At 42.8% G+C, this 144,179-nt stretch overlaps 3 protein-coding genes across 3 annotated transcripts; 1 reads left to right on the forward strand and 2 right to left on the reverse strand.

The window, feature by feature from the left end:
• Positions 1-3,110: 3,110 nt before the first annotated feature.
• PTGER4 (prostaglandin E receptor 4) lies at positions 3,111-12,793 on the forward strand. The gene is made up of 2 exons (XM_068423756.1): positions 3,111-3,981; positions 11,839-12,793. Exons 1-2 carry the CDS (start codon positions 3,151-3,153, stop codon positions 12,439-12,441), a joined length of 1,434 nt encoding a protein of 477 aa, XP_068279857.1. The 5' UTR covers positions 3,111-3,150; the 3' UTR covers positions 12,442-12,793.
• Positions 12,794-17,671: 4,878 nt separating this feature from the next.
• Positions 17,672-79,535, reverse strand: TTC33 (tetratricopeptide repeat domain 33). Its single transcript, XM_068423141.1, has 5 exons — positions 79,481-79,535; positions 78,508-78,736; positions 49,320-49,401; positions 31,430-31,561; positions 17,672-20,449 (listed from the first exon to the last, which is right to left on the reverse strand). Exons 2-5 carry the CDS (start codon positions 78,726-78,728, stop codon positions 20,099-20,101), a joined length of 786 nt encoding a protein of 261 aa, XP_068279242.1. The 5' UTR covers positions 78,729-78,736; positions 79,481-79,535; the 3' UTR covers positions 17,672-20,098.
• Positions 79,536-80,479: 944 nt separating this feature from the next.
• On the reverse strand, positions 80,480-106,067 carry PRKAA1 (protein kinase AMP-activated catalytic subunit alpha 1). Its single transcript, XM_068423422.1, has 9 exons — positions 105,918-106,067; positions 99,118-99,259; positions 96,375-96,468; positions 94,496-94,640; positions 92,570-92,657; positions 91,462-91,686; positions 86,582-87,068; positions 86,049-86,175; positions 80,480-83,693 (listed from the first exon to the last, which is right to left on the reverse strand). Exons 1-9 carry the CDS (start codon positions 106,045-106,047, stop codon positions 83,449-83,451), a joined length of 1,683 nt encoding a protein of 560 aa, XP_068279523.1. The 5' UTR covers positions 106,048-106,067; the 3' UTR covers positions 80,480-83,448.
• Positions 106,068-144,179: the final 38,112 nt, after the last annotated feature.

The following is a 144,179-nucleotide window of genomic DNA, read 5'->3' on the forward strand; positions in this document are numbered from 1 at the left end:
TTTTCAGTTCCACTTTAAGTCTCTTCTTTGCTCTGAAGACTAAGGCTTTCGTGTGATTATGCTTTTCATCTTGACTAGGAGTTCTAGATACCAAAACCATTAGTTCCCATTCAAAGGGAAATTCCCAGAAGTCACTGAATTTTTCTAATAACTCTAAAAGTTTTACACAATGGGTAGATACAGTAAGTTCACATGCAACCTGTCCCACAATTCTGTGACTGATTTCTATCATACTCTCTAATTAAAGAACTAACACTATTTCACAAAACTGATCTTGCTGTCCTTGGACTCAAAACTATACTTTTGTTGTTTCTTCACTGGCTTCTTCCTGGCTTCTCTGCATTTTTAATTCATTCTTTAGGTGTATCCATTATATGACAGACCTCACAGAACAAAAAATAGCATTCACTCCTTCACACACGCACACAAGTATATGTACCCACAGAAGGACCTGAGCACCCTCTACTATAGATCGAGGCTTCTGAAGACACAGAGTCTGTTGTGAGATGGCCAAAATACCTCATAAGACTGGATCTATGGATAAGAAAAAAAGTGAAAAAAGGCAGCAACAAGGAAACACAAATAATTTCCTCTGCCCTTAATCACTAAAAACCTTTGTACCGCTTCAGGGAAGCCAGGTCATTCTTTTCCCATACTAGTAATGACTGCTGCACCTGTGTTAACTTAATCCCACATTATGGCCTCCAATTCCAGAGCACCAAAGTCACAGTGCAGGAAAGAAGGACTATTGAGAAAGCATGTGCAATTACACTGCCTGAATTCAGAGCTTGCTCTGTACCTGTATCAGTTTTCCTGGAACAGCCGGAAAACTGTTTAAAATAGAAGAAAATACAACCTTTCAGCCATGCTTTCTTTTGGAAGTGTTTTGAAGTGCTTATAATTTGCTTCCCACAATTAGGAAACCTAATTGAGCAACTTCTACACCCACGTAGAGCCTTGTGCTTGTGACAGAATGATTTTCCAATTTTATAAAAGATAAAGAGCTGTCGATACTAGCAAAACATAAAAAAAAGTTGTGTTTATATTCTCTGAGCAGACCAGACCACCACCACTATCATTTATCTCTGTATGCATTATTTCAAAACCAACTATTTTTTCTAAAACTGAATTTTAGTTTTCAAAGTAGGTAGGTAACAACACTAAAAAGCTGATCAAATAAAAAATTGCTTTTTTTCTTCATGTCTGTTCATATGGCACTGAAAACTGAAACCCTTTGTTCTTTCCCACAGTACACACTTGTTGTCTCTCGTACATTTTGTTCTGTCAGTACTTTTGGTGTCAGTATGTCATGATATTATTGTGACTTTAAGTCCACAGGCTTAAAAAAAGAGAGGGGGGGGAGGATAGTAAGACTGAAAAAAGATCAGACTTTTATAACACATTTTGCCTTTATGTCAGAGAAGAGGTTCAATAAATGCCATGCTCTGGGGTACACGCTTTGTGTCCTTTGTAGCAACTGATGTCGCCTAATGTACAAGAAAGGGCGTTAGACCAGCTGGATCTGGGTGTCTGATTCCGTACGACGGGTGCAAAGCTTCCACCTTGACTCAACATCATTGGCACGGGTCACTAGTCCCCTCCAGCAGAAACACCCATGCGTGTACCTGTTGCGGGGGTAGGTTTTTATGGACATTTCTAGACTAAGGACTCCACCACCACCACTGCTTGGGTGAGAGCAGCCACACAGGCATCGCATAACAGCGGCTGCTGTCCCTCCGTCAGCCCAGCTGAAGACTGAGCTATAATCGTGAGGCTTTGCCAGCAAGCATAAGCCTGTTTCCAATTCATACAGGATTGTCTCATGGTCAAGACAAAATAAGTTCTTGACACAAACATATAAACACTTCCCTTGAACGTACGCACACCCTTGCTGTGTTTGGTAACCTCACTAACAGAGGCCAGATACAGGCAGCACATCAGGAGATCTTCTCTTTGGCAGCGGGAGGCACCGGTCGTGCTCGCCTGATGCAAGAGCGCGCGCTGCCAGCTGTCGTGCTCTGTGGTATCACCTCGCTGCACCTGTGCTTATCGTGGTGATAAACCGCCCGCAGCCTGTCCCTGCTGCCACTCGTGAATCAGCAGCTGGCGAAAGGCTCCGGGGCACCAGCCCCTGCCATCCCGGCGACGTGGAGCTGACATGAGCTCAGGGCTCCGCGCTGGAACTCGGTGGAGCTGACCTGCACCAGGCAGAGCTCCTCGGTGCGCTCGGCTCCCGCGGGGCGCCCGTCCGGCAGCGCTGCCCCTGCGGGGACGGTGCGAGGAGCCCTCGCTCCACCCGTTACAACGGAGGGACGGGCCCTGCGGGGGGAGACGGCCAAGCCGGGGCTGCGCGGGCAGGTGCCCCCGGCCCGGCCGGTGCCCTCCGTCCCCTCACACACACACACGCACGCACACCCCCGCCTCGCCCCGCAGGCAGCCCCGGGCGGAGTTGCCCACGCCCGGCCCCGCACAACCTGCCCTCCGCGGCGCGGCCAATGGGGCGAGAGGGCGGGGAGGAGCGGCGGGCGCTGCCCTCGCCGCCCCCGCCCTCCGCGGCGAAACTCGGCGGGAGCGCCGCGGGGAGTTAGACGGCGCCCGCACCCCGCACCGCGCAGCTCTGCACCGCACCGCCGCGCCGGCCGGCGGCAGGGGATGAGCGGCGGCCACCGCGCTCCGGCACCTTCCCGCGCCGCCCCCGGGGGTACCTGGAGCCGCCGCCACAACGCCGCGCTGAGCCCTCCCCGGCGTCGGTGCGAGAGGCGGTGAGGCGGTGAGGCGGTTCGGCTCGGCTCGGCTCGGCTCGGTTCGGCTCGGTTCGGCTCGGCTCGTCTCCGCGCTCGGACCGCCCCGATCGCCCTCCGGCCTGGGCGGCGGAGCGCTGCGGTCTGCGCGGGGAGAGCGGCGGCAGCGGCAGCCTCGGCTGCCCCGGCTGCGGTCGGTCGCTGCCGGACGGCACCGCTCTTCGGCTCCTTTTTAGGACTTTTTTTTTTTCTTTTTTTTAACTAAAACTCACTTTTTTATTTTTTTAACTTCTCCCTTATTAGAATTTTTATTTTGACGCTAGACTACGCCCTCCCCGCCCTTACTCTGCCTTTCGTTCTCGGAACCGCTCTCGCCTTCACTCGACTCCTCAGCAGCAGCGTGGGCATCATGTCCTTCGACCCCACTGTCATGCCACCTGCGAACGGCTCTGCCAACGGGACCGCAAGCGGGGCCGAGGGCGGGAAGCCCCCCACCATCCCCACTGTCATGTTCATCTTCGGCGTGGTGGGCAACCTCATAGCCATTGTGGTGCTCTGCAAGTCCAGGAAGGAGCAGAAGGAGACCACTTTCTACACGCTGGTCTGTGGGTTGGCAGTCACCGATCTCTTGGGGACCTGCCTGGTGAGTCCGGTCACTATCGCCACTTACCTGCAGAACCGCTGGCCAGGAGGACCTGCACTGTGTGAGTACAGCTCCTTCATCCTCCTCTTCTTCGGACTTTCTGGCCTCAGCATTATCTGTGCCATGTCTATAGAGAGGTACCTGGCCATCAACCATGCCTATTTCTACAACCATTACGTAGACAAGAAGCTGGCAGGGCTCACGCTCTTTGCCATCTACGCTTCCAATGTGCTGTTCTGTGCCCTCCCCAGCATGGGGCTCGGCAAATCTACCTTGCAGTACCCTTACACGTGGTGTTTCATAGACTGGCGAGCAAAGGAGGCCACCCATGCAGCATATTCCTACATGTACGCTGGCTTCAGCTCCTTCCTGATCATGGTCACTGTCATCTGCAACATCCTGGTGTGCGTGGCCCTCATTCGCATGCACCGCCAGTTCATGCGACGCACGTCCTTGGGCACAGACACCACCTCCAGCCGTTTATCTGACTTTCGCAGACGCCGGAGCTTCCGTCGGATGGCCGGAGCAGAGATCCAGATGGTTATTCTGCTCATTGCCACTTCCCTGGTGGTGGTCATCTGCTCCATTCCTCTGGTGGTGAGTAACGTTGTGCAACCCTTCTTCTTTTCCATCACCCACACTGCTGAGTCTTTTCTCCTCCTAGCCTGTGCTTGTAGGACAGACTCCTATTTAGCTGGTGCTGCAAACTGTTATAATAACTTAAAGGCTGTTAGCATGCATGCATGGTGAGAGAAAGTTGTGTTGATTTATGTCTACAAGAAAAGAAACACGCTTATCCCATGTCCTGGGCTCCTTTGGTTAAAATACAGCGCCAAAAGTTCTCAATAATTTTTCCACTGTTCAACTGGAATCCACACAGCAAAAATTGTACTGAGAGCAAAGGCACTTTGAAGTTCACTTCCAAAATTAGTTTGTGATGAGTGAGGTTTGGGTCTGGCCTGCATTTCTGTTTATGGTGTTTTAAAAATGTGCACGCTGTTGCTGAAGGGTACAGCGGTCCTTGATGTGCGGAAAGGGGAGAGACCTCTGTTCACTTGGCACCAGCAACACGCAGAGTGGTTCACACCCAAAACTTGAGCTGAGCTTCCTCTCCTGAGGGTTTCACCCACCGTCTCTGGGGTAGATCCCACACAGACATCCCTCCAGCAGCTCCCTGGTGTGGGAGGAGTAAACTTGGTGGAACCACCTGTCGGTGTAATTCTCAGTTAAATGAGGGTTGGAGGAATCTGGCCCACATAAACCTAGAGATCATACCAAAATGTCAAACAACATTACCACTAACCATTTGCTAATTTTCTGAAACAGCTGATACAATTAGTGTCTTATTTCTGTGCCTATTATTTCTATGCCTCCACCTCATCTCCAAGGAAGACAAAAAAAAAAAACAAAACAAAACTATCAGCTGGAGGCTCAGTTCTTGCTTGCCACCCACTGTAATAAAGCTTGGCAAACTTCTCTCCTCCTTTGGCTCAGAGACATTAAACAAATAGCTGGCTTGCCATATTCGCCACCTTCCAAAACACAGCGTAGGGAGCCAAGCAGTGGCTGTCAGACAGAAAGTGTTTTCAGAAGGATTGTTTTAAGGGGGTTTATTGTCGGTAGGGTGATCCATCTGTTGTAGAGGAGCTACAGTGCGTGTGAAATACAGCTGGCCCGCTGGGGATGCGAAATAGCGTACACCACAGTAAGGAAGTTTAGAGAAGTATGTGTGAACAGGACTCGCGAGGTCAGCGAGTCCGTCCCCCTGCTTCAGAGGAGCTGTAATCGCAAGGGTCGGGCCAGTTTTGCCACATTACTGACATAAACAGGAGCCAGTGAAGTGTGGCTGTGCTGGAGCACCAGTACCCGGCTGTCACTGAAGGCTGTCTCCCGTCCTTCGGCATTGTCACTTCGCGTTGTGCTGTGGCCACGACTGAGCACGGTGCCGTGTGTTCATTGCTTGACATCTGAAGGAAGTCGAGAGGTGCTGTGTGAGCTGCACCCAGGGTCTCTCTGGGAGGTGCACGTGCGTTAGGTGGAGGAACCACACACAACCTGCCCTGCGGTCCGGCTCCATAAACTGCAAGGGTGAACGACTTGTTGCCCTGGGAGGCTTCAGGTCACGGAGCAGCCAAAACTCCAACAGTACCGTGGGTTGATAGTACTTAATTTGATTAATCTAGTATTACAACAGCTACTTCACAAAAGAACAATATTGCATTTTCAAAAGAGATGCTGATAAATACAGAGAATGGGTTCTGGGAATTAAATACAGTGTTGTAACATAATAACAGGGTATCAGCTGATGGGCTTCAGCAGTTTCAGGGGAAAGCCAAACCTTATCCCATGGAGGAGCAGCTAGAGAAAAGCTGAGAAGTCTGAACATAAAATGCAAAATAAAATTGTTCGTATACATTTAGAGATAGGCAGTATTTTACAGAATATTAAAAAAACAAAAAAAAAAGAGGGAAAATTCGAGAGGGAGGGGTTACCAGAAAGGGAACTGGACTGTTGACAGTTAAAATTAATGAACCTGGGTGGGGCAAAACGTTTATTATTTAAACAGTAGCTAGTGAAAAACTTGTATATAGCAGAAGGTATGTGAAGGTGCAGGTGATGAAGTTGTGTAGCTCTCTCTGACCTTGATTTCACTGCTTACAAAGGCACAGTGTTCCCTTGGGAGTGTTCACATAAGTTAGCTTTTCCCCACTAAAGCAGCATATCTTTTCTGTATCTAAAATGAGGTGAGAGGCTGTCATTTCACTTAGATGGATGACTAAGAAAAAAAGGAAGCTTTCTTTAAAAAAAAAAAACAAAAACAAAACCACAACCATATATATACACATCATCACAATGTCCAGTGTGGTTAAATTTTTTCATTGTTAAGTAGCTTTATTATAAGTCACTTGCCTCCCCCCTGCAGGAATAAGCTATAGCCGTATACGCGTCTCTGTGCCACGATATGCTGCTGTGTATGCCGCTGTACTAAGCCCTCTGGTTGCATCTAGACTGAGGTTAAGAATTGAGATATAAACTCAGAGAAGTGACACCTTTATGCTATAAATCCCTAGAAAGAGTCACTAGCAGAGACAGGTAAATAACTAATATAGATGTACATTTTCACAGCTCGGAGGAGTTTTAGGGAGCTCTCACCGAGCGAGAGGCTCATCTACAGCAGGACAGCCTGGCAGTGATCAAGAACATGCAAGTGGTAAGGTGGTGGCGGCGACATGATTCAGATGCACAAAGCACGCTGAGAGGGTGCTTTGTGACTGAAGTTTTCTGATGACCTTACTTCCTACTGATGATTTCAGCTGAATAAACCATCACTTAAGTCAAAGTAAAGCAACTTCTGAAAGAGAGAGATAAACCTCTGACATTTTAGAATGAACGCCTTTACAACATAATAGAATAGCGGACAGAGGCAATCCGGCGGGCTACATTTATTAGGGTTTGACAAAAAAATTTCAAGTCTTAAAATATTAAATAGCCCTGAAATAATAAGCAAAGGCTTGTCTTGATTTAAAAAGTGGTTAAAGAACAGCAAGCTGAGTCACAGAGAACAGCAGTCTTTAATAATGAGATGCTCCAGCACTCAGTTTACAAGTAGGGTTGTTTAGTGTCTTAATGATTTATTCATAAAATCAGCAAAATTTTACAGCGACAAGAAGTGCTGTAACAAAATTATGGGCAATTGTGCCAAACGCTGAATGAACTTGACAGAATTGAAGGCTGATCAAATTTATCAAGGAAAGAAAAGCTGAACAAAAAACGTTGGTAAAAGGAAACTTTTGATACAACCTGATGTGTTCTCAGTGTGCAGAAAGTGATGTGAAAGACATGAAGAAGAATCTGACAATAGTTTAAAAATTAAATAAGGAAAATATATAAATTGTGTGTTGACTCTTGTCTGCACACTGGTTATATCATCTTTAAAATATTGTGAGTTTTTAGAAAATAGAATTGGATAGAGTTAAAAGTAGAGAATAAGTTATATTAGGAGGGATTTTGTCAAGAATAGAGTAGAAATTATTATCCAGCCTTTAAAAAAAACCCAAACTCTTTCAAGAGTAAATAGGCACACATTACTCAGAGTCTGTAATTCACTCCAACAGTCTGTCAGGTACTCTTAAGATTTTCAAGTGCATGATCTTTCTCTAATCCTGACCACTGAACATTGTTTTTAAATCATGGTGAAGTGCAAAATAAAATATAATGTTTCAGGGTGTACATCTGGCTGGTTGCATGAAATAATCAGGAGTTTCTAACTTTAGTTTAATTGATCTAAAAGTTTGGCTTTTCTTTTGGCTTGGTTGGTTTCGACTTTTCTCTTTAAATCTCAGGGACTGTTCGCAGCCAGGTGGCAGACGTGATTTTTGAGCAATGGAGCAGACACCAAGCAGACACAAGCCCTTGAAGGGCAAAGGTTATTGGCTTGTAGAGCTGAAAAACTTGTTCCTACTTACTACTGTAGGGCTTTTAAATTTATCCTATCAGTACGTGCGGAGATTTTGAGGGCGGGTAGAAGCTATGAAGACAATTACCAGCGTGACTGTAACTATACAAGTCACTTCAAAGTACTTCATAGGGTTAGAAATCATGATTTGCATCTGTAGCTACTAAAAAAGGAAAAGCAGCAAACAGCACACAGGGCTCCGATCCTGCGAGTACCTATCACTTGAGCATAAACTCAACATACCTTGGAGCTATGTGCTTCTTAACTCAATTGCAAACAAACTGCTAGTACTTTTAAGATGTGTTGCCTGAATGCTACAGCTGCAAAGCTAATATACAAAACTTTTGAGATTTGAATTGTTCTGGTTTGCTTCTTTCTTTAATTAGGATTTCAAATTGCACAAATTCAAGCATCAGATTAGCTAATTTAGTAGTGGATTCCACTTACTTAGCACTTACTTAGAAGATGCAAGGCAATACCCTTTCTCATGCGACCTCCTGCAGCAGAAGACTTGTAGCCAAAACAGGATACATCTCTTGCTGGTCTTGCAGATGATACATTAGTAAATGCTGTTTCACCAGTATGTAAAGAAATGATAAAACTGACATTCCAACACAGATTAATTTTCACCGTATTGTGATAAGGATGTAATCCCAGCAATAGGTCTGAATTGATAAATGCATTTGACATTCTGGGGGACTTGTAATAAAAGACCTGGGACCTTTCTGGGAGGTAAAAGCAGTTTTGTACAGTCCAAAGTTTTCACTAAATAGATCGATTTTATGAATCTTTAACCTATACGTGCTGCATATCTGTCAAAAGGAAATAAAGCATACAAAGGTAACATAAAGCCAGCTGCGCTGTGCAATTAGGGATTGTCCTTTTCAGCCACAGATTCAGCTTTTAAAAGATATTTTTGTCTTTCCGTAAAGTCTGCCAGCTAGACAGAGAAAGGTGAAATAGGTACCTCAATTTCACATGCTGCTTATCAAAAGAACAATCCCACTATTAAATCACTGACGTGTAACTATAGCTCCAAGTTTAAAAGAAAAAAAAAAGTCAGGTCTCCAAAGTTGGACTGTGTACTTCGTCAGCTATCTTCAAAGTGCGCCTTCTGGTTCTGTGATCTGTACGAATTTATCAGCAAATACCCCTCCCTGTCACACCTCTCTTCTTCCCAGTAATAACCGCATTTAGTTGTACGAGCTGCTAGAAGGCCTCCACTCCCACAACGCTGTCCTTTGGACTCCTGGCTCTCGGGGCACGTACCCATCCAATGATCAACTGGTCAAGTACATAGACCAGCATTTACAGACCTTTGGAGTATACTCCCCTGCATAAGGAAATCTCAGTACAGAAAAAGAAAATGAATGTTTGGGAAGAAATGTCGCTATGACACAGGTTAAATCCCCTGGGGAAATTTGACCTTTGTGTATTTATACATTTGACCTTTGTATATTTATACATTTGGCCTCTCATCATTTTGGAGGGGAAAAAAAATCTAACACAAATGGTCAAGTAGGTATTTCAAGAACAGATCTTAGCTGATGCCAGACGTCGCGTCCAACTTATTTTTCAGCCTTCCGTGTTCAGGAATCCCGACCACCATGTCTCCCTGTCCACTCCGGCGTTGCCAGCAGCAGCTTTACTTGCACAAGCTGATAAATCGAGCCACAAAACCTCTCCCCATCGGCAGAGTTAAGCTCCGGGTTGCCCATTTCCATTCACGCAGGGAAGGTGGCAGTGCTGGTGTCCAGGGCAGGTGGCAGGGCTGGTGGCCAGGGCTGGTGGTAGGGCTGGTGGCAGGGCTGGTGTCCAGTGCTGGTGGCAGGGCTGGTGGCCAGGGCTGGTGGCCAGGGCAGGTGGCATGGCTGGTGGCAGGGCAGGTGGCAGGGCTGTTGTCCAGGGCAGGTGGCAGGGCTAGTGTCCAGTGCTGGTGGCAGGGCTGGTGTCCCGGGCTGGTGGCAGGTCTGGTGACAGGGCTGGTGTCCAGGGCTGGTGGTAGGGCTGGTGGCAGGGCTAGTGTCCAGGGCTAGTGTCCAGACCTGATGGCCAGGGCTGGTGGCAGGGCTGGTGGCCAGGGCTGGTGGCTCCCGGCTGAGGCTGTGACCGTGGGACACCCATGCCACCTAGCGGTGTCCCCCGGGAAGGTGTCCTCCAGCCAGACGAGAGGCTGGCTTCCCTCCACACCAGAGATTGTGATTCAGGGCGTTTTTAAGGAATCATCAATGAATATCAGCCAAACTGTAAGGTATTTAAAAATTTTGGCCTCTGGAGGGGCTGGTCTTCTCTCAGCCGGTGACACATGGAATTGTGTAGTGAAGGGCATCAGGTAGGAGGCTAATGTAAGATAAATAATGAAAAAAAATTAAAACAAGTAAAGCTTAATAAAAGAAAAACCCGTAAAAATAAGTTTAGTTTGCATAGGAATTCTCTTTGCAGTACGTAAATTGCATGTTTGGCTTAACAGAAAAATAAGGTCAATAAATTAGTTATCAAAAAGACATCTCCAGTGTTAGAAGTCATTAGGAAAGTAACTGAGAATAAAACTCAGATCATTATATTCTTGTATAAATTCAAGATTTTCCCATATTTTGAATTCTGTGGGCAGGTTTTGTTACCCATAAACCTAGAGAAAAGTACTGAGAAAGAAAACACAGGCAATCGTCAATTTGACAGTCAGTTTGAGAGAGACTATACGCACAGGACTTCTGAAGAGGGACTCTGCATTATTTTAAACATACTTCATTGATAGCTTTGGAGCACGCACGATCTCTGAATTCTAACAAGCCTAATGCCATCACATTGCCCTGCTGCAGGAAAATTTTTCCAAACAAACAGAACTGTGAAATTTTTCACCAGCCTTTGATGACTTCACACGCAAAACTTCTAATAAAAATGACTTAGGAGGACTGTTCTAGTTTGGCTCATTTATCTAAATGCTTGCCTGCCTTCTGGTCTGTAACCTCCTAGCTAGGCAAGACTTGATTCATTTCAGGAGTCAAGGATGAGATTTTAAAAACCTCATAATTTGCTAGTAGTTTGTTACTGTATCAGATAAGAAGGTAATTAAGGGATTTATTTTGACTTACCTTAAGGAATCTGAAGAAAACAGCATCTTCCATTATCAATTATTTTCAGTGGCTTTCCTAGGCCTTCTGATAATTGGATGCTGCATAGGTCGTGCTAAAATGGAGAACAGCTATTTGAGACTGATCAACATAACAAACTCCTATGATGCCATCCTCCTTAGTGACACTAGAAGGATAACAATATCAAAGAATTAGACTGCAATCATCTGTCACCTTGACCTATTAAAAATCTCATAGCTGGGGGACCATTCCTTTTTTTTTTTTAAAAAATATTTATTTTTTCCAAACCATGCCGCAGTAAGGAAACAGTTAAGGTTATACAAATAATTCCAGTAAGGACGGGTGCCAGCAGAATGCATTTCTAAACTTGGGAATCAACAGCTCTGGACTTGTTTCCAGAGTCTAGTGTACTTGGATTATAATGTGTGTTTCAGTTTGTTTCTAAACAAGAAAATTAAATTAGACGTTTGCTAGAGGAACTGATTGTCCAGGTCTCCTCCATCAGATATCTCTTTGCAGGTAGTGTAAGGCTTGAGGTATATCAACGAAGCAGGATACAGGTCTACATCTTTGCTCCTGAGTACTATCAGGAAAAAGGAATTTTTAAAAACATCAGCCAAATGGTGGTGGTTCAAGGATTAATTATGAGGGGAAGGAATTAGAAAGAGCCACTCCTTTCCTACCTGTAACAAAGGTAGACGATTTACAGAAGATTCATCTCTCTGATTTTTTTGCCATTTCCAAAAACAAACTCATGGCTGCCAATCCAAGATGCCTGGCTTTGCCAGCCTCTTCTCTTGTCGTAGCTTGCAGTAGCAATCTAGATCTCTGCTTTGAAATGTGAACTTTTATTTCCTGAAGTAATTGTATAATTGTGTCTTTCTCTTCCCCCGTCTCCTTGGGTAGGTCCGTGTCTTCGTGAACCAGCTGTACCAGCCGGAATCAGTGAGGGATGTGAGGCAAAACCCTGACCTGCAAGCCATCCGCATCGCCTCGGTGAACCCCATTTTGGACCCATGGGTCTACATCCTCCTCCGCAAGACTGTGCTCAGCAAAGCCATCGAGAAGATCAAATGCCTCTTCTGCCGCATTGGAGGGGCTCGGAGGCAGCACTCGGGGGGCAATTTCAACTGCGTGGATGGCCGCAGAACCTCCTCTGCCATGTCAAGTCAATCACCCTCCTTCATCTCCCGTGAGCTGAGGGAGGTCAGCAGCACCTCACAAACGCTGCTCTATCCTCCAGAGTTAAGCGAAAGCAGCTTAACTGCTTCCGGGGGTCGCGTGCTGCTTCCAGGCCCCAGTGCCAGCTTGGCTCAGTCTGACACTATGTCAGTAAGGACACTGCGTAGCTCAGAGACCTCAGACTCTTCCCAGGGGCAGGACTCCGAGAGCTTCTTCCTGGTGAATGAGATCAGGTCTGGCGGCAGGGCCAGCTCTACATCCAAGGGCAGCCCTCTCCAGGTCACCTTTCCCACAGAGACATTGAATTTATCAGAAAAGTGCATATAGATAGCCATGAAAGGCATCAACCCTGGGGATACTTCCTGGTACATTGGAAAAACTGGTGCAATAGATAGGTGTTCTGCCTATTTGAGGGAAGTGGGGATCAGCTGTGCTCCAAAGGGCTATTTCTCTTGCCATGTGATGGGGACATTGCTTTTAGACTACTGAGGACTGTGTGGCACAGACACTGCACTTGGGCCCTGCCATCAGAAATGGTACAATACAGGTCTAATGGGACTGGAAACATGAACTGCCTTGTCTCGTTCTGGGACACCGGAGAGCTACTGGGCCTCTGGAAATAGAAAGACCCATCACTTTATTTTTTCTTTCTTTCCAAATCTGGTAGATCTGTGTTTTCTCTCCCCATGGTTGCTCAGCAGTCAAGAGTTTAAGCTTCTGGTACTAGCGCTGAATGTGAGGCAGCTGCTAGGAACTGGACACAGCTACTCTGAGAGCTGCCTGGGGCAGGATTTTAAAGTGTCTCACTAAAGCATGAGAATGTGAATTTTTACCATTGTATATGTATCAGGATTGAAAATATTTAAAAGTCTATTCTTCTCTATGAGAAGTTTTTTTATTAATACAAGGTATATAGAAATGATTGCCAGCCTTCTCTTCCCCCGGTATTTCCTGCTGATAAGACATACTTGGTTTAGATTTGTTGTCCATGCTAGAGTTACAGCTGATGAGGTAATTCTCTAGCTGAGAATACATAAGCACTTTCTGAGTGAAATGGGAATATGCGCGCTATTAAGACAGAAAAAGAAAACACATCCTTTCAGTTAAGAATATTCTTTTTCAGTATATGTACATACTACAAAGCCAGATTTTATTTATGTGCTGAGAACGTTTCTCTGTGTAACACACCCGCGCCTCTCCTAGTACTTTGGCCCACGTTCTGCACACACTTAGGCACACACTTAACATCGCCCATCAGAGCAGTCTCTCTGCTGCCAGGGAGATTCCTTACGTGTAAAGTTAAGGACATATAGAAGTGCTTTCAATATCAGGGCCTAAAACTTTCAACCCCTGGTTAATAGTCTTAATACTCACTTTAGTTAAAGCATCACTGATGTAATAAAGGTATTTTTTCATAACATTTATCATTTTACTTTGAATAGTAAATAGAATTTTATGACTGTGTAATCTGATACTCCATCAAATAATGTACAAAACCATGGAAGCAGAATCTTCATTTAAAAGTATAGGTTATATAGAAACATATCCTATTCTTGCAGCCCTTGAAAATAATTTGTTCCTAGAGTTTTAACGGCAAACACATCACCAAAACCAGCTGTTAACCACTGACAAAAAGGAGTTTTGTGTTTTATGTTGTAAGGGTTAGATCTTGTTCCAGAAACACTGTTTATCAAAATAATTCTGTACAGATATTTGGAGGATGTTTTGTCAAATACTAAGCATGTTACGCTGCTTAAAGTGTTTTCATGTGAAATGCTTTATTGTAATCTTGAGCCTTATGTTGATATGTTTAAGCAGTTGTACTGACCGAAGTAATTTTGGAGATCACAATTAAATGGAAATGTTCTGCTTGATCTCAGAAGTTTACATGAGTCTGCCATTCAGTGCCAAATCCTCACCTTAATAAGCCTCCCATCTTGGAACACTTTGCGCTCAGCTGCCTTCAAAACATACTTTGTTCTGTAAGTTTCCAAAACACCACAGAATGATCACCGTCAGCAAGAGGCAGCCATCTTCAGAAATGTTCCCAAGAGCACTGACATAAAGCCATGAAAATTCTTCATGCAAACAAACAAAAACCACACTCAATTAAACCTCAGGCCTGCTCCATTATTTTCCTTTAACAGGGGAGCAGTTGAGTTTATTTGCCTTGATACATGTAGAAATGAAGTTAAATCTCTACACAAGTATTTGCAGCAGAAGCCACTGTTCCACCAGTTAAGTTGGAGAACAGTACTACTCAAGTTCTCACTGCAGCTACAGATAAAGATCTGCCTGAATTCTTGGCAAATAAACCACTTAACTATGGTCTGTTGCTTACTAGTGACCAACAAACAGGATACACTCATCATGCTTCCCAAGACAGGAAATAATACCTGGCAGAGCGGGAAGGTGGGACTGCCACCTGCAGATACACCATCTGGACCAATACTGGACCACACCTTTGCAGCTGGCCTGAAGCAGCACACCAATGTTATCGGTACTGTATGCAATGACAGAATTAAATATCAACAGTGTATAATAAGTATTTAAATAAGCAAGGGCTTATTACTATTATTTTTAATTTTTTATTTATTATTTTATTAATATTATTTTTTTATTATTTCTCAACATTACTGATGAGAAATACACGTGGTCTGGAAGACCTTTAAGCCAGAATAGACCATCTTAAGTAGCTGACCTTCTAGCTTCCCTTAGCAAACACATACGGTAAGTCTGAGGTGTTCCTCCTGCCCACAGCATTGCTGGTGTGTCAGCAGTGGACTGGACTTAAAAGCACACATCATCAACACTAACTAACTCCCTCAGTAATGAACTTAAGGATTCCCAACCCGCCCACAGACTACAAAGTCTCCTGAGCAATACTGGAATTGTCTGCCACAACTCAATGGCAGTGCACAATGGGAGCACCGCTACTGCATAGTTGCAAACACAGATGGGTGTTCAGAAGTAGCCTGGCTAAAAGGACTGGGTAAGTGTGACTTTGTTTACGATGACAGACTATTAGGTCTCCCTCACCTGCCTGTCAGTCCTCCTCAGCTTTGGCACCCTCCTCCATGCTGACCACAAACGTATTACTGAATTCTCTTCCTCAGCCTCCCTGAGCGTAACAAGTCTCGTAAAATAAAGCTACAAGTTTGTACAGATTAATTTGCCACATGGAATTTAAAAGAAAAGGTTATTTTCTTGCTAGGTATTAGGAGTGGTTTCCATACACTCAAAAGGGCTTCCCTTCTCACACACAATAGCTCCCTTCCACTCCCAGCCCCCAGATATCCATATACCCCTGAAACGGCCTGTCTCCCACATATGTATCCACCTTCCCCATTCCTCTGTATGCACAGAAAATGCACTAACTTGCCATTCAAAAAATTCTCATACCAAAATTGTAACTCCCTGACCCTCTCCTGCTAGTCCTGTGACCGGCGGCACTCCTGCAGTCTGCCCTGCCCACGTGTCCCAGACCACTGCTTCACAGAACCCTTTCCATCCAGGGGTACCGCCAGACCTCCCACCCCCGTACCATGCCCCAAACCCCAGCCCTAACTCAATTTAAGCCCCTGTCTTGGGGCATGGCTTGGAGAATCTACCCACCACAGGCAGGATGACAGTCAGTATCTGCAGGAGACAGTGGTTTCTATGAAAATTAGTAGATTAATTTGAATCTCTGATCAATAATGTAAGCTAGCGTTATGATTGGGCTCAGGTTTAGGGTGTCGGATATACTGACAGAGGGTTTGGACTATAAGGGTGGGCTGTAGGATCCTTTTTTAAATCAAGCTTATACATTTCTGCTGCCTGAAACACCAGTGCTGCCTCACCCAAATTGGTGCTATAGGCACCATGCCAAAGCACTAACAAAATCAATGTAATCCACTGTCTTCAAATGGCACTAGCCATCATCCTAACCAAGAAGCTTTCTACAAAGTTTTTAGTTCTGCTCCTAGGCACAACTGCAAATGTATTCTACTTAAGGCAGATTTACTATTAGAGCTACTAAATACTACTAGACCTTTCCACTCCCAGGCCTTGTTCTAGACCTGCCAGCTTTACTAGACCTGGAAGCCAACTGAAGTCTAATCACCGGCTTTTTATGAACCCAAATAGTCAACTCACTCCTCAACTCTAATCTTTTCCCTTGATCCTTTACCGTCTACAGCCCTTAGAGCTGCTAGAGTTGCAGCTCTGAGAAAATCAGCCCTCAAAACCAGACCAGCACATCCCACAGGATCCAGCAATCCATGCTCCTAAGCACCTCCCGCTTCTGAACCAGCCCTCTCTGGATACCACAGGACAAGGACTCCAGTCCATTGCAGAACATGATGTTAACATGATACTGACCTACAATAAACACAGGGCATTTGCAACCTGCCAATAAACCAAGCCCACATGCTTCTGCTACTAACTACGCTTTGTTTTTTATGGCTATTATATGACCTCAAAATAAATTAAGATACTACCTGCCCTCAACATTAGTTTTTACCTCCTTCCCCTTGGTTTTAAGATCTGGGGGGCACTTACTCTGCATGGCCAGGTAAGTTTCCAATGCTGCCTCTTTCATCTTAATCCCCAGCACCAACTGATATTCAAGGACAACTTTGAGGAACTAGAAGAGTATAGGAAACTTTTATATTTGCTTTTTTCCCCCTCCATAACTACTTTTAAAATCCAATCTCTCACATTATTATCAAATTAGAGTCACTGTTGTGTTATCTGATCCATACTTTTTTTACCCTCTAGTATTGTCAGAAAGGATTTATGTGCTCTCAGTATAATCTGTGTTTAGTTTTTTAAAGATACTTATCTCTGTGTGTAAAGGTGGAATTCATCTGCCCTGTTTCAGCATTTGAAGTTAACTGCCAGTCAGTCACCTTCAGCTTCCTTTGTAGTCAATGGAAATAACTAGGCACCTTGGGAAGCTGATTCAACTCGTTCTAAGATACTTATCTAACACAAGGCATATGAATGGCCGTCTGGGGATGTGTATTTCTTTCCACTGGATATAAAGGGATTTAAAGAGAAAAAAAAATATTTAAATGTTTAATTGTAGATCTTAAATTAAGCAAAATTAATCCACCTAACCTACTGTTTTTGTTGAGATTTCCTCTTTAATGACATTGCAACACTTCAGCATTTTAATATATGATTCATATGGAAGGTAACCACACGGAAGCTACTGCAGCCATTGCCACTAGTGATGATGAAGAACAATAAAAATAAATTTCTGCTGGGAAAGTGGGAGTGTGCTTCACAGATATCCTATTTTTGGTAACAAAGGCTTTCTCCTTTGGGTCCCTCTCATTTGGATACACCCGCAAGGTTTAAAAGCACTGAGCGCTACCTTTTATTAAACTTTTTTCCTGAGATGTCTTTTTTTTTTTTTTTTTTTTTTACTATAACACATTAACATGTTCAGCAGAGACAGAAGCAGCTAACTGATTAAATAAGTAACATTCTAAAATGGCCAATGGTAACCCTTATTCTTGTTATAACCAAAAGAATAAAGAGGCATCACTAAGCAGCAGAGAAGTCAGTATTTTATTCAAACAGATCAAAAAAAATCCCATACAAGCAAAACACAGCATGCTGTACAAAAAACAATGTTTAAATCATCAATTTTTGAACTTCTTCCCAGTTTGAGAATACGTGTGTCAGGAGAACTCATCTGCTCTACAGTGCTCTACAAGACAATAAGGTCCTGACAATACCTAGAATTCATAACCTAATCTAATCAGAAGGAAAACAGATTTAGTACATGGGATGGAAAGAACCACCCCTCGGACCCAGCACGGCTGTTCTGCCTGAAGCTGTAGTTGCACACCCCTCCATTAGTTTGGCCCAGCCATGCTGAAGTCAATAGGAATTTTGTGAATCATTTCAGTGGAAATAGATTCTGTGATAATATGGACATCTGGAAGGAGGAAGGCCATCCTTCCTGTGTGAGTAAACACATAACACTGACGCACGTACAAAGTGCAAAGCAAGAAAAGGTTTGTTGGATTATAGCCAAGCTCCTTCAAAATGAAAACATACCTTACAGCTTCTCGCACACTTCCTTTTCTAGTCAGAGAATGTCTCTTCTTTGAAGAAATCTGTCCAAATCCTTCTCATACTAACTCTTCCTATGGCTGAATAGATCATATTATTTAAGTTGCTAGGAAAAATAAGATTAAGAAATTCTTCAACTGGGACAATTTAAACCATCTACCAAACCATATCTTAATCAAATGCCTATTCAGTAAGCATTTAAGATCTATTTCTGAACTGAATGAACAAATGAAAATGTAGCAAGGTGATGGTTTACCTTTCTTAATATATTTTAGTTGTTGTAATTATAATTATTTTGAATACTCAGGAGATGTTAAAAAGTGTAAATTTTTTCTGTGTGCGCATGCAAGCACCGATGTAAAAATTCACATATATACAAAAATATACTCAGGAAGAATCTTGCAGATATTAATGAAAACTTACTAAGTACAACATGGCAATTAAGTTTTTGAAAGGGATAATTAATTTCTGCAAAGATTGTAAGTGTCCTCTTAAATAAAGGTATTCAACTGAAAGCATGATCTGAGAAAAATAGTTTTTCTACAATACACTTTCTATTGCAAAAATCACTATGCTTATTGAGCAACATTATTTCCTTTTAAAATATGTTAATTTGAAAATAGAAATCAGATACAAAAAATGCAATGATGACTGATTTCAAAAGGTTTCACTTGTGTACAAAACTATTACTCAAATATGTTTATCATGCAAAATGTTATCAAAATCAAGTAGAAACAATGTGTTCCCAATCCTGAATTCTCCAGGAATTTGTCTATTGACCATTTTTTCCAGTCCAGTTCAGATGCAGCCACCTTTACCATGTCTCCAAGACAATGAAAAGAGAGCAGTCTCAGCACAGAGCACATCAAAGAAACAGCCTGACTTCATTTCTCTGAACTGCCTATGCAAGGAACCAATGGCCGCCTTCCCCTAAAGAAAGATGGACATCAAACAAATCTTCTACATTATGCCTCTAAGTTAACACAATGTGAATACCAACCGCAGTATCCAAAATCCAAAATGAATAAAAAGGGAGACTCAGGCAATGCTGTCCTGAGATACTTTACATGGCAGATCGTAAGAATTAGGAAAACCAAATTGACTTCCTTTATCAGATTAGCCTCACTACGAAAGAAAAGGCTAAATGTTAATATACTTCAGACATACCTATTGCCAACTCCCACCATTTTGCTTTTGGTGATGCCTGTAGCACCGCACTCAAGATAAGGAAAGGCCAGTTTCAGACTCAGATGAATGTTCTTTCTTCTGGTGAAACCTTTAGTAATAACTAAGCATTCAGGGGTTTGTTTGGTATAGCATTTCCCTTCATCTAATCAGAAAGTGTTTAACCCATTCATCTACGAAAGCAACATAAAGGTTTCTACTGATTTCATTCACACACACACAAGAAAAATAATAATCCATCTCTGCTTCATGGGAAACTTCCTCATAGAAAAAGTAATCTTAATGAAAATAAAGACTTCTGATAACAGAGAACAGTTCACACTTCAACTGGAAGATAAATAATGTTAATGAATAAGGATTGAAATAGATTTTTAAAAAATCCCTTTTTCTTTTACAGTTTAAATAAAAGCATATTAAATATTGGGAAAATGTAGACATTAACTTGTAAAATTATGAAATACATAAAGATGAAAGCAGTTGTTAGAATATAGTTAAGCATTTTAACCTTGCATTTGTTCATAAGATTTTTTAGAATCAACTCTTGGCTTTCTTCTCTGAAAGTATCGATGGAACAACTCAGGTAATTGCTTTTTCAATTTACAAAAGAAAAATAACTTCATTTCTTTAACTTTTGTAGGCTCTCCCACTGCTTCAAAAACAAAAACAAAGCAAGCCCAATACAATAAATAACACTAGTTCTTAAAACAGTATAGCAGCCCATAAGGCTGCCCTATCGGGCTCTGATGAAAAGGGTTTCATCGGGAGTTGTAGGACAATTCTCCTTCTCAGTAACAGTCTCTACCGTGCCTGAAGCAGACACAATCACTACCGTTTTAGCTGCTGAAAGAGCTTTCTCCTTCTCTGCGATCGCAGCACAGACTGCCACAATTTCATCACTTTCAAAGTCATAGTCTGGGATTGATCCTTGTGCAAGCTCTTTGTCTTTTGCCAGTGATTGCACTGCCTCAGTCTTTGTTGCCTTCTGCTGCTCATGCAGTTTTCTGGCCCATGAAAGGTCCTCTTTCCATACTTCAGGGTTCATTGGAAAGATGTGTAAGGATACCTGGAAACTTCGGATTGCCTATATGCAGAATAGGGAAGAAACAAGGATTGGAAACTTTAAAGCCTACATATTTCATCACAGAAATTAACAACACAAAAAAAATTATGTACACCACTCAAGCACAGACAAAAGTGATTTTACTCCAGTCTGTCTTTAGTGGAACAACCCTCCCTCAGCTGGAAGTTCAATAGCAGCATTACTCCCAAACAACTGTGCATACGAGTGCCTGAAAGTAACAAGAATGCATGAACAAACCAGCTACCTGGCAACAAGGGCACAAATAAAGAGTTCACGTGTCAAAAATAATATTGTAATTAAAAGGGTAAAAGCAAAAATTATTTTTGTTTTGATGGTTTTCTATGCCGCTTTTCTCCTATCATGAGATGTACGGGAAGGCAAAAGCAGACAGATATGGTTTAAAGAAATACAGAAAAGGGATAACTGGGATTTAAGTAGCACTAATATTGCTGCTTTTAAATTAGCATGTAGTCATTTCATATACAGACCTAATACTACGGTAATCCTAGCCCTGTGATAAGCCGTTTCTGTAACAGGTTTGTGGTTGCAAACATACTTACCTAAACAGGCAAAAGTAGACAAATAAATTCCCAACTTGGAGAGTTGTTCTAAGAAAGAACTCCTATAATCTTATAAACCATGTAATATTAATACAAGTAAGTATAGTAGATATTGTTTCTCCTGTCTTCCAGCTCAATTGGGTGAAGTCCCGCAAATACAAATACTCAACACAGAAGTTGCTAAATATAAAAAAAATGACCATCTAATGCAGTAGGTGTGATATTCGGCAATAAGCAGAGATAGCTACAATACCGGAAAAATGCTAGACCAAGAATTACAACTGTGTGGGATTGATAGTTACATGAACAGTGAAAAGGTCAAGGCTGACCTTACGGACTCAGACTTATGTGTATGTACACACAAGCATGTGTGTATTTGACATTTATGACTGTATGGTCAGTTATGGAAATGGCCATTTGAGTGACCAAACTCTCGTGTGATGATGTACAGAAGCCTTCCTGTAGGGTGGGAAAACAGTCATGATATGGATTTAGATTACATTTGGGAAGAGTTCTAGAAACTTGCATACAAAGACTTTAAAGACGTATGAACAACCATTGAATTCCATATTCTGTTGTAATTTCTAAATACTTAAAGCATGCATATTAATTTGAAAAATCACAACTTTTCATCTGCATTGACAGAAACTGCCAATTCATCCTTCTGCTGGCACAGATTAATAACCCAACTCCGTATGACGTGAACTCAGCAGACAAGAGATACAAATCAGATTTAAGAAATGCTGATTATGCTATCAGTGTTACTGCTGTTGTAATAGGCAGCCTTTCAGTTCCAGGAAAAAAAAAATTAATACTTTATTATTGGTCCACAGCCAGCTCTAAAGTGTAGGAGCACGCTGAACTTTAAACAGAAGCAGGAGTGCAGCTTAATTCTTGCAAAACAGTATCATTTTATTCAATTTTGCTAGCTTTTAATTCCAGGGGTAGATGAGCTACAAGTAAACCCCATATGCTCTTTTTTATATTTCTGTTGAAAACAAAACATAAACGAACACCATCTGCTTTTAAGCTTTCCATGAAAGAGGCCCCCTAATTAAAATCTGTCTATACAGTTATGTTCATGCACAATAAACAACATTAAACACAGTAATCAAATATAAGGCAACAATAAGCTTAGAAACTGCCTTGACGATTCATACAATACAGCATAAAACGTTCATCTTTGTAAATCTATTAAAGATTGTGTGTGACATTTTTATAAATAAATAAATCAGGAAATAATAAAGTAAATTTTAACTGCTGTAAAAGATCAGATGCTGCTGTTTTAAAGCAGCAATGTAATACTGAAAAATACAGAGTTGTCATCCACATGAAATTTCATGTTGCCACTGTTAACTGCTTCCACAGCCATTAACTTCTATTACAGAATCACAGAATCAGTCAGGTTGGAAGAGACCTCTGGTTGGAAGAGACCTCTGGCATCATCGAGTCCAACCATTGCCCTGACACCACCATGTCAACTAGACAATGGCACTAAGTGCCATGTCCAGTCTTTTCTTAAACACATCCAGGGACGGTGACTCCACCACCTCCCTGGGCAGCCTGTTCCAATGTCTAATAACCCTTTCTGAGAATAAATTCTTCCTAATGTCTAACCTGAACCTCCTCTGGTGAAGCTTGAGGCTATGTCCTCTCGTCCTGTCGCTAGTTGCCCAGGAGAAGAGGCCAACTCCCACTTCACTATAACCTCCCTTCAGGTAGTTGTAGACTGCAATAAGGTCACCTCTGAGCCTCCTCTTCTCCAGGCTAAAAACCCCAGCTCCCTCACCCGTTCCTCATAGGTCAGACCCTCCAGACCCTTCACCAGCTTGGTTGCCCTCCTCTGGACTTGCTCCAACACCTCAACATCTTTCTTGAAGTGCAGGGCCCAGAACTGGACACAGGATTCAAGGTGCGGCCTCACCAGTGCCGAGTACAGAGGGACGATCACTTCCCTAGACCGGCTGGTTACACTATTCCTAATAGAGGCCAGGATGTCATTGGCATTAAGACAGAATATTAAGACAGAATAAAAGAAAACAACAGTTCTACTTTTAATTCTTCCTCTGATGGAGATGTAAGTCTCTTTCTCCCACTGCCTGTCTGGCATTAACACCAAGATAAACTTGGTTCTTCTACCCTCATTTTAAAGGGCAGCTGTGGTCTTAGAGACCGTGCATGTAAGGACCATGGGATCTTAAATGAGTACCTATTCACATATCTGCTTTTCCTTCTGTAGGGAAGAGTACTATAAAATATACTATATTATATAAAATATAAAAAAACTAGAGAGGTTCTCCTCCCCCTCTACTCTGCCCTGGTGAGGCCACATCTGGAATACTGTGTCCAGTTCTGGGCCCCTCAGTTCAAGAAGGACAAGGAACTGCTAGAGAGAGTCCAACGCAGAGCCACGAAGATGATTAAGGGAGTGGAACATCTCCCTTATGAGGAGAGGCTGAGGGAGCTGGGTCTCTTTAGCTTAGAGAAGAGGAGACTGAGGGGTGGCCTCATTAATGTTTATAAATATGTAAAGGGCAAGCGTCATGAGGATGGAGCCAGGCTCTTCTCAGTGACATCCATCGACAGGACAAGGGGCAAGGGGTGCAAGCTGGAACACAGGAGGTTCCACATAATATGAGGAAAAACTTCTTTACGGTGAGGGTGACCGAACACTGGAACAGGCTGCCCAGAGAGGTTGTGGAGTCTCCTTCTCTGAAGACATTCAAAACCTGCCTGGACGTGTTCCTGTGTGACATGATCTAGGTAATCCTGCTCCAGCAGGGGGATTGGACTAGATGATCTTTCGAGGTCCCTTCCAATCCCTAACATTCTGTGATTCTGTGATTCTGTGAAAATCTACTACAAGATGTTGCCACTTACTGAATTACAATATTTGAAGATTTGTACTTTAAAATATTTTACATTTTGTCTCAGTATAGCGTATTCTGTAGCAAAAAATCTTTCATTTGTCCCAGGAGCAGAGTCTCTTCTGCTGGTTTACAGGGTCTTTACATGTGAAGGGCAATTTTGATCAGACTACACTTTTTATAACATGTTTTTATAACACATGGACGTAGTAATTGTCACTATACAGTGACCCCTAAGAAAGGTAAGGGACCATTTTAAGAGGTAATGTAGTTCACACCTTCCCCCAAGGTTTGTATTAGGCCTTTATGTTACATCTGACAGACACTATCTGACCTACTTCAAAGGATGTCCATCAGTGAAAAAAAAAAAATCTGTAAATTATCTTTTTCTGTGTTTAATGATTTTTTTTACAGCATTGAACATAATACTTGGGGGTACTGGTGGATGAAAAGCTCAACACGAGACGGCAATGTGTGCCTGCAGCCCAGAAGGCCAACCGTATCCTGGGCTGCATCAAAAGCAGCATGTCCAGCAGGTCGAGGGAGGTGATTCTGCCACTCTACTCCACTCTCGTGAGATTCCACCTGCAGTACTGCATTCAGCTCTGGGGGCCCCAACATAAGAAGGACATGGAGCTGTTGGAGCGAGTCCAGAGGAGGGCCATGAAGATGATCAGAGGCCTGGAGCACCTCTCCTATGAAGACAGGCTGAGAGAGTTGGGGTCGTTCAGCCTGGAAAAGAGAAGGCTCCGCGGAGACCTTCTTGCAGCCTTCCAGTACCTGAAGGGGCTACAGGAAAGTGGGAGAGGGACTTTTTACGAGGGCATGTAGTGACAGGACGAGGCGTAATGACTTTAAACGAAAAGAGGGTAGATTTAGACTAGATGTAAGGAAGAAATTTTTTACGATGAGGATGGTGAAACACTGGAACAGGTTGCCCAGAGAGGTGGCAGATGCCCCATCCCTGGAAACATTCAAGGTCAGGTTGGACGGGGCTCTGAGCAACCTGATCTAGTGGAAGGTGTCCCTGCTTACTGCAGGGGGGGTGGACTAGACGACCTTTAAAGGTCCCTTCCAACCCAAACCATTCTATGACTCTACAATAATATTTCATTGGAATTTAAGTCTTGTATTATTCATCATGAATATAAATAATTTTTACAGAAACCTTTAGTATACTTAGAGATGCTCATGAAATTTTAGTATAAATTTTAAGACTCCTCATTACATTTCTCTTCTTTAACAAAAAAATCCAATTCTTTCAGATATTTTCACTCTAGTTTAATACTTCATAGGATTTAATCTGAACGGTAAATGTCTTATCTATTTTAACTTTAAACTGTCAGGCTGAACTTTTCTATACAACAATTTTGTTCAGATTATTTCTTCTTTTCAATAAAAATTTATTCTCTGGAAATTTCAGCAAAAATAATTTTTCAGTCTTCAGAAATGAGTTAAACACTTAATATTTTTTGGTTCTTAAGTTTATAAAACCATTTTATTCAAAGGCTCTGGTGCTCTCATGTTTTGGAGAAAAGACTTGAAATATACTAGGCAATTTTCCAGAAGTGAAAGACTATTTTTGCCTTATACCTATTGGAATTCGGTCAGGTTATAAACCCATAGAGTCTTTGTTCCCATTTGGTAGATGCCTGTGAGATGATGATAGCTTAATTCTCCTATGCTGGAGGTTCTCCACTGCAGAGAACTTATGCAGCGGGGATGAAGATGCATCACCCCAGGGATGACTCAGCAGATGTTCTCTCCTTGGGAGCAGGGCAATGGCTGGCCAGAGGACGTGAGCCTGATGTGCCTGAGCCTGGAGGCATGAGAAGAGAACAGCAACATAACGGCCTGTGGCAACTACTAGAAAAAGATCTCCTCAGTTTCTTTGGCCCCAGGCGTGCATCTCCATTCACACTAGAGTTTCAGAAAATTTCCAGTCAGCCACTGTGTCCACTTCAAGTTTCTCTTCAAGGTGCCTCTTCCTCACTTTCACTGCTTCCTTCTTCCTCTTCTTTTGAAGAAGTTTCTATCCTTCTCTTGTACTTTCTTTTGCTCGGGTGATGTACTCCCATTTCCCAGATCTCCTTTTGCACTAACTCACTTCCTCCCAGCCCTCTTTCCTCGCAACGCTTACTGTCTGTCTGCCTTTGCACCTCAGTAAGCATCCCTGCAAGACATTGCAGCGTGCACTGCAGAAGTCACTGCTTCAGGCTGCCTCCACCATAGAGATCTGTACACTGTGCTCGACTACATGCATGGACATAATCCAGGATTGAGGGAACAAAAAAAAAAAATCTATCCCATCCTAGAAATTGACATATTTAGCCCAACAAGATAAAGCCTGAAGTGATATGTGTGCTCTTAAGTTGTAAATCAGGAAAATCCAGGAGGATGGAAGACATTTACCTCTCTATTACCAAATTATACTGCTAAAATTATTACAAGTAATTTTAAAATAATGGTAAAACAACTTTCTCTGCAATCCCAGTTTGTCATATACTCTGCATCTGGTTTAGCTAATGCTTTTAATTACAAGGTCTAAATGTTGAGAAGATAGACTTCATCACCATGGTTAAAGCCTCAAAAGTTCTGAGCAGCTGACAAGAGTAACTAACAGAAGGTGCCAGCTTACCCAGTGGGGAACGCTTGCAAGAACTGAGCATCCCTGCTAGAAATGTAGCAGAAAGGGCATTTAAACTTTTGGGGACTTGCTTGCCCTTCTGCTTTCTTGACTGAAAATAAAAATCACCTCTGAGTAGGAGATACTTTCATGCATTAAAAGAAATCACTAGGTTGGTCATCAAAATATATTTACGACTTCCAACAGTGGTTCTAAAACAGGACTAACACAGGACCTCTGGGGAAGCTAGTATTTACTGGATATTACCTGGTATTATCTGTAACAGGGTAGGACTGTTTAAGGCTGTTGAAAAATTAACAGAATGCCACTTTAACTGACAAAGCATTTTATTTTCTAACTTAATACTTCCGAAATACTATGCACTAGAATGTCTATGTGGCTGGAGTGTAGTTCAAGATGGAGCTGGCAGGACAGAAATATGCCATGTTACATGTTTTATTTTCAAGAGAAATGTCTTTTATGAAATCCTGATAGGGCAAGCAGTACCATTTAAATTGTGACATAAAAACTGTAAATGGAATAACAAGAAATTCTAGGCCAAAATTATAAAGCAAATAGCAATTTTAAAAATTGCACTACCTCTTTTCATTTATGCACATAAGAAGAATAAGTATGAACTATATTAATATAATGATAAAGTTAAATATTCCATCACTATAAAATAATACACACACTTTGTTGTGCTTAGAAGGAAGATTACCACAGCAGTGTAATTAAATATTTTAATCTCATATCAATCTATAAAAATAAAATCTGAGTTATTTATCCTCTCAAGTTGACAGGAACACAATCTGAAGCACAGACTTGATTGCTTTTCAGTGGAAAGCCAACCATTAGTTTCCTTTTGATTACCAAAATCTTTATGTTTCTACACACTTACATTAGTACCATTTTGAAAAATTCTCTCAAATTCAGAATTAGTTATGTTAATTAGCTGGATTCCAATAAAATGCAGTAATTCTTCTCTTTGCTAGTACGTAACTCCCATCATTATGTAAAAGACCTAAAACTATTTCTTTTAAGATAAATAAAATAAAAGGGATGATCTGAGGATCTATATCGTCAAGTCTTGATTCCTTTTACAAAGTGCAGTATCACACTTAAAAAACCACTAACTACTTCGTAACAATACAGCAAACCACATCCTTCAAAACACCAAACAAAAAAAGCGTGCACAATTGGTTCACATTTACGCATCTGCCCAGTTAACTCTGTAATCTTTGACACTCCAGATTTGACACGGAGGCCCCAGCCCACAACAGGGTGAGCTTAAGTCACAGAATCACAGAGTGCTTGAGGTTGGCCAGGACCTTCCGAGGTCATCTGGGCCAACCCCCTGCTCAAGCAAGGCTACCTGCAGCTGGTTGCTTGTGACCATGTCCAGATGGCTTATGAATTTCTCCAAGGTGGGCAACTCAGTCACTTTCAGTTAGTCTTTTTTTTTTTTTTAAATGCTTTTTTTTTCTGTTTGCTTGTTTGATAAAAGGGTGGGGCTCACTCTGTCTCACAAGAAGAACTGTTCTAATGAAGATATCAGTGTGAAATTGTTACTGCTTAAGTGTTATCATCAATACAGTAAATATCATTTGTAAAAACAAACATTTACAATTAAATGAGAGAAATATTGCAAGCCTGACTACATTTCTACAATTTCTACCTTCACATTGCAAAATTTACTCGGGTGTGCTCTTGCAAATTGATTTGTAGAATTTAAGGAATTTCTGCCTTTACAGAAATAAAGTTCTGCCTGCTCACATTTAAGTATTACTGTTGAATTACTTTATTTGGTAAATTCAGAAAAAAAAGAGCAAACAGCTTTTGTAAAAGCTAAATAAAAAGGGGCTAATTTATCTCACTCTTTCTGTCACAAGTTTGACAAAACCAAACCAAAACAAATCTTTCTTTGTTTGCAAGAAATGAATATATTATGCAGCTCATAATATAAATGAGATTTGTTTGGAAGCTGTATTTTAGACCTGGAAAACTTGGAATTAAAATACAGTAAATTGTTTTTTCCTAAGAAAAAGTGCATCATTCATTGTGAAGTAATAAAAATATTTACAACAGACCATTTGGCAGGATGTGGGTAGTGAAGACAGACATCGCTGGGGGAGAAATGAAACAAAGAAACAGAAGAAGCTGCTCTTGAGAAGGACAGTAATCCCCAAATCTCAAACATTACTAAAAAGCCCTGACATTTATGCTTTATTAACTTTTCTTTGTAAAAAATACAATGCAGTGAAAAATTAGAAAATCGTGGTAATGAAAGGCTAATGGGAAAAGGATAATTATGACTTAGATCACCCGGTCAAGAAGCCACCACAGGTTCAATAATTATGAAACCATTTAACCTTTTAAGACTCCTCCAGCCTTAACCTTTTAGATTCCTTAAAAATTGCTTGGTTCAAAAATAAATAGCGAACATTATCTGCATTTTAGAATAACTCCCCAAGATCTTCTTTGTATGTGAGAACATATTCATCGGAAGGCAGTTCAATATGCCTTAAAGACAGAAAGGCAAAAAAGTAGAAACACCCAGTACTAAAAGCACTGGAAACACCAAGAGGAGCTTACCCACCCCTGGGCTCCTTAATCAGACACAGACAAAAACATTCAGAGGGCAAACTATCTGGTGATAACTCCTCCTTCCTCTCTCTTCATAGACAGTAAGGTCAATATAACAATTACAGGAGCACCTACAGTAGTGTGTTGTTTCAGATGAATAATGTGCCTTAATGCAAATATCTGATTGTTCCCACCTAAAATGCTTTCGTTTGCATCATGGAGTAGTCTCAGACTACATAAACTAGATTCCTTTCTGATTAAGCTTGACAATGCACTCCAAGAGAGCACCTGAAGAGTTACTCTGAAGTAAAACAAAATTAATACAATGTGAACACTGGGTCCCCAGCACTATTAACTCAAGATAACCACTCCTATTGGTGTGATCTCACTTGCCAATGTAGACAAAGCTTATAGGATCTGGTGAGCAGATCTGGTGGTATAACTAGTATGGGTATATCAGTATCTATAATTCACATTACAGTAACTAGCATTTTTTTATAGAATAAGCAGCATCAGTTACGTAGGGTTCTTGTAGGAAATAAAACTTTGAATTTCCTGAGATGAATGCATTTAAAAATCTCAGACATAATTTACAGCTACAATTTCAGACACTTAAAAGGAAACGAGTCCAGAGGAGGGCCACGAAGATGATGAGAGGGCTGGAGCACCTCTCCTATGAAGACAGGCTGAGAGAGTTGGGGCTGTTCAGCCTGGAGAAAACTCCAGGGAGACCTTCTAGCAGCTTTTCACTACCTGAAGGGGGCCTACAGGAAAGCTGGAGAGGGACTTTTTACAAGGGCATGTAGTGATAGGACAAGGGGGAATGGTATTAAACTGAAAGAGGGTAGATTTAAATTAGATATTAGGAAGAAATTCTATACTGTGAGGGTGGTGAGACACTGGAACAGGTTGCCCAGAGACACTGTGGATGCCCCTTCCCTGGCAGTGTTTAAGGCTAGGTTGGATGGGGCCTTGAGCAACCTGGTCTAGTGGAAGGTGTCCCTGCCCACAGCAGGGGGGTTGGAACTAGATGATCTTTAAGGTCCCTTCCAACCCAAACCATTCTATGATTTTATGATTGTAGATCCAGACAGGACAGACCATCCACTCTTACCTGCTACACCACAAAGGCCATGGAATGTCACTAGTTATGTGATATGATGTAGATATGCATGGGTTTATGTTAAATATTTCATATTATGATACTGCAACAACATAAGGTAGCACCCTACACATCTGCAACACACAGCTTTTGTCTTATGTTATTCTCACAGTTTAGTTTTTGTTTTGTTTTTTTTTTAGTACTGCTGCTTACCACATTTTCAAATGAAACTGGTTTTGCATGATCTGTTAGCCTCCCTCAAAAAAATCAATTATTTTTTTATTCTTGATAATTTTCATCACAAACATTGTAACTTTGAATAAATACTCTCAATTAATGACAAAATTATCTGTATCAAACCAGTACACAGCTACTTCTATAAGAAATAAAATAAAAGCAGTATCTTTTTTTATCTGAGAGCTCACGGTGAATTATTTTTCTAATGGACTTCTGTGAACGTGTCTGAATTAAAAAGTTCACTCACTATGTTTCCACACTAACTAGCAGGAAACCATTACACTATATATGTTACATTATTTACAGGTGTATACCCTATAGGTGGTCATCTGACATAGGGGTAGAATCTGCCTTTGCATCACATCATGTAGCCAAGACAGCACCATGACATACAGCTGAAGCTAGAGAAAAGATGCACTCAGGCTACTGCAGAGCATCCCAGCCTTTTTGCTGTCTTACTAAGAAAAGAACCATCTTCTGCCACCATTTGGGGTCAAGGAGCAAGAGGAAAGCATGAATGAGCACACGTGATTTGCTGCACCTGAAGCAGGAGAGTAGGAGACAGGGAAAACAAGATACTAGAAAATTATTAGCAGGTATGTATAAAACTGAGCCTGAATATAAAGTGGGACTTCACAGTACCTTCATCTTCAAACTATGGTGAGCTGTGCTGTAGCAGTGCAGTACCCAGAATGTAGTATGTGCAGTTATGTCAACATAATTATTCTATTGCATAAAGCCACCACGTAAATATAGTATATAACACAAAAGGCTTTGAGCTAGGCAGGTCTTCCACAAGCCCAGCAACAAAACCACACAGGAAGCATTTGTGAAAAGCAACAAAGTAGAGAGAATACTGGAGACAGATAACAACAACCTTTTTCCTTGCCTGCTTTCAAGGATTTTTAGCTACCTTGATACTTCTTTACTTTCATTCTCTCACACACAATTCAGACAATGTAGTTTACAAGTTTAGCACATTAATGTTGTTAATTTTCCTACCAGTGCTATCTCTCCTAATCCAAGCTGGGCACGTCCCAAAGTCTGCCAGGCATCCCAGGAACGTGGATTTCTCTGGACAGCCATTTCTGCTGCATGCACTGCTGGGAACATTTCATGTAAAGACATCAGGACCTATGACAGAAAAATAAAAATAAGAGGAATAAGAATAAGCAAAACTGAAAACAAAAATTTAAGTTTTCTGGGATTACCCAGGCAATGACCTTTGCTTCAATAACTAAGGACAGGTTAATCTTACCTAGCTTTTTCTAGTTTAAAAGTTATCTAATCTCAGATAGTCACACAGACTCATTCCATAGCCTACAGAGAGAAACAGGCATGCTAGAGGACAATTCATCTGAACTACTTAAGCAACTCTATTAGAAGCAGATTAATGGCTTCTGAAGGTTGTCCCTCCCTCCCTACAAACCCCACACGCTGTAAAAGCATAACAGAATACACTGAAGGACAAACACATTGAGAATTAAACACAATAAATAAGCAAGTATTGTTGAAAAACTCCTGGGTTGTATTTTTTCTTTTTAATAGAAGACTGGAATCTACCAAATACAGCTGCAGTGCACATGATATAATTATAGAAACAATCCCTGTAATTCAGCCTGGAAACAGCCCTTAACAATGGCTGTTGTATTTGGAGAGTAAGCATTCTTCAACAGCAAAGCCTAACTGAGACATGAAGTCACCTACATACTGAAAAAAAAAAAAAAAGTGATTTCTGAATGTGGAAATCTTTTTTACTCAGCAGTACAGGTTAGCGTCAGCCTGTTACCATAGTATTGTACTCCTTGCACTGAATCTTCATAACTAAGCCTATAATCACAGAATCACAGAATCAATCAGGTTGGAAGAGACCTCTGGGATCATCGAGTCCAACCATTGCCCTGACACCACCACGTCAACTAGACCATGGCACTAAGTGCCATGTCCAGTCTTTTCCTAAACACATCCAGAGATGGTGACTCCAACACCTCCCTGGGCAGCCTGTTCCAATGTCTGATGACTCCTTCTGAGAAGAAATGCTTCCTAATGTCCAACCTGAACCTCCCCTGGTGAAGCTTGAGGCTATGTCCTCTTGTCCTACTGCTAGTTGCCTGGGAGAAGAGGCCGACTCCCACTCCACTACAACCTCCCTTCAGGTAGTTGTAGACTGCAATAAGGTCACCTCTGAGCCTCCTCTTCTCCAGGCTAAAAACCCCAGCTCCCTCACCCGTTCCTCATAGGTCAGACCCTCCAGACCCTTCACTTGGTCGCCCTCCTCTGGACTCGCTCCAACACCTCAACATCTTTCTTGAAGTGCGGGGCCCAGAACTGGACACAGGATTCAAGGTGCGGCCTCACCAGTGCCGAGTACAGAGGGACGATCACTCTTCCCTAGACCGGCTGGCTACACTTTTCCTAATAGAGGCCAGGATGCCATTGGCCTTCTTGGCCACCTGGACACACTGCTGGCTCATGTTTAGCCGGCTGTCGATCAGTACCCCCAGGTCTGTTTCCACTGGACCGCTTTCTAACCACTCTTCCCCCAGCCTGTAGCGCTGCATGGGGTTGTTGTGGCCTAAGTGTAAGACCCGGCACTTGTTCTTGTTGAACCTCATGCCGTTGGTCTCGGCCCATCTATCTAACCTGTCCAGATCCCTCTGTAGGGCCTTCCTACCCTCCAGCAGATCAACACTCCCACCCAGCTTGGTGTCATCTGCAAATTTGCTGAGGGTGCACTCAATCCCTACGTCTAGATCATCTATAAAGATATTGAACAGCACCGGCCCCACAACTGAGCCCTGGGGAACACCGCTAGTGACCGGCTGCCAGTTGGACTTTGCCCCATTCACCACCACTCTTTGGGCTCGGCCATCCAGCCAGTTTTTAACCCATTTAAGAGTCCACCCATCCAAGCCCCGGGCAGCCAGTTTGTCTAGAAGGATGCTGTGGGAGACAGTGTCAAATGCCTTACTGAAGTCTAGATAGACTACATCCACAGCCCTGCCTTCATCTACTAAGCGGGTCACTTATAAATCATAGTTTATGATACACAACACGGCTCAAAGCTTGCCTTATTTTTCCAAGACCACCATGAGACTGGCACATTACCTGAAGACCTGAATCACTCTGAGATCATGATTTCAGACACCCACATGCTATGGTGATAGACACCAGTGTAAGAAACAAATGACAACTGCATTCCTACAGTATGATGAGAATGTCAACCACAAGAGTAGGACTCATGTGTGGGCAACCACTTTCATCCCAACTGACCCACAAGTATGATGAATAATATTAGAACATATTAGGGCGAGCATTTATTCAACCTTACTGTTCTATGATATATTAAATAGATAAATATGTGTGGAGTAGAGGAGTATTCAAATGCAATAACCTTGAGTATTTAATTAACATAAAATACTTGCACAGCACTGGGGTGAGTACAGTAAAAAAAAAAAAAAGCTTTAATACAGAAAGCAATCCTGTACCCAAGAAACACAGGAAGCATAGCTTCCAATAAACCCTTTGGATCCATACTCCTGTTTTAGCAAGATCAGATTTTTCTAAAGACTAGTTCTATGGGTTCTCTTTAATTCCATTTAATAGGCTGTACACTGGAATTTAGAAGTACCTAAAAATCTTTAACAAACAACCTACTGCTACATCTCATGTAATTTTTCCTTTTTTTCCTCAACAGTTCTCAATGACTGTGCTTTGTAAGCAAAGTTTGTAATGAATACTATGTATTTTTCCAAAACTTGCAGTTCAGCTGCATTTTTGTGTGCAGTTTCTTTTTATCTGCAGCAGATCTGTGAATTGAACCAAACTGTTACTGCTGGATATGTGTACACCCTACCAAGATTAAGTGATTCTGCATCTATCAGCTACTCTTTACTTTAACCTCTTAGTATGTTTACTCTCATAAGAGAAAACAAATGCAAGTATACACTTGAACATTTTTATGCATCCTGAGTATTCGGTATTTCCTACCAGTATTTTCTACTGCAACACAATTCCAAAACATCTACATAAGTATTTAGGAGTATTTATGAAATCTTTTGTAGTTTTTAATTAATTTTACTGCTTTGTTTACTGTATTGTGACCTCATTAATAAAAGACAATTATTTCACTTTCATCTATTTATGACTGTTGTGTGTACTAATTTAGATAGCTGCTTTAAAAATGCTCTTCCAGATCATGATGGTAATTACTGTGCTCCTAGTAACTATGGCATCAGTTTCTCAAGGTACATTCAAACGAATATAAACCTGGATGTATATGCATTTTGTCCAGCACAGGTTTTTTTTCAGTTACTAAAAAAATGACTCAGCTATACTTATCATAGAATCATAGAATGGTTTGGGTTGGAAGGGACCTTAAAGATCATCTAGTTCCAACCCCCCTGCCATGGGCAGGGACACCTTCCACTAGACGAGGTTGCTCAAGGTCTCATCCAACCTAGCCTTAAACACTGTCAGGGAGGGGCATCCACAACTTCTCTGGGCAACCTGTTCCAGTGTCTCACCACCCTCACAGTATAGAATTTCTTCCTAATATCTAATCTAAATCTACCCTCTTTCAGTTTAAAACCATTCCCCCTTGTCCTATCACTACATGCCCTTGTAAAAAGTCCCTCTCCAGCTTTCCTGTAGGCCCCCTTCAGGTACGGGAAGGCTGCTAGGTCTCCCTGGAGTTTTCTCTTCTCCAGGCTGAACAATCACAGCTCTCTCAGCCTGTCTTCATAGGAGAGGTGCTCCAGCCCTCTGATCATCTTATCTTCGTGGCCCTCCTCTGGACTCGCTCTAACACCTCCATGTCTCTCTTGTGCTGAGGATTCCAGAGCCGGACATAGTACTCCAGGTGGGACCTCATGAGAGCAGAGTAGAGGGGCAGAATGACCTCCCTTGACCTGCTGGCCATGCTACTTATGATGCACCCCAGGATACAGTTGGCCTTTTGGCTTGCATGCGCACATTGCCAGCTCATGTTGAGCTTCTCATCAACCATCACCCCCAAGTCCTCCTCAGGGTTGCTCTCAATCCATTCTCTGCCCAGCCTGTATTTGTGCTTGGGATTGCCCTGACCCACATGCAGGACCTTGCACTTGGCCTTGTTGAACTTCATGCAGTTCGCGCAGGCCCAGCTCTCAAGCCTGTCCAGATCCCTCTGGATGGCATCCCCTTCCCTCCAGTGTGTCCACCGCACCACACAGCTTGGTGTCATTGGCAAACTTGCTGAGGGCGTGCTCAATCCCACTGTCATGTTGCTGACAAAGATGTTAAACAGGACCAGTCCCAATACCGACCCCTGAGGAATGCCACTCATCACTGGTCTCCACTTGGACATCGAGCCATTGACCACAACTCTCTGAGTGTGACCATCCAGCCAATAAATACTTGTCAGTCATAAAAGAATAAACTTATTAATGCATGCTATTTTCCTACACTTTTGTTTTCAGGTGAAGAGATCATCAAAATGAACATACGACGGCAGACCTGAATGTGTGCAGCCTTGTCTTGGGTTATGCTACTTGTGATACTATTATCACTTTAACAAAATATCCCTACATGCTAGATACTGCTGCTACTTGAAAACTATACCAGTGAACACTCAGTTATTCTACATCTGGAAAGTCATGCTGAAAAGGGAATAAAAAACACCGCTAGCATAAAGTTTTCTTCTGCACAGATTTGACAAGAGGTGCTCAGTCCTTTTACTGGATGTCCTGGTTTTGCGGGGATAAAATTATAGAATCAATTTTCTGTTATGTTTTGGTTCAGTTTGTGGCCAGCCATGGTACAGTGACCAAGGCCGTCAGCAGTTTTGAGTTAGCAGGTGCTAAAGCTATGAGCAGCAAAAGCCAGGGCAGCTGACCCAGGCTGGCCCACAGGTGTATTCTATAACATAAATGTCACTTTCACTATAAATTGGAAAGTTTGCTGGGGATGGCTAGGGGATCTTTCTTTGCTCTGGTCTTCTCTTCTCTCTCTCCCCTCAATGGTTGCCAGCGCTGGAGAGTTTCACCACTACTATATAGGCTAAGTATAACTTTATGTCTTTTGTATTAACATCAGTATCGATATTGGTTTTCTTATTTTATTAAATGTGTTTAAATTTCAACCCACAAGTCTCCCTCCTTTTCCCAATTGCCTTTCTTGATTGGGGAGGGGACACTGGGTGACAGAACAACTGGTTATTGTTTAGCCCTGGGTACAGGCTAAACAGAGACACTGGGGAAGGCAACATGGCCAAGACAAAGCCAGACAGGAACCACATGTGCTGTAGCCCCCTTTGTTGTACAATGTGCCTGTCACATGCTCAACATGCAGCCACACCAAGCGCCAAATCTATGTGTATATACATCAGCCCCCGTTAACACATAGTCCAGTGCAGTCTCCATTTCACTAATATGGTAAGTATCTAAAGGGTTATTGTCACTCCTTACACATGTGCCCCTTAGACAGGGTGTGTCCAAAAAGGGGGAAGCCAGGTAGTAGATCCTGGGAATTATACTGGTGGCCTTCGTCAAAACATAAATTTCTCGACCTGAACTAGCTCAACGTATCAGCAGTGACTGTGTGTGTCCCAGGGCAGGAGAGGCCACAGCAGTTTGCAGCTCGTTGGGGAGGGCACTGACTCCCTCCCAGTGCACAAGGCGAGGAAGGTGCCAAGGAGCTGTGAACCAGGGGTGGCACCAACAGGTATTTCCCAGCTCAGTGAAAGAACAATGGTATCTACCCGGCAGAAGAAGACCAAAATGGATGTGGGAACCCAGACAGAGCTCCCACGGAAGGAGGCAATGGTGCAGGTCGCAGGTTGCAGGGAATGCTACAGCGTCTCTGTGGTGACAGGGGCCTGTGTGCGCTGTGAGCAGGTAGATGATCTGCTCGGCCGAGTGGCACAGCTGCAAAGCCAGGTTGAAAGGCTTCAAGCCGAAGTAGAAAGGCTTAGGAGCATTCGGGAGGCTGAAATGGAGATAGACTGGTGGAGCCAGGCTCTGCCTTCCCTGCAACAAAAATGGGAGCACCTGCCGGAGAGCTCCCAGGATCGAGGGACCCCTGTACTCTGCCCCTCTCAGGTGGAAAACAATAACCTAGAGGAGAGGAGTGAGTGGAGGCAAGTCTATGGCTGTGGCAAAAGGCGAGTGTCCTCCTTGCCTACCTTGCCTCCGCAGGTGCCTCTGAGCAATAGATATGAAGCCCTAGTGCAATACAGCCGGTCCAATGGGGATGTGGTGGAGAGGCAACCTATATCAGAGGTCCCACCACAGTCAGAAAAACCCGACAGGCGTATAGCTACTTCCTCCACAAGGAAGAAGAGAAGAGTTTTAGTGGTTGGAGACTCCTTTCTAAAGGGATCTGAGGGCCCAATATGCAGAGCTGACCCCCATCACAGGGAGGTCTGCAGCCTGCCTGGAGCCTGAATCAGGGATATCACCAGGCAACTCCCCAACCTGGTGAAGGCCACAGACTACTACCCCCTGCTGATCTTCCAGACAGGTGGGGAAGAAGCTGCATCCCGTAGTCTGAGGGGGATGAAGAAAGACTACAAGGCCCTAGGACGGTTGGTGAAAGAGTCTGGGGCAAAAGTTGTTTTCTCCTCCCTCCTTCTATTTTCAGGTGATGATGTGGGATGGAATAGTAGGATTCTCTCTAATAATGCCTGGCTACGGGACTGGTGCTACAGGCAGGGCTTTGGGTTCTTTGATAATGGCTGGTTTTATAAGACACCAGGTGTGACGGTAATACATGGGAAAGGTTTATGTCGTAGGGGCAAAAGGGTTCTGGGAGAGGAATTAGCAGGGCTCATTCGGAGAGCTTTAAACTAGATTTGAAGGGGGATGGGGTAGTAGCTGAGCTTGCACCAATGGGGCAACGCTCTAGTGTTGAGGTAGACCAGGAGGCCTCCCATCCCCCTGGGGTGAAATCGGTGTACTCAGCTCGCTCCCTGAAATGCCTGTACACCAATGCGCGCAGCATGGGGAATAAACAGGAGGAGTTAGAAATCCGTGTTCGGTCGGGGGGCTGTGATTTAGTGGCAATTACAGAGACTTGGTGGGACGCCTCGCATGACTGGAATGTGGTCATGGATGGCTATGTCCTATTCAGGAAAGACAGGCCGCTACGAAGAGGTGGTGGAGTTGCTCTTTATGTGAGTGAGCAGCTAGAATGTATTGAGTTCTGTCCAGGGGCGGATCAGGAGCGAGTTGAGAGTTTGTGGGTGCGAATTAAGGGGCAGGCTGGCAGGGGTGATACTGTTGTGGGTGTCTATTACAGGCCACCGGATCAGGATGAGGACGGTGATGAGGCCTTCTACAGGCAGCTGAGAGCAGTCTCGCAATTACAGGGCCTGGTTGTTGTGGGGGATTTCAACTACCCTGATATTTGCTGGGAGGCCTACTCAGCCAGCCATCCTCAGTCCAGGAGGTTCCTCCAGTGCATCGATGATAACTTTCTGATGCAAATGGTGGATGAGCCAACTAGGAGAGGAGCGCTGCTGGATCTTATCCTCACTAACAAGGAGGGTCTGGTTGAAGAGGTGAAGGTTGAGGGCAGCCTTGGTTGTAGTGACCATGAGATGGTGGAGTTCAGGATCTCATGTGGCAGGAACAGAATAGCTAGCAGAATCACAACCCTGGACTTCAGGAGGGCTAACTTTGGCCTTTTCAAGCAATTGCTAGGGGAAATCCCAATGGGACAGGGTACTAGAAGGTAAGGGGGCCCAAGATAGTTGGTTAGCATTCAAGGACTGCTTCTTCCGAGCTCAAGATCACAGCATCCCAACAGGTAGGAAGTCAAGGAAGGGTACCAGGACACCTGCACGGTTAAACAGGGAACTGCTGGGCAAACTCAAGTGGAAGAAGAGGGTGTACAGATCATGGAAGGAGGGGCTGGCCACTTGGGAGGAATATAAGTCTGTTGTCAGAGGATGTAGGGAGGCAACTAGGAAAGCTAAGGTCTCCTTGGAATTAAACCTTGCAAGAGAGGTCAAGGACAACAGAAAGGGCTTCTTCAAATACATTGCAGGTAAAGTCAACACTAGAGGCAATGTAGGCCCACTGATGAATGAGGTGGGGGCCCTGGAGACAGAGGATAAAAAGAAGGCGGAGTTACTGAATGCCTTCTTTGCCTCTGTCTATACTGCTGGAGGCTGTCCTGAGGAGCCCCGGACCCCTGACGCCCCAGAAGAAGTCAGGATAGAGGAGGAATCTGTCTTGGTAGATGAGGGCTGGGTCAGGGACCAATTAAGCAACCTGGACGTCCATAAATCCATGGGCCCTGATGGGATGCACCCGCGGGTGCTGAAGGAGCTGGCGGAAGTCATTGCTAGGCCACTCTCCATCATCTTTGCTAAGTCGTGGGCAACGGGAAAGGTGCCTGAGGAATGGAGGAAAGCGAATGTCACTCCAGGCTTCAAAAAGGGCAAGAAGGAGGACCTGGGTAACTATAGACCGGTCAGCTTCACCTCCATCCCCAGAAAGGTGATGGAACAACTTGTTCTTGGTGCTGTCTCTAGGCACATCAAGGATAGGGGGATCATTAGGGGCACTCAGCATGGCTTCACCAAGGGAAAGTCATGCTTAACCAACTTGATAGCCTTTTATGAGGACATAACCCGGTGGACAGATGATGGTAAAGCTGTGGATGTGGTCTATCTCGATTTCAGTAAAGCGTTTGACACGGTCTCCCACAGCATCCTCGCAGCTAAACTGAGGAAGTGTGGTCTGGATGATCGGGTAGTGAGGTGGATTGTCAACTGGCTGAAGGAAAGAAGCCAGAGAGTGGTGGTCAATGGGACAGAGCCAGTTGGAGGTCTGTGTCTAGCGGAGTCCCTCAAGGGTCGGTACTGGGACCAGTTCTATTCAATATATTCATTAATGACTTGGATGAGGGATTAGAGTGCACTGTCAGCAAGTTCGCTGATGACACAAAACTGGGAGGAGTGGCTGACACAACGGAAGGCTGCGCAGCCATTCAGAGAGACCTGGACAGGCTGGAGAGTTGGGCGGGGAGAAATTTAATGAAGTATAACAAGGGCAAGTGTAGAGTCCTGCATCTGGGCAAGAACAACCCCATGTACCAGTACAAGTTGGGGACAGACCTGTTGGAGACCAGCGTAGGGGAAAGGGACCTGGGGGTCCTAGTGGACAGCAGGATGACCATGAGCCAGCAGTGTGTCCTTGTGGCCAAGAAGGCCAATGGCATCCTGGGGTGGATTAGAAGGGGTGTGGTTAGCAGGTCGAGAGAGGTTCTTCTCCCCCTCTACTCTGCCCTGGTGAGGCCGCATCTGGAATACTGTGTCCACTTCTGGGCCCCTCAGTTCAAGAAGGACAGGGAACTGCTAGAGAGAGTCCAGTGCAGAGCCACGAAGATGATTAAGGGAGTGGAACATCTCCCTTATGAGGAGAGGCTGAGGGAGCTGGGTCTCTTTAGCTTAGAGAAAAGGAGACTGAGGGGTGACCTCATTAATGTTTATAAATATGTAAAGGGCAAGTGTCATGAGGATGGAGCCAGGCTCTTCTCAGTGACATCCCTTGACAGGACAAGGGCCAATGGGTGCAAGCTGGAACACAGGAGGTTCCACTTAAATATGAGGAAAAACTTCTTTACGGTGAGGGTGACCGAACACTGGAACAGGCTGCCCAGAGAGGTTGTGGAGTCTCCTTCTCTGGAGACATTCAAAACCCACCTGGGCGCATTCCTGTGTGATATGGTCTAGGCAATCCTGCTCCGGCAGGGGGATTGGACTAGATGATCTTTCGAGGTCCCTTCCAATCCCTAACATTCTGTGATTCTGTGATCAGTCTAACAAAACCCCACAACCATACTTCTAATTCCATAGGTAGCATTTCATGCACAATATATACTTCAGTATTTTTACATACTTGAATAATATAATTATCTTGAGTTCTACATGGCAATACAAGATGTGAAGCTCATTCTCAAGGATTCAGGTACTCCAAAATATTGCTTTCATTGCATTTCAGATCTTCTTGCATAACTCACCACTAGTTTAAGCATAGATAGAACTGAACTCCTTGCCTCCTTCCCAAATAATCTTACTATCTTTTATCTGTAGTGCTGTCATTACCATGACAGTATCGTTTCTTTCTCGTCCTTCACATAAATTTAGTCTACATTTACACCTTGTTTAAGGGCAAGGTTATTTTGCTGTCTGCAAAACTCTTTTCGTTGTCTTGATTATGTTCTCTTTATTGTTGGTTTCCTTGATCCCTATGTATCACACCATAACGGACCAAAGTCCATTTGACTTAATAAAAAATTAGACACTCAATGAATGTCTTGTTCAAAGTCTCGCTCCCACTTTCTACTACATACAACTTGATTTTGTCCTCTCGCTTTAAGAATCTATAATATTTATTTCCTTTTATTTACCTCTTTTTGAATAAGTTAGTCTTATTTTATTTGCTCCAAGATGGCATCAGCGTAATGGTCTATATTTCCTCTTCTTACAAAGATGCCCTCAGGTCTTCTTTCATTTCAGCCCATATGCTTGAAATACTTGAGCTTTTCAGAAAACTTATCTTTTAATTCAGATGTGTGGCTGACACACCAACCTGGAAACCAGTAGCAGTCTCTACACCTAATTTGAGCCGAACGCTTGCTGCTACTCTTACCTTTGGCTCAATTTTATCTCATTGTCACAATCATTTATTTTCTTTATAAGTTTGTTTACACTTAGACATTTAATTCAGTAGCTGCTTTGAAATACTTATTCTATAGAAAACAGAATAAATAGAACACAACTCCAAGGGCTCCCTCCAAAATAAGCATGTTTTGATTTGGCTGAATTCCTTTCAAAAGAGTAAAGTGAACTCCTCTGTGTGGGGAGTGTTTCTTGTTCAGAACTCTATTGTACTTAATACAACAAACTGTTGACACTCTTTTAATCCTGTATGGAATACCTCAGAACAATTGAATCTAAACTGCAAACCATCATCGGCATCAATCCAGACCTGCATACAATTACATTATTTCATCAGTAAGTTTGCACAATCTCTTTTGATTCAAGTTACATTCACAGCAATTTCAATGTGGTTTTGGTGTTTTTTTTCTGACAGCAGAGATAATTGTCACCCTCTGCTAGTTGCTTCCTGCAAAACATTCAGGTTACTAGTAAAAACAGGAACAAGCAAGCATTATTATAAAAAGGTCACAAACCATTATAATAGAGTACTCAGATGGAACATTTCTTTTCTAAGCAGATATTTACTTTTCAGATAAACTAACTCAGTTGCATTAAGGTATTTTTCAACAACCAGACAAACAGCACGATGCTTCACAGAGGAACTATGTGTCACTGAAAACTCCATTTAAATCCCTCTTCCTCAACATTTTAGCATCAACTTAAGAGTTTTAGATGGCCATGCATTCAGAAAAATGCACAAATATAACCTTGTCATTTGAAAGTATGAAGATATTAAGCATTTACTTATCAAAATTATGCTGGGGACAACCTTCATAAAAGAGATGATCCCAGCAGCAAAATAGGTGTTTAATCTATTGCAAAACAAGCTATGACACAAAAGGGCTATTCTGCCAGAATCACCTAAGGTAAAGACAAGGATGTACGTGCTTGCTTATGAATAGCCTTTTAAGAGCTGACACACTAAGATTCTATTCCTTTCCTGTTGCGCTCAAATTAATTTCTCAGATGAATTTTCTTTTGCAAACTTCATTAGCAGGACGGCACTCAAGTTTCACAGTTAAGTAATCTCATTGTATATTTGATTTATTTTCCAATTATAGTGATAACACTTCATTAGAAAACATTCTTAAAACTAATCAAACAATTAGAAAAAAACTCTTACAAAGCAGAAATATTTCAAGCCTCTCACACACATATATATTAAAAATTACTAGAGGGAAATATCCTATAAAGTTGTTCAATATGTGGATTTTCAGAACTTACTTTATTCCAACATAGACTTACCATTAGCACACGCATTAAAACAAAGAAGATCCATGTCACTACAATGACTTAGTTTAATAGGTCTAGCTTAAAAAAAAAAATCATGAGACAGATTAGAAGAATTAGAACAACCCAGTGGCAAAAAAACCCAACTAAACATAGCAACTGTCACTGGGAGATTGACCAAGTATTAAAAATCCAGGCAGCAGAATGACCCATCCTGTCCTACCCACAGTATTTTGGAAGTGTTATGAATCCGAGTAAGTCCTGGTTTTAGATGAGCTCACTGTCTTGAAGCTGAATCACTATATATAGATACATTCCAAGTCCAGCGAAACAGACCCAATTCCTTCTTCCATTCAGAAACCCATTTCAAAACACTGATGAATAAATTCTTCCTACCCATAAGCAGTTTACATTTATCCATGCTGCAAAGAAATTACTGTTCCACCACGCAGCAATGCTTTTTGCTACATAGCTTTCTGAAGTTTACATCAATGGTTTGATGGTAAACTCCTCTCACTACATCCCAGTTTAAAAAAAAATAAATAAATGTAAAAGTTAGCAGCAATTATTAGCTGATCTGTTATAACCTAAACTTGGGATTGTAAGTCTGGTGACATCTTAGGAATCTTATTATTACTTAAGCAGGAAGAGGGATGGATGGAAGCTGGTATTATTTCTTCACTGAGTTCAAGATTAAGAAGATCTTTAGAAGAGGAGAAATGGAATGATTTGACTATGAGCATGATGGGTTTGGCCTATTAAAAAAAGAAAGAGAGAGGGAGAGAGACATCTGAAATCCTGGTCCTGTTCAATGAATGCAAATTGAGGATGCGGGGTTGTACAGAAACTAGATCCTCAGACAGCTGATGACAAACATCCAAAAAGCTTATCAAATGGAGATAAACCTGACTGTTTGTTTACATTGGTATTTACTTGTTTCTATAAATAACTAGAAACAATTGTATTGTACTCTTTAGGAATCCTGTCTTAGTCACACAGTGTGTTTAACATTGTTATCTGAGCTGGAACTATCACTGGATGAGCAATGTGAACCAGGTAAATTCTCAGCAGTGGTGCAGAATAGCAGAGTGCCTGATGCCCAAGAGAGTTTGTTATATATATCATAATGTCCTTTGATATCTCTCTTCACCCAAGAGTGAGTCCCATGTGGTCCAACATCCAAACGTTCAGACCCAAATTCAAAGAATTTCTCAAACCCTGTTCTTCCACCTTTGTAATTCAAAACAGCAATAATAAAATCCAGTCAACATTTAAGAAACTTAGCCCACGATGAATTTCAAGTGATCTTAGTGACTGAATTAATACAGGTAGTCTTCATATGCTCCTTTGAATGTACTTAAAACGCTACTTATCTAATACTAGAATCAACACTAGGCTGTTGGTTTTTTTAAAGATTTTTTTTTTTGTAACAAAAATATAGAAATGAACTGCTTGCACAAACATTTACTTGCCATTAATTGTTATTGCAATGGGGGAGAAGTTTAGGCTGGTAATGGAATATCAAGTACGTACACTGAAAGATCTTGCATGCAAAGAACGTTTAAGTGCACCCCTAACCTCTCCAAACACCATAATAATCTGTTTTTAAATAGATCAAAGAGTAGCTGAGAGCAATGGAAAAAAATCTCATCAACTTTTATAGTTTTTTGAAGCAGTTGAGCAATTCCACAGTCCCCATATGTTTTTCTGGAAACACACTTACTACAAGTGTCATTGACAACTGGGAACTTTAAACACTATTTCCACTCTTCAGAAATACAGAAAGACATTTGTCCTACATCTGTTAAAAGACAGATCTTTAAAAACTTCCCACAAATATTTACAGATTCCTACTGTGTCATTAGCATATTTATCTGAGCTGCATATTAAACAACAGGTTATTTAAAATATTAAGTTTGCTCCTGAGAAAGGAAATACTAATGAACTGGCAAGCTGCTATATAACCCAACATAAGATTGTCTTAATAAATGTAACAGGATATACAGATATTCAAGCCTGTGCAAAATTGTTAATTCTCAAAAGAAATTACTTCATGATGAGACTTTTCCCCACTGAAGAAAATTAGTATAGACCATAAAGAACCTTTGCATATTGCACAAAGTCATTCTTAACATGAATCGCCTCTGCTAGTATGTGACTCACATACCAAGACAGGCAGATTTTCATAGGACCAATGCTGGTCAAGCCCTTGCCGAAGTTGGTGTACAGTTCTTCCAAATCTGCAGCTACCAAAACTTTCTCATTTAGCTACACAATAATAGCTGCAGTATTTGTGCTGGTACACTGGATGGGAATAACAGAGTCAGCTCTAAGACAGTATCATTTAAATATTAACCACAATATTTTTGGAATGAATGATGTATTCCTATTTTGGCAAAAATTGATTTTTACAGCTCGCATTAGTGCCTTTAAAAGCAGAAAGGTATCAAATTATGCATTATACTAAACAGCTTCCAATAAGCATAAATCATACCACAAAAAACATCTGTAATAATTATTTACATGTAATAAAGAAATGTTACCAATTTAAAGATTAGAAGTTTTGTTAAAAAGGTTCAAGAAATAATTTTATAAATGCATAATATTTTGTACATAACCTTTTCTTGCATTCTCATTCACAGTGTTATGCAATATCAGAAAGTAAAACCAAAGAGAAACAGCTCAACTGCGCAGCACTGCTCTTCAGGAAAGGAAGTAAAGGCATGATGCAAGCACAGGCCTGAGTTCCTTTATTCTTTCAGCTTATCATTACTCTCCCAACAGTTTAATTAGGCAGGCAGAGAGATTTTACAAGACGAATCAGAGTCACACTGCTGATTTCTCAGCTCCTCCTGGTCAGCAGGAAAGATGTGTGCCTTACCGTTCCAAATCACCTTCGCCATTTAGCTAAAATACAGGGACTGGGGTGCTGATTAGGCAACCACCGCTCAGTAGGCATATGTCTTTCCAGGAAAAAAGCTGTAATTTAACACAGGAGGTTCCACATAAATGTGAGGAAAAAACTTCTTTATGGTGAGGGTGACCGAACACTGGAACAGGCTGCCCAGAGAGGTTGTGGAGTCTCCTTCTCTGGAGACATTCAAAACCCGCCTGGACGCGTTCCTGTGTGATATGGTCTAGGTAATCCTGCTCCGGCAGGGGGATTGGACTAGATGATCTTTCGAGGTCCCTTCCAATCCCTAACATTCTGTGATTCTGTGATTATTCTGTCTCTTCCAATAGTGCATAATTAAGATTTGGAACTCCTTGGCACACAGGTCTGCAGATGCTAAAAGTTTACATGAGAGCAGAAAGTAATTTGTTGGAGAAAAATCTTTCAGCCACTTCTGAACACAGAGAAGTCTCAGAGCCAAAGCTTACTGGAGGCTGGGAAAAGTATCATGGGGGAATCATAGAATCATAGAATGTCCTGAGTTGGAAGGGACTTACAAGGATCATCGAGTCCAACTCCTGTCCCAGCATAGGACTACCCCAGAATTCACACCATGTGTCTGAGGCCATTGTCCAAATGCTTCTTGAATGCTGTCAGGCTTGATGCCATGACTGCTTCCCTGGGGAGCTTGTTCCAGTGCTCCACCACCCTCTGGGTGAAGAAGCTTTTCCTAATATCCAGCCTAAACCTCCCCTGGCATATCTTCCTGCCATTCCCTCTTGTTCTGTCACTGGTTGCCAGGGTGAAGAGGTCAGCACCTACTCCTCCACTTCCCCTTGTGAGGAAGTTATAGACCGCAATGAGGTCTCCCCTCAGTCTTCTCTTCTCCAGGCTGAACAGACCTAGTGACTTCAGCCGCTCCTCATACGGCTTCCCCTCTAAACCCTTCACCAACTTTGTGGCTCTCCTCTAGACACTCTTTAGTATCTTCATATCCTTTTTATACTGTGGCACCCAAAATCACACACAGTACTCAAGGTGAGGCCGCACTAGTGTGGAGTAGAGCGGGAAGTACTGCTACATGCTTGTACCATTTGTATGACTCTTTCCCAGCCATCCACTGTTGAAAGCTGTCAGGATACTAGGCCAGATAGATCTTTCATTTAAGCTAGCATTGATGTAAAGGCATCCAAACACAAGTAAATATTCAATGGAAGTTTACATGTTTAACAGGTTTTACCACAGAACTCTAGAAGTGTGTAGAATCAAGCTCCTAAATCATATAGGAGATGATTTGTAAATGCTAATATGCTATCTAAATAACATATAGATCTGATCCTAAGTGCGCCCAAGTTAAGAGAAAGTACCATTGCAGGATTTCCACAAGGTTTGAACAACATGCATGAAGAGATTTTTAAATTTTTTTCCTGGAAAGACATATACCTCCTGTTTTAGAAGTTAGGAAGAAATAATTGACTACAAATCTAGCCTGGTGAGAAACTGGGGAGAACAAATGCACACTTTTCAGCATCATGTAGGATATAGAATGAGAGAACTGCACTAGAAAAATTCAGCAATTTAAGGTAAAAACAATTGCTGCATCTTTTTACCAGCACTATTCAAATTAACAAACCAAGTCAGAAATCAACCCTGCATACACATCCTTCCCCAAGTTCTTCCTAGCACAGTCTATCTGCACCCCTTATATACACGATACGTTGACAAAGCAATCCAACAATACACTTCTCCCAAAATAATTCAGGAATAAAAACCTTTAAGCCATAAAATACTTCTCAAACCAAATGCAAAACCAAGTAAAATCTAAACCTTCTGCAGCTCTATAAAACGAAAGCCTCCTTCAGCATTACTGTATTGAAATGAGCTTATGATTACTTAATTCAAACTTTCTTCACTTCACATACAACATGACTTTGAGGAGGAGATGCGATAGCATCCAGGAAAAAAAAAACAAACAGTCACCACACCTTGGAAAATAGCCAGCTTTGCTTCTTGGGTTTTGTTGGGGGTTTTTTGCTGTTTGGTTTGTTTGGTTGGTTGAGGGTTTTTTTTGAGGGGGGTGTGATGTTTTGTTTTTTATACAAGAAAAGATTTACAGTATCAACAAAGATTTTAAAACTAAACAATGCAGCAAGCTCTCTAAAAGTTACATAATACATTCACTGAAGTACCAAGATTTTACTTTCTTTTTTCCTTTCTCCTAACATCAAACCATGTATTTTTCAGCCATATTTTAGGTAGCTCCCTCTCTAAAAATAATTTTTCCCATTCTAATCTGCCCAGCTGCTTGAAAGAAGCCATACGTTTCTTGTTCTCATTCTCAATCCAGATTAAAATTATTTTTGCAGAAGAGCATTTTTATTTAATACAGAAAAAAAAATTATTTTTTGTACCTTTGCATACAGACGGGAGACAAAAGCTTCTCAATGCAAACAAAATAATGGATCCTGGCACTTTTGCCATCTAAGCCATGCAAAGACACTGAAATTACAAGCTGATCTCGTAACTTTAGTGAGGCATTGATGGCCGCAAGCCTTTTTCTTCAAAACAGCTTTAAAATAAAGGCTCAGATGAATCGACATCGTTAAGTATACTCTGTTTAATGCTCCTTTCCAAGACTAATATATCTATGCAATAGTTAATACTGGAGCATACTTTTTTCATACAGTATCCCTGTTTAATGTTGATAGTATTAAGACAACTCTTCAGAAAGAGCAGGCAGATTTTTAATGGTCAAATTTGCTAATCTATCACAGTAAGGCTCTCCTTCCCCCTTTCAACAAAATTTTTAAATATTTCAGTTGTTTTTTCCACATTGTAACATCCTAATTCATGCCCTAACAAAGATTTCTTTATTGTGATTGGCTGGGATAACAGCATTATTTTAATTCCTGTCAAAAGATACCCTGTTGGGCTGGGAAAAATGTAAAACCTAAGTTGCTGTGTAGTTTATGCACACAACTACACAATGTTGCACAGTATCTGTTCACAAACACAATGTTTTCTTTTTTAATTTCTAAATAACAATTGTCATGCTTTACCTGCGATTTCATCTCATAAAGCGTAGCATCCTCTGGAGTTAATTGAAGCGCTTCATCCCACTTGTGAATAGCCTCTCGGTACCTGTAGTTAAAACAATATTACAGGCTCACTATATTTAAAGATATTAGATATTTCTGTTTATATCCTCACATTGTCCTAAATAAAGTGCCATGGCATCTCATTACTATTAATGATTTTTCTAACCACTTCTGTATAAGCCATGCTGAACTGTTTTCAGGAACTGGCTATTTGTTCTTCTGACCAAGTGGGTGCTAAGTGCTACTGTACAACTGGCCTCAAGTGAATTTACAAGCCAACATAGGAAACCTATGGCAAAGCAATAACTTACAACTAGAAATCTTGAAGACAGTCCAGTTCCCCTCATTGTCAAAATCATCCTTAGTCAGACATAAAGAAATATAATCTGAACCCAACATGCCTTGCTACAGTCATAATTTAAAATTTCTTTTCAGTCTAAAAAGGCTGAAACATGGGAGTTGCCCTCCTGTGTTTCTGTACTGTAAGACACTAAAGACATCTGAGTAACTTTGGTATATAAATATAAGAAGGAAGTTGAAAGTAAACAGCTGAACTGAAATCACTCAACTTTGGTAAGGTATACAGTATATGTTTCATAATACGTTGTCCTCCCCTAAAAAACAGAAGAAAACAGAAGAGTTGACCAAAATCAATAAAAAGTAGGTCTTTGTCTTGAACAAAGAGGTAAAACTTGGACAAACACATACTAGGATTTTGAAGCATATTGAAGAACTGTTAACAGCATAATACGATGCAGTTACAGGGGTGCAGTCCTTCAGCCCTAAAGGTGGCCTCAGATTAACATTAACAAGCCTGTGGGGTGCCACAAGTTCTCTGAATCTGTTTCAAAATCCACCTCTGTTATGGAACTGTGTAGGAATCCTATATTTATATTAATTTCTCTGCAAAGTTATGAAAACAGTTACTTGATAGATACACACACTGCAATTTTGATAAAGTATAGATAAAATGAAAGTAATTTTCACACGCACTTCATATGGAAACAGTTTTTATCCTCCCCTATGCCCCATTCTTCCTTCCCTTTCCCTTCCCCATTTTTCAGTCCTCTGGCTTGTATTACGCCTCCAGGTTTTTCAGAACAGTCACATGAAGACTTCAGAAGGTTCTGAACCAACTGGGAATAGAAGAATAGATTGGAAAAGAAACGCAACGGAAGTCAAACTCATTACGAATCAGGTATTATTAGTTTTTAAATGACACTGATAAGTATGTTTAGCACTCAAATTAAACATCAAAGGATGTTTCAATAAATTTTCACATTTCCTCAAAGTTTAGCCACAGCTGTGCATTTGTCATCTCAGTTCATTCCCCATGGGCAGGTAGGTATTCACGCTAAAGGAAACATCACCACATTTTCTACATATGTCAGTAGAAGCCTTAAGCTGTCATTTAGTTAGCAAGAACTACTTTTTGAGTAGATTAGAGTTTTGTTCAAGACCTAGCACAGACATAGCACAATAAAACCTACACGAGTAAGGGACGTCCTCGGCTCAGTTAGGTGGTGTCCTGGCCATGCAGCAAGGCGCAATATTTTGAGTGCAGCAAAAAAGTTTAGAAAAAGAAGATTTTGGAAAACAGAGTAAATACTGTAATGACATCAGTAACTGGAAAGGAAGGAACAACACTGGCATTCTGCAAATAGAAAGATATAACATAAAAGTTGCATTTCAGGAATCTTCATTTTTACTTCTACAGATGGGACATCATTGCTCAAAGTGTCAATCTGAATGGGATAAAAACTCATAGCCAGAACATGCTACCTCTGAAGGAAGCACTAAATATAAGCAAATATTCCCCCAAATCCTGTTGGGTTTTGCTGCCAATTTGTCAACAGTCTGCCAACAGAATAAAGATGGGCAAGGGAAAAGAGGTTGTCCATTCATAGAAATGCTATGGTATGTCTGTTCTGTGTATGAACAGTAAGTTAATCAACTCTGCCTGTGAGCCTCAGAAAGTGTGATCCAAGAGAAGCGACGACAGAATGCCCGAATTGCTTCCCAGGGCTGAGAACACAACAGAAGAGGGCTGGGGAAGGAAGATTTGTCTGCAGGTACGTGCTGAATCACCTGCTCAAAAAGACTGACTGCTGACTACCAGTTTACAGTGTGGAGATATCCATACAGCTGAGAGATATTGATCTTTTCAGTGCATCCGCTTCCTGAAGAAGAAAGCCTGATAAAACATGACTGTTCTATTCTTTTAAATACTAAGGAAAACAGATGTTTCCATTGTTCCAGGAAAAAATAAGGACACTGTTCTTATTAAGAGAAACTGAGACATGTTGCTTGCTCTAGTAATGCAAACTTAGGAAAAAATTCCTTTCTATAAAGACAGTCCACTAATCAAAGAATTTTCATTCTTTTGAAGGAAAAGATTATATACTGTATTAAATATCAAATACTTTACTGAAAAAGTTGCCTGGTGATGTAAGATACAGTTGTAAAGCCAATGTTCCAGTAAATGTTTTATGAAAACCATAAACCTTGGCTGAAATAAGAAGTAAGCTAACACAGGGCTAGTGTCATAAAATAATTAAAAAAAAAAAAAAAAAAATCATTCTACTGTCTCTCAGTGTCTTTTTTGAGCTGAACTGTATGGGACCTTTACCATGATAATGACGGAGAATTAGTTTTGAAAAGGAAAACTTCAATATAAATATGATATCTGCTTTGGGTTTAATTAACACAAATTTAATGAGCATTCCATTTGCTATTCCCATTTCTTTTCTTAGCAAGCAAATAAGTTCACATACAGTTGAGTGACTAGCCAGTAACAAGCCCATATGCATCAGCTGAGCTGCAAAAACTGCCATGTCACGGCTGGCAAAAGTGAAGCAAAGAATTTTAGCTTAATGCTGTTCCACTGAGGTCTACCTGAACCTCTTCCCATATGCCTGATATGGAGCAAGCACACACATGTTCACGACATAAGCTATGGCACAGATGATGCACACTAACGTGCATTCAAATCTTATGTCCCTTCGCAAAAAAGGGATATGAAACATAGCACTTCAAAAAACTGTAACAACTTGTATCAAAAATAACATCTCAGAAACAAGAATTAAAGTTAAAAATTGCAGATCCATCCGCTGGTGATGCTATAAACCTTCTTCAGAAACCTCTGATACTTATCAAAGTGGAGATTAATCCCAAGCACCAGTTGGCTAGGAGCCTACTGACTGGAAAGCAGCTTTGCAGATAAAAGACCTGGGGATCCTGGGGAACAAGAAGTTGAGTACAAGCCAGCAATGTGCCCTTGCAGCAAAAAAGCCCAACCAACCCCTGAGGCCCCAGAGGAAGTCAAGATAGAGGAGGAGTCTGTCTTGGTTGATGAGGGCTGGGTCAGGGACCAATTAAGCAATCTGGGCATCCATAAATCCATGGGCCCTGATGGGATGCACCCGCGGGTGCTGAGGGAGCTGGTGGAAGTCATTGCTAGGCCACTCTCCATCGTCTTTGCTAAATCGTGGAGAATGGGAGAGGTGCCTGAGGAATGGAGGAAAGTGAATGTCACTCCAGGCTTCAAAAAGGGCAAGAAGGAGGACCCGGGTAACTATAGACCGGTCAGCCTCACCTCCATCCCCGGAAAGGTGATGGAACAACCTGTCCTTGGTGCTGTCTCTAGGCACATCAAGGATAGGGGGATCATTAGGGGCACTCAACATGGCTTCACCAAGGGGAAGTCATGCTCAACCAACTTGATAGCCTTTTATGAGGACATAACCCGGTGGACAGATGATGGTAAAGCTGTGGATGTGGTTTATCTCGATTTCGGTAAAGCGTTTGACACAGTCTCCCACAGCATCCTCGCAGCTAAACTGAGGAAGTGTGGTCTGGATGATCGGGTAGTGAGATGGATTGTGAACTGGCTGAAGGAAAGAAGCCAGAGAGTGGTGGTCAATGGGACAGAGTCCAGTTGGAGGCCTGTGTCTAGTGGAGTCCCTCAAGGGTCGGTACTGGGACCAGTTCTATTCAATATATTCATTAATGACCTGGATGAGGGATTAGAGTGCACTGTCAGCAAGTTCGCTGATGACACAAAACTGGGAGGAGTGGCTGACACAACGGAAGGCTGCGCAGCCATTCAGAGAGACCTGGACAGGCTGGAGAGTTGGGCGGGGAGAAATTTAATGAAGTATAACAAGGGCAAGTGTAGAGTCCTGCATCTGGGCAAGAACAACCCCATGTACCAGTACAAGTTGGGGACAGACCTGTTGGAGACCAGCGTAGGGGAAAGGGACCTGGGGGTCCTAGTGGACAGCAGGATGACCATGAGCCAGCAATGTGCCCTTGTGGCCAAGAAGGCCAATGGCATCCTGGGGTGGATTAGAAGGGGTGTGGTTAGTAGCTCAAGAGAGGTTCTCCTCCTCCTCCTCTACTCTGCCCTGGTGAGTCCGCATCTGGAATATTGTGTCCAGTTCTGGGCCCCTCAGTTCAAGAAGGACAGGGATCTGCTAGAGAGAGTCCAGTGCAGAGCCACAAAGATGATTAAGGGAGTGGAACATCTCCCTTATGAGGAGAGGCTGAGGGAGCTGGGTCTCTTTAGCTTGGAGAAGAGGAGACTGAGGGGTGGCCTCATTAACGTTTACAAACATGTAAAGGGCAAGTGTTATGAGGATGGAGCCAGGCTCTTCTCAGTGACATCCCTTGACAGGACAAGGGGCAAGGGGTGCAAGCTGGAACACAGGAGGTTCCACATAAATATGAGGAAAAACTTCTTTACGGTGAGGGTGACCGAACACTGGAACAGGCTGCCCAGAGAGGTTGTGGAGTCTCCTTCTCTGGAGACATTCAAAACCCGCCTGGACGCGTTCCTGTGTGACATGATCTAGGTAATCCTGCTCCGGCAGGGGGATTGGACTAGGTGATCTTTCGAGGTCCCTTCCAATCCCTAACATTCTGTGATTCTGTGATCCTGGGCTACCTTAGCATCATCACTTGCAGACAGAGAGGTGATCTACCTCAGCTCTGGTGAGACCACATCTGGAGTGCTGTGTCCAGTTCTGGGCTGCCCAGTATGACAGAGACATGCACATACTGGATTGAGTCCAGCAATGGGTCACAAAGATGATTAAGGGCTTGGAGCATCTGTCATATAAGGAGAGGCGGAGAGAGATGACACTAAGCAGCCTGGAGAAGGGAAGGCTCAAGGGAGATCTTATCGAAGTATAAAAATACCCAAATTGGAATGGAGGCAGGGAGTAAAGAAGATGCAACCAAACTCTTCTCAGTTGTGCCCAGTGACAGGACAAGAAGCAATAGGCACAAATTAAAGCATAGGAAATTCTGTTTAAACATATCTCCATTGTTGGGGATATATTCAAAACCCAACTGGACAATGACCTGAGCAACTTGCTCTAGTTTACCTTGCTTTGAGTAGAAGTTAAGAGTAGGAAATCTCCTGCGGTTCCTTAGGATTATATGATACTAAGACACCAACAACCCCAGTGATACATGATTTAAGATGAAATACGATTATTTCTTGGCTAAATGAAAACAAACTTTAAGCAAAATATAATCTTACAACAAATAGGCCCATTAATTTTTAGATGTCTGAGATTACTATAAAAACTTACCTAATGTAGCAGTAAAAAAGTCACAGAGTATTAATAATGGGCATATCTTGATTTTATAGAATATAAAATATGTATTTCCAGCAAAAGTAAAACCCTAATCTGTATATATGTTGTAGCTAAGCAGCTAAACTCCAGTAATAGAAAGCATTTTTAAGAAATGACTATCGTATTTTGAAGTATTGAATTACTGTTTGTGATTATAGAGATACAGTATATTTCATTTTATCTACCCACAGTGATTTTAGTAAAATAGTACACCTCACTACAAAAAAATTATGTAATTATAACCAGAACCTAATCATCATTTTCTCTTCTTTATTGCAATGCCATAAAAAGGAATAAACTATTGAAAACTGGATACATCTGTGATGGCTTCAGTGCAGAAGATTTGATGGATCTTGCCAATTTTTATTTAACAGCATATGAAATCCCATAGCTCCACTAAAGCACTCAAACTGCTCTCTTCAGATGTGCTACTGACCCTCTGGGAGCTACACAGACTTGGCACATTTTACTACAGCTTGCTAAACTTTTGAAACAAACATCTCATGCTTACACTTCACTTTTTTCAACACCACTTCTGGGAAAACAGGATCTGTTGAACTCAAACAAAATCATCAAGACAAATTTGTATTTCCATGAAAAATATTTAACTGGAGACTTCTGGGTAAAAAAAAATACCAAACCCTGTTCAAGTTACACAGAGATCAGTTTTTGATGCATATATATACATATATATATATATATAAAATGCTAAAAACCATCACTGCAGATCATGCAGGATCTAGAATGCTGTAGCTTTACTCCGACAAGCTTGCCACAGTTGATGCTTCAGGAACAGATTGAGACAGGACATGCTCAGAGTGACACTGAAAACAGCTGAAGATATACTGAAGAGATGAGATGGTATCCAATTCAGACAAAATGAGACAGGCCTCTAGGGGACAGGAAGATCACAAGAGTACAGTGTGAAGAGAAGAGATGAGGCAAGGTACCTCCTGGGAATTCTTAGAGACTTTGAGGGACACTCCCACAATCAGATGTTACAGGAGGATGAGGAAAAACATGGTCAGACAGAGCTACAGAAGGGAAGAGGAAAACAACATTTTAAAAATAATATGGCTAGTTGTCAGATATTCGTATCATAGAGGATGAACATGAATGGTCTGTGGCCACCAGGAACTCCAGCTAGAACAATTTTAATCTAGTGTAGGGACAAATTCAGACTTTGGTGGAAGCTAGAGAAAAAGAACACTAGTCAGTAATTATACAGAGTACATAAAAAGGAAAGAGACATGAAAAGCAAAGCAGAAGTTGATTACAGGAATAGACTTCCCTTTTTAAGCTGGGAGATGATGCAGGGCTGGACTGTGGCAGAGAAGATTCAAAGAATAGGTGAAGGAGGAAGCTAAAAAGAATAAAGGAGAAGAACGTAACATGGCTTTTTTATCTTCAACAACTTTAGAGTCCTGGAATCCAGCTATGTTTTTATAGTAAAATATTTGCTCTGTTGGGGTTGGGGAGCGAGGTGTATGGCACTTTGCAGAAGCATCTAGAGAAGAACAGTGTGCAGGAACAGTCGAAAGGAACATTGTTTGTCTATGTAAGCATAGAAAATCCTTGTCCATAGTTAGTGCCATACAGCACATTTAACCTCATTGGTAACCTTCACAAGACTGGTAGGTCTTTAAATACATGAAGTACAATAGTAAATGTTCCTTCTGAAGCGACGGTGCAGCTTTTTTCTTAATCACAGACAATTCTGGTACTATTGATGAATCATCATTACTGCAGCTCAAAAGCATTGCTATTTGGTAAACGAAGTGTCATACAATACTTCTGATTATGGTGGGAGAAAGTTAAAACCGTCTACGTTACTATCTACTAAAACTTCCAATAAAACATTTTAATTTAACAGGCTGATTTAGTAATGGCCACACTAATTACCACAAGTAAACAGGTGCATGACAATTCTTCAATGGCACCTGACCATACACATGTTCTTGCCCCACAGTAAAGGAGACAAACACACTTGCTGTAACCGCCCTTCGAGTAGGTAAACTATACTGAATTTACCATGGGTACAACAGCCTGTACATGGCTAATGCACATAACTTCAAAGCATAAGTATTCATCAGTTACTATTACAAGAGTTACTATTCTTGCACGTATTAGACCCCTCAATACCAGGTCGTTGACACCTGGACACTAATAGTGCATATAGTGAAAATAAGTCGCATTTGTACAGCCAAATCTTTTCCTATGCAGCAAATACAAAGTTCTGTTACAAGTAAATCACTTTAATATACCAAAAAATTAAATAGCTACACCAATATTTCAAAGGGACTTATCTCACTTAAGAACTTCCACAGAGGAACAGATGGGAAATACCATTTCCTCACACACCAAAAGCAATTACCACCTATCATCATGCTAAACTACAGGATCAAGTTTTTAACATAAGTTCCACTCGCAATCTTCCTAATTTTTATTTTAGCCACACATGTAAACATGGACACTTTTTATCATTGCATCTATTAGGCAAATACAGTTTTAAAACTACCTTTGTCAAAGAAAAGGTATGAAATCCAACACTGGAGAAAGATGATCTCATAACCAATACCAAGAAGTGAAAGCCACAAAATCAGGATTCTGGTATTGTCTCTGACTGCAACACCCTTTCTCACATGGGAATAACATTTAATTTCCTCACATACAATAGAAAAAGTAATCTCATTAAAAAAAATCACTCACTACTACTTCACAGTTCTTTTATTGAGACACAGGAATGGAATATTCTGCTGTAAGTAATTTTAATGACAAATGACAGAGGAGTTGATGCAACAGATAATGATGGGGAGTGAACAGTGCCTACACTAGATGGTCTGCCATAAGATGTCTTTCACGAATACATTTTATATTGAATTGTCAGCTAAGGGCCCTGCTGCTTTTGACCTATTTTATACCCTTCTTTACAATCTGCCGAATCACTGATTCATGGTCCGCCCCGCTCAGATACTGCACTTCCCTGCAAAGAGACAAGAAAATTTGCAACATGAATTCAACACCTCCAGCTGCTAATGAACTCTCTTGCTGCTAACTGAACAGCTACTTCCGTTCCTGTTCCTCGTACACTGGCGCTATCAGTGTGCACGGTTTCAGGGCTTTGTCCTCAAGGATGGCTTTGGGAAGTGAGTATGTGCAGACACTTGTGTTTATTCTTCACACATGAAATAATTACTTCAGCTCTGACTAATACAGAATTATACAGTTGACTGACAAACACTGGTTGAAGCAAGACCAAAGCACATATTTTTACTTAAAAAAACCCTTTCTATTCAGGAAAAAGCCAAACAAGTTACATACTACTAAACAAAACCTTAGTTAAACATGCCAATCACATGCAAAATTCTAGAAACTGGGTGCTCTACAGTTTTGTTTCTGGCCTGGTGGCAGAATCTCCCTGGACCTGGCACTGCTAGTTTGTATCTTTTCCCTGAAAAAATATTGATTTGATATAAAACTTGTATGATATAACACAGAGGAATTTACGTATCTGCAACAATCATGAAGACTGTCCAAAGCTCAAAGAAATACACAGCTAATCACAAAGACTTCCTTATCTTTGCAAACGATCCTACAAAAATGCTCAAGAGAGTCAAAATAACTAACTTTATTTGACAAGTTCAGGCTAATTTTAATTATTTGTGGTAGTATTGAGAACTTTGTAGCGTAATTTTTAAGTGAGAATGGTTAATAGCACAACTTCTCTCTAAAAGCTGTTAACTTAGACACCAAGATATTATTCAGAGTAGAGGAACAGAATTGGGTGAATTTATTATGCTTCCTTCAATTAAGTGGTGGTTTTGCTGGTTTAGTTTTGTCATGAGAACCACAAGACCCTACTGTCTCTGACTGCAAACCTGATTAAATATTTCTCACTGCAGTCTGTTAGTATTTCTATAGTTAGATTTTTACCATGTAGAAGTTAAAAACAACAGTATGGATAAATGTTTGACCTTAAGGAAGAATCAAAAGAAATAAGCTATTTGTACCTGTATTCTGTTAACATGAAACTGTCACGTAATTGCAAAACAGAACATAAAGAGGTATGTAAAAATACACCATGAAAGACCTTAAGTCACCAGTGTGCAATATTTGAGAACTTCTTCACAGATAGGCAAACCTTTTCCCTGTATTTCCCAGTATCTATAGTTGCAAGTTATATAAAATACCTGTTTATCTTAAACACATAGCAGAACAATCACTTTTCTATTTAAAAAGGCAGTGCTAACAGCAGAGTTGTTGATACAGAGGAAATAACTGTTATAATCACATATACTGTAAATCATATTAAAGTGCTTAAGAACAGAAATTGTCAAGACAGAATCACAGAATCAACCAGGCTGGAAGAGACATCTGGGATCACCAAGTACAAGCATGGCCCTGACACCATCATGTCAACTAGACCATGGCACTAAGTGCCATGTTCAGTCTTTTCTTAAACACATCCAGAGATGGTGACTCCACCACCTCCCTCGGCAGCCCAACCTTCCATACCAAGAAATATTCTCACACAGAAGAACATTTAGTATGTCGTGTAACTATGGCATTCATTTAAGAGTATTAAAAAGAACCAAAACGAATTATATACACATAACTAAAAAAAAAATCCATTTTTAAATGCTTTCATGTTCAACATTAGTGTCAGATAAGACAACCGGTAAAGAGAAAACACCTAAGGAATCCTCTACAGGGTCTAGAAGCTGCTTTGCAACCATCTATAAACACGTGGAGTACTTTGTTAAATCCCAGCCTTGTAATTTAACATAACAGAATTAAAATCAGGTATTGACTGTCATTTTACAGGCAACAGATCTGTAATAAGCCAAAATAAACAGTGGCAAATAGGAGCAGAACTGAGGTTTACATATGGAAATTCAAATCAAGAACAGGAATACAAGTTGTATTACTCCTGGACCTGCCAATTCATTATTTAAGCAATAAGAGCAGACCATCATAACCTTACAAGCTTCAATAAGAGAAGTAATTGTACAGTTTCAGTAAAATCAATTCACTATTTTAGTATCCTAAACAAAAGCTGCAAACTAATATAAATCAAGTATCAGATATTGCAACAGTTATAACATTTTAAGTATCCACAGAGAAGTAATGTATTTTTATTGCTGAAATGAAGTTTTAAATACAAAGCTTTAGTTCCTCAAAATAGTTTCAACAGTAGTTCCTCTGAAAGCAGCAGGAGCAAAAAATGTAGAAGAAAAACCGTTAAGCTGCATTTGAAGCAATTTTGAGGTCGTATTCTGGTCTTGAGAATTATTTGTTCAGATAGCCTTTAGAAACATAATAGTAGAACTAGAATGATGGGTACCATCCGTTTTCTTCTTAGTTGAGTAGGCATTTAATCCTTTTAACCTTTTCATTATTTGTCCACAGATGGCTGACAGCTCTGTCTCTCTTCCCTCATGTTATGATCCTACTGGTTCTCAGGAATCAGTCATAGAAACGAGGGCAAGAAGTCAAAAGCTGTCAACAGCACCAAAAAAAAAAAAACACCAAAACCAAAGTTTCTGGGATTTAAAAACCAGAATTTCTCTATCTTTCTCAAAATGACTTATTGCTAAAACACGATGCTCAAGGCTAGAGTATTAACAGGGCAGAAAATTTTGGGAGAGGTGATACACAAAAAGCAACAGCGTGCTCACATTCTATTCTGAGCAGTTCCATTTCATCTAGTTGACATACTCTTGTTATCTGTACTAAATGTAATTCCCCTTCATTTTCTTTCCCTCTGTTACTTCTGGCCTCTTTGCAATGTTTGCTGATGTCGACATCACAGAGTAATAATGACAGAAGTCACATACAAAAACATAGAAAGAGATAAAAGACAGAGGAAACTTAATTCTCTGGTGTTTTGAGACTTAAAGGGCAATTTTAATTTATTTTTCATGAAAGTAGAAATAAGTTAAGTAGGCTGGTACCCCGCAAACCTCCCCACATAGCTGAAACAATCAGGAAGTATTGATGTAAAACGACTGTAAAGTACCAATGCAAATACTAGTCCGCAAAAACCATCAAGTCTCCTGAAATAAGTGAAATATAGATGTGCAATAAACAGTACGATCTACCTACAAGGACATAATACACACATATACAGATTGTATAGAGACTGGATGACACCATCCAGAAGTAAAGGAATGTTATCAGATACTTCTAAATCCCAAGATGACTAACCTGCAGATGATACACATAAAAGTGGCAAGAAGAACAGGAACTCTCACTACCAGCACTGCAGAGACAAGGAGCAGTGAGCCTCAGCGTCACTAGGCAAAAAAGTTCTGTAAAGGGACAGATGAGGCAAGTTTGTGCTCCAATTTCCACGACAGAGCTAGTTAGTCACTTACAATGCTGTTATGTTTCTACTGATGAGCAACCTTACAAGAACTAATAGATCAGACTGATGATTTTTGTTGGCAGTGTGTTTTTGCCTACACATAATAGTTTCTATTGAAAGAGAGTAACAGCAAGAACTGTTTGAACCATCTCCTTCAATTTTTCCCATAGCACAGCATGAGATGCAAAATAAAACATCAAAGATTCAACAGAAGATTAATATTTCAGATGTTTTCTTCTATGTTAATTACCGGATAGGAATACTTAAACGATTTAGTCCACAATATCCTATGCTTCTGAATCCTAGCTTCTAAAATCAATACTTCCACTTCCTCTTATTTTATGACTCAAATCCTATGCGCTAGCTAGCAGGAAACATCTACAAAGAATATTTTGAGTTCTGGAAGGACTCTCTTTCCATTAAACTACCCATAGATTTACAACACACTTTCAGAAAAGTAAACAGGACAACAGACACTAGTTTGTTGCAATAATGCACATAGCTGTAATGCATTTGTGAACTGTAAGATCCCTTCTTCAGGAAGAAAAAAAAAAAGGGAAGCAATCAAAGCTTGATAGCTTCAGTGTTGCATCTGGAGAAAGGATCCATCTCTCAATTACAAAAATATGCTCTTTGACATATATTCCTTACTACCTTCTCTCTTTAAACATTAGGTTGGTCCCACTCATTAGATAAACATAATTAAGTTTGACTTGCAAAAGCCTTATCGCTCTACAAATTCTTTTCCTGGATGTAATGGAAGCTACCATCCACAAAAATCTAAGAGCATCAATGAATTTTCTTTAGACTGAAAAATATACTCACCTTAGTGGGTTTTTTCCAGTTTTGCTCGATATCTAAAATTTATCTCTCTCAATCTCAATTTATTATCAGAATATGATGACCAAAACTAAATAACTTGCACACTCTCACAATCAGTTAAAATATATTCAAAAACTATAAATTACCCAGAAAAAAAAAGCCAGATTAAAGACTTCTCCCATATTTACGCAATGCTCCATGCAATAGTTGTTTATACTAGTAATTTACGTAAAACTTCCTTAGGTTTTACGACAGCAGCTTATTCTGTAAATTAATTAGGACATTTTAATATTTATGATTCTAAGTTTAGTATTCCTTTATTTCATTCTGCATGTGAACACCACTTCTAAAATTTTTTCCAGTATTGCTTGGAATTTCTTCCTCACTTTGAATCCCACAAAAGAAACCAGCTACTAAAATAAATAATTTCTGAAACCTCGTTCATTCAATTCCACTCACAATACAGAAATACTGGAATTCTGCCACATTTTTGAAAGGCAAATATAAATGTTTTAATATAAAGTTGTAGAGTCATTCTAAGTGAGTCCTCAAAAGTCGTTCTGCACTCTCCTCACCTCAGTCAACTTTCTTGCCCCTGCTTTGCAAGAGCATTAAAGCTTTCGCTTCTTAAACCAAGTCAACGGTCTAATCCAGGTTATGACCTGTCCAAACTTTAGTTTGCTTTAAAACATCAAGCATCTCCCCAGTGTAATTCTCCATTTGGCTACTAGAACACAAAGAAGCGAGCTTTATTTAGGCAGCAATGACACTACTATATTACAGAATCACAGAATCAATCAGGTTGGAAGAGACCTCTGGGATCATCGAGTCCAACTGTTGCCCTGACACCACCATGTCAACTAGACCATGGCACTAAGTGCCATGTCCAGTCTTTTCTTAAACACATCCAGAGATGGTAACTCCAACACCTCCCTGGGCAGCCCATTCCAATGTCTAATAACCCTTTCTGAAAAGAAATTCTTCCTAATGTCCAACCTGAACCTCCCCTGGCGAAGCTTGAGGCTGTGTCCTCTTGTCCTATCGCTAGTTGCCTGGGAGAAGAGGCCGACTCCCACTTCACTATAACCTCCCTTCAGGTAGTTGTAGACTGCAATAAGGTCACCTCTGAGCCTCCTCTTCTCCAGGCTAAAAACCCCAGCTCCCTCAGCCATTCCTCATAGGTCATACCCTCCAGACCCTTCACCAGCTTGGTCGCCCTCCTCTGGACTCGCTCCAACACCTCAACATCTTTCTTGAAGTGTGGGGCCCAGAAGTGGACACAGCATTCAAGGTGCAGCCTCACCAGTGCCGAGTACAGAGGGACGATCACTTCCCTAGACCGGCTGGCTACAGCCTCTATTCTTAATAGAGGCCAGGATGCCACTGGCCGCCTTGGCCACCTGGGCACACTGCTGGCTCATGTTTAGCCAGCAGTCATGAGACCATGTCAATCAGCACCCCCAGGTCTCTTTCCACCTGGCACTCAGGATGATCTGTTCCATCACCTTGCCTGGCACCGAGGTCAGGCTGACAGGCCTATAGTTCCCTGGATCATCCTTCCGGCCCTTCTTGTAGATGGGCGTTACGTTTGCTAATTTCCAGTCAGCTGGAACTTCTCCAGTTAACCAGGACTGCCGATAGATAATAGAGTGGTTTGGCAAGTTCCTTTGTCAGTTCCTTCATTAGTCTGGGGTGAATCCCATCCGGGCCCATAGCCTTGTGGGTGTCCAGTTGGCACAGCAGGTCACTAACCGTCTCCTCCTGGATTATGGGGGGTTCACACAGCCCCCTGCCCCTAACTTCAGGCTCTGGGGGCCGAGTCTCCCGAGGACAACCCATCTTGACACTAAAGACCGAGGCAAAGAAGGCATTGAGCACCTCTGACTTTTCCTCATCCCCTGACACTATGCTACCCTCCTCATTCAGCAAGTGGTGGAGGCTCTCCTTGACCCTCCTTTTGCTGTTAATGTATTTGTAGAAACTTTTTTTGTTATCTTTGACCGTAGCAGCCAAATCAAGCTCTAATTGAGCTTTGGCCCTTCTAATCTTCTCCCTACATGACCTGGTAACGTCCTTATAGACCTCCCAAGTTACCCGACCCTTCTTCCAGAGCAAGTAGGCTCTCTTTTTTTCCTTAAGTTCTAACCTAAGTTCTCTGTTTAACCAGGCCGGTCTTTTTCCCCGATGGCTTGTCTTCCTACACACCGGGACATCCTGTTCCTGAATATTTAGCAATTCCCTTTTGAAGCATGTCCAGCCTTCCTGGACTCCTTTGCCCTTCAGGACCAACTCCCAAGGTCCACCAGCCTCTTAAACAGGCTAAAGTCAGCCTGCCAGAAATCTAAGGCAGAAGTTCTGCTCTTGCCCCTCCTTACTTCCCCCACTATCGAAAACTCTTAACATTTCATGGTCGCTATTCCCAAGACGGCCACCGACCCTCACATCTCCCACTAGTCCTTCTCTGTTCACAAACAACAGGTCAAGCAGGGCCCCTCCTCTAGTGGGCTCATTTACCACTTGCATGAGGAAGTTGTCCACCACACATTCGAGGAACCTCCTAGATTGCTTCCTCTCTGCCATGTTGTATTTCCAGCAGACATCCGGCAAGTTGAAGTCGCCCACGAGTACAAGGGCCGGCAACCGGGCGGCTTCTGACAGCCGCTTGTAAAACGCCTCGTCCGCCTGCTCATCCTGGTTGGGTGGTCTATAACAGACTCCCACCGTAATGTCCGCCTTGCCGACCTTCCCCCCGATCTTTACCCATAGACATTCAACCTTGTCATCCTCACCATCTTCCTCAATTTCGACACAGTCCAAGCACTCCCTAACATACAGCGCTACCCCACCGCCTCTCCTGCTTTGCCTGTCCCTCTTAAAGAGCTTATAGCCATCCATAGTTGCACTCCAGTCATGAGAGTCATCCCACCACGCTTCTGTGATGGCAACCACATCATAACCTTCCTGCTGTACAGTGGCTTCTAGCTCTTCCTGTTTGTTGCCCATACTGTGTGCATTCGTGTAAATGCACTTCAGCTGGGCTAACGGTCTTGCCCCCAACGCAGGCCTGTCGCCCCTAGGTGCATTTGTGGCTGCCCTGGTCTTATCCCCCTCCCCCATCGAACCTAGTTTAAAGACCTCTTGATCAGCCCTGCCAACTTCTGGGCCATAACCCTTTTCCCCTTCTGACTCAGCTGTTCCCCATCCGGCATAAGCAGGCCTGGTGCCATGAAAGCCGCCCCGTGGTCAGAGAACCCAAAATCCCACCTATGGCACCAGTCTCTTAGCCACATATTAATCTGTTGTATTTTCATAGTCCTTTCCCTATTTTCACCCAACACCGAAGGAATTGAGGAGAATATCACCTGCGCACCTACCCCCTTCACCAAACGCCCCAGGGCCCTGAAGTCCCTTTTGATAGCCCTGGGACTTCTCCCTTCAATCTCATCCTTACCCACCTGGAATACTAATAGCGGGTAGTAGTCAGAGGGCCTCACTGGTTCAGGAAGCCTCCTGGCAACATCCCTTACCCAAGCCCCAGGGAGGCAGCAGACTTCCCTGTGAGTTGGGTCTGGCCTGCATATGGGGGCCTCCGTTCCCCTTAGCAGGGAGTCACCTGTAAAAATTACTTTTCTCCTTTTTGGAGCTGGTTGCAACCCTCCTACTTGGTTGCTTCTGTTTACATAGCCCCTTAGAAGGTCTTTCACCTAGATTCGTGTCTTCCCGACGCTCAGGAAGATGCTCAGGCTCCAGCACCTCATACCTATTTTTCAGGGAGACTTGGGGAGGGGAGGAAGGTCGGGATGGGATTCGCCTGCCACCCCGAGCAGGGACCTGCCTCCATTCCCCCCCATCCCCTAGCTCTCCTCCTGCTCCTTGTGGAGGAGGAAGAGGATCCTCCACTCCCCGGGGAGCATTAGGCCCGTCCGTTTTCCCCAGGGCAGGCAGGGAACAGCACTGCCCGCCAACCTCTTCCTAGGATGCTCTTGTACTCCTTAACCTTTCCACCTCCTCCTTGAGTCATGCCACCAAGGAGATCAGGTCATCCACCTGTTCACACCTCACACAGGCGAGGTCTCCGTTACCCTTGAGTGCCAGGGCCAGGCTCTGGCACTCCCTGCAGCCTGCCACCTGGGCCTCCGCATGCTTCCACAGCAGGTCCATTTGCGTTGCCATGTCCTTTCTGGCACCCGCAGAGGACTTAGGACCCTGCCGAGTGGAAGCCATACCTGGACTGTCCTCTTGCCCCGATGGGAGGGAGACCGCACCTTCCTGCCCGCCCGGCCTACACGAAGTGCCACGCCCCTGTTTGCGCGCTCCAGGCCGCTCGCGCTCCCCAGGGGCCCTTCAAATCTCCCGCAGTGCCTCCGGCTCCGCCCCCTCCTCACCTGATTCGGTGCCGGGAACTTCCGGGTCCAGACGGGACTCGGGGCTGCTGCTCGGGGGGCCCTGAGTACAGAACGCGCCCGGGACAGCCCGATCTCACCCTTGCCCCGGACTCACCTCAGTCGCTGTCGCCGCTGCCGACTGACAACTGTAATGGAACATTACAACTAAAACATTGTAATGGTTTCACATGACAGCTAAACTTTAACATCTCAAATATATGTTTGGATGTTGGAGAAGTTCACACTCCTTACTTTACTAAACAAGACAAATGTTGTGATAGTCATGAAACTGTATGCATTATAAAAAAAATAGCATCTTTAGCAAATAGCTTCCAACCACCTTCATACTGAGAGCTCTAGAAACTGATTTTTCAGTTTGGCAGTGAAAGATAGTCTACCAAGGGCTGACTACATCAAAATTTATTTTCTATTTCAGAAAATTTTTAGTTCAATCTCAACATGTAATCCTAGCCCCCAGAATGCTTTATAAAACCTTTTCTTTATTAAGCCCCTATTAAGTCCTTTTTGAAGTCTTAACAAATATTAATCAAATTCAGATCAGAAATGCTCTTTGAACGTTGAAATACTTCACTAAACTACAATTCAATTTTAGAACACGCAATACTTCAAATAATACGTCCAGGAAAATAAATTATGCCTGAGCAATACCAGGGAAAGTTAACCTTCTGACAAGCACAAGAGTTTCACTTACAGATTAGATTAAAGACAATTAAAAACATCTATGTCAACATCCAAATCCACTGAGGGTGAATTTATCATCATCACAAAAGGCAACTGCCAGGAAAAGGAAAGCTTGTATGAAAGCTTCCAGACAAACACAACTTCCTACAGAGAAGCCTAGGCTGCAGAACTCCTTTCAGTAAGTTCATGCTATTTAATGTATTTAACAGATATATTCCATTTTTAACAGGAAAACAGGATTGTGGAACCAGCTGAACACAAGCCATTATTCATCGCCAACATCCTTATCCAAAGAATCTAGTTAGAAAAAAACCCAAAACCTACAGCTATGAACTGCATTTTATCTTAACTGTCATTTCTTAATTTTTGCAGAAGGCAAAAAGCTTAAGTCACAGTCTATTACCAGTTGACAGGTCAAAGACAAAACAAAAATTTTTAAGATTTGCCATTTAGTTGCTAGAGCGAGTAGAACTCCGGAGACTGTCGTGAAAACATGTGCAATACACACTGAGAATGGCAGCCTGTAAAAATTACCAGTTTGAACTGGTTTCAAAATAGCAAGCTTCAGTTCCTCATGAAAACAAAATCTCTGTGATTGTTTTTCAGAAAGTAAGAAAGAGGGGAGGGATGCATTATCTCTGTCACTATATGGTATTAGTGTACCGGCCACCATCCAGAGGTAGTAAGGTACGGTTCGTTGTGTAAAACCTTTGACTTATGGTATTTAAACACCGTATTAGAAAATCGAGCATGATATTATAAACACCATGATTCTGCTTTTGATATTGGGATGGATGCACTGGTCACCCAAATGACTGTAGTAAGAACAACGTACAATGTCTATCACTTATTTCATATATGTCACACAGTTTACCGAAAGTTTTTGGCAATATATGTTAATAATTTTGTTGTTGTTATTACTTTCTCCACACCTACCCCCCATGTACTGCTAAAACTAGAGAAAATAACTGCTCTGCATGTAACACATTAGCACAGCCCGTTACAAGCTAAGTAAGAGTAATTTGTTCAAGGTCCAGTGATAAACTGAGAGAAGTATACTCATTCTGAGGGAGATGAACATTTAAAAACTGTAAAAACTGACATGTCTAGCCTGCAAGTGAAAATACATTTGCAAACATCCATTTCAAATTGTAAGTGCAGAACAGTAACAATAACACGCAGGCTACAACTAGACAACCACACCACATAAATGAAAGTACTTGTCTCCACTTCCCTTGCTGTTCGGACACTTATTCTAACGCCCATTCTCCTGCCTGTTTTGGCAAAAGCATTTGTGACCCAGATCAGAGCCAGCAACCAGAAACAGGGTATTTTCCAGCTAGCTTTCTTCTCCCATCCAGTGACAAACTGGTATTCCAGGCTGGCTCCCCCAGGCTAAAACAAAAAAAAAACAACACAACAAAAAAAAACACCAAACAAACAAAAAAAAATGGACCTTTGCAAACGGGTGGAAATGGAGGGCAAGAGAGTTGGGTCACACTGACCCTGACTGAAATCAGCTTAACCAGTGATGGAACTGCAACGTTTGACTAGATACTTGACTTGTAAACAACCAAAGCTAGGTAGCACGTATACCAGCCCTTGCTTTCAATTAACTCAGCCCTGATATAATTTAACAATTGTCTACAAAATTACTAAATGCTCAACTCCCATGTAAGTAAATGAACAGGAGAAAAAGCAGTAGAGAAAGTCAAGATCCACAATAAATTTAAGTTTTTATTAATCCAATGACCAAATGTTAGTGTACAAGACCCTTACAAGTAATTTTTCTTGTGGTAGTACGTATGTTGTGAAGTCAACTCTTAATTAGCAATCCTATAACATCAAATTCTTCCACAACGAAAAAAGAGAATGTACCACTCTTGATTTTCCCCACCCCCTATTTGAACTAACCCTTCCGAAGACCTGACTGAACAAGACATTGTTCCTAAAGAGCTTTTATTCTGAGCCTTTACTGCAAGCATCCTTTCCATTTTAAGGATACTTTCATGATATGCCATAAGATGTGGAGGACACCATTTAGGGAACTAGAAAACAAGCTGATATACATATAGAAACCAAGATCTTCGTAACAAAACACATTGCCATATCTTACTTCTTTAGAAAATTCCTGGAAAAAATGCTGATGGGCAATCAGGAAGATATGGACAACAGGCACCCATCACGTTCAATGAGGATCATGCAAGGGATACTGAATTACTGTTTCAAAATTAAATTCCATGAACCATAAAGACAGTTAAAACAAAGGAGGAGGAGGAGAATATTATCTTTGTCAGCAACAATAAATAGACTTTGTTTAAGATCAACTAGACAAAGGTAGTAAATTAGGAAACCGCTTTATTTTTTTCCCTGCAGCTTCCCCTATGAAGAGAATATTATGAAAAAATAATTTCTAAATACAAGACTTTTATTATTCAGGTAAAAGCAACTAGGTGTATTTAACAGTAGATCTGGGCAATAAACAAAACCACAAAACTAACTTTAAAAAAATTAAATATAATCATATTTTACAGTATCCGAGTCACAATACATGATGTCATTAATACAGGGAATCCTGGACACTGTGACAGCAGTACTTCAGTAGAGCAACTACTTGCCAGTGTCTGTCAAGCAAAGGCCATGGAAAAGGCCTCAGGTTGTATTTCTCTGTAAAAACTGCTTAGATAATTAAGTTAAACTACTAGATTTTTCTAAGTTATATTATACTATGCATATAAATAATAGAATTCTCTACATGTAAAAGCTTCATTATTAGAATGTCTAACTGAAGTTACAGCAAAATCTCTCAGCTCAAGTCAGAAACATGTTCTTTAACTTGCTAGGTAGACTTCTGCATTAAAGTATTTACATGAAGCTCTAGCCACCATCTACCAGTACAGACCTGCTAGCAGAAATGGGTTTCTGCAGGATGGCGATAGTGCTGGTTTTCCTGCCACCGTGTCTACTATCTTAAAAGATGGTCCCTGTCCCAGACAGTTTATAACAGCGACATGCAGCAAGAGAAAAGGAATTAAGACAGTTTCAGAGATCAACTCTGAAAACAAACAAGCCATCTGTGAGAGAAATTCACAGTGGAGAACTTCATTTTGACAAAACACTTGGAGGAAATGAAAATGCACCAGGTGCACTCCACTGTATATACTTATTATCCCTCATTTGCAGCAAAAGGTTGTAAGTGTTGCTGACAAAAAAATATCTCAAAGACTACATGGCATACACACATCAGATTCAAAGAAAATCAGACTGTCAAAAGAATAAAGCAGAAAAAAGTAAAAAGAATAATTAACTCCACTTGTGTGTAATTTGCAAGGCTAGAAATATGCCAGCACATGTGCTTTCACATATTTTTATAATTAATTTTTAAAGCACAGCTATGATAATGAGAGATAAAAATTAAGTGTAAAATTATTATCATAATAAGTAACAAAAATAAAAATAACAATATTTATTTTTATATTATTTCTTTACAGTCCATTATGTTACATAGTTCCTTATAGGTCCTTGAGCAGTACTACAGAGTTATTCTGGGATTAGATGCAAATACTCTGTTTGGACATAAATAAAAGCTGTCTGGAAAAAGCAACAACTCTATCAGTAAGTGAGGAAAATCAATAAAGCTAGCAATAAAAATTAACTTAAAGACAAAAATTAATGTGTTACTTCACAGAGCAGTTTACAGGAGAGTGTTAAACACTGTAAAACACTCTCTGCACTTTTTTTTTTAAATTCTGTAGAAAGGTTATGACGCCTGCAAAACAAACCATATGTTCTGACTAGTAAGAGAGAAGCTGCAACATGTGCTTTTCACAAAAAATGGAGGTAAGAAGTCCATACTTGTTCAGAGCTGCTTCTGTTTCATCTCAAGTGTTCTGCACTCAAGAGTTAGTTTACACACCCTTAAGTCTCATTTTAGTGAGCATGTAATGTGTAAGGCATTCTCAAGGAAGCTAACAGCAAGGAAGTTACATATATACACACACGCACATGACAATAACGCTAAACACTGAAAAACATTAGAAAGTGACCAGGTGTTTTGAGTAGAAGTCATGACTATTTTAATCAAGCCCCTATTTGTACCATCTAACGTTACTTAGAGTGATAAGCCTACCTATTTTCTCTGCATTTTTGCACGATTGACCTTAGAAAACACTAAATCTAATCAAAGCTAATAATTACTGAGAAAAAAAAAATTCATTTTATTTGGAGAACACTGGTTTTGGTCATCCACTCTGAAATGAGGTAAGCACTATATGGAATAGTTAATTATACCTGGCATGCAAATTACATCCAAGACTGATACCGAACAGTTATTTTCAGCCTACAAGGAAAAGCAGGAGTGAGTACTTACTACACTCTCCTAGTTTCATCACAAGCATTTTCCAGTGATTTCCCCTACACTTAATTACAAAATCCAACCGTGTAAGACTTTCAGATCACTCTTACACAAGAGTCAACATTCCTGATGCAATGTATCAGCAGCCTAACAGAACTTCAGACTTCATTCTGGGAGACAGAAATAAAAGCTAAATTTGTAGACTGCCAGATTATCTACCGAATTAATCCTTTTAATTTTCTAACTTTTAAAATACAACTTTGCTTTAGATGAGGTCAGTTAGCAGACAGAGATAAGAATAAAGCCGAGCAAAGACTGCCCATTTTTTTGCATCTCTGTCTGTACCCAAAGCATTCCACCAAAGACATATGGACTACTGAAACAAAATGAAAAACGAATTCAAGAAACAGAAAGAAGTTTCCCATCCACCAAGAAAGGTTCCATACCAACAATCTGTACAGCCAAATTAAAGCCTGAGGAACAACCTTCTGTATTCTAAATGCATCTGTAGTTTTAATGAGATGTAATTACAGAAGGGCCAAGATTGGAATAGAGCTCTGCAGATCATCTAGTCCAAACACCACGCCCAAAGCAGGGTTAGCTAAAGCAGGTTGCTCAGGTTACTGTCCGGTCAGGTTCCGAGTATCAACAAGGATGGAAATTGTACACCATCCTCTGGTCAATTTGTCATCTATCAGGTTGGCCAAGCATGATTTGCCCTTTGCTAATCAATGCCAGCTACTCCCAATAACCTCATACTTCCTGTGCTTCAAAATGGTTTCCAGAATTATTTGCTCCATCGCCTTTCCAGGAACAGCTTTGAGGTTGATGGGTCTATAAATGAATCCTCCTTCTCACCCTTCATGAAGATAAGAAGTGACTTTTGCTTTCTAGTAGCCGTCAGGAACCACCTGTTGTCATGACCTTTCAAATGCAGTTGGAGAGTCTTTGCGATGACATCAACCAGCTTCCTCAGCACTCATGGATGCACCTCATCAGGTCCCATGAGCTTGTGTATGTCAGGTTTGTCTAAACATTTCATAGTCGAACCCGCCTTCAACAAGAGTAAAGTCTTTCTTACTCCAGACTTTCCCTCTGGTCTCATGGGCTTGGGGTTCCTGAAGGCAAGCCTTATCAGTAAAAACCGAGACAAAGACAACACTGAGTACACCTCAGCCTGTTCTGCATCCTTTGTCACTAGATTGCCTTCCCCATTCAGCAGAGGACTCACATTTTTCCCAGTCTTCCTTTTGCTGCTCATACACCTATAGAAGCTCTTCTTGTTGCCCTTCACATCCCTCACCAGATTCAACTCCAGCTGTTTTCTGTTTTATTTCAGGATCCTCTTCTTCACTCCACAAGTAACACCAACTAAGATACCACCTTAGTTACTCTTTAGTGCTCAGTCTTTGCTTTTCTTTGGAGTTTCTTCAATGGAAGAGATACCATCCTTTTACCTGAATGCCCAGGTGGGCTCTGGCCATCCTAATCCCAACCCTGCCTACTCAGACACGGTCTTTGTGGTCTTTCTGGGTCACATGACCCTGCTCCCACCTCGTGTACGTTTCCACTTTATGTTTGGATTTTGTCAGGAGTTCCCTGTACATCCACACAGGACTCCTATCACCTTTTATTGATTTCCTCCTCATCAGGATGAGCCACTCTTGAGCTTGGAGGAGATAACTTGAAAAAAATGCAAGGTTCCTCCAGAACCCCTCTTCTCTCTAACATAAGCAACTTCTCCTAGGCTACTCCATAATATAACTCCACCTATTAAGCTGCTGAAGTGTTTCTGCCAAAGATAGGTTTTTGGATCTTCTGGCAAACCTCTTTATTAACACTATGCTATGTAAGTAACACCAGTTTTATTGACTGAAAATTGAAAGGCAATTTTGACAAAATCATCTTTGCCCTTTGCCACGTTAGTTGCATCAAAATGAATTACCAAGACAATCTGAAAGCAATGCTATTATTTTAGCGCTCTCCTAACTCATTAGTAGTCAAGGGCTTTTCATACTCTAAACCTGTAAGACATGGGTAAATTGAAGAAATACAAACATTATAAAAACATGACAGAAATGCTTTTCAACTTTATTTAAATAGGTATTACTTGTCTGCTCCATCTGCTAAATGTATTTTTTAATAACACTTAACTTACCACTACACTAAACACACTTTTTATTTAAAGGGATGTGCCTCTCATCATCTGACACTGACACCTTACAGTGCCTAGTGAGGAAGACAAACTCAATTACAGCTTATATAGCTAAGGAATCATAAACTACACATGCTGAAGTGATGCTGGCATATTAGCATCAGGGGAAAAAAAAAATGTCAACTGCTAAAGTGTGGAACAAGCAGCACTTCATAGAAGCTCATTTTTTTTTAAATAGATTAGAAAATTAAGTAATTATCAAAGATTAATTCTTTTAGAAAAGTTTCATTAAAATTAAGCTATTATCTGGTTTGCTCGTAGCACTTTGACATATCTTATTTAATTTGCTGCTGCAAAAGCTAAAGGAAAGAAAGAGTAAAACCTTACTAATCAGCCTAATTTATACATCAAGTGACAAAGTGACATCAACTATTTATTTTAACACAGACGAATCTATAAGCTCAGCCAAAACATGAGTGTTCCAGTTGAAAATATGATCTTCCCAAACCAGTACCAGCTTTAGAGATGGATTTTTTAGTGCAATATGGAGTAGAAAACAAATATCAGAAGCAAAAGCAGTATTAACTTTTATTTAGCAAAACTGAAAAATTAAATGCAAATCGATAAGAATTGAAACCCAATAGTGTTTATCTGCAAAAGAAAATGAAGTTTTTAGATGAGCATTTTTTGCACACCTTCAGGGTACATGGAGAAGAACTCTATCTCCACCTACTGGACTAGCTACAAAAATGTTTGTAGTTTGAAAAAACAGCTGGATTGCAAAGCCATCTATATGAATATGCCACTCTATTATATAGAAGATACTAGTCTGACAGAAGTTTTTCTTCTCCTTGCTATTAGCTCTCTACATGCCATATGTTTGAGGACATTGTACTTCATTGTTTAATCTCGCCTAAACCCGCTCGTAAGCTTGTGTCCACAGCCAAAGGTCGCCTACCTACCAGTCAAAACACATTCTAATTGCAAACCGCTGTATTCAAAACACTGAGGTTAAGCACATGAACTTCTATCCTTTTGGATTGTGCTGGATTTAAAACAGTATAGGACTATCAACACAAAAAATCTAATCTGCTTTATGGTTGTTGTTTTAGTTGGGTGGTTTTTTTTTTTTCCAGTGTATGTGGGCACATCCATACTCGTGTCACAAGTTGGATAAAACACCAGCATTGTAAGTTACATATAATAAGCAAAAATAATTTCTCCTCTGGAATATTCTCCATTCTTTCCACCAACAGACAATATTCCCAAAAGACTGTGTGTATGTTTGTACTTGTTTAATTGCTCTTTCCCACACATCAAAAGAGCAAATAAATGCACCTCTTCTTCCATGTATCTGCCTTTTCTTTCTGTTCTGACAGTGAGATCACTCATTCACAAGCCATCTTCGTAACTGCCTATTGACCAAGTTTCTAGGTCAGAATTGCCTAAGCCATGTCTTCTACGCTAACAGACCCATTGGGATTACCAGAAACAGGTATTGAATTAGGTTGGTTACCTCCCCATCTTTCTTCCTATCCCACAAAAAGACTAAAATACGCATCAGAAACTGTTCTCTTCAGCACCATTTTTCTTTTGTGCATGTCCCAGTCTCTGCTTAACAAGTTCATGCATGCACATTACAGTAGCTACAACTACTCCTTAAGCAGATCCCACAAAAGCTGAAAACCCACAGAGGGCTGCCACCTCCAAAACTATTCACCCACACCACTCCTGAGTTTGCCATTGGGCAAAGAAAACTGGCTGTACAAATTCTGACTCCCAAGAAGCCCATTATTCCTTTCCCCCAAGAAGCACTAAGACGCACTGTACAAGCACAAGTCAATCCGATCTCTCTCATCCACAGAAACAGACTTACTGCATACACACAGACTAACAAAACCATGGCGGAGTTGTAACACCATCACTGCCTCCCCTTACCAGAAAAATAAGCTAATGCACTAACCAAGCATAAAGGTGGTAATCACTATTCTAGCTAAGTAATAGTGGATCTGCTTATAAAATTCATCTTTCATCACATTGATTTTGACATGCACATTATCTCGGAGTCTCTTTTCCATGAAAAGTGAAGTTGAATTTATTACTTTCCATTCTTTCCTTTATTTACCCTCTTGCTTCTTTCCAAGTCTCTTCTTTCAGGATCCTCTTCTTCTCTCCACTCCGCAAGTAACACCAACTAAGATACCACCTTAGTTGCCCTTTAGTGCTCAGTCTTTGCTTTTCTTTGGAGTTTCTTCAATGGAAGAGATACCATCCTTTTACCTGAGTGCCACACAATCCAACTCAAATCATTCTTTAACAGCTGTTATGCTTTGATATTTCAGGAAACAATCTACATTATGTATTTAATTACTTACGTGAGTCTGTATGTTGTACAAACATATATTCAAGAAATAGACCATGTAAGTCTGAAACACAATTACAGCAACCACTTTCCACCAGAGAGAACAAACATGCAGTCTGCTTCCTCAAGTTCCCTGTAGTGGTATGTCAACTATTCCACCTGTTAAAGTAATAAAAACCTCCCACTGTGAGTTTAGCCTCTAATCTACGTGAAATCTTTTTTCTTTTTTAAGAGAAAGATCTGCCTGAAAGTTACGTACCCTGACAGCACCTACTACCATAATTGTCCAAACTGTACAGAGTGTGCTGGAGTAACTGACGGAAACTACAATTTCAAGTTATAACTTCTGTTAAGCCCCAGATGTAAGATTGTTAATACAAAAGAATGTGATAAGCCTCTCAAAAGCTGCATTTTAATTTCTTGCAATTTGTTTCTCATACTTGTTATAAGCCATTCAGTGTTTCTCAGTAGCTCTTATAAGCACTTATGATGAGATATAGTTCTCACTAAATTCACAAAAAACCCTTATGTTGCTACTTAGGGATGGATGAAGCTTTTGTATTGTTTTCTAACTGACAGATAAAGGAAAACTCAATCTCCCACACCAACTTAGGATACTAAAAGCACCAAAAATTACCTGCTGCTCAAAGTAAATATGCAGCAGTCTGTATGTCTTTGCCCTAAACCACATATACAACAGATTATTTGCTGCTATTCAAGAGATTTACTGCACTTTACGTAATACACAAAAACAATAATCAAAAAAGAACACCAAAAGCCCCAGAGAAAAGATATACAACATCTAAAGCAAAATACAAGGAAGGTAAAGTAGAACGGAAGCTAAGACAGAAATAAAAATCAATCTCTGTTTAATATATGTAAGTACAGTAAACATTAGTGATTACCAGATGTAGAAAGAAAACATTTAGAAATACTTCTGTTTTCTGAAGCTTAAAAACACAATGTCTATATCCTGAAAAGGACAGAACAGACCTACCTTTCTGCAGGCCACTGTATGATTTATTTTCAGTATTAAAACCAAAAATGTTAATACACTCTCAATTTGTGTATTCTGTGTTTTCAGCTATTAATATTAACATAACTGTCTTATGCAGCTACTGCGCTAAAGGTAGCGATTAATACAATGACAGCATGCTTAAAACTGATTTAGCTTAATTTGGTTTAAACTTAAAATTAACTTTAAAAGGCTTCAAAATTTTATTCAGAAATTACAGAACTCAGGAACACAAAAGGATGTACAGAAGAGAATCACTTCCCCCCTGAACAGTAAGTGGAAACTGTATTTAAATATTTGAGAAGTCCCAAAGACATTTTTTATTTATTATTTTTAAATTCGGACCAGACCACACACAGAGTGTGTTTATTATCATATATAAACTTTCCTGCTTCAAACTTCCAAGTTGCTCTCTCCTCCATGTTGCCCAGGGAACCCTTTTTTAGGATGAAATTTCTTAACACAAAAAGTTTAACAGCACAGGAGCACATATTGACTTATTATGGAATTGTTTCTACCAGGAAGATAAGGTTATATCTGGTCTGAGACAATGAATAAAGTGGAGATGCTCATACAAATAAAGTCAGGATACAGATTTAGATGTCAAGCGTTCTGAAGATTTTAAGGGGACTATTCTTGAACTGTTTTGTCCGCCCTCAGAGAAGATCTAGCCAAATGATGTAGTTAATATGTAATTTATAGTCCCTCTTTCCCTCTTCTAACCCTCCCCTATTCCAAAGGTACTTTCTGCTTGAAGCATAAGAGGACAATAGAACCATCTTTGCAATATCCTTACAAAATTGCCAGTCTCGAGAATTAGTACTGCTATGAGAAGATGTTCAGAGCAGTTACCTGAACCTGACTTTCCAAAAGCATTAGACAGATTAACAGTGCATTAACTGCTTTGCAGTATTTAAGTAAGCACTGTACGCAGGAAAATAAGCTTACTCTTAATAAGAGAAAAGACACATTTATAAGACAGAAGAAAGCTACCAGAGAAGCTAAAGCATTACTTACAGTGTGGCTTATCTCATTATATCTTATTTACCCTTTCAACTTTCAGATCCAATCAGTTTCTCACCTTCCTCCTTCTATCATTTTTTTGTTACGTGAACACACAAAAATGAGATGGAATACAGACTTCGTTTCACTGCTGCCAACACCACCAAAGGAAACAACTTATTTAATACTAGACAGTAAAGATCGAATGAAAGGAATGATCACGTTTTCAAATGTGAAAAGTGTGAACGCAGCTGATAGCAAATTATCTAGTGTTTAGAGAAGGGATTAAAATATCATTTAGCACTTATTCAGTCAATAAAAGAGAGTAAGAGAAGTTTAATACCTCCTATTTTCAGCCAAGCTTGCACCTTCATCCTTCAGCTCCTTACTTTTCTTTACACAGTCTTCAAAGAGAACTTCCTTTCTTCTCTTAATTGCATGCACCCAGCTAGCATCATCATCATCAGCCAGATCCTTGTCATCCGCAGCTTCTGCTTCAAATTGCTGAGAAGTAACTTTTGAAACCTTCTCACCAATCTTTCTCTTCCACCCAAAAGAAGCCATTTGGATAACTAGAGAAAAATGTATTTTCAGTAGTTAGAAATTTAGCTTTCAAGTACATAGCAGAAAAAACACACCTCGCTCATCTCTATTCCAAAGCAATAATACGTAACAGACTGCCGCCACTGCGCACAAATTCCGCCCATCAGCTTCACCAGAGATGTCAGTCAGGCAACTAAAATTTTGAGCCCAGCTAGATGTTCTCTAGCAGGAAAAAAAAATGGGGGGGAGGAAGGAAGGGAAAGACATAGCTTCGGCATACCAGAAAGCCCTACAACGTTGAAGCCAACGCACCAGAACCCAGAGAAGAGGCGAAAGGAAACGACTGGGTCCGAGGTGAGAGCCGCATCCCCGGCATGGCCACCGGCCCGGACCGCTGCGAGCTGCACCAGCCATGCAGACCCCCGCTGCGCAGCCCTAAGCGCCCTGGGCCCGGCCGCCTGCGGGGAAGCTTCCCGCAGGGCCGCTCCTCAGCCAGCGGGGCACCCCCGGCACGGGCACCCCCCGGCACCGCGCCTCCAATGGGGCACGACCCGCCGCTCACCCCGGCCGGGAGCGAGGCCCAGCACAACCGACGGGGGAGCTGCAGGAGCCGAGCAGCCAACAGGGCTGAGGGGGACCGCGTCCTGCGGCGGCTCCGCCCGGCCCAGCCCAGCCCGGCCCGGCCTCGGCCTACCCGCGGAGGAGGTCCCGCCGCCGACCCACTTCCCCCGTGGCTGGAGCCCCGGGCGCGGCCCGCGGCAGCTGGCCATTACCTGCCACCCTTCTCCGGGCTCCTCTCCTCCGCCTGGAAGGCCCGCGCCACCCTTGACCCCGCCAGCAGGAAGCGGAAGGGCGGGGCGACAGCCCTGGGAAGTGAAGGGCGGGCACCGGCAGCGGCCACCAGCTGCCCCGGCGCCAGGGTTACCCATGGCCACCGCCCCGCGGGGTACGCCGGCAGCTGCAGTTCCCCGCGGCACCGCTCGCGCCCCGGCGAGCGCTGGGGTGTGTGTGAGCGCCGGTGAAACCCATCTCCCACGAGGCGGCTGGGCCCCGCAGGGGCGAGCCTGGCTGCCCTGTTCGCTGCCGCACGGCGGGAGGTGCCGGGCGGGTGCAGAGGCCGCGGGGGTTTTGGTACCGCTGCCCTCAGCGCGTCACGCCTTTAAAACGAGAGGTACCGCTCGTGTGAGGGCGAGGGGGGACAGGCGCAGCTCCGTGTCGGCGCCCGGTGGCGACGCTCAGGTGGCGCGGAGGGACAGGCGAAGGCAGGCGGGAATGCCACCTCCTGTCACCCGCAGCGCGACAGCGGCGGCTGCTGCGGGGAGAGCAGCCACCGCCCCCCTCCGCGGGGCAGGCGGCCCGGGCGGGAAACGCCGCTGGGAAAACTGAGCGAGGCTGAAAATGAGGGTTTCTTAAGAGGAGTAATAGTGAGACAGGCTGCAGGGTTTAAAATTGCTCCCTAGTTACAGGGGCAAATACCAAGGCAAAAGAGCCCTCCACTGTGCATGACAAGCATAGCAGAAGACACAAGATAAGGCAAGTCACCACAGGGCAGGGCAAAGAGGGACTTTTACACCGAGTACTCAGTGTTCCTCCCACCTCAGATTCCTTGGGCAACTGCGGGCCCAGCCTGCTGAGCTGGGGATTCTGCAGTAATTTGTTCAGTGGCCATACTGCTGCTTATTCTGAAATCATAATTGCTGTTTTTTTCAAAGCGAGTGCCTTGTCTGTTAATTTGTAACATATGTAACACTAGAGGACAGCATACACACAGATGGTTCAGTATTTCATGTTTACTTAAAGTTTTGAAAGTTTAAAAAGTTACACAGTTATAAACAAGCATTTTTGCCATTCAGCTTTGTCAAAAGAAATTAACATAGGAAGCAGGCACATCTTTGTTAAAGAACAGGAATTCATATCTTGCAATGGTAATCAACTGGTAAAATAAAATTTGTTTCCAAGTTCGTATTAAACACTCATATCAAGACAAACATGAAAGGTTTGGTTTTTTTTTTTTTTTTTAAATACTGCACTGCCAAGATGAATTTTTATCCATTACCTAGTGACTTATATTGCACATGGACAATCAGGTTCATCCATGTTTTTGAAAAAATTACAATACAAAGGCAAGCTATTTCAGTGTACTCCAACAGGAGCAAGCTTGGGAATATAGAGTAACATACTTGACCAATTTGTGTATTTGCATAAGCTGCCTCCTTACAACCCTGGCAGCTTTCTTAGCGAAGTTTTGTTTCGCAGCTTATTGGCAGATACTAGTGCGATGCTAAAAAATGGTCTGCAAGACCAGTAGGAACATGTGAAGAAAGCCATTTCAACAGCAAGATCTACAAAGCACAGGAAAGTCATGCAACAGACAAAACTGGGTTCAACTAGGCTGTCAGTCCCCCTTTCTCCCTCCCCCACCCCCTATAAAAATCTCAGTTCAATCAGAAAACTTTTGGCATCAAAACTGATTTATCATACCAATAAAATTTACTTTATTTAAAGCTACACATACAGTACACTTCTGTCAGAAACTTACTTTAACCTCCAGCTACCAAGACTAAGTAAAAACCATGGTTGTCTTAATGCACAAGAGGGCCAAAAAAGTATATAGAAATCAAAAGCTATTTGCACCTCGACACCTTGCATTTGTGGTCAGCATTACAAGTTTGCAAACCAGGAGCAGATACCATTTGCAAATATTTAGTTTAACATACACAAGAGTGATCCCAAACCAATTCCAGATGAGGAATTACTACAATTAAAAAACCTGTGCGTTTGTTATATTTGTACAAGTGCAATATTTGACAATTTCAAAATAAAAGGGTAACATATATGAACACACTGATTTATCCAGTACATCAGAACCAATTCTTACAAGACTAAAAACAGGACTTAAAAGTATGTTTTGCAGCTGGTCCCTCATGTTGACATCTCAATCTTGGGAGTTTAAACCCAAAGCTTTATCCAAGGAAAATCTTCCACTTTGAGATACTGTAATACAACCTTGCATTACAGGGACCGTGTGTGACACTTGAGGATAAAGAACTGAAGTTGTAACTTGTACCTACATACCAGACAGACCACACAATTGCCCAGTTCAGAACACAGTTACAGCAGTTCTGGGGCTTAAGCAGTTTTATGTTTCTTCAGATTCTGTGCATGTTTTTAACAGATTAATTTCTGGACTTTAGACAGTCAGCCTGGATTAAACTGTTCTTCTACCTGTAGCTAGCCGTTTTCTGTGGATGAAATCTCAAGTCATTGGCAAGAATCCCCATTCATTTTTAGAGTCCAGGTTTCACTGTTCAGAGTAATGCCTTGATTTCCAGTCTCTCCCTGGGAGAGCAACCTTTGAAACTGAGAAGGTCATGAAGTTTATTTTGAAGAGAACATTAGCTCGTGAATGCAAAACAAAACATTTTATGACATACAGTTTGCTGTTTATGTCTACTAGTGCTAGATGAAAATGGAACTGTGGCTAGTTATATACAATATACAAGAGACTAAATGTTTTTCTGCAAGTACTAGCTGTGATTTTAACATAAAAGGTTCATTTTTCTTCCTGAAACCTTGCAAAAACCTTACATGCAGAAGGATTTATGTTATTGGTAACTGCAATCTACCGTTAAAAAGTTTTTGAATATTAGCACTCAAGTTATCATGATCAGTTTTCAATGTTCAACTGAAAAGCTGGAGTATTTGATTTCACAATTAATTTAAATAGCAAAGTTTGCTATAAAGGTGGCCTGGGAATACCTAACCTATATATGCAGTTACAACTGCAAAGTGAATTCTATATACTATACGCTAAGTTAACGTGATAAGCAGCTGTATCAAGGTATTAACATATATTTTAAAAAACTGTCACTTTCAGGTTCTGGAGTAGCATGCAAGAGCCCTTAGGGCTGCATTCTTAACTACATGCACATGTTTCTAAGGAAAAGGATTCTCAGCCTGCAGTGGCAGTGGGGAGCTGCTGTGCTGCTACCACAGTGAGGTATATGCACAGATCAGGAGTTCGCTGACAGTTCTCCTTTGCAGAGCAAGATTTTGTTTTAGCCCATGGGGTGCTAAGTCTTCTCAGCATGACGTCTCTCGCCATTGTTGTGGACTCAATTGCCCTACTCACAGCCCACCCAATTTCATCCTTAGTGCATTACAGAGCACCTACATGCACTTCCAACTGGTTGGACTTGCATGCCTTTAATGAAATTTATCAGTTGTTAAAAGTAGTACATTGTAATGCATTAAACTATTCTTTATCATTTACTATCAAGTAAGGGTTTGTTAGAAAACGTTGATAGTTCTGACCAACTGAGGCACAATTGTAGACGGTGACCAACAAGTCATACTTAGGTCACTGAACTAGTTAAGTGTACATTTACTTACACTGCATCAGATCTACGTAATTACCAGTGAAAAAACCAAGAAGCTCCAGCTAACTTAAATGTTATATGCAGCCTAATGTTCTCTCAATGTAAAATGTTATGAATGCTGCCCCAAAGGCATGTGATTTCCTGTACCTATATTATGCTATTGGACAGCAGACAATCAGAATTCACTCCTGCTTCAAAATAATTACGTTAGCTGCCCATAATCATTTCAATCCCTGTGCAAATTGCATTCTGTGGCTAGCTTTTTCAGCGCCTTAGTTAATTTAACTTGATTATAACTGGAAGCATCTGACTATGATTTAGGCATGCTTATTGCTGTAAAAGAAATAAGCCCATCTTCAAAATTATTGCGCAAGTATTTTAATAAGATTTGCACACATCTCAAAAAATTCTATTGTATGACTCCCTGGTCTTGGAGTTAAGTCAACTGTAGAAGAGTCAAGCGAAGAGCTCACGGATGAGGTAAGGGATGTATCTGCAGATTTTACTGGCGCATCAGCATCTGTATCTTTTTGACAGGATCTATAGTTGCTCACAGATCCTGATCTCTGTGGAGTTGCAGTCCCAGACTTTGCTTCAGTAATTTCATCTGCAGGGCAAGGGGAGCAAGGAGGAAAATTAGTCATCAGTATCAAATCAGTTATAGGAAAAGCAAACATGTTCCCCTTCTCACACTTCTGAATCTTGTTTTTTAAATCTTAATACATAAAGAGCTTTTGCAAACTGTATATAGCTGACAAAAAAATAAAAGCTTATATGTATAGTAACACAGAAGCAAATGACCACGTACAAATTACTCCTGTGCTCTGAACTGTGCTCCAGAACCGTTTAGATCTAGTTTAGACTAGCACTTGCTATATTTTTAATGAATGAATTTCAGCAGCTAATAGTTCAATTTAGTTTACTGAAACTTAAAACAAAACCAGGATAGCATCATAAGGTTAAGTCCAACAACAGTTTCAAGATTTTGTAGATGCTTTTTGCTAGCATCTACTTTATTTTTATTTTATTTCTGTTTTCTTTATATTTGGTTATACTTTGTTATTATTTGTATTTTTATTATAATACATTAATTGCTAGCATCTACATTAATTTATCGTTCACTTTTGGAAGTTTTTCCCCTTAAAATGTTGTACATTTGGACTGCAGCAGCTCAAGTTTACTTCTAAGATGGAAGTATTTCCTCCTCATACTGAAGGTAACGTTCTGCTGAAGTATCTCTATTCTTACTTTAAATACTGAACATCAGTTTGACTCACATCTGGCACCAGAAAAGTTATTTCCAGGAGAAATTAGTGAACACAGGAGAGACTGCCTTTTCACATCAAAGCTACTTTAAACTACAGTTTGGTAAAAGGAATAGAGAACAGTTAGCTGTGGCGGAGGGAAAGGGAAGTCAAATCAGCTTCACTATTGGAAGAGAGAAGGCAAATCCATGCCCTTGGGTTTTATTTCCTCAAGAGTTGAAGCCAGGACTGCAGCAGGCTGCCCTCCCCAGGCTGCACGGCTCTAAGCAGTCATCTCCGCTGCAACAGGGAGGACATTTGTCCTATATTGCAGTAGGTCAGTACAGGAAAGTGGTTAGTCCCCTGTATCACGTACCACTTCATTTAAGCAAGCACCTGCATTGTCAGAAAAAAACAAGGCAGTAACTGCACTGTCAAGTCAGATCAAACTGTCATGAGACACAGCCTTAGCCACCCTATACTGTAATCCTTTTTCCACACCACGTTTTCCTGTAGGCATGTCATCTACACCATTGGCTGCAGGTAATTCTGCTTTACTGTACTATGCCCATAAAGAAGCATTGTGGACAGTCTTTAGTAGCAACTCCATTCATTTTCAGGAAGGTATCCAACTGGGATTTGTAAGGTATGTTACTGTCACTCCATGAAATAGATCTTTCTACAGGTTAGCCCAACTGCTTTCAAGACTTCAGTTACTTCACACACACAATTCCTAACTCAAATTTCATCTACTACCAGCATTGGTGGGTTGACTCTGCCTGGCAGCTAATACCTCAGCGCAATGGGGAAGAGAACCGGAAGGGCAAAGTGAGAAAATTCATGGGTAGAGATAAACACAGTTAGTAAGAGGAAGAAAAAAGGAAAGAAAAGGAAAAAAAAAAAAAGCGATACAAAGGCAACCACTCACCACCTCTCCAAAGCAGACTGATGCGCAGCCAGTCTCAAGGCTACCTTCACCAAACCCCCATCCCCTCAGTTTCTTTGCTTAGCATAACATCATACAGCATGGAACACCCCTTTGTCAACATGAGTCAAGTTGTGTCCCCTCCCAACTTCTTGCTCACCCTCAGCCTACTCATTGTATGCAACAGAGTGTGCAAAAAAGACAGACCAGATACTATGCAAGTACTGCTCAGCAACAGCCAGAACACTGCTGTGTTATCAAGTGTTTTAGTCACAGATCCAAAACACAGCACCATATAGGCTGATGTGAAGAAAATGAACTCCATCTCAGATAGACCCAGTACAGCAATGTACAGTCCAAATCAAATTTAAATGCCTAGGTGCCAAGCTTTATCTTCACTAGGAAATGTTGTTCACATGCTTACTTCAGATCTAAATAGATGTTTAACTTTGGGGGTAAGGGTCCAAAGGCAGTTTATGTTGACCCAAATCTCACTTCCCACAGCCCTGTCCCTTTTTGCACGAGTGGTATTAGTGCTCGCGCAGACACAAAATGGAGCAGTTCAGGAGTTGATACAGCTAAAAAGCTATTATTTAAGGGATGAAGCATCTAACTATCTGACCACAGGAACACTAGACGAGGAAGGAATAAAGAAACAGAAATACAGATCTAGACTGGCTTAAACTGATAAAATGCAACACCTACTTCACTTCTAAACAAGTAAATTAAGACATGTTTGCATTTAGAATTATTTCCTGTACAACTCCATTAACTTATGTAAGTCTTCACATACCATCAATGCTACGAAAGTCCAGTAAGTATGTTCTGCTATCCACCTGATACAACTGTAGGCTCATTTTGGAGTACGCACTTGTTACTGGGTTCTTTCTTCGAACACGTAGATAGTATGGATTTACAACCTAGTACAAAAGACATTTGAGTTAGTTACCAGCACTGCTTGAGAAGCACTGCATATGTTTTTTACCATTTCAACCCACTGGTATTAAGTTATTTCAGGCTTACCTGTTGGAGGTGTTTTGTTTGGGTTTTTTTTGTTTTGTTTTGTTTTGTTTTTTAAAGCCAACAGAAGCACATTCCCACAGCCCCAACAGAAAAGTTAGACCAGTTAGCAAGACTTTTTTTCCTGTCAGCATGAATAGCCTCCCCCAAAACCCTTCCTGCATAGAAAGAACAAGCAGTCAGCACAGGCACACGAGGTTATTTTCCAGCGCAGGAGAACATAGTTTCAGACTTCTAGCCTATGTAACTACACAGCTCAAACAAAAATTTACTGTTGTCAGCTGTAAAGATCCTTTATTCTTTTACCTTCCATTCATAATCCAGTTGTTTAATTGCTCGACAAACTTCTGCCATGATATCATTTGGTCGACTCTGACTCCTTATTCCCAAGTGCCACTTAGCTCTTCTTACACCTTGGTGTTTTGACTTCTGTGGATTCAGCTCATCAAGAGTATGGCGAGGACGTGGTGCTTCAGCTACTAAGAATGGCACTCTTTCAGGATGAGGGCGAGACAGATGGTGATCATCAAGAAAAGAATCCGGTGGGCTTGTAGCCAAGTAGAAGTCTTTGGCCTCATTCATTATTCTTCTATTATCTATAATGAGGTGATAAGCAACCGCTAAAGGGTCCTGATGATTTCGGCTGTATAGACAACTTAGCACTTCCTCTTCGGTGCATTCAAACTTCTCACACACTTCTTTTAAGGCTTCATCATCAATCATAGTAGAGCTATATGATGGGTCTTCAGGAAACAAGTATTTGGGAAGGTCCTGCTTAAACCATTCATGTTCCCTAGATTTAAAAATAAACAAAGTCTGAGTATATGTATGTAAACCAAACCTTTTTAGTATTAAATTCTTTAAAAAAATAAAGTTTTAGTCTGTACAAAAAGAATCACAGTTGTCAGTTCAAGTCCGCTTCTGTGCGGCGCAGACAATGAAGCAGTATGTAATGGAAAGTAATCCCCTCCTTCACAATATTTTGCTAGATCTTTTGCAGGAGACTGGAAAAAATCCTCTTTCCTATAAGTGTTCCAACTACCTGAGCTCCAAAAACATCTCTGTATAACTCAACCAGCTTTTTATATAAATGTTGTATTTTTTACTGCCACTATGTTAGTTTTGAGGTATTTTCAACTGAAATTCTTATACTACCCACTTGAGTTTTCTCTCCCTAAGTACACACATAAACAATACATTACATTAAAGTCACACGCTCCCCACCCCAAACAAGGTGCCTATCATTTTTTCATTCAGAACACCAACAGCTGTCTCTTCAAGACTTAAAGAGTTGAGGGAAGCTATGGCAGCATCAATCTGTACCTCTTTACTACTGTATCCGTGGGCTGGTATCCATAAGAGGGAAAAGGAAAGATATAAAAACAACCAAATACTTACACTGCCCAATCGTGCAGAAATAATAAGATTGGCTTGTGTGCCTAGAACAAGCTGCTTAACTAGCCAAAGTGTATAGCATTACATTAATTTTGAAAGCATTCTAGCCTATAGCATAAAGACTTGCTACACGTTTAAGAGCAGTTATATGGATGCCATGATTTAACCCCATCCAGCAACTAAGCACCACACAGCTGCTTGCTCACTCCCCGTGGTCAGATGGGAGGAAGAATCAGAAGGGTAAAAGCAAGAAAGAAACTTGTGAGCTTCTCCACAGCCGAGATGCAGGCCCATACGGAGGAAGTGAGATTCTCTTCAAATTCTCAGAGTTGGCAGGCCAATCCATCCACAGCTGGTGCCTCCATGTCTGTCCAGCTCATTATCACCAGGGTGTTGGTGTATGACATCAGTGCACTTCACACAAACTTTTGCCACATGGTCTGCGTGCACCAGATTTCATTCAGGACTTTGGATACCTGGCTGTCATCCAGATTGCTATAGATCACCTCCACCATGGCTAAGTCCCTCAGATACTGGATACCGTCCTCAGTGGTGGTCCATTTGCTTAGAGAATTTGCAAGATCTTTCTTGAAGGGATACCCTTCCTTCACACTCAACAGGAGTTGTGTCCAAAGACTGAGGACTCCTGCCCCTTTTACAATCCCTTTGTCAATGGCCTTATCCCTAGCAAGGGATCCCAGCTGCCAGGCTTCCTTACCCTCTAATTTCTGACCATTGGCCCCAACATCCCAGCATCAGAGTAACCCAGCTGAAAATTTGCTCGCCTGGCTGACAGCTGAAATATCTCACAGCTCACCTAGGGACATGGATTGGGTGGTTGCTGTCATATTTACGATTTCTGTGCCTTCCTCCTCTCATTCTTGAGACTGCTCTGCTGCAGAACAGGCTGCCTCTTCTGATTCTCTCTCCTGCTGCCTCTTAGGAGAAGCTTCTTCATCCCTTACTAAAGAAGCTGACCTCTGCTTCGATTGTTTCTTTCTATCAGAGGCAACTGATAGAGTTGAAGGCTGGGTCTCTGGCTTAGCCACAGTGTCTGTTGGTATCTGAAAACCCAGATCCAGAGACCCCCCTCTTCTCCTTGAGGGTGTTGAATAGTATTAAGCAGTGTTCGGTAGGTGCAGGCCAGGCCCCGGCACAGTGCGGTAAGTTGTGCCTCTTTGGAATAGCCAGGGCATCTTTTTTCCAAACACTATCACTTCATCAGGATCCCACACTTGTTCAGGAGTGAAGTCCCAGACTATCAGAAGTGACAAGCTTTCTAAATACCCACCCATATTCTCCCACATACCTTGCCACCCATAACCACACTGCCATGGGGCCTGGGTGATCCTAAGTAGCTTGCTAACCTTAGAAAAACCTGAAACAATATTCCTAAGAAATACCAGCACAAGTATTTTGATTACGCGAGGATGTTCAAGATACTGAAGAGCTATTGTAACGAGGGAGAAAACATCACAAAAGGTGGTGGTGAAGGTGCCACTCTGTATTTCCTCCACAAAAAAACCTCTCAGATGAAGAACCGTAATTGTTAATTGTCTCCATGGGATGGGACCCAAAGTACAGTAACAGCTTCAGTACATAGCCCAAATACCAGATGAAGCTCAAGGCCAGTGTTTTAATAACAAATCTCCCAGGCAAGACATCACTAAGCCCCTACAGAGCACAGCAAACTGAAAAGCCAAAACCAGTCTTTAACATGTACGGCAAAAAAGGGAACATGGCATAGACCAGATAAACTAATATGGGGAATAGCTAAATCAACTGTTAACAGATATAATAATTATAAATTCCGTCTAATACAATCTGGTCAAATCTGTTACTATCTCAAACTCTTCAAGCCCCACGTTGGGCACCAAAAGGGACTGTTGCAGTTTAACCCCAGCCAGCAGCTAAGCACACACAGCCACTTGTTCACTCCCTGCAGTGGGATGGGGGGGGGTGGAGAATGGGATGGGTAAAAGTGAGAAAAACTTGTGGTTGAGATAAAGACAGTTCAATAATTAGAAAGATTTTTTTTTTTTAATTGTAAGTAAGAGAAAAAAAAAAAAACAGAGAGAGGGAGGAAAACAAAACCCAAGAAAAACAAGCAATGTAAATGAAAACAATTGCTTACCATCAGCAGCAGCCCACCCCTGCCAACCTCCCTCCCTGTTTTATTGCTGAACATGCTGTCATACAGTATGGAGTATCTCTTTAGTCAGCTGGGGTCAGCTGTCCCAACTGTGTCCCCTCCCAACATTTTGTGCACCCCCAGCCTCCTCACTGGCATGGCAGTGTGAGGGGCAGAAGAGCCCTTGACTCTGTGTCAGGACTGCTCAGCACTAATGAAAACATCCATGTGTTATCAACACTATTTTCAGTACAAATTCGAAACACAACCCTATACAAGCTACTATGAAGAAATTTAACACTATCCCAGCCAAAACCAGTACAATGTACCAAGCTCTAGCCAGTTGATCCGGAGAACATGCCTCAGCACAAATGTGCTGAGTGGAACACATTTTCATCAGAAACAACCAGTTAATCTGGAACCAGAAAAAGCTTTTCCTATACCACCACAAAGCACAGCCACAGCTGTATAACTGAACCCAGAGGAATATTTTGGTTTTATTCATTGCAGTGGGCCTCCCTCCTTGCATGCACACACACAGTCCCCCAGAACGATTAAAGTATTTAAAGGACAGAGTTTAATTGAACTATGAAGTGACATGTCTTACGGCTAACAGGACAGAACTGTTTAGGATTCAAAATCCATCCATGCTCTGTAACCAACATTTTTCAACATCTTTTTCACACCACTTCTCTTCCAGACTTATTTAACGTGACTGAGATAAGATAAATTCCTATCCACTGAAATTTTACAATGTTTAGTTCTCACAGTGCTTTGATTTCTGCAAGAAAGTACTTCCCATTGTAATGAAGCAGCATGGCATAAGTGCGCCACGTTTTTTATTCTACTGAAAGAACATGAATATTGCTGACTTCCTAACTTCCAACCCTAAAAGAAGCAGCATTTTCACTAAGGTAGTATATCAGAGCTCTCTCCTTACAGCTTTTTACAAAGGAAACAGAAAAACCTAACTAAGCTGCTGCATGAACAGCTGTATCAGCTATCAATTTTTTTTTTTATTTGACCCACTGCATACTTGTCAAAAAATTACATTCTCCAGAATCTCCTCTTGGAATCTGGAGCCCTTGATGGCTATCTGTACCTACAAGCTTTAACTTAACAGTATTCAATACAGCAATTATCACTCATACACAAATTCATGCAAGGGTTTTGAAGCTAGAAAGTGCTATCTTGCATGTGGAATATTCAGTCTTAACAGATGATTTTTCAGAGTCTGAAGAAATATGAATAAAAGCAGTAGTTATCAGATTAAAGAACTGTAACTTCCTCTCAGACATTTACAGTACAGAATAGTGGTTCTTAACAGCAAATATTTTTTTTTGCCCAGTGAAGTCAATACAGTGTAGTTTTTCCAAACCATTCTGCAGGTAAACAGCTTTGCTATAGCAGTCTTAAACCTAGAGTTTCTCAGAATTCCTATATCTAATGTATATGATTTGTTTTATAGTGACCTCCAGCAGACACTTCATTGGCCAGTGGAGATCAGAACCATCAGAGCTAAAGCCAAACCACCAGATGCTGAATTTTTCATCTCGGTCTATAAAACAGACAAGCTGTATGAATTATTCCTTTGTTGCACGTATTTGCACTGAGATTATCATTCCAGCATCCTGTGACCAGACATCAATTAGTGTTTTACCTAATATCTCTGATCGTTGCTCTCTTCATTGGATCCACCTGCAGCATGTGCTTCAAGAGACTAATAACAGACGGATTCAGGTACTGAGGAGTATAAAAGATACCATCACATATCTTCTTAAAAAGGGTTGGCACGTGATCATCATCAAATGGAAGCGTTCCACATAACAAAGCATAGAGAATAACCCCACTGCTCCAAATATCTACTTCTGGACCTGCATATAATCTGGAAAAAAGTTAACTATTAGTGATTTTGTTTAATACATTTAAATAAATTTTTTCTCTACTTTCTTACATTGTATCATAGTAATTAAAAGTGTATGAACTTGGGACAACTAATCTGCAAGTACTATACAATTCCACTTCTATGCCATGCCTCCTTTGAACTTTTAGTGTCCTTCCCCTTCAAATATATAACAGGGCATAGGTACGTAGTTTTCCTCTCTATTCTATAACAATAATCCACAAATGCAATTTAAGACAATGGCAAACTGAAAGAAACTTGCACCTACTACTAAGAAAGCCCATGTAACACATTGCACAGATTGCACTAAAACAGTGATAACAAAGCCATCTACGCCCCAAATCTGGGAGGCTGAGAAGTTTAAGACAAGTTCATACAGCAGAATTTGTCATGTATTCTGTGCTAGTGCCTGAATAAAAGAGACATTTGTCTTCCAATCAGCAAGAAGCAATATTACAGTGGGTAGCTGAAAGCAGCAGATTTGACAATCATAGAGTCCAAAAAATGAGAAGTTGCCTTCAGACTGAGTAAATACTCTGCAGCATATATTTCACTGCTACTCAACTTCACAGCAGATTTTGCCTGTAATTCTATCCATCCTCTACTTGCAAGATCTGAGGTGTAAGTGAGATTTTTAAACCAATTCAGGCACACTGTACACACTGGACTTGGGGCATTAGACATCACCTCCACCTTACAGGAACTATTCAAAGCTAGTCCACAGAACCCTTAAACACTCATGAAAAGTTAACAAGACAAAAGTTCAGCAGTTTCTCAACATCAAGTTGTCAATTGCAGTCTTTAGAATCAAGCAGCAAAATGACTTAAGTACATGCACACATGTATCCAACATAAAAGAAACTACCTTCCTGAAATTACTTCTGGTGCAGCATAGTTAGGGGAACCACAGCTTGTTCTTAAAAATTCTCCATCTGACATCATATTTGATAGACCTGGAAGTGTATAAGAGTAACTACTAAAAATTCTGAGAGAAAAATGATTTCAGACTGCATATACCACCTAGAACAAATCACTAGTAATTCAAATTAGAAAATTAACAATTCTGCTAAATAAGCAATGTTGTTTGGAATTACTGAAATTTTTATATAAGCATGCCACATAATCCTCCATTTAGTTTATCAGAAATATGAGTAACATCAATCCATATTGCATACAACCTAGGAATGTTTGAGAACATATTCATTTCACGACAAAAAAAAAAACAGTCCAGTTTGGATTACACAGGCACAACAGAGAATAAAGTTGCTCTAAGGGAGATGGAACAGCATAGCAAGACAGGATTTCGGTCATTAATAAGAAAGTCTCTTAAAAACCATATTTGCTTCTAAATGCCAAAGTGGCAGATGCTACCCCAGAATTGCCTAAAATTCTGTAAGTTATATAGAATAAGTGAACTGAGGAGAGTACACATGACTTCACCACAATATAGACACCCACACTGCTCAGCTGGCTCCTGAATCACTGCAGTTCAGTAGTTTGATTTTAGATATTTTGTTGGTGATTAAAGTGTACTTTAGAACTAAGCCATCTTGATTCATCACCCCTCAGTATAGTCTAATATCAATAAAGAACTACCTCTTCTAGAATAGCTGTGGAAAATATCTTCTAGTTTCCTCAGTGGAGGCTGCATGATCAAGACTACGATAAGGCAGAGAACTCAGTCTCCGAGAAGGAATTATGCCCTTTTACAGGGGCGAGGGGGTAGAGATGAAAGAGTACAGTTTGGCTGGCTTTCACATTCTAATATACAAAAGCTTTTATTAAGCTCTTGTTTAATACACTAGTCATGATTAACTGAGTGCTACAGCTTCGCTGGTACTTAGGTTACAGGAAGCTATTTTTATAAGTTACTGTACTTAATTTCTTCACCAGGTAAGCCACTGCACCCAAAGCATTTTCTACACACAAGAAATCAATACGATTCCAAGTGCCCACATACATGAACACCATACTTCTAAAACATACTTAGAATACTCAGTATTGCCTAGCAGCTTTCATGAAAGCCCTCCAAGTGCTTCACAAGGGCAGGTATTATCTGCTATGTCTACAGAGATATATCATGATGATATAGCAGTATGGATACCTTACTATGCTTATACGGTCAGGTTTCCTGATTCAGATAGTTCCAAGAACTAGATGCGAGTCTTCTCAGCAGCCGTGTCACAAACAGCTAGTATAAACAATTAAGCTTTCTGAGTAGTTAGGCAGGTACACAGCAAAAAGCACAGGAGTTTGTAATATTACTTGTTCTTATTTTACCTTTTTTGCTTTAATTACATTTTTTCAAATCACATCTTCAGAGTTTTTAAAGTGAATTTAGAGTAGTTTAATAGGAGGAGTAGTGTATTTTACTATACCAATGTGGTTCTTAAACATGATGGGCTGCCTTTCCACTGTACTTCCAAGAGAGCTAAGCGTCTACATTGTACAGATGGTGAAAGAGGCAGTAGGAGTGAATTTTGAAGTGGGAAGTTCAGGAATTAAGTCTATTTAGCATTTCAGAGAAAATATTGTTAAGCAAAAGCAAACAAGTCAGTTCACAATTTCATCCAGTAACAGAAAATACCTGAAAAGAAAGCTTGAGAGGAAAACAAGTTCTACACATGTGCAAGAACATAATGTTGTTTTACATTCATACTCTTCAGGTTCTTGCATTGTGTCCCACCACCAGGATACTTCAGTATACACGTTTTGTTAAATATTTCCCATAGTAATTAACAGGATCAAATAACACCAGAAATGTGATCAGATATAAAACAGCAATGCTTACCAAAGTCAGCTATTTTGGCGTTCATGTGTGCATCAAGCAGCACATTTTCAGGCTTCAGATCTCTATGTACTACCATATGCCTGTGACAGTAATCCACGCCAGAAAGGATTTGCTGGAACAGACGTCTGCTTTCCTTCTCATCAAGCTAAGACAGACAAAGGTTTTAAACAATTATGAGACAGTGGAAGATAACTTGGTTTTTATTTATATGAATTAAAGGAAATTTTCCCATGACCTAACGTTATTGTTTATAGTTTTGATATTTTATACAGCAGATTATCAGAATTTGTAGCAGAAAGCTGCATAACTTACATCATTTTGTTAGTACCACAGCTCTAAAATGACTAAAACAAAACATACCCAGCGACTCAAAGTCACTGAAATTTCTCAGTCACACTTTTGAAATTGGTTAAGTAGATGTTACATACTCAGTAACCAGAAACATGAGCACCCAAACATTGACTTAGTCTACTTGGAATATCAATGAATTTTGACATTTAAGCACAGCATGAGATTTAAGTTGACAAAAGCTGCTGACATGCAGCACAGAAGTGATGACTTTTAGATGCTATTTACGCTTCTAGCAGCTAGCCCCAAACAGCAGACTTAGCTGGGCATTTCCTACGAGCATGCCCTGATCCATGTCAAAGTTTGTTCTAACAACTAACTAGAAGTATCCGGGCTATCTAGATGGTTTGCCAAAAGTGACTTCAGAGCTTTCACAAAAGCTGTTCTATTAGTATAAGAGGGTAATAAGGGCACAATGGTAGCTTTCCAATAATGTGTTATTCTGAAGAAATAGTTTTCAGCTACTCCAGCTGGATACATATCCATACAGTTTGTACACAGTAATTGTAAATTAACATATCAGTATCAGCAGAGAGGAAAAATGCTATGACAAAGTCATACATAAAGATCTGAAACACATTAACATATAACCATTTTTACTTTCAGAACAATATGTATTCATAAAGTATACTTTAATTGCTAACACCAAAATTAATGCTGAACACATAAACAAATCCTCATTTAACAGAGTGCGATCGGTATCCCCTGCTCCTGGCCCCGGTAATGTGGTTAGCATAAACAACGCCATTTCATGAGGCAAGCAGCTGTACTGTGACTCAGCGAGTCACATATTCATGCCCTTTCCCTCATTATCAGGCCCTGAAGTTCCTGTGAACCGAGCAGACAAACCAAACAGATTTCTTCTTCCCCTCCCTACCAGCCTCAAGGTTCCGGGGCACAAGGCTGATTACCCCCTTCCTTACCGGCCATGAAGGTCCCAGGCACCCAAACAGCCAGGAGTTGTTGATGACCCCATCACACAACAGGGAATCGAAACAGCACACAGAGCACCATCCGTAAAATCAAGCAGTTACAAGACCCAACCAAGGAATGTGGACCAGAACTGCTGCTGGACAGTGAGACCCGTGACCTCCCGGTGACCAGCGACACCTCCACCATCCTCAGCTTCCTCCAAGGATTGAGTGACTTGCGTTCTTTCACACGATTTTCGAGTCTAGACTATGATTGTTATATTAATACAGCAAACCATGTATTAAGACTTGACCCAATCTGCAGAGGGTCTAGGAGATTAGAAATCACAAATTAAGCTGTATTAAAAATTCTGTATTACACTACTTATAAATTGTACTACATGGATTCTGCATGTAGAATGCTGTGCCACTCCAATCATAAATTCTGTGCTACACTAATCATAACATCCTGTTAAGAAAATAAAGCTTTAATTATATCATTATGCCAAGGATCCCCAAAAAGAACCTCTCTGTCCCCTCAGTGTCAGGTGACACAGGAATGTTGCAAAAGCAGTAACAGAATGCAAGTCAATGATTTGTAGAGTTGGATTACTTCTTACCCTTCCATTTTTACAGATATAATCAAACAGTTCTCCTCCTGAAACATATTCCATCACCATGAAAATGTCAGTTGGTGTACTGATGACCTGGTACCTGATAAGAGAAGGTATCTGTTAGTCTACGCACTCAGTGAAAGATGCCAGTTACATTTAGTTAAAACCAAAGTTGTGCAGAGTCAGATAAAAGTATACTTTAAAATATTTGTCAGCCAACTTACAGCCACTGGAATTACAATATTTTTCAGAAGCTATTTCCTCTCCTTTCATTATGTGATGCCATCATCACCATGATTAGCAAGAATTTGTATTCCCCACCAGGAATATCAGTCTCTGTACTGTCAGAGGACTAAGCTTAGTCCAAATGATTTCTATGAAACTATGTACAGTGCTGCCTCGCAGACAGCTTGGTGCAGGAAGGAATTCAAAAGGACTTTGCCAGTGTCTCAAAAATATGCAATTGGATGAAAATGAATGTTTCAAGGTACTACACTTAAGCATGCAAATATCCGAATTGTAATAAATAACTGAATTCACACACACGCTACAGAACTGCAGCATTATTCAAAATGTCGATTCCAAGACAAAGGGGAAAAGAGATGTGCTTCAGCTTACTGAGACAAGTTATTCTTGAACTACACAGACAGCAATGAGTTCAGACTACCCAGATGAAGGTGTGTGCATATAAGCGCATGTATCTATTTTATCAGCTTAGTATTATAGTGTAACATTTCAATAACCTCAATACCCTTCTGATGCAGTTATGAACATGAGATTTTCAAAGTTAGTTTTACGTAAAATCTTGTAGTCCAGAATGCTTTACCTTTACCAATTTTCTCTCTAATACCTTGGTTGACAGTACCTCATGTACTTAAGTATCAACAACATTCTGAAGCCATGGCTAAGACACTACTACAGAAATAGTATTTTAATCCTTTTAATCCAAAAGTTGCAGCTGTGCTTCTCTATAGTCAGCTCATTTTTCTGGTTACAGAAAAAGAGGATGAGGAATAGTTACATACCTGTAATATAAATAAGGTTATCAAACCGCACAGCATATATGACCAGAATACAAAAAGAGACAATTTTATGTTGGAAAACAAGATGCATTCTATTGCTAGGCGTCAAAAACCACAAGAGGTGATGCTCCAAAGTTTTTTTATTTAAAGCATTATATAGAATGAAAATCTTATTGAGACAGTCTTGCAATTTTATGTACTGCTAAAGCCATGTATGAAATTTTTCATAAAGCCTGGCAATGTTTCAAATTAGACATTGTCTAATTTGTAATATTAAGCTGAAGAAATCTGTTCACCCTTATCCAAAATATCTTGAGCTGCTATCTAGCAGTTCCCCAGTCCAATTCCTAATAGCATGAGCAGCATGATCCTAAGTAACCAGCAAGTCTACCTGCACAGAAGTATCAAATATATCTCAAATGCTATTCACACACAGGCTAATAATCTCTCTGCTTTAGAAATGCAGGCTGACGAACTGAAAAGTCGGGGATCCATCAATTTTTCCATCATCTCCTATATCTTGTCCCTTTCCTCCACATGCACAAGAAAAACTTCTCCCCATAATTCCCTGAGAAAGAAACTGTCATCTGAAACCTGTTAAGCTGACTTAACAGTTTAGCAGCACCAGAAGTACACACTCCCGTTCCACCCCCTCATCTCAGTTAGTACACTGACACTTCCTATTTTGTTTTGGCTATAGGTATGTCCTTTGGACTCATTCATGAACTCTAACTGGCAGCACTAGCAATTTTGCAGCCAGACAAATTAGCTCAACAGTCTTCTGAAAACTAACCCACTGAAGAATTTAGTGAGTTGATCTTACACAATCCAATTCAGTTTCAGTTTAAGAGCTGTTGCCAAATTAAAGGGAGTGTATAGGGATGGCATCTGTCAGTGGCAGCAAGGTCTTAAGACTGCCAATAAGAAAAATTAACAGCAACACCATAATTAAGACAGTGAAAGTCACCCACGCTCTGGAGGTGTAGGAAATAAAAGAAAAAAAAAATACATTTATAATTTATTTCCTCAGACCACACATAAGGCGTCTACTCTGGGATATATTTAATTGTACTCTGAAATCCACTGATCAACTGATAATCAACTAACAAATGTAAACAGGCACACTGTAAATACCATATTTAGACAAGTGGTAGCAGCTATATTGAAGAGTTCTGAAATATCAATCACATTTAACAAACTGCACATCCTTAATTCAGAAAAATCTCACAGAGCACCACCTACATCGGAAAACCATAGATCACTAACCAGCACATCACTAAAAACGTATTTTGAGTATGAAAACACAATAAACTTACTACAGAAATGCCCTTTACAATCTTGTTCTTAATAACTCATTTTCTACGCAGAAAAAAGATCAAATATAACCAGAAAAAGAAAACAGAAGTAGCAGCTAAAACCAGAGATGGATGCTACTGGGAAGTATCTATCATGCCATTACCTTTTATATACCTGTCCAAAGAACTTGTAAGCAGGGATCTAATGGAAGCTCTCTGGCCTGCAGAGAGGATCAGTTTTGTGAAAACACATTACAGAGAACACTGGAAATGGCTGCATACTTGGAAGCTGGTTACTTTCCTGACAAGATACTGCTAGTAGTATTGCCCTTTAAACATGTTTCAGATGACTGAGAGGGGAAAAAAAAAAAAAAAAAAAAAAAAAGAGAGATTACTGCTTAAATACACTTCATTATAGCAAGCGAAACTTACAGCTTAATTATATGAGGATGCCTGAAGAGTTTGAGGTTCTGAATCTCCCTGCGGATTTTTCCTACAACATCAAGGCTGCGAATCTTCTGTCGATTCAGGATCTTCACTGCAACTTTATGCCCAGTTAACTCATGTTTGCCAACTGCAAGGAACAAGAAAGTATTTAGTCAGGGTTTTCATTTGCTCCATAAAGACATTAATTTGTCCATTTTGACTGTAGCCAAGAAATACAAGTTAAGATGCTAGAATTCCACATATCCTCATTATCTTTGGGGAGGTTGAAAACCAGACAGCAGGTCATTTCTTCTCCCACTTCTCGCACAACTCTATCATTAGAAGATGAATGGGATACATAGGAAAAATCTTAAACCTAACCCTCAGAAGTCTTGCAGCATGACTATATTTTTGCACTGTTGCAAACAAAGCAAGCATATCCTAAAACACTGCCAAACTTGCCAGTCAGGGAAACCATGTTCTCTCTTTGTGTAAGTCACTCCAAGCTTTTGCCTCACTTGGTAACCCAATCAGACATTCTCCTGCAGCTCTTCCACCTTAACTGCAAGGATTACTCCTACTAAAGAAATTGCTGCTATCCTTCCCTCAAGAAGCCTGTTTCAGCTATTACTCTGAATTACCACTAAGAGTATCTTATCAGTTTACTTGAAAAATAATTATTTATCTACCCTTGGAGCAGTCTGACCCTATATAGGCTCCACACTCTGTGCAGTAAACACCAGAGCTTTATTCTATGAAATAAGTGGCAAAAGCTAAGGAAATGCACAAAATAAAATCCAATAGTACCTACAAGAAGCAATGCAAACATGTAACCTCATACACTCCTCAGCTTCTTTCCTACTTCTAGGAGAGTTTCATTTTTCTTTCAACAGAGGAACTCAAAAGTGTAAAATATTTCCTAGACAGTTACCCCTCTAAGTCCTTAATTTTGCAGGTGCTATTGGAAGTAGCCACAACAAAGTTCCTAAGAATATTTTTCTTAAACCCACAGATAAACCACAGAAGGTATCTCTTCCACTAAAAGGCCTCCCTATCTGCATTGTTTTCTGCATGCCGTGATTATAACTACATCACTTTAATTCGCCACCCCGATTCCTACTTTTTGAAGATAAGTAGATTCCAGGGACACCTGCACGGTTCATCCTTGTCCACTTGAATGGACATTGCTAACAGACCTGTGCTGAACACATTACTCTTTCACCTCTCCTCACTCGAGAATTCAACTAAATCCCAGGCTTCAAGCTTTATTTAAATATATCCATGGGAAGCTGTGATAAACAGCAGTGATCCAGAAAAATCTTTCTGCATTCAACAGATAATTTGGATAGAATTAGCAAACATCTATCAATCTGTAAATCTCGTTCCCAATGCAAAACTTCCCTACTGCCCTTTGCCTCTATACTGAGCTAAAAACCAACACAGGTGAGAAGAAATTCTTAGCTGAGAGACAGAGATAATAAGCATCTGAGTGATTATTCTACAATAAAAATATAGCCACTGTGTAAAATAAAGCAGTTTGTCTAAATTCCTGTAGGGAAGTAACTAAGTAGTGGATAACCCAAGACCCTGAACCATCACAATGCAGCAGTGAGATGCCTTCTGCACCGCAGAATACAGAAAGGCTCTGACTGCAAGGTGAAAAAACACATCCCCTCATTCAGAGGAGCCACTACCTAAAAATGGCCACAACAACCAAAACACTGGACAGGCACATCTGCACTGATGAGGAATGCAGGACAAAGCCCACATCCATCACAAGTTCTAGACAGACCACAAAGCACTGGTAGGCGAGTACCTAGGTAATATGATTTTACAGTTCTATGAGAATTATTTGCTTTCAACCAGATCTACAACTAAAGCAATCACATCCTCTTTGTTTCCTTCAGTTCAAATGTGATTGACATTTTAAAGGAACACAACGAATTATATCACCTATGTTCAAACCCTAAGGAGTAACAAATCATTAACATAAAACATCAGAAAAGCAACTATTTCATTTGAATTACAAAGTCTTTGCCTATCAATAATGTGAACTGAAGTAAGCCAGAAATATTTGAAAAAAATATCTTTAATCAGTAAGTTAAAATTTAACATTAATTTTGGTTAGTAAGAAAGAGCTTCTTAGAAACTAACCAAAAATCAGTTGGACACATGAATTTGCATCTTCCTTTGCTTTACAAAGTACATTTAAGAAGGTGTTTAATTTAGAAAGTAGCATATGTATTTGAGCAATTCTACAGCTTAGCATGTAAATACTCAATTCTGACATGCATTGTTATAAAGCCCCATTTATCAGACAGTTTCACTTCTGATTTCTCAGTCAACCTTAGACAAAAACTAGAATTTCATTAGAACTCAGAAAGCCATTAGAAAGTGATGTATTAGCTACAACAATCTATGTTCAATATGCAAGGCACATAAGAAAAGAGTTCCACAAAACACATTTTTCATTCAAAGTAATTAAACAGTAACATTTGCAGCTGACTGAAACCAATTCTAGCTGTCACAGCCTTCAGGATTGTCGCCTCAAGCCTTTATTTTATTCATTGACTGGGAGAAAACAAGATTTTCTGCTTCTTCAACTCTTGTTTGCCAACTTTGAATAAATTATTGTGATGAAAACACACTGTGGTTTTGTGAAGGTGCGAAAAGATCCCAAAAGGCCTGTCCATTTGCTTAAGACATTTCAAATTGTATCGCTATTTTCTTCAGTAATTGTTGCCTCCCTTTCTTAATTCAATTTACGATTATAACAAAATGTAGCTTTTTAAGATATTAGCTTCCAACAGCCATCTACTTCATCAAACAAAACTGTTTTCTTGGATACAGTTCAAGGTACCTGTTACCAGTAAAACAGCAGACACTAACTGGTAACAGACTGCTGACTACTTTTCAATTCAGCATAAAGACAGAGCTGAAAGCAAGACCTCAGATGATAACATCATGTAGAAAAGTAAGCAGCCCATGTTATCTTTCCAAAAGCTACTTTGCATTACCTCTTGACCGAGGTTTTACCTATAAAAGAGAAGGCCCACAAATTAGAAGTAATCAAAGTATACTTATGTTAGTTACCCTAATCCTCAACTAGCTATCAGTCCTTCAAAAGAATCACTGCAAAAAGAAGTTCACTTTACAGGCCTGGTATTTCCTTATATTTCTTTATTCTCTGATAAAACCAATTACCTTCAAGCCTCACTATGGCTATGCATAGCACCAAGATTTCCAAGACAGTGACACAGTCCCAAAGCAGCAGTGACTTCTTTTACCTACTGAAGTGCTGGAGCAACAGCCTCTAAACTCAGTTCAGCAGGTCTTCAGTTGGAAAAGAAAAATGATTACGAGGCCATCCAGAGTAAATACAACATTCTTATGAAATACAGGTACCAGTCATGAAGTTTGTAGAAAAAAAGCTGAACAAGCGTGTGTAGTATTTAATGAAACATTTTGCAATAGGCCAAAAAGCCAACTCGAGGCTCAGAGGAAAGCAGTCTTTAAAAGTATGAGCTAAACAAATGTTTTCACTAGCATAAAAAAACCCACATGAGTTAATGCTGTGCAAAGGCATACTGCTGCACAGTGTTAGCAAACTGATCTTCATTGTCCATTTCCAGATCTCCTACCGCCTTTACCAAGAAAACCAGGCATTTTAACCTAGTTCTACAAACTGGAACAATTATTAATATTTACAACCTTAAGCAGTATCCCTCATTTTCTCAGTACAAATCACTGGACACCTGACCATTCTTCCTTTTATGAAAGCTAACTTCATTTCAAAAAATATCTGGAAATAAACGTTTGCATTTGGTTTCAACAGGGGAAAAAAAAAAATTAAAAATCGACAAAAATAGAGATAGATGTTTTACACTGAATCCTGGTAAAGTTTAAATAAAATGTGACTCACATAATTGATTTAGGTTCAGTACTCTCTTGTACCCCACAGCTTTTCACTTCTAGACATTTTAGATTTACCTACATATTGGCTACAAACAGCTGTGTCCTCCATGACTGTCCATCTGAGGCATAGCCAAGTGAACTGAGTCAGTCAGTAGTTAATTCAGGCGAGTACAGCCCGATGAACAGTTAAAATAGGAAAAACATCCCATCAGTAAGAGTTATCTGTGAGGGTAAGAGTGTAAGCAGCAGAGTGAATTCATCTGACAGCTACCTTGACAGCAGGAGACCTTTAACAATTACTAGACTAATGCACTGGTTTTCTGGTTCAATCTTTTAAGGCTGCCACCGCTATTAAAATTAAAGATTCACTTTCAAGAAGCCATATGCCTGACCCCCTACATCATGCAAGCTCAAGGAAAACCCTAACTGAATTTTAAAAATTAATGTATTTGTTACAGTTTTTCACTTTATTGTCAATTGATGAAACCATATCAGAGTCACCAGAGAAGGAAAATTATGAGGATTACAGGAAAACAATCACAGATCTGGTATTAAATGAAGAAAAACTGTGCTCAAGAGGAAAACCAGTGCATCACAGATAAAATACGTCCTTTATTAAGTACAGCTAAAGCAGGACAAAACTAACACACTACAGCATCTAGGGACAAGAGAAAAAAAAACCCTTAAAACAATTTGTATACTGAAACAGAGCATTAGTCCATGAACACTAACACTTGCTTCCAGATCCTAAGTAAATTCCCAAGCCACTTAAGGAAGCCTTAATTCAGTCTGACGAATGATGCTGCATTTCACCACAAGGTGATTTCTCCCCCATCCTTAACAAAACATATGTGCATATCTGCACGTGTGTACTCTTCACACAATCAATAGTTACAAAGCAGCCTAAAAGAACACCTAACATCAATCAAACAGAGGCAGACAGAGGGGTATTATGGAAATAGAGTGATAATAAAACTGGGAACTATTTTTTTTTCCAATTAAGTGTTCCAAGCTAACTGTATTTCATGAAATATTAATAGGAGTGACATTCAATAATACATTAAAATTATAACAGTAGCTCCATAAATTGACCGTCTTTCAAGGTTTCAACTTCGGATGCTTTTTTTCCAATACAGATGAGAACCGCAGCAGTAGCACAACAGCGCTCTCTGACATTTAATAGCATATTAGAACATATATGGGTACAGCAACCTTAGTTTTGTGCAGTGCACTGGGGAACAAATAAGAAGCCACATCTTTAACTCCTCTCCTCAACCATGTAGTCCCTCCACGAGGAAAGAGAATCTGATGCCTGTCTTCTGCCTTATCTCATTTCCTCTCTATTTAAGGAGGTGCTAAGGGCCCAAGGAGAGTACTCCAGCCGTCAGCTGGGGGTCACTGCTCACCAGTGGCTGGGGGTGTCACTTCATAAGCCTGCCTTGAAAAAAGGAGACTCGAAGGGCTCTACTCTCGAAATATTTTACACTGCTTTCCTAGATATTCTGTTCTCTATACATTAGTAATTTCTTCAGAACAAGCCAATAGTTAAAAGAGCTTGTGCAGAGAACTTACCTTTTTTCAGTGTAGAAAAATAGTTCCTATTGTATCTTGTTGAAAGCCAGCTGGCACACTAGATACAACAGGATAAACTGTGGTTTTTTACAGGTTATAATCATAAGCAATCCATTAGGTTAACCATAAAAAACTTGAAGAATGCAACCACAATCTAGTCTAACTTATTTGTGAAAGGATGTTTTAAATTTGCATACCCCAATATTTGAACAACTCTCACAAAAAAACCCCACAGCAGGAACCGTGTAAGCTAATGCACTGCTTTGCCACCTGTGGTAGATGGCATCAAGGGAAAGATTAATTTCTGTTTTATTTCTACTAGGCTTCAAATTTCCAGCATGGCATCTGCACCCCTACCGGGAAAAGTTTTTAAAGTCTGAGCTGAAGAAAACTTTGATAAGCACTGGTCAACTAGATTTAGCATAAAGTCTTTCCATATCCCTGTGTCAGATGTGTTGCCAGTTAATCGAATAACCCCCGACTCGTCTTTTTATGCTTATTTCTCCCTTTGTAGAGTGAGAAAATCCTCCTTGCACGGGCATCAAGTGTTAATACTTGTGCAGCAAAATGCAACGCACAAGACAGCTCAAGAATTAAGACTCCCTACTTTCACTACATAGCCGGTCCTTTTTAAATTGATGCAGCATCATTAGCTTCCAGTTATTACTTCCGTCAACACGGAAGAGAAAGCTGCTTCTCCCCCAGCCATCACGTCCCGCCCCCGGCGAGTCAGCGCACACAGCTCCTCCTTCCGAGCAGGTTCACCGGGTGCTGCTTCCACAACACTCCACTGGGCCGGCGGCCCCCGCCCCGCAGCCACCGCCGCTGCCGGCCTGCAGCCGCTGCCCCCCCGCCCCGCAGCCACCGCCACCGTCGGACCGCGCTGCCAGCGCCGCCGCAGCCCAGTGACTCACCCGGCCCGGCGTGAACGGCCGGGCAGCGCCCAGCAGCTCAGGTTTCCCGGCGTCGGCCCCGGCGAAGCTCAACCCGCCGCAGCGCTCTGGGCGGGAGGCGGAGCGGGGCCGAGCCCGGCCTGGGGCGGCGGCGGCCTGGGCCCCTACACGCCCCCTCGGACCTGCACACGCCCCCGCGGGCCTGCACACTCTTCCCCCCGGGCCCTCTCACACGCCCCCCCCCCCCCCGGCCAGGCCTGTAACCCAGCCCCAGTGAACCGGCCGCCGTACGGGCCAGGCCTGTAACCGACTGCCGTGAGGTGACCGCAGGCGGCAGCGGCAGGAGAGATCCCGCTGCACAGCCCGGCGCGCTGCCCCCCGCTCCCTGCAGCCCGGCTAGGCCGGGCGCCGCTGCCCGCCACTCACCCTTGACTTTGCCGAAGGTGCCGACGCCGAGCGTGTCGCCCAGGATGTAGTGCCCGATCTTCACCCGCCCGTGCTCGTGCTTCTGTTTATCCGCCGCCGCCATCTTGAGCCAAGGGCCGAGTCTGCGCATAGTGCCCGCCCGCGCCGGGACGGGCCGGAGCGCCGGCGGGGGAGGAGCAACCACACAGCGCCCGCCTGCACCGAAACCCGGAAGAGGAACGCCGCACTTTACTGCCTTCCCGCCCTCCCCGGGGAGAAACCATTGCGGTTCGCGGGGGGAGGCCCGGGGGTGCGGCTTCCGCCGGCGGGGCGAGGCGGCGGTGTGGGAGAAACAGCCCCGAAAGGCTTCGGAGCGGAGTGAGGGGCTGGGGGGGGCCCCGGTTTTACACCCACACATCGGAGGAGCAGAGGGGATTCACCCGGACTTCGGGACGGGGGGTGAAGGCGGGCGCAGGACTCGCTCCTCAGCGGTGGTGGTGGATCTCCTCAGGGCCGGCGCCGTAGGCGGGGCTGGCCTGGGCCCGCCGGCGTCGGAGGCGGCACGGCCGGCGGATCTGGAGGCGCACCGCCTGGAAGCTGAAGCTCCGCCGTGCTGCCGGCTGTGCCCGGGGGCAGCAGGAAGCTGGGGCTGAGCGCTCCCCACAGCGCGAGGGGTCCCTCCTGCCGCTGTTAACCGGAAAACAGTAACCAAGAAAACTCTCCAAACCAAGTGATAGTTTATAAAGCTGACATCGGTTTATTGCAGCGCTGGGTGCATGGGGGATCTCTCCTCCTGGCATGCACACCTAGGGACAAAAGCACACTCATTATATAGGGTGCATTATATAGAAGAATGCATACAATTCCCGAGAAAAGCCCGCCTATTCCAAGAAACCTTATGCATATGCTAATTAATTATGAAACCGTCTTTGCACATGCGTACTAAATTGGGGAAGGGGTCTGTGGTGGTCTCTAGTGGTTGTAAGCCCCCCCATAGCTGTGCTGTTGGCTGTGTGACCCCACTTCCGCACAAACGTGGTTGGTGCCTTTCTGTTGACACATGCAGGTGGCTCCAAGGAGAAGATCCTGTTCTGGTTCCTACAGGATTTGTCTCTTCTCCTGGCGCCAGAGCTGTGAATCAAGTCATTTAAGACACTACAAAGATACTGTTTGCAGTCTTGTTTATCTTTGTCCTTTCTTTGTAATTAGTGAAGAATTAGGAATAAGCACAAGCAAGAGTCAGTGATGACTATAACTTTAAGCGTTATCAGTCCCAGAAGTGGACACTGTCTGCAAAACATGCAGTTAGCTTCAGAAAGTGCAGTTATTTTAGCTGAAAGTAAAAATCACTGAAAGGAAAATTGGTTCAGTTCAAAGGTTACACAAAGTAGGCCTTTTAGGGCCTACTTTGAGGCCTACTGTTACTAAATTATCTGATATCAGCACCAAAGTGAGGAGGTGTAGGGAACGTACACGTACTTTTAATTAAGAAATTGCACTACTGCGATGAGAGCGCTCGGCTGTCTGCATTGCCACAGCCGCGGGGTGCCGTGCTGGGAGGCCCGCCCATGGGGAGCCTGCGGCGGCTCTCGCTGGGGCGGCAGCTGACTGCCATGCCGCACCCCAGTGAGGCTCCGGGTGCCAGTAGTGCAGCGTGCTGTGTGCCACAGTTCTAAGGTCCATTCAAGATGCAGTTGTTTGCTGATACTCTTGGCTCTACCAGTGATGCCAAGGGGGCTAATGGGCAGCACACCCAGTTTGCACAAGGAGCATATTGTGTTTCCAAACCACTCATGCTCAGCAGTGAAGAAAGGTCTTTGACAGTTTAAGATGAAGGTAGCTGGTGTAGCCATGTTTCCGCCTCCCTCCCTGGATCTGACATAAGCAAACATCAGTCCAATTCTTCATTATAGTATTCGGGAACGTAGGCTGCCAGATGATCAATCTAGTAAAAAATTAATATTGGGTTCCTATGACAGAAAACATAGCCACCCTCAAAAAACAGACCTCTCAAGTCTCTGTATTTCCAATCAACCTTGGACATTAAATCCGTTAGTTCTCCTCCCCCTTCTCCCTTCCTCTTCCCTCTTCCAAATCCAGACCCTATGATGGGAATAGGAAGAGAAGCAGGACCATCTGAACTCCTACTATCTTGACCAGATAACCTGTCCTCTGGTTTGTCTTGCCAACTCATTCATTCACATTGCATTTAGGCCAGTAGCCTTCTTTCCATTCATGCATTGTGTATTTTCTACATACCAAAGACCATATTCTTTTATTGCTGACTATAACTGGATTATTTTTTTAACCATTTTCCAACCCTGCCTTCAAAGAAACAAATGAACCTGGAGAAGGAGTGACAATTGGATGGGTATTTTTGCATGGAGAGATCATTAACTGAAGAGGAAGGTTATGGGCAACTCCCATCCCTTCACCTCCTTTCACCAGTTCTCCAGACTACGTGAATGATATCAACCAAAATGCTTTCTCTTGCCTACCCTAAGCACAGACCCTGAATGTGTTTGCAAACAGATAAAAATACTACAGAAACAATATAAAGATTTTTAAATATGCAGACATCAGGAAGTTAAACAATTTTTTCTAGTAACGGTCCTAAATCTGATTCAGTATTACTTATGTTACAGTCATTAATTTAACAGAAAGTTGGAAAACAGAGATTTTGGTCCATGGAAAATCTTTATGTTTTCAAATATCCTTCTACCCTAATGGACTAAAAAATTAAAACCCATCTGTTCATTACTATGGAAGAAAAATTCTGAAAGATTTCACGGAAAGTATAAAGAATCCCTTTTTTAAAAAAATAGAAAAACCCAAGTCATTTGTTCAGCCAGTGCCAAAACATAGGCTGGTAAGCAATGTAGGGACTACTTATAATATTTACCTTGTTAAAATTTGCATGACATGAAATAAAATGACATTTTAAATGGTAAAATAGTCAAAACAAGGAAAGTAAAACTAACACATAATTTTTATTTGAGTAATTTAGAATTTTAATTTCAAACATTTTCATGAGGATCACCTTTGAGTAGAAAATGTGAGAAGCTTTCAGCCTGCACTAATTGTCCAGTATAATGCAAGTATCTACATCAGCAAGTCAATGTATCATCCAATCACGTGCCACTCATATCAGCATCACTTTCTTTTTGTGAAGTAGCAATGGTGCATAAATGTTCAAAGGCAATTTAAAGTTCTCATTATTCTTGGTATATGGTACACCTTTCATGATCAAAACGTCTCTACAATTTTGATAAGATTTCTCTTGAATGTACCTAGAGAAAATGCTGCATCTTCAGGCTTACGTTATTCTTCATTCCCAGAGCCAGAAGGCAGACCTCCCGGATTAGATTACTTTGACACTTGGGTGATACTTGATTACTCTGGGTGATTTTGCACAACTCATTCAATCACCATGGTAGTAATATTACCCAGTGGCAAGGCCTCCCTTCCAACAGTGGTTTCACCATTTATCCTTGTCTATCCAAAATTATCTACAACTATTACTTAAAATCTCAGGGGTATTCTGAACCTTGATTAATCCATGTTTTCAAAGAACATGGAGGTGCTTTGTAAATAGTGAAAACCAAATGTGATGCAGTAGTAAGTATAACCATGTTATATAAAATGGTCACTACCAGAGTGGCAAAATAAGAAAACTGTCACTAATGCCATTATTGCCATTATTATTGTAGTCATTAGTTGTACTAATTTGCATTCATTTATATCAAAATGGTATTCTTAGGTTCAAACATCTACACAACTACAAGCAATTTTTTTAGAACTCCTACCAGAAATGACAAGAGATTACCATCAATGTACAGTCCTTTCCCCGTCTTATACCTCTGAAGCAAACGATCTGTAATTGTTCCATATGTATACAACCCAATAGCAAGGTCTGTCATGGCTACTCCTGGTCTAACCGGTTCACCATCCTGAAAAAAAAAGGAACACCCAAAACCAAACCAAACCAACAAACAAACATACACACACACAAAAAAAGAAGAAAACAAGAGGCAAAACATTACTTTTTGTTATAGCACATTCTACACAAGACTCGTCTGAAGAAGTGTTTACATGTTTCTGCATTGCAAACTCCAAGAAATAAGAGTATCTTAGAGTGAACTGAAGCATAAAAACTACCACTGAAAAACAAATATTCTTGCAGTATCTACACAATTCTATAACTTTGTGATGCTGCAGACTGCAAATTGTGAATGATTATGCTACTTTTTGCCCTAATAACATAATGCTTCAACTCACCAATGCAAAAAGGAAGAGATACTGTTAGAGGCAAGAGAATCCAGTGAAAACTGAATTTCATTTTGCCTGGAAGCCAAAGGTCTAAAAGATTTCCACAGTACGCTGACCCGGGTGCCTGCCTGTTTGAAAGGCAGAACCATATCACTTTGCTTTTCTCACTCTCCTGTTCTCCCTCCTCTCCTGGCCCTCCCCCAGCCAAATCTCAGGTTAGTATTTTCCAGTACATGCACTCCAGGCTTCTACTGGGAAAACAAAAAAAAACACCTTTGTTTTGTTTACACATGTACACGTTACACGTGTAAATACATGCAAATTCCTGACCCTCTGACCAAAAATCACTGGAAAGTTTTTGGTTCAAATATCTTTTTTCAATATGTCATCCCATTTTCTGGCACCAAGGGAAGAATCTTCGTCTTACATCAGGTGTTTCAGAACTTCCCTAATAGTCGGGACAAAATATGGCCGCTCTATAATCAATGACAAAATTACCTCCTAATTTCAGTGAACATGGACTTGTACAATAGAAGCTTAAAAGTACTTCTGAGATGTTCTCCCACTTCCTACACTGAAAAGTTTGAGGTTGGATGCTGAGATTCTGACAGCCATTGCTTGTCTTGAAGTACAATCCACAAATAGCATCACTAAAGGTAATGGGACAGAGTTTCAACACCTAAGCCTATCATAAGCCAACTTAAAATCAGTATAATTGATAAATAATAACTGTTTGTTTATATAAAGAAAAAATGAATGTGGCCTGAAGCACCTACTTTCATTCAAAATGTTTGTGGTGCAGATTTACATATAACAGATCACAGAATCACAGAAATCTCAAGTTGAAAAAGACCCATAAGGATCATAGAGTCCAACTCCTGCTCCCCACAGGACCACCTGAAACTAAACCATATGACTAAGAGCATCATCCAGATGCTCCTTGAACTCTGACAGGCTTGCTGCCGTGACTGCTGCCCTGGGGAGCCTGTTCCAGGGACCGATCACCCTCTCAGTGAAAAACCTTTTCCTAATGTCGAACCTGAACTTCCCCTGATGCAGCTTCATTCCATTTCCTTGTGTCCTGTCGCTGCACTTCCGCTTCTGCTGCCCTCCATGACAAGAGATTACCATCAATGTACAGTCCTTTCCCCGTCTTATACCTCTGAAGCAAACTATCTGTAATTGTTCCATATGTATACAACCCATAGGTTGTATACTGCCATGAGGTCCCACCGCAGCCTTCTCCTCTCCAAGCTGAAGAAACGAAGTGACCTCAGCTGCTCCTCCTAAGTCTTACCCTTGAGGCCTTTCACCATCTTGGTCACCCTGCTCTGGATACACTCAAATAGTTTGATGTCCTTGTTACATTGAGGCACCCAAAACTGCACACAGTACTAAAGGTGGGGCTGCACCGTTAACCTAGCACTGCCAAGTCCACCACTAAACCATGTCCCTAAGCACCACATCTACATGTCTTTTAAATACCGCCAGGGATGGTAACTCAACCACTTCCCTGGGCAGCCTGTTCCAATCCTTGACAATGCTTTCAGTGAAGAAATTTTTCCTAACATCCAACCTAAACCTCCCCTGGCACAACTTGAGGCCATTTCCTCTCATCCTGTTGCTTGTTACTTGAGAGAAGAGGCTGACACTTAGGGATAGGCTTAGGGATATTGCTTAGGGATATGGTTTAGTGGTGGACTTGGCAGTGCTAGGTTAACGGCTGGACTCAATGATCTTAAAGGTCCTTTCCAACCAAAACAATTCTATGATTCTCTGATTCTGTGACACTCACCTCACTACAACTTCCTTTCAGGTAGTTGGGAATTGGGGTGCATGTGCAGTGATGTCAGGCTGGCACTTCCTCAGAAGACTGCAGGACTGTACTGGTCTGATGAACACATTCATGAACATCTCCATCTGATGGGGCTCTGAGCAACATGCTCTAGTGGAAGGTGTCCCTGCCCGTGTCAGGGGGGTTGGAGCTAGATAATCTTTAAGGTCCCTTCTGACTCAAACCATTCTATGATTCTATGAAATATCCCAATGACCAGTGTAAATTAAGAGTCACAGAGAGTGTCATAACATTGTTTGATAACAAGAAGGGCTTTTTAAAGTATGTTAATAGCAAGAGGAGGTCTGAAGATAACATTGGACTGATGCTTGATGGAGATGGTCATCTGACTAATAGGGACAAAGAAAAAGCAGAAGCATTCAGTGGGTTTTTTTGCCTCTCTCTTTAATAATCCTGACAGACCTTCAGCTGCCCGGTCCCCTGAGTTGGAATACATTCAACATACATTCTCTATGTACATATATATAGAAAAGTGCAAAGCAATGATCTCTCAACAGCAGTCTTACAGCCTAGTCACAGGGCAGGCTAAAGTGAGGGCACTGTAGTTTTGAAACACCCAAGACAACTTCAACATATACACCAGTTCTGAGGAGGAAGGGTAAGGGAGCACAAGTGAAGCCTGCAGTCAGAGGTACATCTAAGATATGGGATCCTATCTTTGCTCAGAGTGCCTGGTAGAGCACAGTAAGCATTATTTATTGGACTAGAAAGTATAAAGATGTACCTGAAGTACCTGGCTGCTCAGCCTCAGGAGTTTGCTGTGTTATCTCAAAAACCTGGGTGCATAAGTCATTTAGTAACAATTTTTGTTCTAGCAAGTCTATCGATGTTGGTAGAAAAATCAGTAAATCACTCGTTGCATCCACTTGCTGTACTGTATTAGTAATGTTAGAGACCAAAGATTTGGGGTTTCTTTCATATCTCAAAAGAAGTTTCCTGGAAAATTAAGGAAAATCCTGACAGCCTTTTACCAGCCAAATTAAAAATAGGTACTGAAAATAAAGCTTCCAAATCAATTTCCTGACATGTTCCCCTCCCTCCTGCTTCCCAATTTGCAGAGCTGGAATTAAGCAGCAGCCACCTGCTCTGTCCCAGGACATCCCTGGAGTGCGGCACTGTCCTCGGACAGGTTTTCACTGCCACACACTTTCAGTGTTTAAAAGACATTTGGACAATGCCCTTAATAACATGTTTTAACTTTTGGTCAGTACTGAATTGGTCAGGAAGTTGGACTAGATCTTTGTAGGTTGTAGGTCCCTTCCATCTAAAATATTCTATTCTATTCTATTCTATTCTATTCTATTCTATTCTATTCTATTCTATTCTATTCTATTCTATTCTATATCCCCTTCTGAATTTCAAAGCTTCTCATTTGCACATGCCCATATTACTGTCCTGGTTTGGATCAAAACAGAACCAATTTTCCTTTCAGTGATTTTTACTTTCAGCTAAGTCTCCTCTAAGTAGCTGCACTTTCTGAAACTAACTGCATGTTTTGCAGACAGTGTCTGCTTCTGGGACTGATAACGCTCAAAGTTTGTAGTTATCGCTGAGGCGCCGGTAGGGATGTTATGCAGAAAGGCTCTTGCTTGTAGTTATTCCTAGAGAAACCAAGGTCTCTGATAAATTCTCACTAATTACAAGTGAAGAGCCGCAGAAGGGTCGCACCTGCAGGGAGGAGCGGACAGGGCAGGTGACCCAAAAGTGACCAGTGAAGGTATTCCATCCCATACACATCATTCTCAGTATAAAGCGGGGGGATCACGAGGGTCTCGCCCTTCTGCTATGGCCGGTGTCCGAAGAGGACTCTGTCCATTTTCCTGCTGCCCCCGATCCCAGTCTGTGCATCCCTGAATCCAGTTCCCATCTGTCGCTGGGCCCAGTCTGGGCCTTCCTGGAGCCTGCCCTGCAGTGCCGGTGGTGACGTGACCGACATCAGGGGAGCTTGATCTTGGGTTTGTATATATTTGTATATATTTAATTATTTCCATTATTATTATTCTCTTTTTCATTATTATAGTATATTACAAGTGTTTTAACTTTCCAACCCATAAGTCTCTCTCCCTTTTCTCTTTCCCTTCCCCTTCCGTGGCGGGGGGGAAGAGGGTTAACAGAGAGCATCTGCCACTGGTTTAAGAGCCGGCTGAGCTTTAAACCGTGACAGATTTATTGGTGCCCAACGTAGGGCTCAACTCGAATCGAGAGGGCTCTGACAGATTGCTCTGATAAGTCCGAATCCCAGCTCCGGCGGGAGGAGTTCTGGATAGCTTAGCCGAGAGAGTATCAGATTTCTTCCTTTGAGAACCTTGAGGGGCTGGAAATTAAAACAGACAGCTCACATCATGTCGTTTTTTAGCAAAGTGCTTTCTCGTATCTTTATAGAGCTTTTTACAGAGTTGAGTATTGTAATGCTGCCTTACCTGCCGTATGTGCTGTGTTATTGCTAATTCCTTGCTAATGCGGTTTAGCAGCTGGTCAAAATGCATCATTCTGCTGTGGGGTTTGATAACTGGTGTATGCCGTGATAAACAGGGCCGTTACTATTCCGATCTCATCTCTGTGACACAATGATGCACAGCTTTAATCGCGGATCAGTAGCAGTGACTTCATCTGTGTACTCTGGGTGTCCTTTAGCTGATTCTGTTAATAAATACACTTTGAATTTTACTTTGGGAAATAGTACTCTTCCCTTTTCTGCCAAGCTGATTCCAGTAGATTTTGAAAATGGTTGGGGCTATATAAATGGCATGTTCCTGGTTTTGATATTTATGAATATGCTTCAGGTGTGGTATAAAATTAAATATTGGTGCAGGTGTAGGTGTTATGTAGTCATCTCAGCCACTGCATCTACTCGGACCCCAGGGAGCCTCAGCACTCCCACAACAGCCAGTGCATCTACTTGACCTTCAACAACAGGCACTGCGGCCGCTGCAACTCCAACAACAGGCACCGCAGCTACACCAGTCTCAGCAACTTCTACCGCAGCCACAGCAGCCCCAGTGACAACCACTGCATCCACTCCACCCCACCCCCAACAACAAGCACCGCAGTCACTCCAACTCCGACAACTGGCACTGTAGTTACTTTAACCTCGACGATGGGCACCACAGCTACACCAGCCCTGGTGTCTGCCACAGTGATTCTACCCCCATCTGCTACTTGTGCTCAGTGCAGATGCAGGTGCTCTATGGCTATTACAACCCCCTTGGGAAGCACTGCAGATGGACCAGAGAACCAGCCCGTGCCAGTATCAGTTGCCCCTGTAACCAGGAAGAAATACACGAAGAAATCAGATCGTCCAGTGAGGACGATGATGCAGATTAGGGTCCTTCTCAAGCAGGGCCATCCTGGGGGAAGAGTCAGAATCAGAGGTAACCATCCACTCCTTATCCCTGAAGGATTTGCAAAACATAAGAAAATATTTTAGCCGTCATGAAGGTGAGCCACTTATTACCTGGTTGCTCAGGGATAATGGGGCCAATAGCTTGGACCTGGGGGGTAGAGAAGCCAGACAGTTGGGATCCCTGGCCAGAGAAAGGGGTATTGATAAGGTACTTGGGAGCCAAACACTATCAGCCTCTGGAGGTGAATCTTGTCAGCTGTAAAGAGCAGGTATCCCTTTAAGGACGATATTGTATGCCGCCCAAGCAAATGGAACAATATGGAAAAAGGTATTAAGTACCTGAAAGAATTAGCTGTGTGGGAGATGATTTATAGCAACCCACAGAGAACTGTAGATCCTGATGAAGTGCAATGCAACCGACCTACGTTGCAGAAGTTTGTGCAGAGTGCACCATTGATGTATGCCCACACATTGACAGGATTGATCTGGGGAGGAGATGGAGAGGGAGAAACTACTGTGGGTGAGGTGGCTAACAAAATGCTACAGTATGAAGACAGTCTTTCTTCCCCAGTGCAGGCCTGCATCTCAGCTGTAAAACAACTGACTGAGAAAAACGAGAGCTTATTTGAAAAACTGTTGGACAAACTGTCGGACAAATTGTCAAGTGTACTGTTGGACAAACTGTCCAAGGTAGAGAATAAACTTGACTCTCCACCTGCACAGGCCCACATCGCAGCCATTAAGAGAAGACGCCCTCCTACAAGACCAACTCGAGGGAAACGGAACACGCCACAAGGTACTCTGTGGTTTTCCATGTGTGATTATGGAGAGGACATGAGGACATGGGATGGAAAACCTACCACTGCCCTACAGGGAAGAGTACGTGAGTTGCAAGCTAAAAGAAATACCAGAAAGAGTTTTCCTAGGAGGATGGCTGCTCCAGTTTCCAGTGAGCAGGACTCCAGCCAGTGTAGATGGGCCTCAGATCCCCATGTAACAGATGTGAATAAGGGGAATGAAGGTCTAATCCACACGAGCCGCACGAATCCATTCCTTGATTAGAGGGGCCCTGCCTCCAGGCAGGAGGAGGAGAGGGACAACCGAGTTTATTAAACTGTGTGGATTCAATCGCCTGGCACGTTAAAACCACAAAGGCCTAGAGCCCTGGCAGACACTGGTGCACAGTGCAACCTAATGCCATCGAGTCATAAAGGGACAGAATCCATCAGTACTTCTGGAGTGACAGGAGGGGCTCAAAAGTTATCTGTATTGAAAGCTGAAATCTGACTAGGAATGAATGGAAAAAGCACTCTGTTGTGACAGGCCCAGATGCTCCGTGCGTCCTTGGCATATACTACCATAAGAGAGCGTATTTTAAGGACCGAAAGGGTATCAATGGGCCTTTGGTATAGCAGCTGCAGAGACTGAGCACATTAAACAGCTGTCTACCTTGCCTGGCCTCTCAGAGGACACTTCTGTTGTGGGGTTGCTGAAAGTTGAAGAACAACAGGTGCCAATTGCTACTACCACAGTGCACCGACAACAATATCTCATCAATCGAGACTCCCTGATCCCCACTCATAAACTGATTAGACAATGTCACGGTTTAAAGCTGGGCCAGCTATTAACCAGGTGGCAGATGCTCTCTGTTAACCCTCTCCCCCCTTCTAAGGGAAAGGGAAAGGGAAAAGGGAGAGAGACTTATGGGTTGGAAAGTTAAAACAGTTTTAATAAACTATAATAATGAAAAAGAGTATAATAACAATAATAATAGAAATAATCAAATATATACAAATATATACAAATATATACAAAACCAAGACTGAGAGCTTGGAAATCCTCCTCGGGCAGAGTTGCTCCCCCCAGCACGGGCAGAGGGGAAAATGCGGTAGCTCCCCCTGCCATCACACCTGCAGGCTTTTAACTGGAAAATTGGCAAAGCTGGTACCAATCAGTGGGAGACAGGAGGGCCCCTCCCTCCTGGGCCCCACCTCCAGGAGGCAGTGGGTTAGTGATAAATAGGAAAGTGAGAATGACATGTATGGGATGGAATACCTCGTTGGTCAATCTTGGGTCACCTGCCCTGTCTGCTCCTCCCTGCAGGTGCGAGCCCCCTTCGGCTCTTCACTCATAAGCAGTGAGGAATTTAGCAGTGACCTTGGTTTCTCTAAGACTAATTGGCCTGGTTTGGGCCAAACCAGGACATTCCACCCCTTATTCCATACCATTCACGTCATACTCAGATCACCACTACCTTTTCATTTTCAAATATATATATACATATCACTAGTTTATGATTCTTCTCTATACAAAAAGTTCATTAAGTTCATTTGGTTCAGGATTGTGGGTTTCCATCTGGCTAGCAGTCTCTCAGCAGTCTCTCTGGCTAGCAGTCTCTCTTTCGTCATGGTTCATGCCCATGGGTTGCAGGTTAAAGATGTCAGACTCGAGGAGGTTACTGGATGCCACTTGATGAAGCTAGTTCTGGTCTCATCACCACTGTCTTAACCTGAAAGACACTTATGCAGCAACAACATACAGTTCAGAATTAAGTAGTCTCACCCAGAATCAGATCACCTTCAGGGACACATCGGACTTCACCATCTTGCAACATCACCCACCAAGTACATCCAGGTCCCTGAGCAAAAGCAATCCCACGAATGGGTTTACCTTTGCCCGTTGCAGGAAGAACCCAGACAGTTTTTCCCAATAGATTCCTTTCATGCACCACAGGGACTTTATCTCCTTCTACTGTATGTAGAAGGTCTGACTGAGCAGGGCCAGCTCGATTGATAGATCCCCTGGTGTTAACTAACCAGGTAGCTTGTGCCAGATGCTTATCCCAGTTTTTAAAGGTTCCACCCCCCATTGCTTTCAGGGTAGTTTTTAACAGCCCATTATACCGTTCAATTTTCCCAGAGGCTGGTGCATGATAGGGGATGTGATATACCCATTCAATGCCATGCTCTTTGGCCCAGTTGTCTATGAGACTGTTTTTGAAATGAGTCCCATTGTCCGACTCAATTCTCTCTGGCGTGCCGTGTCGCCACAAGATTTGCTTTTCGAGGCCCAGAATAGTGTTCCGGGCAGTGGCATGGGGCACAGAGTATGTTTCCAACCATCCGGTGGTCGCCTCCACCATGGTAAGCACATAGCGTTTACCCTGGCGGGTTTGAGGGAGTGTGATATAATCAATTTGCCAGGCCTCCCCATATTTATATTTCAACCACCGCCCCCCATACCACAAAGGTTTTAACCGTTTGGCTTGCTTAATTGCGGTGCATGTTTCACAATCATGGATAACCTGTGCAATAGAGTCCATGGTTAAGTCCACCCCTCGGTCATGAGCCCATCTGTATGTTGCATCTCTCCCTTGATGACCTGAAGTGTCATGAGCCCACCGAGCTAAAAATAGTTCACCTTTATGTTCCCAGTCCAAATCTATCTGGAACACTTTAGTAGCTTGATCCGCTTGTTGGTTGTTTCTATGTTCCTCAGTTGCCCGACTTTTAGGTATGTGAACATCTACATGACGTACCTTCACGACTAGTTTCTCTAGCCGAGCAGCAATATCTTGCCACAATTCAGCAGCCCAAATAGGTTTACCGTTGCGCTGCCAGTTGCTTCGCTTCCACTGCTTTAACCACCCCCACAAGGCATTTGCTACCATCCATGAGTCTGTATAGAGATACAGCCTTGGCCACTTTTCTCGTTCAGCAATGTCTAAAGCCAGCTGGATGGCTTTTACCTCTGCGAATTGACTTGATTCACCTTGTCCTTCTGTGGCTTCCGTGACTCGTCGTATGGGAATCCATACAGCAGCTTTCCACTTCCGATGCTTTCCTACAAGACGGCAGGATCCATCGGTGAACAGGGCATACTGCTTCTCATCCTCTGGTAGTTCATTATATGGTGGGGCTTCTTCAGCACGTGTCACCTCCTTTTCTGGTGGCATTCCGAAGTCTTTGTCTTCTGGCCAGTCCATGATCACTTCTAAGATTCCTGGGCGATTAGGGTTTCCTATTCGAGCCCTCTGTGTAATTAATGCAATCCATTTACTCCATGTCGCATCAGTTGCATGATGGGTAGTGGGAACCTTACCCTTGAACATCCAGCCTAGTACTGGTAATCGAGGTGCTAGGAGAAGTTGTGCTTCAGTACCAATTACCTCTGAGGCAGCTCTAACTCCTTCATATGCTGCCAGTATCTCTTTTTCAATTGGGGTGTAATTGGCCTCGGAGCCCTTGTATCCTCGACTCCAAAATCCTAGGGGTCGACCTCGAGTCTCCCCTGGTACTTTCTGCCAGAGGCTCCAGGTAGGACCATTGTCCCCAGCTGAGGTGTAGAGCACATTTTTAACATCTTGTCCCGTACGGACTGGTCCAAGGGCTACTGCATGCACAATCTCTTGTTTAATCTGTTCAAAAGCCTGTCGTTGTTCAGGGCCCCACTGAAAATCATTCTTCTTTCTGGTCACTTGATAAAGAGGGCGTACAATCTGGCTGTAATCTGGAATATGCATTCTCCAGAAACCCAGAACGCCTAAGAAGGCTTGTGTTTCCTTTTTGTTAGTTGGTGGGGACATGGCTGTTATTTTGTTGATCACCTCTATCGGGATCTGGCGACGCCCATCTTGCCAGTTAATCCCTAAAAACTGGATCTCCCGGGCAGGTCCCTTGACCTTGCCTCTTTTTATGGCAAAACCAGCTTTCAGAAGAATTTGGATTATTTTCTCCCCTTTGTCAAAAACTTCTGCTGCTGTATCACCCCATACAATGATGTCATCAATGTATTGCAAATGTTCTGGAGCTCCACCCTTTTCCAGTACAGTCTGGATCAGTCCATGGCAAATAGTAGGACTGTGTTTCCACCCCTGGGGCAGTCGATTCCAGGTGTACTGGATACCTCTCCAGGTAAAAGCAAACTGTGGCCTGCACTTTGGTGCCAAAGGAATAGAGAAAAATGCATTAGCTATGTCTATGGTGGCATACCACTTGGCTGCCTTTGACTCCAGTTCGTATTGAAGTTCTAGCATGTCTGGCACAGCAGCACTCAGCGGTGGTGTAACTTCATTTAGGCCACAATAGTCCACAGTTAATCTCCATTCTCCATCAGACTTTCGCACTGGCCATATAGGACTATTAAAGGGTGAGCGAGTCTTGCCAATCACTCCTTGATTTTCTAATTGTCTAATCAGTTTATGAATGGGGATCAGGGAGTCTCGATTGGTGCGATATTGTCGTCGGTGCACCGTGGTAGTAGCAATTGGCACCTGTTGTTCTTCAACTTTCAGCAACCCCACAACAGAAGGATCTTCTGAGAGGCCAGGCAAGGTAGACAGCTGTTTAATGTGCTCAGTCTCTACAGCTGCTATACCAAAGGCCCATCTATACCCTTTTGAGTCCTTGAAATACCCTCTCTTGAGGTAGTCTATGCCAAGGATGCACGGAGCATCTGGGCCTGTCACAATGGGGTGCTTTTTCCATTCATTTTTAGTTAGGCTCACTTCGGCCTCCAATACAGATAACACTTGAGATCCTCCTGTTACTCCTGAAATACTGATAGATTCTGCCCCTTTATGATCCGATGGCATTAGGGTGCACTGTGCACCAGTGTCTACCAAGGCTCGATACCTTTGTGGTTTTGATGTGCCAGGCCATCGAATCCACACAGTCCAATAAACTCGGTTGTCCCTCTCCTCCACCTGGCTGGAGGCAGGGCCCCCCTAATTAAGAAATGGATTAGTGCTGCTCACAGGGATTGGACCTTCATTTCTCCTATTCACACTTGGGAAAAAGTGATTTGAGGCCCATCTCCCCTGACTGGGGTCCTGCTCACTGGTAACTGGAGCAGCCATCCTCCTAGAAAAATTCTCTCTGGTATTTCTTTTAGCTTGCAACTCACGTACTCGTGCCTGTAGGGTACTGGTAGGTTGTCCATGCCATCTGCTCATGTCCTCCCCATAACCACGCAGGGCAAACCACAGGATACCTCGTGATGTGTTCCGTTTCCTTTGAGCCGGTCCTGTAGGAGAACGTTTTCTCCTAACAGCTGCAACGCGTGCCTGTGTAGGTAGAGAGTCAAGTTTATTCTCGATCATGGACAGTTTGTCTGACAGTTGTTTAAATGAGTCCTTGTTCTCCTTAGTCAGTTTTTCCACAGCCGAGATGCGTGCCTGCAGTGGGGAAGAAATACTATCTTCATACTGTCGCATACAGTTAGCCATTTCGCCCACAGTAGAATGTGCCATATCATCTTCTCCCCATACTAATATTGACAATGTATGGGTATATGTCGGTGGAGCACTCTTCACAACCTTCCGGAACATGGATCGGTTGCATTCCACTTCATCAGGATCTACAGGATCTACAATGTCCCGTGGGTGTCTATAAATGATCTCTTGCACAGCCAGTTCTCTAAGGTAGTTAATACCTTTTTCTATAGTGGTCCATTTGCTTAGGTGACTCATAACGTCATCTTTATAGAGATACCTGCTCTTTACAACTGACAAGAGTCACCTCCAGAGACTGATAGTGTTTGACTTTCTTGCGAGCGCCTTATCAATACCACCATCTCTGGACAGGGATCCCAACTGTCTGGCTTCTCTGCCATCTAATTGCATGCTGTCTGCCCCATTATCCCAGCATCGGAGCAACCAGGTAATAATAGGTTCACTGTCATAACGGCTGAAGTCTTTCCTTATATTTCTCAGGTCCTTCAGGGATAAGGAGTGGTAGGTTATCTCTACGTCCGAGTCCTCCTCTTGTGATAGTTCTGCTTTAGAAGGACCTTTCTTCTGTGATGGGTCTGCTTTAAAAGGACGATCGAGGAAACCCCCATCTGTGTCAGGCCCTAACTCTGCCTGAGAAGGGCCCTCACCTGGGTTATATGATGGCTCTGCCTTAGAAGGCTCCGAGTCATCATCCTTCACTTCACGAGCTGATTTCTTTTGGTATTTCTTCCTGGTTACAGGAGCAATTGGTACAGATTCAATAGATGCTGGGGTCTGAGTAGATGCAGTGGCTGTTGTGGGAGTGCTGAGACTTGTTAGAGTCTGAGTAGCTGCAGTGGCCATCTTGGGGGGTGTAGCAGCTGTGGTACAGGCTGCTGAGGTTTCAGTGGATTCAGTGGCTGTAGTGGCAGCACATGCTGTAGGATCTGAGGTGGCTACATAACACCTACAACTGTCCCTGCACCAATATTTAATCTTATCCCACATCAGAAACACATTCAGGACAAACAAAAATAAAAACATGCCACCTAGACAGCACCATCCTAATTTCGCAAAATCTAGTGGAATCAGCTTGGCAGAAAAGGAGAAGGTGCTATTTCCCAAAGTAAAACTGGAAGTGTAATCATTAACAGAATCAGCTAAAGGACGCCTGGAGCGTGCAGATGAAGTTGCTGCTACTGATTTGCGATTAAAGCTGCCCATCATTGTGTCATAGAGATAAGAGATTGGAATATTAACTGCCCAGTTTATCACAGCATAAATCAGTATCAAACCCCATACCAAAACAATACATTTCGACCAGCGCCCACTGCTAAACTGTATGTAAACATTCATAAGAAGCAAGCAATAACACAGTGCCCACGGCAGGTAAGGCATCATTGCAATACTCAATTGTGAAAGAAACTCCATAAAAAGATGAGATAACACAGCATTCAAAAATGACATCACCATCTTCACTATCTGTTTTAACTTTCCAACCCCTCGTAAATCTCAAAGGAAGAAATCTGATATTCTCTCAGCTGAGCTCTCCAGGTCTCCTCCCACCAGAGCCAGGATTCAACTTATCAGAGCAACCTGTTGGAGCTTCTCTCGAGCCCCACGTTGGGCACCAATAAATCTGTCACGGTTTAAAGCTGGGCCAGCTATTAACCAGGTGGCAGATGCTCTCTGTTAACCCTCTCCCCCCTTCTAAGGGAAAGGGAAAGGGAAAAGGAAGAGAGACTTATGGGTTGGAAAGTTAAAACAGTTTTAATAAACTATAATAATGAAAAAGAGTATAATAACAATAATAATAGAAATAATCAAATATATACAAATATATACAAATATATACAAATATATACAAATATATACAAATATATACAAATATATACAAAACCAAGACTGAGAGCTTAGAAATCCTCCTCGGGCAGAGTTGCTCCCCCCAGCACGGGCAGAGGGGAAAATGCAGTAGCTCCCCCTGCCATCACACCTGCAGGCTTTTAACTGGAAAATTGGCAAAGCTGGTACCAATCAGTGGGAGACAGGAGGGCCCCTCCCTCCTGGGCCCCACCTCCAGGAGGCAGTGGGTTAGTGATAAATAGGAAAGTGAGAATGACATGTATGGGATGGAATACCTCGTTGGTCAATCTTGGGTCACCTGCCCTGTCTGCTCCTCCCTGCAGGTGCGAGCCCCCTTCGGCTCTTCACTCATAAGCAGTGAGGAATTTAGCAGTGACCTTGGTTTCTCTAAGACTAATTGGCCTGGTTTGGGCCAAAACAGGACAGACAATTAGAAAATCAAGGAGTGATTAGCAAGACTCGCTCACCCTTTAAGAGTCCTATATGGCCAGTGCGAAAGTCTAATGAAGAATGGAGATTAACTGTGGACTATCGTGGCCTAAATGAAGTTACGCCACCACTGAGTGCTACTGGGCCAGACATGCTGGAACTTCAATACGAACTGGAGTCAAAAGCAGCCAAGTGGTACGCCACCACAGACATTGCTAATGCGGTTTTCTCTATTCCCTTGGCACCAAAGTGCAGGCCACAGTTCGCTTTTACCTGGAGTACACCTGGAATCGACTGCCCCAGGGGTGGAAACACAGCCCTACTATTTGCCATGGACTGATCCAGACTGCACTAGAAAAGGGTGGAGCTCCAGAACATTTGCAATACATTGATGACATCATTGTATGGGGTGATACTGCAGCACATGTTTTTGACAAAGGGGAGAAAATAGTCCAAATTCTTCTGAAAGCTGGTTTTGCCATAAAAAGAGGCAAGGTCAAGGGACCTGCCCGGGAGATTCAGTTTTTAGGGATTAACTGGCAAGATGGGCGTCGCCAGATCCCGATAGAGGTGATCAACAAAATAACAGCCATGTCCCCACCAACTAACAGAAAGGAAACACAAGCCTTCTTAGGCATTGTGGGTTTCTGGAGAATGCATATTCCAGATTACAGCCAGATTGTACGCCCTCTTTATCAAGTGATCAGAAAGAAAAATGATTTTCAGTGGGGTCCTGAACAACGACAGGCTTTTGAACAGATTAAACAAGAGATTGTGCATGCAGTAGCCCTTGGACCAGTCCGTACAGGACAAGATGTTAAAAATGTGCTCTACACCGCAGCCGGGGACAATGGTCCTACCTGGAGCCTCTGGCAGAAAGTACCAGGGGAGACTCGAGGTCGACCCCTAGGATTTTGGAGTCGAGGATACAAGGGCTCCGAGGCCAATTACACTCCAACTGAAAAAGAGATACTGGCAGCATATGAAGGAGTTAGAGCTGCTTCAGAGGTAATCGGCACTGAAGCACAGCTTCTCCTGGCACCCTGATTACCAGTACTAGGCTGGATGTTCAAGGGTAAGGTTCCTACTACCCATCGTGCAACTGATGCTACATGGAGTAAATGGATTGCATTAATTATACAGAGGGCTCGAATAGGAAACCTTAATCACCCAGGAATCTTAGAAGTGATCATGGACTGGCCAGAAGGCAAAGACTTCGGAATGCCACCAGAAAAGGAGGTGAGACCTGCTGAAGAAGCCCCACCATATAATGAACTACCAGAGGATGAGAAGCAGTATGCCCTGTTCACCGATGGATCCTGCCGTCTTGTAGGAAAGCATCGGAAGTGAAAAGCTGCTGTATGGAGTCGTATACGACGAGTCACAGAAGCCACAGAAGGACAAGGTGAATCGAGTCAATTCGCAGGGGTAAAAGCCATCCTTCTGGCTTTAGACATTGCTGAACAAGAAAAGTGGCCAAGGCTGTATCTCTATACAGACTCATGGATGGTAGCAAATGCCTTGTGGGGATGGTTAAAGCAGTGGAAGCGAAGCAACTGGCAGCACAGAGGTAAACCTATTTGGGCTGCCGAATTGTGGCAAGATATGGCTGCTCAGCTAGAGAAACTATTTGTAAAGGTACGTCATGTAGATGCCCATGTACCTAAAAGGCCACTGAGGAGCATCGAAACAACCAAAACAAGCGGATCAGGCTGCTGAAGTGTTCCAAATAGATCTGGACTGGCAACATAAAGGTGAACTATTTTTAGCTCGGTGGGCTCATGACACTTCAGGTCATCAAGGGAGAGATGCAACATATAGATGGGCTCATGACCGAGGGGTGGACTTAACCATGGACTCTATTGCACAGGTTATCCATGATTGTGAAACATGCGCCGCAATTAAGCAAGCCAAACGGTTAAAACCTTTGTGGTATGGGGGGTGGTGGTTGAAATATAAGTATGGGGAGGCCTGGCAGATTGACTACATCACACTCCCTCAAACCTGCAGGGTAAACATTATGTGCTTACCATGGTGGAGGTGACCACCGGATGGTTGGAAACATACTCTGTGCCCCATGCCACTGCCCGGAACACTATTCTGGGCCTCGAAAAGCAAATCTTGTGGCGACGCAGCACGCCAGAGAGAACCGAGTCGGACAATGGGACTCATTTCAAAAACAGTCTCATAGACAACTGGGCCAAAGAGCCTGGCACTGAGTGGGTATATCATATCCCCTATTATGCACCAGCCTCTGGGAAAATTGAACGGTATAATGGGCTATTAAAAACTACCCTGAAAGCAACAGGTGGTGGAATCTTTAAAAATTGGGATAAACATTTGGCACAAGCCACCTGGTTAGTTAACACCAGGGGATCTGTCAATCCAGCTGGCCCTGCTCAGTCAGACTTTTTACATACAGTAGAAGGGGATAAAGTCCCTGTGGTGCACGAAAGGAATTTGTTGGGAAAAACTGTATGGGTTCTTCCTGCTTTGAGCAAGGCAAACCCATTCATGGGATTGCTTTTGCTCAAGGGCCTGGATGTACTTGGTGGGTGATGCTGAAGCATGTGTCCCTAAAGGTGATCTAATCCTGGGTGCGAATATTTAATTCCAAACTGTATGATGGCAATTGCTACATAATACTAACAGTGTTAAGTAAGTTCAATTAATGGATTGGTGATGAGACCAGAACTAACTTCGTCAAAAAAAAAGCTTCTCATTTGCACATGCTCACGTTACTCACCAGATACTCTTCAGAGCATCAGATTGGTCCAGAGATTTCCCTGAATTCTCCTGATCATATTTGAATTAGTGACTTATGCTGTGGATCAACTCTATGCCTGACTGCATGGGTACTGATTAAACAGGGATGCTAACAGGCTGCCTTCTGTTGTCGTCTCCCTGCAGAACACCTTGGCGGATGCTCCTCAGGGCTTGCTTGCAGAAGGCATGGTGTCCCCTTCTCCAAGTCGCCTCGTACATGGCTCCAGGAGAGAAGAGCCCCAGTGCTGGCTGATGACTATCAACCCCTCTTTTGCCTGCAAAGCACCAGTCGCACATTTAGGGAGATGAAAGCAGGCTGTGGGGAGGCTGCACAGGCCCAGAAGCTCCTCCAGTGATTTCACTTTCTCCCTGCTTAGGGCTTTCGCCTTGGTTTGTTTTTTTCCCAGAGCTACAGGCACCATCCTCCAAGGCTGTCTGCCTTCCCCCACCCTCCCAGAATGAAAAGATCTCCACACATGGGCCGAGCACTGGAGAGCGGGACTGGGAGGCAGGCACCGAAAAGGGCACTGCCAGGTTGGTTACCAGCCTCTAAGAGTCTCCAGAGCTCAGTCTTCACCACAGAAACATCTCTCCACGTGCATTCACTGGTGCCATAGACAGTTCAGGTCCTGCCCGTGTCTTTTGGATGCTTCTTCCCATGGGTAACCTCAAGACCTGAAGGCATCTGGGGCAGAGAGCACCCAACGAGAGGCAGAAGGACCTGGCTTTCTCTCTGAGACAGCAGCAGCTCAGTCGCTGCTGCATGGGAGAGGACAGAGATGACGGAGCCAGGCCATCCGTGGCTGCTTGCTTTCCCCCGCTCTCCTAGGAAGAGCCGTCCATCACAGACGGGCTGCGGGCAGGGCAGCGGAGAGTGGGAAGAAGGGCACGCATTAAAAAGAGAGGAGAGCCAAGGGCCTGCCGATGCTGTCTGTCATCACAGGCCCATGGCCTCCTGAGGCTCGAGTGGCAGCTGGCACAGGCTGTGGGGACACCAGGCCCCTGCATTTGATCAAGGGCTCTCCCAAAGTCACCAAAGAAGCGTTCAGGAGGATGGCACGGCCCCTTCCCCTACCATTGGGTGTGGGACGTGGCCTCAGGGGCGAACAGGCGAGTCCCCGCCTGGGCTCTGCCCTGGCTGGGCCCTCGCCAGGCATGGCAGGGACTCGAGGACACGAAAAGTCTGGATGCCACAGATGGTCCTGGGCGGGGAGGCTGCCTTGCAAACGTGCCACATGGTGGCAGCTGCAGTGGGGCTTGTGCTGGCCCCAAGAGCCCCAGGGAAACGCCTGGCCAGGCCCCGGGCGCAGCGGCCATGGGTGGGGAGGAGGGATGGTGCCAGCCGGCCTGGGGCCTGCACGCCTGCGGGCTGGTGAGCCCCCTCTGAAGAGCTGGGCAAGGCGGACGTCTTCTTTCCTGTCCCGAAATTGAGGTTGGACAGGGACAAGGCCCCACCGTCTTCCCAAAGCCTGCTCCAATGGCACGAGGCGTTATCGAAAGAATCCTCTTGCTGCACGTGCCTGGAGACATCAGCCACGGCCAGAGCGACCTGACAGCCCCTGGGAAGACACGGCCAAGGCCTCGGTGACTGGTGTGAAACACTGTCACGGTTTAAAGCTGGGCCGGCTATTAAACCTGTGGCAGACACTCTCTGTTAACCGCCCCCCCCCCCCAACAAAGGGAAAGGGAAAGGGAAAAGGGAGAGAGACTACAAACTTCGAGCGTTATCAGTTCTGGAAGCAGACACTGTCTGCAAAACATGCAGTTAGTTTCAGAAAGTGCAGTTACTTAGAAGACTTAGCTGAAAGTAAAAATCACTGAAAGGAAAATTGGCCTGGGTTAGGCCAAACCAGGACATTCCACCCCTTATTCCATACCATTCACGTCATACTCAGATCACCACTACCTTTTCATTTTTAAATATATACAGATATCACTAGTTTATGATTCATCTCTATACAAAAAGTTCATCAAGTTCATTTAGTTCAGGACTGTGGGTTTCCATCTGGCTAGGAGTCTCCCAGGGTAGGAGAGATGGTATGAGCTTTGTCACAGTTCGTGCCCACGGGTTGCAGGTTAAAGATGTCAGTCTCGAGGAAGTTACTGGATGCCACTTGCAGCTAGCTCCAGTCTCATCACCACTGCCTCAACCTGAAAGACACTTACGAACACTGTTAGTATTATGCAGCAATTAACATCATGCAGTTCAGAATTAAGTATTCTCACCCAGGATTAGATCACCTTCAGGGACACATCGGACTTCACCATCCTGCAGCATCACCCACCAAGTACATCCAGGCCCTTGAGCAAAAGCAATCCCATGAATGGGTTTGCCTTTACCCGTTGCAGGAAGAACCCAGACAGTTTTTCCCAATAGATTCCTTTCATGCACCACAGGGACTTTATCTCCTTCTACTGTATGTAGAAGGTCTGACTGAGCAGGGCCAGCTCGATTGATAGATCCCCTGGTGTTAACTAACCAGGTAGCTTGTGCCAGATGCTTATCCCAGTTTTTAAAGGTTCCACCCCCCCATTGCTTTCAGGGTAGTTTTTAACAGCCCATTATACCGTTCAATTTTCCCAGAGGCTGGTGCATGATAGGGGATATGATATACCCATTCGATGCCACGCTCTTTGGCCCAGTTGTCTATGAGACTGTTTTTGAAATGAGTCCCATTGTCCAACTCAATTCTCTCTGGCGTGCCGTGTCGCCACAAGGTTTGCTTTTCAAGGCCCAGAATAGTGTTCCGGGCAGTGGCATGGGGCACAGAGTATGTTTCCAACCATCCGGTGGTCACCTCCACCATGGTAAGCACATAGCATTTACCCTGGCGGGTTTGAGGGAGTGTGATGTAGTCAATCTGCCAGGCCTCCCCATACTTATATTTCAACCACCACCCCCCATACCACAAAGGTTTTAACCGTTTGGCTTGCTTAATTGCGGCGCATGTTTCACAATCATGGATAACCTGTGCAATAGAGTCCATGGTTAAGTCCACCCCTCGGTCATGAGCCCATCTATATGTTGCATCTCTCCCTTGATGACCTGAAGTGTCATGAGCCCACCGAGCTAAAAATAGTTCACCTTTATGTTGCCAGTCCAGATCTATTTGGAACACTTCAGCAGCCTGATCCGCTTGTTTTGGTTGTTTCGATGCTCCTCAGTGGCCTTTTAGGTACATGGGCATCTACATGACGTACCTTTACAAATAGTTTCTCTAGCTGAGCAGCCATATCTTGCCACAATTCGGCAGCCCAAATAGGTTTACCTCTGTGCTGCCAGTTGCTTCGCTTCCACTGCTTTAACCATCCCCACAAGGCATTTGCTACCATCCATGAGTCTGTATAGAGATACAGCCTTGGCCACTTTTCTTGTTCAGCAATGTCTAAAGCCAGAAGGATGGCTTTTACCCCTGCGAATTGACTCGATTCACCTTGTCCTTCTGTGGCTTCTGTGACTCGTCGTATACGACTCCATACAGCAGCTTTCCACTTCCGATGCTTGCGGCGGGCGGCAAGGAAGGCACAGACTCTGAGATCGAGGATGCAAGGGCCTGAAGCCGAAAGGCCTAAGGCTTTTTATTGTTATCCTACTACCCTATTTAACTGCTACAATGCAGGAGCCAGACTAGGCAGTTCAAGATAACATCAACATTCACACGCTAAGCACTCATCACCCATTCTGGGAAGAGCCAGTGTTCTGGACTCAAAACATCAACAACCATTCCTTGTTTTCAGCTCTGTGTTCAGAACTGACCTTCCACACATGTTTACTTCTTTCATGCCTCAAAAAGCCCTGTGAACTGGTCTCGGCTCCTTTATCTTAGAAGCAAGCAAAAACTATTCTCAGTGCAGTGTTCCCAAGCAAATCTTATGCTCCCCAAGTAAAGCACAGCTGTTTGCAGACTGAGGGTCTTCCACATTTCCCCCTTTTTTGTTTATTTGATGACAAGGGTGGTCATGATGTGGGCTTCGGCTTTTCAGAGTCCTCTGATTGCAGACCAGGTCTCTGAAGCAGCACTTGGGGCAAAGGCACACAAGCAGGGACGCAGGCACCGCGGAGTTCAGTTCCTGCTAGAGAGAAAGTGAAAGAGATTCCGGGCCTGCTGCCTTCGCCTGTATATTAGGGATTTCTGCCAGGCGGCATTTTTCCACTGTGCTTTGATCTTTCTCACAGCAGGGCAGGAATCTCAGGCATAAACAATTAGGTGCCCTTGAGTCTTATCACAGGCCTATGTTATCTGAATGAAGATGCTCTACTTGTCCAGCACACAAGACTAAATAACAGTTAGTAGTATGATATATGTGTTTTTTGACACCCCAGGTGCAAGTCACTTGAGCGTGTTTACAATCCTCCTCGCCCATCTTCCGTTATATTCCCACATTCTACCCCCTCGCTCAAGAGACTGCTTCTCCTGGGGAGTGCAAAGCTGGACGTGCACATTTGGCTTGCGGGGTGTAGAGCAGAGCAATATACAGAGACATGCAATAAATACATATAGAAAAAGGAATAAACATAGATATCTATACAATAATGCTGTAGCATCACTAATTACAAAGAAGGGCCAAAGATAAACAAGACTGTGAACAACATCCCTGTAGTGTCCAAATTTACTTGATTCACATGCTCTAGAAGAGATAACTGCTGTGAGAACCAAAACAGTATCTTCTCCTCAGAGCCACCTGCATGTGTCAACAGAAAGGCCTTAACCACACTTGCGTGGAAGCGAAGTCACACAGCGGACAGTACAACTATGGGGGGACCACGACCACCAGAGACCACCCAAGACCTCTCGCAGCATGCTACTTGCGTGCTCATCCAGTCATTTCAGCATTCCCCAAGTAATGCCCGGTGTCGGGTTGACTGTTCTACGTCACTTGCGTGGTCCCTGTGCTTTCAGCGTCTGCATTTCTGGTACCGGGTTCTGGTTGTGGTTTCTCCAGCTCATGGTATGGCTTCACGCATCTCGCAGGTAGCCAACGAGGACCTGTTGGGAGTAAAACACAAGCATATCCCCTCCCCCATGTCAACAATTCTACTGGTCCACGCCAATCAGTTGGGCCTGGCAGATCTTTATACCAAACCTTAGGATTTTGTGTAAAGGGAACTTTACCCTGAAAATGTCGTTCCACTGCCGTGGTATCTAATCGAGAAGATGACCGATTTAGAAAATTTAAAGTGAACACAGCCATATCTAATTGTTCTTGAGGAGCTGTGGCTACACTCCCCCTTTTTTGTTTTTGCAACATGTGTTTCAAGTTTTGATGTGTCCGTTCAATTATGGCTTGTCCGGTGGGGGTGTGCGGGATACCTGTAACGTGAGACACACCCCACTGTTGTAGGAATAAGGCCGCTGCTTGAGATACATAGGCGGGTCCATTGTCTGTTTTTATTTGTTTAGGGAGGCCCATAAGTGCAAAGCACCTTGTCCAATGTTTCTTAACATCCTGAGTCCGTTCCCCTGTAGCTGCAGAAGCAACAACATAACCAGAAAAGGTATCCACAGTAACATGAACATACTTTTGCCTGCCAAAAGGTGGATAATGTGTAACATCTGTTTGCCAAATTTCATTAGCCTTCAGTCCCCTGACATTTACACCATCATGATAAGTTGCAGTATTATATAGTTGACAATCGTTACATGCCCGAATAATATCACGAGCCTGCGTTTTTGTGAGAGCAAATTCTTTCTGTAAACTGCGAGCATTTTGATGGAAAAAGGAGTGAGATAATTGTGCATGTTGAAATCGTTGAGTAAGGGAGGATGATGTTATGGGCAAAACAGTGTACTTATCAGCTACTGCATTCCCTTCTACCAGAGGTCCTGGCAAGCGAGTGTGAGACCTAATATGAACAATAAAGCAAGGATGCTGTCGTTGCTGAAGCAGAGTTGCAATAGCAAGGAAAAGTTTATACAGCTCTTTATTGCTAATTTCTTTGATAAATGCAGCTTCTAAGCGGTTAATAGCGCCAACAGCATATAGTGAATCTGATACAATATTAATAGGTTCGCTTGCAAACAATGTCAGAGCTAAATGTATTGCAGACAATTCAACAATCTGAGTGGACGCTTCCACAGTAACTGATGTGTGTTGCCATTGTGCCTTTTCTTTCCAGGCCACTACGGCCTTCTTTGTTTTACCTGAGCCGTCTGTAAAAACCGTTTTTGCATTTGGTATAGGGTGAGGCACCATCACTCTCTGTGGCTGTAAACAGAGGGAAGGTAAGGCTTGCAAGATTTTATTCCGTGGCAAAGTAAAATGGATATCATTCAAATAATCAGCCAGAGCAGCCTGAAATTCAAGGCTGTCCCTCATCAGTGTAATGTGCGTTTCCTTATGAAAGGGTAGGTAAATAATGTCAGGGTCTCGACCTGTCAGCTGCTGTATCCTGAACCGTCCTTTCTGAATCACCATAATGACCATCTCCAAAGGAGTCGTAATTGTTTTTGTAAAGGTGTGTGATAAGAAAATCCATTCCAGGGTAACTAATTGCTGTGATTCTGTCAATTGAGCAAATAGCCCATAAGGCTGGAATTTCGTGTGAATCACAAAAAATAGAAGAGGCAAGTGTAAGATTATACGTCCTGCTTGGGAAGTTGTAAGTTTTTGAATTACCAATGCCAATTCCTGTTTTGCTTTGTCAGAAAGGATTCGAGGCGAAGTTAAATCTGAATCCCCCTTCAAGGTGTTAAACAGGGTACTTAACTGTTCAGTAGAAATACCCAGCACAGGACGAATCCAATTAATTGTCCCTAGTAGTTGCTGCAAATCATTTAATATAGAGATATTATTTACCAAACGAAGTTGTTGTGGCCGTAAGGTTCTGGTAAACAGTACCCATCCCAAATACTTCCAGGGCGGTTCTGTTTGTATTTTTCTGGGGAAATATGAAGCCCAAATTGTTGTAAGGAGTCTTTTAGATGATTTACAGTTTTCATCAGTTCTGTCTGTGTCAAAGCTGCAATGAGAATGTCATCCATATAATGGTAAATAAGAGACTGTTTAAAAATACTTCGAGTCGGCTCTATTGCAGCAGAGACCACTAAGTGACAAATTGCGGGACTGTTCATCATGCCCTGTGGGAGAACCTTCCTTTCTGCTCATCTTTTTTCTTTACTGTCGGCTTTGGGCAGTTCTTTTTAATATGCCCCATTTGATTACACTCAAAACATTTCATTTCTGCTCGTCCCACAATGAGTTGCTGAGCCAAAGCACTTGCAAGTAAAGTAGCTTTATGCTCTTCAGAACCCACATTCTGACAGGCTTTAATAAATTCTGCTATACTTTTGTAAGAGTTTTTTAGAGGGCCCAAAATTCTTTGACAATCTGCATTTGCATTTTCATAAGCCAATTGTAATAACAGCGTTTCTACTGTATTTTCATCATCAATCTGCCTGCTCAGTGCTGTTTGTAAACGATCAATAAATGTAACATAGGGTTCTTGAGCTCCTTGCCTGACTGCCGCAAAAGAGGGCTGGCGTTTCCCTGCCTCCGGAACGCGTTTCAGGCACTTTAAAGCCAATGCAGAGATCTGTTGTAAACGCTGCCGAGGTAACCGTGCCTGTACCTCTGGTACTGCATACTGATTAATTCCCAAATATTCTTGCCTATTTTCCAAAGTGTCTGCAGAAACAGCCTCCTGGTACTCTGCCAGCCACACTGAATATTGTGCAGGTGTTAAAATCATCCGTAAAAGTGACTTCCAATCATGTGGTGTCATAGTATAGGATTCCCCAATGACTGTTACTAAATTTGAAGTATAGTTACTGTGCAAACCATAGTCTCTCACCGCAGCCCGTACTTCCTTAATCATTTCATAACTAAGGTAGCGATACTCAGGAGAATGATTTGGACGATAGATTACCGGCATCGCCGTCAGCATGGCAAAATCTCCTTTACAAGCAGCTTCCTCTCTACAATTTTCTGCCAGCGTTTTGTATTTCGTTACATGAGACTCTGATGCCTTTTCAGCAAAGCCAATAGGTGGCTCGGCAGACGCAGGATACGGAGGAGCTGTTGGTGTTAACTGTGCTCCGTCCGTAGCCGCTGCCGCTGCTGCTGCCGGCTGCGAGACCCCCCGTGCCGAAGGGACGGCCACAGCCGTTTCTTTTACCGATGTTAATGGTGGGTATAAATTGGACTGTATGTCTGGATCTGTGAAATCAAGATCGTAAGGATCGTCTGATTCTCCAGAGACTGTTTCATATACAGGCTCCTGTTGCTCCTTCACATCCACTAAGGTGTTAATAGGAGTGGATGCCAGAGATTGCAAATACTCCTCTGCAGGCTGGAGTGCAGAGAGTGCTGTAAAAACAACCCTCCACGTTGCTTCTAAATCCTTTAGAATATCAGACTGCAACGTGTTCCGTTTTTGTATTTCTACTCCCACTTTCGCCCAAATCTTTGCATCGTAAGTCCCTGATACAGGGAACCAGGTACAGTTGTCTTTGATCCATACTAATAACTGCACCAATTTCGCTAATTGGACCTTATAGCCCTGTTCGCGTAATATACGCTGTAATACCTCAGTGTAGAGCTTATGCTCTTGGGAACTAGCCTGTCCCATGTTTATTGCGATCGCGGAACTCACTGATTCTGGGGACTCTCCGGTCCTGGGGACTCTCCGGTCCTGGGGACTCACTCTCCGGTCCTGGGGACTCTCCGGTCCTGGGGACTCACTCTCCGGTCCTGGGGACTCACTCTCCGGTCCTGGGGATTCTCCGATCCTGGGGATTCTCCGATCCTGGGGACTCTCCGGTCCTGGGGACTCTCCGGTCCTGGGGACTCTCAGGTCCTGGCGCGCGCTAGCCCCTGACAATCCTTCGATCAGAGTCGCCGCCGCCGCTTCTTCGTTAATCTTCAACCTTGTTCGGGTGCCATTTGCGGCGGGCGGCAAGGAAGGCACAGACTCTGAGATCGAGGATGCAAGGGCCTGAAGCCGAAAGGCCTAAGGCTTTTTATTGTTATCCTACTACCCTATTTAACTGCTACAATGCAGGAGCCAGACTAGGCAGTTCAAGATAACATCAACATTCACACGCTAAGCACTCATCACCCATTCTGGGAAGAGCCAGTGTTCTGGACTCAAAACATCAACAACCATTCCTTGTTTTCAGCTCTGTGTTCAGAACTGACCTTCCACACATGTTTACTTCTTTCATGCCTCAAAAAGCCCTGTGAACTGGTCTCGGCTCCTTTATCTTAGAAGCAAGCAAAAACTATTCTCAGTGCAGTGTTCCCAAGCAAATCTTATGCTCCCCAAGTAAAGCACAGCTGTTTGCAGACTGAGGGTCTTCCACAGATGCTTTCCTACAAGACGGCTGGATCCATCGGTGAACAGGGCATACTGCTTCTCATCCTCTGGTAGTTCATTATATGGTGGGGCTTCTTCAGCAGGTCTCACCTCCTTTTCTGGTGGCATTCCGAAGTCTTTGCCTTCTGGCCAGTCCATGATCACTTCTAAGATTCCTGGGTGATTAAGGTTTCCTATTCGAGCCCTCTGTGTAATTAATGCAATCCATTTACTCCATGTAGCATCAGTTGCACGATGGGTAGTAGGAACCTTACCCTTGAACATCCAGCCTAGTACTGGTAATCGAGGTGCTAGGAGAAGTTGTGCTTCAGTACCAATTACCTCTGAAGCAGCTCTAACTCCTTCATATGCTGCCAGTATCTCTTTTTCAGTTGGAGTGTAATTGGCCTCGGAGCCCTTGTATCCTCGACTCCAAAATCCTAGGGGTCGACCTCGAGTCTCCCCTGGTACTTTCTGCCAGAGGCTCCAGGTAGGACCATTGTCCCCGGCTGCGGTGTAGAGCACATTTTTAACCTCTTGTCCTGTACGGACTGGTCCAAGGGCTACTGCATGCACAATCTCTTGTTTAATCTGTTCAAAAGCCTGTCGTTGTTCAGGACCCCACTGAAAATCATTTTTCTTTCTGATCACTTGATAAAGAGGGCGTACAATCTGGCTGTAATCTGGAATATGCATTCTCCAGAAACCCACAATGCCTAAGAAGGCCTGTGTTTCCTTTTTGTTAGCTGGTGGGGACATGGCTGTTATTTTGTTGATCACCTCTATCGGGATCTGGCGACGCCCATCTTACCATTTAATCCCTAAAAACTGGATCTCCCGGGCAGGTCCCTTGACCTTGCCTCTTTTTATGGCAAAACCAGCTTTCAGAAGAATTTGGACTATTTTCTCCCCTTTGTCAAAAACATGTGCTGCAGTATCACCCCATACAATGATGTCATCAATGTATTGCAAGTGTTCTGGAGCTCCACCCTTTTCCAGTACAGTCTGGATCAGTCCGTGGCAAATAGTAGGGCTGTGTTTCCACCCCTGGGGCAGTCGATTCCAGGTGTACTCCAGGTAAAAGCGAACTGTGGCCTGCACTTTGGTGCCAAGGGAATAGAGAAAACCGCATTAGCAATGTCTGTGGTGGCGTACCACTTGGCTGCTTTTGACTCCAGTTCGTACTGAAGTTCCAGCATGTCTGGCACAGCAGCACTCAGTGGTGGCGTAACTTCATTTAGGCCAGAATAGTCCACAGTTAATCTCCATTCTCCATTAGACTTTCGCACTGGCCATATGGGACTATTAAAGGGTGAGCGAGTCTTGCCAATCACTCCTTGATTTTCTAATTGTCTAATCAGTTTATGAATGGGGATCAGGGAGTCTCGATTGATGCGATATTGTCGTCGGTGCACCGTGGTAGTAGCAATTGGCACCTGTTGTTCTTCAACTTTCAGCAACCCCACAACAGAAGGATCTTCTGAGAGGCCAGGCAAGGTAGACAGCTGTTTAATGTGCTCAGTCTCTACAGCTGCTATACCAAAGGCCCATCTATACCCTTTTGGGTCCTTAAAATACCCTCTCTTATGGTAGTCTATGCCAAGGATGCACGGAGCATCTGGGCCTGTCACAATGGGGTGCTTTTTCCATTCATTTTTAGTTAGGCTCACTTCGGCCTCCAATACAGATAACTCTTGAGATCCCCCTGTTATTCCTGAAATACTGATAGATTCTGTCCCTTTATGATTCGATGGCATTAGGGTGGACTCTGCACCAGTGTCTACCAGGGCTCGATACCTTTGTGGTTTTAACGTGCCAGGCCATCGAATCCACACAGTCCAATAAACTCGGTTGTCCCTCTCCTCCACCTGGCTGGAGGCCGGGCACCCCTGATTAAAGAATGGATTCATGCTGCTCACAGGGATTGGACCTTCATTTCCCCTATTCACATTTGGGATATAGGGATCTGAGGCCCATCTACCGTTACTGGAGTCCTGCTCACTGGTAACTGGAGCAGCCATCCTCCTAGGAAAATTCTCTCTGGTGTTTCTTATAGCTTGCAGCTCACGTACTCGTGCCTGTAGAGTACTGGTAGGTTGTCCCTGCCATCTGCTCATGTCCTCCCCATAATCACGCAGGGCAAACCACAGGATACCTCGTGATGTGTTCCATTTCCTTTGAGCCGGTCCTGTAGGAGGGTGTTTTCTCCTAAAGGCTGCAACGTGGGCCTGCGTACGTAGAGAGTCAGGTTTATTCTCTATCCTGGTCAGTTTGTCTGACAGTTGTTTAAATGAGTCCTTGTTGTCCTTAGTCAGTTTTTCCACAGCCGAGACGCGGGTCTGCAGCGGGGAAGAAATATATCTTCATACTGTCGCATACAGTTAGCCATTTTACCCACAGTAGGTCGTGCCCTAGCATCTTCTCCCCATACTAATATTGACAATGTATGGGTATGTGTCGGTGGAGCACTCTTCACAACCTTCCAGGACATGGATCGGTTGCATTCCACTTCATCAGGATTTACAGGATCTACAATTTCCCATGGGTGTCTATAAATGATCTCTTGCACAGCTAGTTCTCTAAGGTAGTTAATACCTTTTTCTATAGTGGTCCATTTGCTTAGGTGGCTCAGAACATCATCTTTATAGGGATACCTGCTCTTTACAACTGACAAGAGTCGCCTCCAGCGACTGATAAGTGTTTGACCTTCTTGCAAGCACCTTATCAATACCACCGTCTCTGGACAGGGATCCCAACTGTCTGGCTTCTCTGCCGTCTAATTGCATGCTATCCGCCCCATTATCCCAGCATCGGAGCAACCAGATAATAATTGGCTCACCCTCATAACGGCTGAAGTCTTTCCTTATATTTCGCAGTTCCTTCAGGGATAAGGAGTGGTAGGTTATCTCTACGTCTGAGTCCTCCTCCTGTGATAGTTCTGCTTTAGAAGGACCTTTCTTGTGAGATGGGTCTGCTTTAAAAAGATGATCAAGGAAACCCCCATCTGTGTCAGGCCCTGACTCTGCCTGAGAAGGGCCCTCACCTGGGTCATGTGATGGCTCTGCCTTAGAAGGCTCTGAGTGATCATCCTTCTCTTCACGAGCTGATTTCTTTCGGTGTTTTCTCCTGGTTACAGGGGAGATAATACCTACAGCTGTCCCTGCACTGACATTTAATCGTATACCACACCAGAAACACATTCAGGACACCCAAAAATAAAAACATGCCCCATTCGAATGTCGCAGAATCTAGTGGAATCAGCTTGGCAAAAAAGGAGAAGGTACTAACAGAATCAGCTAAAGGATGCCCAGAGTGCGCAGCTATCGATTTGTGATTAAAGCTGCCCATCATTGTGTCATAGAGATAAGAGATCGGAATAATAACTGCCCAGTTTATCATGCCATAAATCAGTATCAAAACGATACATTTCGACCAGCGCTTGCTGCTAAACCACATGTAAACACTAACAAACAGCGCATACGGCAAGTAAAGTATTATTACACTTAACTCTGAAACAAGCTTTATAAAGAGAAGAGGTAACACAGCGTTCAAAAATGACATTACCATCTTAGCTGTCTGTTTTAATTTCCAACCCCTCGTAAATCTCAAAGGAAGAAATCTGATACTCTCCCTGCTCAGCTATCTGGGTCTCCTCCTGCCGGAGCTGGGATTCGACTTATCAGAGCAACCTGTCGGAGCTTCTCTCGAGCCCCACGTTGGGCACCAATAAATCTGTCACAGTTTAAAGCCAGGCTGGCTATTAAACCTGTGGCAGACGCTCTCTATTAACCACGCCCACCCCCCCGAAAGGAAAGGGAAAAGGGAGAGAGACTGCCAGATTGGAAAGTTAAAACAGTTTTAATAAACTATAATAATGAAAAAGAGTATAATAATAATAATAATAGAAATAATAAAATATATACAAATATATACAAATATTTATACAAAACCAAGATCGAGCTCCCCCGATGTCGGTCACGTCACCGCCAGCACTGCAGGGCAGGCTCCGGGAAGGCCCAGGCTGGGCCCAGCGACGGTCGAGAGCTGGATTCAGGGATGCACAGATCGGGATCGGGGGCAGCAGGAAAACAGACAGAGTCCTCTTCGGACACCGGCCACAGCAGAAAAAGAGCGAGACCCTTGTGATCCCCCCGCTTTATACCGAGAATGAGTGTATGGGATGGAATACCTTCGTTGGCCAATTTTGGGTCACCTGCCCTGTCCGCTCCTCCCTGCAGGTGTGACCCCCCTGCGGCTCTTCACTCGTAAGCAGTGAGGAATTTAGCAGTGACTTTGGTTTCTCTAAGACTAAGTATAGAAAGAGCCTTTCTGCATAACATCCCTACCGGTGCCTCAGTGATAACTACAAACTTCGACTGTTATCAGTCCTGGAAGCAGACACTGTCTGCAAAACATGCAGTTAGTTTCAGAAAGTGCAGTTACTTAGAAGAGACTTAGATGAAACTAAAAATCACTGAAAGGAAAATTGGCCTGGTTTAGGCCAAACCAGGACAAACACCGATACTGAGCACAAGGCAAGAGATGGGGGATGGAGTGGACAGTGGCATTGCAGTAACACTGGACATGTGTGTGAGCGCTGCGGGTGAGGATGGCCTGTTGTGATGTCCCCAAGCGATGGACGGTGACATCACTGAGCGATGGGTTCTCATCTCAATGAGGGATGGACCTTGACATCTCCAAGCGATGGCTATAACATCCCTGAGTGATGGATTGTGACCATGCATCCCTCACTGCTTCTGTCTGGGTGCCGGGTCTCATCCAGCCAGATTGTGCCCATGCTCCAGCTGAGCGAATACGCAAGGTTGGAGTGTTGAGCGAGGCTGTTGCTGGTGCTGAGGTCATGCTCAGGGAGTTCTTCACTGCAACTCTCAGTGCCCAGCCCTGGAGCTATTGAAGGATTTTCCCCAGCCCTGCCAGGTTCAGGCAGCCAGGGTACTCAGGAGGCACGCTCACAGCAACAGAAGTGAGCTGTGCAGGGAAACCTCTCCCTGGGGAGCTGGGAGGGTTTTCTTCTTGAGAGGTCTGGACATTTCTTCCACTCCTCCCTGGACCAGCAAATGACTGTGTTCTCTCTTCCTTTTCTAGCGTGATACCTGCTGCTGCAGCGCTTGTGAGAGGGAGCAGCTCAACATGCCCAGCTCCCCCCAGCCCACCGCAGCAGGTGGAGAGCATGGCCATGGAGCTGGAAGACCGCTGTCCAATATGCCTGGACAGCTGGGAGGAGACCAGCTACGTACTGCCGTACCTCCACCAGTTCTGCTACCTGTGCATCATGTGGTGGGCTGAGAACAAGCCCAAGTGCCCCCTCTGCAAGAAGAGGGTGAGATCCATCTTGCTCTCCGTGCGGGCGGATGACGATTTTGAGGAACATGTAATCACGCCACCTGCAGCACCATCACTTGTCGTCTGCCTGACAGGAGGAGCTCCCAGACACCCAGCCGCCCACAGCCTCCATCATCCTGCAGCACCCTAGCCACCAGCCATGGGGCCTTGGCCCGTGGCTCCAGTGGGTGGCTTCTGTGCCTACGTCTGGGCTTCCATCTTCCATGTCTACCCCGCTGTTCTCCATCCGCTGCTGCCCTGGCTGCATCAGGATTTGGGGCAGCTCTTTGAGGATGCCCAGGCAGCAGCAGCAGTGCAGAGCCTCATCATATCCAGCCTGCGCTACTTTGGCCTGAATGAGGAGTCTCTGATCCAGCTGCTGCGAGCCTCCCTGGGCAGGCACACAAGGAGCTTTTTCCTCCAGCTTGTTGACAGAACCGTGCGCCGGTGCAGCAGGGAGGCCTGACACCGGATGGGCCTCAAGGACACCCGTGCTGCTGGGGGGCGGGATGGTGGCCCCGAGGCTGCTCTCAGCCCAGTTGCCTCACAAGGGGGGTCTCCTGCCCCCAGCCCAGCCCTTCGGGGGGGTCCTGGCAGATCCCCCAACGCTCTCATTCCCACCCACGGGGAGCAAGAAGAGCTGCGGGAGAACCCAGAGGAGGCTGTGCCTGGGCCCTCCACTCCCAGCCGGGGCAGCCAACACTCCCCTGGGAGGCCCCGGCGAGCCCCAAATAGAAGGGCTGGCAGCCCTGAGGACCCCTCCCAGCCCCACAAGAAGCCACCCCACCATCAGTGACACTGGCAGGGTGCCTTAGGGGCTGGCCAAAACAGAGCCAGGCCAGCAGCTGGGGCTCAGGCTGGTCCCCAAGAGATCCTGGACTCCTAGATCTAATTATTATGCAATAAAAGAAAATAAAGGCATGAAAACTGCAGAAAAAGTCTCAGTATTACTAACAATGCAGGTGGCGTTGCTTTCCAAACATGTGGGCGGGTTTTCTGGGAAGAAATCTGCAGTCTGTTCTTGTCTTTGTTTTTCAAAGCTGATGCCTGCAGCCATAAACGACATGCTGGGGCGCTTGTAGTGACCTGGTGGTGGGAAAGCTGCACAGTTCAGAGCCAGCAAGGAGACAATTAGGATCTCCATAGTAGCCTAGGTCTAATTATTAGTACAGTAAAATAAAGGATTGAAGAGGACAGAAAGAAGTCCTCAGCTTTACCAACAATATTAAAGGGGGAGATGTTAATGTTGATGGTTTCTACTTGCTGACAGTAGGATCTCCTTAGCATCATTGGTATGATTTGCTAACATGCGCTCAGTTCTTGCCTTTTTCTCTTTGATCTGTTACTCCACATCACCTCTGAATATACCGCATGTTTCTCCTGCAGATGCCAGGTACTCTTTCTGCGTTCCCTTTGCTCCCACACAAGCTGTTTTACCCAGCTCCAGGCCTGTATCTCTGCTGCTGTTTCAAGCTTTGGGGTTGAGGACACTGCAAAAATCATAAAATCATAGAACGGTTTGTATAGGAAGGGACCTGTAAAGGTCATCTAGTCCACCCCCCCCTGCAGTTAGCAGGGACATCTTCAACTAGATCAGGTTGCTCAGAGCCCCGTCCAACCTGACGTTGAATGTATCCAGGGATGGGGCATCTATCCACCTTTCTGGGCAACCTGTTCCAGTGTTCCACCATACTCATCGTAAAAAATTTCTTCCATATGTCTAGTCTGAATCTACCTTCTTTTAGTTTAAAACCATTACCCCTTGTCCTATTGCTGCAGGCCCTGCTAAAAGGTCTGTCCCCATCTTTCGTATAAGCCCCTTTAAGTACTGAAAGGCTGCAATAAGGTCTCCCCAGAGCCTTCTCTTCTCCAGGCTGAACAATCCCAACTCTCTCAGCCTGTCCCCATAGGAGAGTGTTTCATCCCTCTGATCATCTTCATGGCCCTCCTCTGGACTCGCTCCAACAGCTCCATGTCTTTCCTGTGCTGAGGACTCCAGAGCTGGACACAGTACTGCAGGTGGGGTCTCACAAGTGTGGAGTAGAGGGGCAGAATCACCTCCCTCGACCTGCTGGCCACGCTGCTTTTGATGCAGCCCAGGGTACAGTTGGCTTTCTGAGCTGCGAGCACACATTGACAGCTCATGCCCAGCTTTTCATCCATCAGTACCCTCAAGTCCTCCTCCTCAGTGTAGCTCTCAATCCCTTCATCCCCCAGCCTGTATTGATACTGGGGGTTGCCCCGACCCAGGTGCAGAACCTTGCACTTGGCCTTTTTGAACCTCATGAGTGAGGTTCACACGGGCCCACTTCTCAAGCCTGTCCAGGTCCCTCTGGATGGCATCCCATCCCTCAGGCATGTCAACTGCACCGCTCAGCTTCGTATCATCTGCAGATTTGCTGAAGGTGCACTCGATCCCACTGTCTGTGTTATTGATGAAGATATTAAACAGTACTGGTCCCAATACAGACCCCTGAGGGACACCACTTGTCACCTATCTCCATCTGGACATTGAGCCATGGACCACTATTCTCTGGATGTGACCATCTAGCCAATTCCTTATCCACTGAATAGTCCACCCATCAAATCCATATCTCTCCAATTTAGAGAGAAGGATGTTGTGGGGGACCATGTCAAAGGCCTTATAGAAGTCCAGATAGCTGACATCTGTAGCTCCTCCCTTGTCCACTGATGTAGTCACTCCATCAAAGAAGGCCACTACGTTGGTCAGGCAAGACTTGCCCTTGGTAAAGCCATGCTGGCTGTCTCCAGTCACCTCCCTGTCCTCCTGTTAGAGAAGAAAGATTTGAGGTTTCTTTCATATCTCAGAATTTTCCTGAAAAATTAAGGAAAATCCTGACAGACTTTTACCAGCCAAATCAGGAGATAAAATCGGTACTGAAAATAAA

The sequence above is a fragment of the Nyctibius grandis genome, chromosome Z, assembly GCF_013368605.1.
Source record: "Nyctibius grandis isolate bNycGra1 chromosome Z, bNycGra1.pri, whole genome shotgun sequence".
Taxonomy (NCBI): Eukaryota; Metazoa; Chordata; class Aves; order Nyctibiiformes; family Nyctibiidae; genus Nyctibius; species Nyctibius grandis.

Bases quoted from the DNA above. Each gene is read 5' to 3' on its own strand.
- PTGER4 (XM_068423756.1), top strand. From the start codon at position 3,151: ATGTCCTTCGACCCCACTGTCATGCCACCTGCGAACGGCTCTGCCAAC. The intron at 3,982-11,838 runs GTGAGTAACGTT...CTCCTTGGGTAG, and splicing joins TCTGCTCCATTCCTCTGGTG to GTCCGTGTCTTCGTGAACCA.
- TTC33 (XM_068423141.1), bottom strand. From the start codon at position 78,728: ATGGCTTCTTTTGGGTGGAAGAGAAAGATTGGTGAGAAGGTTTCAAAA. The intron at 31,562-49,319 runs GTAAAGCATGAC...TTTCTGTCATAG, and splicing joins TTTATGAGATGAAATCGCAG to GTCCTGATGTCTTTACATGA. The intron at 20,450-31,429 runs GTAGGAAAATTA...TTCTGCATATAG, and splicing joins GATTAGGAGAGATAGCACTG to GCAATCCGAAGTTTCCAGGT.
- PRKAA1 (XM_068423422.1), bottom strand. From the start codon at position 106,047: ATGCGCAGACTCGGCCCTTGGCTCAAGATGGCGGCGGCGGATAAACAG. The intron at 94,641-96,374 runs GTAAGAAGTAAT...TGTCTGTCTTAG, and splicing joins ATATCTGTAAAAATGGAAGG to CTTGATGAGAAGGAAAGCAG. The intron at 86,176-86,581 runs GTAAAAGAATAA...CTTTTGTACTAG, and splicing joins AACTGGATTATGAATGGAAG to GTTGTAAATCCATACTATCT.